Here is a 127795-nt window from a genome sequence, read left to right as displayed (position 1 = left end):
GAAAGTAAAGCTCTGTGTGTTTTCTCTACCACTGGGAACCTCCTATATATTACATAAAAACATTCCTGAAAACCCCTTTAATCTGACTTTATAGAAAAAGTCTATATCCGGCTACTGTCCTCCCCTCATGAATCACAAAATATGCCAAGTGTGAACAACTCCTGTCCCCAAATGAGGACTTGCAGGCGATCAGTTGATAGTCGGGGGTCTGGCAGTGAACCCCCTCAGCAATCAGCTGTGTTTAGCTGGACGTAGCGGCCTCTCCAGGACACATGTGGTATTACATGGTGCTCTTTCAGAATAATATGTAATATGTAATACATGATATCTTGAAGTCTTCCAGAAGAAGATATTGGCAGACAGGTAATGACTTATTACCTACCAGCCATTGTCTCCTTTATCACTCCCTAGTTCTTATACACATTTGGATGATTTCTCATCTTCGTTGGAAGCCGTATTAGGAACCTCCATCGCAGATTTTATCATACAGGACGAGTTCTCAGCCAACAGCTATTTGGCCATTGTTCACATGACGTAAGCCTATGTTATATACAGCAATATGCAGCAGGATACACGAGATCCAGGGAAATATCCAATCGCCAGAAATGGGGTCAGGAAGGAATTTTTTTCCCCCCTGAATCAGAATTCTTTTGGGGGGGTTTCTTTGCCTTCTTCTGGATCTTTGGGTCCCAATGACTCTCAGGTGGTCCCCAATGACCGCAGCTCGTTTTGTGGTCTCCACCGGGGCCAATCTGAGAGTGACTGTGACCATAGTTTAATTTCTTAAAGGATCAGTAATATTTTCATTACAATGTTGCTTATTGCTATTTCAATAAAAAAATTTATTATATATATATATATTGCTTTGTGTGTTTTTTTTTCCTGGATTTCACCTTACACAGTGAGAATGATAAGAGTAATCACAAAATATGGGGGCTCCATACACAGAGAGAACTCTGGTACCAAATTCCATGACAATTGTTCTGGGGTTCAGTCTGTGATGGAGCAGTAACATTGTATCCAGGACGTCGTACACACCATGCTACAGAAAGAAGACTGAAGAACGGGACGCAGCCGCAGAATACAGGAGACACAGGGTCTTGTGTAACAGTAAAAAACAGGAAAGACGCTCAACAAGTGGCCGGGGGGCTCCAGGACCAGACCAGGAGGGAGGCCTCAGTCATCAGTGGCCAATATTCGCATGAAGTGGCCACATTTACCAACCGTTCTGCAGCCACTCGTTTACCTTTGTCCAACACCTCCGTCGGTCCTTGCAGTTATTAGGCCACCACTGAAATTCTTTTCTGACTACACACAGACACGTCCATAGAAACCGTGCATGCCGCCATCACCGTCCACAACCAGAGTCCTGGTCCAGACCAGTGGCCTTTCCAATTCAAGTCTACTTGGGTTTAAACAAGGGTCCTGTCTGTAAGAGAACCATGTGCTTGCCACTTGGAACAGCAGTAATACAGTAACACCAGGTTAATATTCTTCGGGCACAGAGATGCCCAGACAGTGAACCCTCTTAAAAAGAAGAATTGGACTGACATTCCCTAAGCAATAAGTACCCACACAATTGGAGGGACAGATTGCTAGCCCTTGCTGCACCATGGTGCAGCAAAAACCAGGGGAGGAGTCCTGAGGAGATAATTTGCATATTCCCACTGCATTTTGGGGTAAGTGAAGAGTCTCCGCGAGCTCAAAGAACACTGGATTTTGGCTGTTGGAGCTGAAAAGAGGACATCGGTAAACCGCGCGCCGCATTTTGAAGCTTTTTTTTTAAGCTTTTTTCACTGTTTTCAGAACATTAACAATAAGAACATGGAAGAGTCCAGGAGCCATTTGGTGAGCTGCATATCCTGCTACATGTTCACAGACTTGCCAGTGGAAAAGCCAAACTTCACATGCCAGAAATGCAAGCTTGTGTCCCTGTTGGAGGAAAAGTTGCGAAATCTAGAAGAGAGGTTAACTACCTTGAAAATCATTAAGGAAGGTGAAGAGTTCTTAGACAGAGCAGAATTATCTCTTCATGATTCAGAAAGAGAAGAAATTCGAACTGCACCTGACGAAACAGAGGAATGGAAGCATGTGACCCACAGAAGCAGGAGGATCGAGAGGCAGTCAGCACCCATACTGCTCAGGAACCAGTACCAGGCTCTCACGCTGGAGAACCATGAAGAAATACAGCAAGATAAGACTTTGCCAGCAATGAATAACCTTGTAAGCCCTCAGAATCCTCCTGGATGGAGAAAGAAGAATGTTGTGAAGAAAAAACGGAGAGTGGTGGTCATGGGGGATTCCCTGTTAAGAGGAACAGAGGCCGCTATCTGCAGACCAGACATAACCTCAAGAGAAATGTGCTGTCTTCCAGGAGCAAAAATTAAAGATGTGTCTGACAGGATATCAAGACTCTTCAGACCTACAGATCACTACCCATTCCTGCTAATACATGTGGGGACAAATGACACCGCAAGAAAGGACCTGGAAACCATCTGCAGTGACTTTGAAGACTTAGGCAAGAAAGTGAAAGAATTGGGAGCGCAGGTGGTCTTCTCATCCATCCTCCCAGTGGATGGCCATGGAACAATGAGGTGGAATAAGATTCTACAGGTGAACAACTGGCTACGTCGATGGTGCCGTCAACAAGGATTTGGATTTCTGGATCACGGAATGAATTACCTATACGATGGACTACTTGCTAGAGATGGGGTGCACCTTACGAAGACTGGAAAACATGTATTTGGAAGTCGCCTTGCTACACTCATCAGAAGAGTTTTAAACTAGAACAATGTGGGAAGGGAAGCAAAAGGCCAGAAAAAGCCATACAGCTGACAAATACTATTGAGATCTCTGCTACTGGAAGTGGAAAAGAAGAACAAAGACAAAACAATTTAACCCCTTAATAACATCTGACGTACTAATACGCGTCTGTGCCCTGGGACTTAAGAGCCAGACCCGTATTAGTACGTCATCGCGATCGCGCGCGCACACAGGCTGTGCGGGCGCGATCGCCGCCGGGTGTCAGCTGATTGTCACAGCTGACACCCGGTACTATGTGCAGGGAGCGGTCACGCACCGCTCCCAGCACATTAACCCCCGCGATGCTGCGATCGAAGTCGATCGAAGTCGATCGCGGCATTGCGGGGGCAAGGGGAGGTGATCGGCGATACTCACCTCCTCTTCCGGCTTCCAGCGCAGTCTGCAAAGGCTTCCCGGGTGTTGCCATGACGACCCGATGTCGTCATGACAACATCCGGGTCACCAGAGAGCAGGAAGATTGCTTGGACATGCGCAGTGCATCTCCAAGCAATCTTCACACTGTGCACTTCTGACAGCCTTCATGGCATAGGGATGGTGCTCCATTCCTGTGCCATGCAGGCGATCAGAAAAAAAAAAGTGAAAGTCCCAGAGTGGGACAAAGTAATAAAGTGTATAAACTGTGTGAAAGTGGAAAAAAAAAAAAAAAAAAAATGTGCAAAAATATTATAAAAAAATAAAAAAATAATACACCAAAAATAAAAATATAATGTACCCATCAATAAATATTATTATAAAAAAAATAAAAAAAAACAATAAAAGTACACATATTTGGTATCGCCGCGTCCGGAAAAACCTGACCTATAAAACTGTCCCACTAGTTAACCCCTTCAGTGAACACGGTAAAAAAAAAAAAAAAAAAAACAAGCAAAAAACAATGCTTTATCACCATACCGCCAAACAAAAAGTGGAATAACACGCGATCAAAAAGACGCATATAAATAAAAATGATACCGCTGAAAACGTCATCTCGTCCCGCAAAAAACAAGCCGCCATATAGCTCCATCAGCCGAAAAATAAAAAAGTTATAGCTCTCAGAATAAAGCGATACTAAAAAATATTTTTTTCTATAAAATAGCTTTTATTGTGTATAAGCGCCAAAACATAGAAAAATGATACAAATGTGGTACCGCTGTAAACGTACTGACCCGAAGAATAAAGCTACCTCATCAATTTTACCACACGCGGAACAGAATAAAAAAAAAAAAAAAAAAACAATTCCTGAATTGTTGGTTTTTGTTTATTCTGCCTCCCAAAAATCGGAATAGAAAGCGATCAAAAAATGTCACGTGCCTGAAAATGGCACCAATAACAACGTCAAGTCATCCCGCAAAAAACGAGCCGTCACATGACTGTCTGCCAAAATCTGGAAAAGTTATAGCTCTCAAAATATGGCGATGCAAAAACTAGATTTTACAAAAAATGGTCTTTTAGTGTGTGACAGCTGTCAGTCATAAAAACCCCATATGATTCTGGCATTGCTGTAATCACACCGACCCGAAGAATAAAGTCGTCTAATCACTTATACCGCACAAGGAACGGCGTCAAAAATAAACTCTTGAGTTAGGATTGGGCTAGGGTTAGGGCTGGGTTTGGGGCTAGGGTTGTGCTGGGGCTAGGGTTGTGCTGGGGCTAGGGTTGTGCTGGGGCTAGGGTTGTGCTAGGGTTAGGGCTGGGGTTGGGATTTTTTTCAAAAGTAAGAAAAAAAGATGACGATATGGCGACTAGTGTTGAGAGCAAGTGCTCGCTACTTGAGTTTGCATCGGGTGCTCTGGTATGCATTTAGTATCGTGGGTATTTGAGTGACATGCTCGAGTCTCTGCCCCATATGCTTCGCGGCCAAAAAACTTTACGGGGATTGCCTGCCATGCACGAGCGATCCCCGCATGTTTTTTTTTGGGTGTATAATAACCGTGAAACATGCGGAGCAGGGACTCGAGCATGTCACTCGAGCACACGCTGTACATGGTGCATACCTGAGTACCCGATGCAAACTCAAGTAGCGAGCACTTGCGCTCAAGAATAATGACAACTTATTCAATATGATGACCTAATGTAAACAAATAATGTGCCGTACCTCTGGGTTCAAAATGTTCACTATACACCTTAATAAAATCTTTGAGGGGTATAGTTTCCAAAATGGGGACACTTGTGGGGGAGCTCCACTGTTTAGGCACATCACGGGCTCTCCAAACGCGACATGGTGTCCGCTAACAAATTGAATGGAAAATCGGCTCAAATTGTTAGCGGACGCCATGTTGCGTTTGGAGAGCCCCTGTGTGCCCAAACATTGGAGCTCCCCCACAAGTGACCCCATTTTAGAAACTAGACCCCCCCAAGGCACCTATCTAGATGCATAGTGAGCACTTAGAACCCCCAGGTGCTTCACAAATTGATTCGTAAAAATGAAAAAGTGAAAATAAAACACTTTTTCATTTTTATGAATCAATTTGTGAAGCACCTGGGGTTCCAAGTGCTCACTATGAATCTAGATAGGTGCCTTGGGGGTCTAGTTTCCAAAATGGGGTCACTTGTGGGGGAGCTCCAATGTTTGGGCACACAGGGACTCTCTAAATGCAACATGGTATCCGCTAACAAATTGAATGGAAAATCGGCTCAAATTGTTAGCGGACACCACATTGCGTTTGGAGAGCCCCTCTGTGCCCAAACTTTGGAGCTCCCCCACAAGTGACCCCATTTTGGAAACTAGACCCCCCAAGGCACCTTTCTAGATGCATAGTGAGCACTTGGAACCCCCAGGTGCTTCACAAATTGATTCGTAAAAATGAAAAAGTGAAAGAAAAAACACTTTTTCATTTTTATGAATCAATTTGTGAAGCACCTGGGGTTCCAAGTGCTCACTATGAATCTAGATAGGTGCCTTGGGGGGTCTAGTTTCCAAAATGGGGTCACTTGTGGGGGAGCTCCAATGTTTGGGCACACAGGGACTCTCCAAATGCAACATGATATCCGCTAACAAATTGTCGGCTCAAATTGTTAGCGGATATCATGTTGCATTTGGAGAGTCCCTGTGTGCCCAAACATTGGAGCTCCTCCACAAGTGACCCCATTTTGGAAACTAGACCCCCCAAGGCACCTATCTAGATTCATAGTGAGCACTTGGAACCCCTAGGTGCTTCACAAATTAATTCGTAAAAATGAAAAAGTGTTTTTTTTTTCACTTTTTCATTATTACGAATCAATTTGTGAAGCACCTGGGGGTTCCAAGTGCTCACTATGCATCTAGAAAGGTGCCTTGGGGGGTCTAGTTTCCAAAATGGGGTCACTTGTGGGGGAGCTCCAAAGTTTGGGCACAGAGGGGCTCTCCAAACGCAAGGTGGCGTCCGGTAACAATTTGAGACGATTTTCCATTCAATTTGTTAGCGGATACCATGTTGCATTTAGAGAGTCCCTGTGTGCCCAAACATTGGAGCTCCCCCACAAGTGACCCCATTTTGAAAACTAGACCCCCCAAGGCACCTATCTAGATGCATAGTGAGCACTTGGAACCCCTAGGTGCTTCACAAATTGATTCGTAAAAATGAAAAAGTGTTTTTTTTTTCACTTTTTCATTATTACGAATCAATTTGTGAAGCACCTGGGGGTTCCAAGTGCTCACTATGCATCTAGAAAGGTGCCTTGGGGGGTCTAGTTTCCAAAATGGGGTCACTTGTGGGGGAGCTCCAAAGTTTGGGCACAGAGGGGCTCTCCAAACGCAATGTGGTGTCCGCTAACAATTTGAGCCGATTTTCCATTCAATTTGTTAGCGGATACCATGTTGCATTTAGAGAGTCCCTGTGTGCCCAAACATTGGAGCTCTCCCACAAGTGACCCCATTTTGGAAACTAGACCCCCCAAGGCACCTATCTAGATGCATAGTGAGCAGTTGGAACCCCCAGGTGCTTCACAAATTGATTCATAAATATGAAAAAGTGTTTTTTTTTTCACTTTTTCATTGTTACGAATCAATTTGTGAAGCACCTGGGGGTTCCAAGTGCTCACTATGCATCTAGATAGGTGCCTTGGGGGGTCTAGTTTCCAAAATGGGGTCACTTGTGGGGGAGCTCCAATGTTTGGGCACACAGCAGCTCTCCAAACGCAACATGGTGTCGCTAACAATTTGAGCCAATTTTGCGTTAAATTTGTTAGCGGACACCATGTTGCATTTAGAGAGCCGCTGTGTGCCCAAATATTGGAGCTCCCCCACAAGTGACCCCATTTTGGAAACTAGACCACCCAAGGCACCTATCTAGATGCATAGTGAGCACTTGGAACCCTCAGGTGCTTCACAAATTGATTCATACAAATGAAAAAGTGTTTTTTTTTCACTTTTTCATTGTTACGAATCAATTTGTGAAGCACCTGGGGGTTCCAAGTGCTCACTATGCATCTAGATAGGTGCCTTGGGGGGTCTAGTTTCCAAAATGGGGTCACTTGTGGGGGAGCTCCAATGTTTGGGCACACAGGGACTCTCTAAATGCAACATGGTGTCCTCTAACAAATTTAACGGAAAATCGGCTCAAATTGTTAGCGACACCATGTTGCGTTTGGAGAGCCGCTGTGTGCCCAAACATTGGAGCTCCCGCACAAGTGACCCCATTTTGGAAACTAGACCCCCCAAGGCACCTATCTAGATGCAATTGTGAGCACTTGGAACCCTCAGGTGCTTCACAAATTGATTCATAAAAATGAAAAAGTGGTTTTTTTTTTCACTTTTTCATTGTTACGAATCAATTTGTGAAGCACCTGGGGGTTCCAAGTGCTCACTATGCATCTAGAAAGGTGCCTTGGGGGGTCTAGTTTCCAAAATGGGGTCACTTGTGGGGGAGCTCCAAAGTTTGGGCACACATGGGCTCTCCAAACACAACATGGCGTCCGCTAATTATTCAAGCAAATTTTACAATCAAAAAGTCAAATGGCGCTCCTTCCCTTCCGAGCCCTGCCGTGCGCCCAAACAGTATTTTTTCCCCAAATATTGGGTATCTGCGTGCCCAGGGGAAATTGCACAACAAATTTTGGGGTCCATTTTTTCTTGTTACCCCTGTCAAAATAAAAAAAATTGGGTCTAAAGTAACATTTTTGTGAAAAAAGTTAAATGTTCATTTTTTTCTTCCACATTCAAAAAATTCCTGTGAAGCACCTGAAGGGTTAATAAAGTTCTTGAATGTGGTTTTGAGCACCTTGAGGGGTGCAGTTTTTAGAATGGTGTCACTTTTGGGTATTTTCTGTCATAAAGACCTCTCAAAGTGACTTCAAATGTGATGTGGTCCCTAAAAAAATGGTTTTGTAAATTTTGTTGGAAAAATGAGAAATCGCTGGTCAACTTTTAACCCTTATAGCTCCCTAACAAAAAAAAATTTTGGTTCCAAAATTGTGCTGATGTAAAGTAGACATGTGGGAAATGTTATTTATTAACTCTTTTGTGTGACATATCGCTCTGATTTCAGGGCTTAAAAATTCAAATTTTGAAAATTGCAAAATTTTCAAAAATTTCGCCAAATTTCCATTTTTTTCACAAATAAACGCAAGTGATATCGAAGAAATTTTTCCACAATCATGAAGTACAATATGTCACGAAAAAACAATCTCAGAATCAGGGGGATCCGTTGAAGCGTTCCAGAGTAATTACCTCATAAAGTGACAGTGGTCAGAATTGTAAAAATTGGCCCGGTCATTAACGTGCAAACCACCCGCGGGGCTTAAGGGGTTAAATAATAAAAATATGGGAGGAAGAGAAACCAATCACAAACTAAAATGTTTTTATACAAATGCACAAAGCATGGGCAACAAACAAGGAGAATTGGAACTACTAATGCAGGAAAAGGAATATGATGTCATTGGAATCACTGAAACTTGGTGGGACGATACACATGATTGGAATAAAAGGCTAAAAGGATACAACTTGTTTGCAAGAAACAGACTTGATAAACGAGGAGGAGGTGTCGCATTGTATGTTAGAAAAGCGTATATCTGCACAGAGATTGAAGCTTCAGAGACTGGGAGTTCTGTGGAAACTGTTTGGGTAAGAATACAAGGAGAGAACAACGGAAAGGACACCATTGTAGGCATTTACTACAGGCCACCTGGGAAAGCTGAAGATATGGATGAACTCTTTATGTATCAAATGACCAAGTTCTCCAAAAAATATGACGTAGTGGTCATGGGAGATTTCAACTATCCAGACATTTGTTGGGAATCTCTCTCAAGTAAAACTAACAGGTCAAGCAAATTCTTATCCTCTCTTGCTGACAACTTTATCTTCCAAAAGGTAGGGGAGAAAACAAGGGGATCTGCTACTTTGGATCTAATCCTTATAAACAGGGAGGAAATGGTTGAGGAGGTAAAGGTGGCTGGGACCCTAGGAGGCAGCGATCATGCTATTATAGAATTTTGGATAACTAGAGGAGGAAGACATGTGAAGACTCAAACTTCAAGGTTAGATTTTAGAAAGGCAGATTTTAAGAGACTCAGAAAGAGAATAGGAGGGATCCAATGGCTGGATGTACTTAAGGACAAAAATGTCCAGGAAGGATGGGAAATTTTTAAAAATGAGATTCTCAAAGCACAATCGTTAACAATCCCGAAAAGTAGGAAGAATGGGAAGCTTTTAAGGAAACCAGGATGGATGAACACAGAACTTAAACACATGCTAAAAAGAAAGAAAGAAATGTTTATTAAATGGAAAGAGGGAGGCATATCTAAAGAAGATTATAATGCAGTCTGCAGATCCTGCAGGGCACGTATCAGGTTAGCTAAAGCTGACAATGAATTAAGGCTTGCAAGAGATGTCAAAAGCAATAAAAAAGGATTTTGGGGGTATGTCAAAAGTAAAAGAAAAGTCAAAGATGCTATTGGATTTTTACAGGATGAAAATGGAGAAATGGTAAGAGAGGATGTTGAGAAGGCCAAACTTTTTAATTCCTATTTTGCATCTGTTTTCTCTCAGAAAGAAAATGTAACATCAACTGATCTTCACTGTCCTTTTAAAGGAATAGAGGAATCCAAGTTATCTGTAAACAGAAAGATTGTGAGGGAATATTTAGCTAACATAAATGAGTTCAAGTCTCCAGGTCCAGATGAATTATACCCCAGAGTACTGAAGGAGATCGTAGAAGAAATTTTAGAACCACTCTCCATAATCTTTGAAAATTCTTGGAGAACAGGAGAAGTCCCAGAAGACTGGAGAAGAGCAAATGTTGTTCCTATCTTCAAAAAGGGGAAGAAGGTGGACCCAGGGAACTATAGGCCGGTGAGTCTGACTTCTATACCAGGAAAGATCTTTGAGCAAATTATTAAACAACATGTATGTAAGTACATGGATAAGAATGAAGTGATTAACCAGAGTCAGCATGGGTTTGTAACTAACAAGTCAGACTAACTTAATTTCCTTCTATGACAGAATCACTGACTGGGTGGATCAGGGAAATGCTGTAGATATAGTATATCTTGACTTCAGCAAAGCATTTGACAAAGTATCTCACACCATCCTTATTGAAAAAATGACCAAGTATGCAATGGACCAGGCAACTGTTAGGTGGATTCATAACTGGCTTAGTGATCGGACTCAAAGGGTGGTTGTAAATGGCTTCACATCCAGCTGGATGAATGTCTCAAGTGGGATACCACAGGGCTCCGTCCTGGGACCTGTATTGTTCAACATCTTTATCAATGATTTAGATGAAGGAATTGAGGGTAAGCTGATTAAATTTGCTGATGACACAAAGCTAGGAGGGATAGCTAATACTAGAGAAGAGAGAGAGAGGATTCAAAAAGACCTAAATAAACTGGAGCAGTGGGCAGCAACCAACAGAATGGTTTTTAGCAGGGAAAAATGCAAAGTACTACATCTGGGCAATAAAAATGAAAAAAGCATATACAGAATGGGAGGAATAGAGCTAAGCAACAGTACATGTGAAAAAGACTTAGGTATACTAATAGATCATAGACTGAACATGAGTCAACAGTGTGATGCAGCAGCAAAAAAGGCAAATACAATTCTGGGATGTATTAACAGAAGCATACAGTCTAGATCACGTGAAGTCATTATCGGTCTTTACTCCTCTTTGGTCAGACCTCATCTGGAATACTGTGTACAGTTTTGGGCACCACATTTTAAAAAAGACATAGACAAACTGGAGCAAGTTCAGAGAAGAGCGACCAGAATGGTGACTGGTCTGCAAACCATGTCCTATGAGGAACGGTTGCAGGATTTGGGAATGTTTAGCTTGCAAAAAAGAAGACTGAGAGGAGACTTAATAGCTGTCTACAAATATGTCAAGGGCTTTCACATTGTAGAAGGATCATCTTTATTCTCATTTGCACAAGGAAAGACTAGAAGCAATGGGATGAAACTAAATGGGAGGAGACACAGATTAGATATTAGAAAAAACTTTTTGACAGTTAGGGTGATCAATGAGTGGAACAGGCTGCCACGAGAGGTGGTGAGTTCCCCTTCAATGGACGTCTTCAAACAGAGGCTGGACAGACATCTGTCTGAGATGATCTAGTGAATCCTGCTTTGAGCAGGGGGTTGGACCAGATGACCCAGGAGGTCCCTTCCAACTCTACCATTCTATGATTCTATGATTCTATGATGGTGTATGCCCAGTGGTGGCCACTCTTAGTCTAAGTTGGCTCTTCAGATTGCATGGTGATAAAGAACCTGAGAGTCATATACCTTCAAGAAAAAGATCTCATACGGACACGTTGCCTTGAATTGTGAAGAACACACTAATGTTTTCCATACAATTCTATTGTGTTCTATTCAGGATATATTAAAAAAAAGTCTGGTCCTTATAAGTTATAAAATGAGGTCAATACAACCTCAGGTGAAGAACAACACATCACAAATTACACCAGGTCATCGAATATTTACCAAAAAATAGACTTAAATGCAGAAACAGGGTGTGAAAAATTAAAGGGGTTGTCCAATGAAAACAAGCTCCAATCTACAGGAACCTTCATCCCCTTTAGATTGGAACGGTGGTCCGCATGCTAAAATGCTGCTCCATTCATTCTATATGAGGCGGCCATGAAGTGCGCCTGACTTTTTTGGACCGATGAGACAGAGTGGCCTTACAGAGAAGGGTCCTTGGATTGGACGCCGAGTTACGGACCCCAAAGCAGCACTGAATATGGTGTACTAGTGGGAGTCACGAGTGCAAGGGTTCAAGGGCGCCAGTAGTGGAAGACATAGTGCGCGAAACCGAAGAACAAGCAAGCAGACCTGCTGATCAGCACTGCAGTGCTGAGGCCGAGTTATGGCGAAATAGGGAGCGACAGTGCGCCCCACCAGTCCTGGAGTATATTACAGAGGAAGGATACTGTGTGGAAAATGCTTCATACTGTAAAGGAAACCTCCAGAACACTTTGTGCCCGATATCCCTTGTATGCCGGGACGTTGCTAGGGTCCTAAAAGATCAGGGGCCAAAGCCCCAAAGTAGGTGTTTCCCCATACAACCTCCCCGCCACTTAAAAGAGGACCTATACATATATAATTACAGTACACCATTGTTGCTAACCTAAAATACACAACTGAAAGACCAATATTCCCAAAATTACTTCTATACAAGGCAATAATAATCCCGCTACACAATGCCCTCTACCATCAACACTACACAGTGAGTACATGAGCAAAAAAGAAGCAAGACAAAAATATATCTCATACCCTACCATAATTATATATAAATGTAAAGCAAAGTTGCATAATAAATATAGGGTACTTAGTGAACTATTTTTGATCAAAAAAAGTATACAAGCCGTCCCACCAGCGGCAAGGTGACCCTAAATTGGGACGGTACCTATACTGCCTATATTAAAAACCTTACTGTATATCAAAGTTGAAGTAATGCATATAAAAGGGTAGACAAATAGGACCGGGTCCCAACTCCAGACCACCTAGGCCCGTGGTAAGCTACATATATACCAATCAGCTCAACAAAGGGCATGCCACACCCTTAAATTGCACAGAATGCAAACAAGTCAAAAAACCAGACAATGTGAACTGAGGTCTAAGATGGCAGACATACAAGAAACAGAGGCATGTTCACACTAGCAAAAAAGAAGCAAGACAAAAATATATCTCATACCCTACCATAATTATATATAAATGTAAAGCAAAGTTGCATAATAAATATAGGGTACTTAGTGAACTATTTTTGATCAAAAAAAGTATACAAGCCGTCCCACCAGCGGCAAGGTGACCCTAAATTGGGACGGTACCTATACTGCCTATATTAAAAACCTTACTGTATATCAAAGTTGAAGTAATGCATATAAAAGGGTAGACAAATAGGACCGGGTCCCAACTGAAGAACAAGCAAGCAGACCTGCTGATCAGCACTGCAGTGCTGAGGCCGAGTTATGGCGAAATAGGGAGCGACAGTGCGCCTCACCAGTCCTGGAGTATATTACAGAGGAAGGATACTGTGTGGAAAATGCTTCATACTGTAAAGGAAACCTCCAGAACACTTTGTGCCCCCCGATATCCCTTGTATGCCGGGACGTTGCTAGGGTCCTAAAAGATCAGGGGCCAAAGCCCCAAAGTAGGTGTTTCCCCATACAACCTCCCCGCCACTTAAAAGAGGACCTATAGATATATAATTACAGTACACCATTGTTGCTAACCTAAAATACACAACTGAAAGACCAATATTCCCAAAATTACTTCTATACAAGGCAATAATAATCCCGCTACACAATGCCCTCTACCATCAACACTACACAGTGAGTACATAGTATTATGATATGACCATTGCCTCTACATAAAAAACACACTGTACAAAGACCATCTGACTTCTCACATTTCCAGCACCGTCCCCACCTATTCCCACCCTGCACAACCTCCCCATGCTGCCTGCTCTTCCGACGTGGAATAGGAACCTCAATACTTCAAAAATTATGTCATTACTATGATTACCCTCCACCAATTAATGCTACAAAGACTGTGTGCCAGATAGAGGGGACCTATAAAAATAATAGCATCCCATAGAAAGTAGTAAAGACCCCACTGTGCTACCTAGCAAGTAATAATGCCAGATATGCTCTTATGAAAGTTTCAATATCTGAAGTGTTCCCTCCAAGCAACAAATACCGTTGAGTATCCCCTTTAAGTAATAATGCCCCCTTAAAGCCACAATCAAACTACACCCAACTACAAAGTTCTTCTTCAAGTCTATGAACGATGATTTCGGGGTGGTGAAAGAAGAAATTTCTGATGATGCACCCATTTAAAAGAAATAATGTCCTGAGTGCCCCCATAGCACCCTGTATATTGTATGATAGTCCCACAGCTCACTACACACTGTATGATGGTCCCCACAGCTCCCTATGCACTGTATGATGGTCCCCACAGATCCCTATACACTACATGATGGTCCCCACAGCTCCCTACGTACTGTATGATGGTCCCCACAGCTCCGTATGCACTGTATGATGGTCCCCACAGCTCCCTACGCACTATATGATGGTCCCCAAAGATCCCTATACACTGTATGATAATCCCCATAGCTCCCTATACCCTGTATGATGGTCCCCACAGCTCCGTATGCACTGCATAATGGTCCCCACAGCTACCTATGCCCTGTATGATGGTACCCACAGTTCCATATGCACTGTATCATGGTCCCCACAGCTACCTATGCACTGTATGATGGTCCCCACAGCTATCTACGCTCTGCATGATGGAACCCACAGCTCCCTATGCACTGTATGATGGTCCCCACAGCTATCTACGCTCTGTATAATGGTCCCCACAGCTCACTATGCACTGTATGATGGTCCCCACAGCTCCTTAGATACTGTATGATGGTCCTCATACTTCCCTATACACTGTATGATGGTCCCCACAGCTCGCTACACACTGTATGATGGTCCCCACAGCTCCTTAGATACTGTATGAGGTCCCCACAGCTCCCTAGACACTGTATGATGGTCCCCACAGCTCCCTAGACACTGTATGATGGTCCCCACAGCTCCCTATGCTCTGTATGATGGTCCCCACAGCTCCCTACGCTCTGTATGATGGTCCCCACAGTGCCCTATGCACTGTATGATGGTCTTCACAGCTCCCTAAGCATTGTATGATGGTCTCCACAGCTCCCTATGCATTGTATGATGGTCCTCATAGCTCTCCACGCACTGTATGATGGTCCCCGCAGCTCCTTAAGCACTGTATGATGGTACCCACGGCTCCTTATACACTGTATGATGGTCCCCACGGCTCTTTATGTACTGTATGATGGTCCCTGCAGCTCCCTACGCTCGGTATGATGGTCCCCACAGCTCCCTATGTACTATATAATGGTCCCCACACCTCCCTATGCCCTGTATGATGGTCCCCACATCTCCCAATGCACTGTATGATGGTCCCCACAGCTCCTTAGGCACTGTATGATGGTCCCCACAGCTATCTATGCACTGCATAATGGTCCCCACAGCTCCCTATGCACTGCATAATGGTCCCCACAGCTCCCTATGCCCTGTATGATGGTCCCCACATCTCCCTATGTACTGCATAATGGTTCCCACAGCTCTCTATGCACTGCATAATGGTCCCCACAGCTCCCTATGCACTGTATGACGGTCTCCACAGCTCCCTATGCATTGTCTGATGGTCCCCACAGCTCCCTATGCCCTGTATGATGGTCTCCACAGCTCCCTATGCATTGTCTGATGGTCCCCACAGCTCCCTATGCCCTGTATGATGGTCCCCACAGATCCCTATGCACTGTATGATGGTCTCCACAGCTCCCTATAAATAGTCTGATGGTCCCCACAGCTCCCTATGCACTGTATGATGGTCTCTACAACTCCTTATAACTGGCATGATGGTCCCTACAACTCCCTATATCCTGTATAATGGCCCTCACAGCCCCATATATACAGTACTGTATGATGGCCCCCGCAGCCCAATATATACTGTATGATGGCCCCCACACCCACTTGTACACTATATTATGGCCCCTACAGCTTCCTTTATACTGTATGATGGCCCCACAGCCCCTTATAAACTGTATTCTGGCACCCACTCCCCATTTTATATAATATGATGGTCCCACTGCCCCTTATATATAGCATGATGACTCCCATAGACCCTTATAGTATGATGGCACCCACACCCCTTATATATACAGGTGCATCTCACTGAATTAGAATATCATCAAAAAGTTTATTTATTTTAGTTCTTCAATGCTGAAAATGAAACTCATATATTCTATAAAGTCATTACAATCAAAGTGATCTATTTCAAGTGTTTATTTCTGTTAATGTTGATGATTATGGCCAGGGGCGCACATAGAAATCATGAGGCCCCATAGCAGAAGCTCTAATTGGACCCCCCCCCACCAAAAAAATAAAGAAATATTTGTCTGTGTCACAGAAGAGCCGATCTCACAACTTTCCAGCCTTTACTTCGTTTTTTCTAATGTTCCTCCTACTGAAGTCCTAGATCCCTCTTTCATTGCCCCCATGAAGTATGATGCCAATAAAAGTGCCCCCCAAACACAGTATGATACCCCCATGGTGCATTCCTCCACATTAGCCTCTACATGAACAGTATAATGACCTTATTGTACCCCACTTCAACTCCCAAGGCAAAGTATGGTGACCCTAACAATGTATGATTCCCCCAACTGTGACTCCCACACAGCCCTCCATACAGTATAATGGGCCTACATACAGTATAATGGCCCACACTAGCCCTCCAAACAGTATAATGGCCCCACACAGCCCTCCAAACAGTATGATGGACCCCACACAGCCCTCCATACAGTATGATGGACCCCACACAGCCCTCCATACAGTATAATGGGCCTACATACAGTATAATGGCCCAAACTAGCCCTCCAAACAGTATAATGGCCCCACACAGCCCTCCAAACAGTATGATGGACCCCACACAAACCTTCACACCATATAATTGCTTTCATACAGTATAAAGGCCCCCCACATAGCCCTCAAAATATCATAATGACCCCACATAGACTTCCATATAGTATAATATGCCACCCATAATCCTCCATATAGTATAATGCACCCTCCAAAATCCTCCATATAGTATAATGCACCCCCCATAATCCTCCATATAGTATAATGAACTTCCCATGGTCCTCGATAGAATATAATGCACTCCCCATAGTCCACCATACAGTATATTTCACACCCCAAAGGGTAAAATGCAGCCCCCATATAGTATAATGCACCACACAGTCCTGCAGTATTATGGGCACCACGTACTCACTGATTTTAAAATACTGTATGCTTTAAATAAGACGACCCGAGTATAAGCCGAGGCCCCTAATTTTACCACAAAAAAACTGGGAAAAAGTATTGAGTTGAGTATAAGCCTATGGTGGGAAATGCAGCAGCTACTGGAAAATTTCACCATCCTGGTATGTATGGCTCCCTCATCACTAATCCTGCTATGTATGGCACCCCTCATCACCAATCCTGCTATGTATGGCACCCCTCATCCCCCAATCCTGGTACATATGGCACCCCTCATCCCCCAATCCTGGTATGCGTGGCCCCCTCATCCCCCAATCCCGGTATGTGTGGCCTCCTCATCCCCCAATCCTGGTATGTGTGGCCTCCTCATCCTCCAATCTTGATATGTGTGGCCTCCTCATCCCCCAATCCCGGTATGTGTGGCCTCCTCATCCCCCAATCCTGGAATGTGTGGCCTCCTCATCCCCCAATCCTGGTATGTGTGGCCTTCTCATCCCACAATCCCCTGGTGTGTGTGGACCCCTCAACCCCCAATCCTGGTATGCATGGCCCCCTCATCCCCCAATCCTGGTATGTGGGGCCTCCTCACCCCCCCAATCCTGGTATGTGTGGCCCCATCACTGCACACTGTCTGTCATCACTGTATTCCTGTGACAGCCAGCCTGTTGCTAGTGTTCATAGGAGACCGTGATTTCTGCTATATATAGCAATGCTGTATATAGCACAAGCAATCAGATGATCGCAGGTTCAAGCCCCCTAAAGAGACGAACAAATACAGTGAAAAGTAAAAAAAAAAAATCAAAAAAGTATAAAAGTTCAAATCATCCCAGTTTTCCCCCCATTAAAAATTAAGAATTATAAAACATTTTAAAAAATACACATATTTGGTATCGCTGCGTTTGTAAAAGTCAGATCCATCAAAATATAAAATAAATTAATCCATTTAGTAAACGGCGTAACTAGAAATTTACATAAAATGCCAGAATTACAGATTTTCAGTCGTTGCAACAAGAAAAAAATATATAATAACAGACAAAACATTGTATATACCCCAAAATGATATCAATATAACCATCAGTTTGTGGTGCAAAAAACTAGCCCTCACGCAGCCCCATTCCCGAAACATGGAAACGCCGCGGCTTTCAGATCTCGGAAAGTGGCGACACAAGAAAATTATTTTTATTATTTTTTTTACAAATTTCAGATTTTTTTTTTCATCACTTAAATATATATCCTATAAATCGTCACTTAAGTAGAAGAGATGAAGCTTTACTACCTCCTGCTCCAGCTCCAGCACTTCACCGCTGCCGCTGATCTTTAGTCACTGGCTTCAAGGGTGACATCATGACTGCAGCTCTGCAGCCAATCACTTGGCCATGCTGACAGAGCTTCTAAGCTCAGTGATTGGCTGCAGCAATGATGTGTGCTGAAGTTGAGCCATCACCCCTGCAGCCGGTCACAATAGAGCACAGGAAGCGCTGAAGATCCAGAGCTGGAGCAGCAGGAGAAAGTAAAGCTCTGTGTGTTTTCTCTACCACTGGGAACCTCCTATATATTACATAAAAACATTCCTGAAAACCCCTTTAATCTGACTTTATAGAAAAAGTCTATATCCGGCTACTGTCCTCCCCTCATGAATCACAAAATATGCCAAGTGTGAACAACTCCTGTCCCCAAATGAGGACTTGCAGGCGATCAGTTGATAGTCGGGGGTCTGGCAGTGAACACCCTCAGCAATCAGCTGTGTTTTGCTGGACGTAGTGGCCTCTCCAGGACACATGTGGTATTACACGGTGCTCTTTCAAAATAATATGTAATATGTAATACATGATATCTTGAAGTCTTCCAGAAGAAGATATTGGCAGACAGGTAATGACTTATTACCTACCAGCCATTGTCTCCTTTATCACTCACTAGTTCTTATACACATTTAGATGATTTCACATCTTCGTTGGAAGCCGTATTAGGAACCTCCATCGCAGATTTTATCATATAGGACGAGTTCTCAGCCAACAGCTATTTGGCCATTGTTCACATGACGTAAGCCTATGTTATATACAGCAATATGCAGCAGGATACACGAGATCCAGGGAAATATCCAATCGCCAGAAGTGGGGTCAGGAATGGTATGTGTGGCCTCCTCATCCCCCCAATCCTGGTATGTGTGGCCCCCTCATCCCCCAATCCTGGTATGCATGGCTCCCTCATCCCCCAATCCTGGTATGTATGGCCTCCTCACTCCCCAATCCTGGTATGTGTGGCCTCCTCATCCCCCAATCCTGGTATGTGTGGCCTCCTCATCCCCCCAATCCTGGTATGTGTGGCCCCGTCATCCCCCAATCCTGGTATGTGTGGCCCCCTCATCCCCTAATCCTGGTATGCATAGCCCCCTCATCCCCCAATCCTGGTATGCATGGCCCCCTCATTCCCCAATCCTGGTATGTGTGGCCTCCTCACTCCCCAATCCTGGTATGTGTGGCCCCATCACTGCACACACAAAAAATAAACACTTACACTCACCTTCCTTCCTCACCTCTGCTCCAGAGCTGCTGTGTTCTGTCTGCCAGCAGCTCATGTTGGTATCTGAGCAGCGCGCGCTCTCAGTTGCCTAGGTGAGCTGCTGCTGCTGCCAGCATATTCACTCCTCTCCACGCCGGGACTATGAGCGTTGACAAGCGTGAATATGCATTCTCTTTAGTAGCGGGCACTGTAAGCAGGAGCCATGGCTCAGCGCTCCTCCGTGCCCGCTACTAAAGAGAATGAATATTCCCTCTTCTCCACGCCCATGGAAGTGGAGAAGAGGGAATATTCATGTCCCTTTAGCAGCGGGCACACGTGGTAGCTACAGCAGCCGCTACTGCGTGTACCCGCTCCTCCGCCGCCGCAGCCTGCCACCCCCCCCCCAATACTCACCTATCCTCCTCGCTCCCCCGAGGCTCACGGGCCCCATAGCAGTGGTGTGGCCTGCCACCATTGGCGGTACGCCACTGATTATGGCTTACAGCCAATGAAATCACAAAAGTCATTATCTCAGTAAATTAAAATAGTTTATAACATCAGCTTGAAAAATGTTTTTAAAATACGAAATGTTGGCCTACTGAAATGTATGTTCAGTAAATGCACTCAATACTTGGTCAGGGCTCCTTTTGCATCAATTACTGCATCAATGCGGCGTGGCATGGAGGCGATCAGCCTGTGGCCCTGCTGAGGTGTTATGGAAGCCCAGGTGGCTTTGATAGCAGCCTTCAGCTCGACAGCATTGTTGGGTCTGGTGTCTCATCTTCCTCTTGACAATACCCCATAGTTTCTCTATGGGGTTAAGTTCAGGTGAATTTGCTGGCCAATTAAGCAGAGTGATGCTGTTGTCTTTAAACCAGGTATTGGTACTTTTAGCAGTGTGGACAGGTGCCAAGTCCTGCTGGAGAATGAAATTTCCATCTCCAAAAAGCTTGCCGGCAGAGGGAAGCATGAAGTGCTGTAAAATGTCCTGGTAGACGGCTGCGCTGACTTTGGTCTTGATAAAACACAGTGGACCTACACCAGCAGATGACATGGCCCCCCAAACCATCACTGATTGTGGAGACTTCACACTAGACCTTCAGCAGCTTGGATTGTGGCCTCTTCACTCTTCCTCCAGACTCTGGGACCTTGATTTCCAAAGGAAAATAGGAACTCTGGGACCTTGTGGATGGTGTCAATGACTGCCTTCTTGGCATTTGTAAAGTCAGCAGTCTTCCCCATGATTGTGGAGCCTACTGAAACAGACTATGGGACATTTTTAAACACTTAGGAAGCCGTTGCAGGTGCTTTTTGTTAATTATTCTAATTTACTGAGAAATTGACTTTAGTGTTTTCATTGGCTGTAAGCCATAATCGTCAACATTAACAGAAATAAACACTTGAAATAGATCTCTCTGTCTGTAATGACTCTATATAATATAGGAGTTTCACTTTTTGTATTGAAGAACTCAAATAAATTAACTTTTTGATGATATTGTAATTTAGTGAGATGCACCTGCATATGATGACTGTTGCCCCCAGTGGAATATATGCGGTGTCTATTTTGGGATATTTTAGTACACCCATAATGATACTATAGACAGCCATTATACCTGGAATGGCCCCTTCCTTGCGTGCCTTGCTTTTTTTCGCTTACATGTCTAACAATCACATATGTGTTGTGTCCCTTCCCCCATCATCCTATTCTTCTATTGCTGAATAAATATGATAGATTTTATACTCCCTGGACTCCTTTGATGGTCTTTTACCCTGCGGGGTTTTCTCTCATATATGGACTCACTGTGTGGTGGTGATGGTAGAGGACATTGTGTAGCAGGATTATTTTGGCCTTGTATAGTAGTAATTTTGGGAATATTGGTCTTTGTATAGTGTATTTTAGATTAGTAACAGTGGTATACTGTAATTATATATGTATAAATCCTCTTTTAAGTGGCAGGGAGGTTATATGGGGAAACATGTACTTTGGGGCTGGGGTCCCTGATCTCTTAGGACCCCAGCAACGCTCCTGCACTGGGGAAAAGCAGGGTCTGGAGGCCACTTTAATATCATCATTTTATGGATATGACGCCAAAGAAACTAATGAAGAGCTTTGCAAAGTGCCTTAATTAAAAAATAAAATGGAACCATTTTACAAGACCCGTAGCGTCTCCATTTTTCGGGATCTGGGGCCGGGTTTATTTTTTGCACGCCGAGCTGAAGTTTTTATTGATACCATTTTGGGGTACATCTGATGTTTTGATCGCCCGTTATTGCATTTTATTGCAATGTTGCGGTGACCAAAAAACGTAATTCTGGCGTTTAGAATTTTTTTCTCGTTACGCCGTTTACCGATTGGATTAATTATTTTTTTATATTGATAGATCGGGCGATTCTGAGCACGGCAATAGCAAATATGTGTATGTGGGTGGTATTTTTAGAATTTTATTTGGAATGGGGCAAAAGGGGGGTGATTTAAACTTTTATATATTTTTAATTTTTTTTTATATTTTTAAAAACATTTTTTTTTTTTACACTTTTTGCTTGCTTCTATAGTCTCATTAGGAGGCTAGAAGAAGCAACTGTCCAATCACCTCTGCTACATACAGGGGATGAGCAGATCAGCTCTATGTAGCAGAAATGCTCCTGTGCTATGAGCGCCGACCACTAGGTGGCGCTCATAGAGTCAGTACATGACAATCACTGGGGTCTGCTGCAGACCCAGGGTTGTCATGCCCACCCATCAGTGACCCGCGATTACGTGACGGGGTCACAGATGGGCGGGGTAAGTGACGCGCTTCCGGCGCAGCGCTGTTAAATGCCGCTGTCAGAGATTGACAGTGTAACGGGTCTGGGAGGTGGAACCTCAGAGCAACTATACAAAAGGGCAGTCCTTGTAAGGAAGCGGGTGGCTCCCAGGGAAGGCGGGCAGGTAGTCACGGCAAGTGACAGGGACAGTCTCTGGGTAGAAGGGCAGGAGGTCACGGCAAGTGACGGGGACAGTCTCTTGACAGGCGGATGGTCACGGCAAGTGACAGCAGGGTAAGAGTCTCTAGACAGGCAGGTGGTCACGGCAAGTGACGGCAGAGCCTCCAGATAGGCTAGCAGGCAGGTAGCAGGAGAGCGCTCCCAGGTGAGCGGGCAAGAGTCTCTGGACAGGCAGGTGGTCACGGCAAGTGACGGCAGAGCCTCCAGAGAGGCTAGCAGGCAGGTAGCAGGTGAGCGCTCCCAGGTAAGCGGGGAAGAGTCTCTGGACAGGCAGGTGGTCACGGCAAGTGACGGCAGAGCCTCCAGGTACGCTAGCAGGCAGGTAGCAGGTGAGCGCTCCCAGGTGAGCGGGCAGGAGTCTCTGGACAGGCAGGTGGTCACGGCAAGTGACGGCAGAGCCTCCAGATAGGCTAGTAGGCAGGTAGCAGGTGAGCGCTCCCAGGTGAGCGGGCAAGAGTCTCTGGACAGGCAGGTGGTCATGGCAAGTTACGGCAGAGCCTCCAGGTAGGCTAGCAGGCAGGTAGCAGGTGAGCGTTCCCAGGTGAGCGGGCAGGAGTCTCTGGACAGGCAGGTGGTCACGGCAAGTGACGGCAGAGCCTCCAGGTAGGCTAGCAGGCAGGTAGCAGGTGAGCGCTCCCAGGTGAGCGGGCGGGCAGATCCATAGACAGACTGACAGGTGTTGGAAGGCAGACTGTCGGACCGCAGGAATGCAAGCAGATAGACAGGAATCAGGTAGGTATCAAGCAGAGATCTGGCAGGTAACTTGCAGGTATCTGGTAACGGGACCTGAGGGCTGAAGCAGAGTTGAAAGGCTTTGCAACAACATTGCTCGGGCACCTCCATTTTGGAGGAGGTGCCTTATATATGGTGAGGTCCTCCGGCCATTGGCCGGGGACTCCTTAGGACGGTGCGCGCGGCCCCTTTAAGAGAGGGAGAGCGCGAGCGCGCGTGCCCTAAGCACAGAGGCCAGGAAGCAGCGCGCGCTGCCAGCAGAGCGGGAGGAAGCTGCCGGGCACGGAGCGGAGAGGTGAGGGGAACGGCGGCCCTGCCTAGCAGGAGGCAGGGACGCCGACGCTACAGACAGCAGCATTTAACATGTTAACAGCCGCAAGTGGATCGCGATTCCACCCGCGGCTGTTGGGGGCACATGTCAGCTGTATAAATCACGGTTTTAGGCACTGGTCTTGTAGTGTGGTATTGGTCTGCGACCAAGTGTGAATAGGTTCAACAAAACACAGCTGGCAGACTTTAAATGGAGGGTAATATTTGGCACGCTCCACAAAATGTCACGATTATTAGGTAAGGTGTGTATAGGAAAATGTTATTTAAGGAAATAAAATGTACATTTTATTGGGGAATCCACCGCAGTCAGTGATTTTAGTCCAGTGTTTTCCTGTAACTCACATAGCAGTAGAAGACAAAGACAGAAACACAATACACAAATAACGGTAAAGTTTTAAATATTAGAGTTAGGACTGTCCCATAAGGGTCACCGTTACGAGGCGGGATGGCTTTCGCATTATTTAGATCAAAATTATGTTAACTAAGTACGCTTTATTATTTTCATGCACTATTGCGATTTATTTATTTACTGCAGGGTGTTTGAGTATTGTATTTCGGTCTTAGTTTTTTTCTGGTTAGTGGCCATGTGTGAACATGCTCTTACATGCTGCATGCACGACAATTTAAATTCCAGTTCATGTCTCGAGGTTTTTTTCATATAGCAGTAGGTTATATGGATTAAAATAAAGGATCATTTAAATAGCTGTCATGAATTATAACATGGGGCTGTGGGATATTTGCAGTCTGTGACTTTTTTGTTTAGTAATTTATTTCCTGAAGTGTAAACTTGATACATAAAACAGCAGTGTCCGTTATGATGACATCACAAAGCACATGACAGCACCGAGAACATGACATCATAGACCTCACATGACATCATAACTGCTACAGAATGTACAAAGTTCTATTCCTGAGCCATCTTGTGTCACAGCTTGAAGAGGACCAGTCCAGGTAAGTAGCTCATCACTGAATGCTGGGGATCGGCTCACATTGTGTCACAGCACAAACAGCAGAGTAAGATCAGGAAGAGATCTGCAGTGTGTGCTGTATGGACTGTGTCCTCATCCCCATGATATTTCCAGATGATTATTAGCTGCATTGTTTTCTTTCTTCCTGACCTTCCTCAAGGCTGCTCTGAGATCTGTGGAGTAACTATCATACGTCCGGCAATTATCAACTGAGAAGACTTTTTGGGATTCAGCAAGAAGGTAGGTGTGCGTGCATGTGAGTGTGTGTGTAGGCACAGCATTGACGGTTTGTGTGACCCCAGATCTAAAGGGAAGTGTGTCTGTGACCCCAGCACTACAAGGATGTGTGTCTGTGACCCCACCAATAAAGGGATGTGTGTCTGTGACCCCACCAATAAAGGGATGTGTGTCTGTGACCCCACCAATAAAGGGATGTGTGTCTGTGACCCCACCAATAAAGGGATGTGTGCCTGTGACCCCACCAATAAAGGGGTGGCAGTGTGATGGTTTGTGTGTCCCTGCACTAATGGGGTGTGTGTTTGTGTCCTCAACACTGCAGCACTGAAGGGGTGTGTGCACGTGTGTTTGGCACACATGTACATGTCTCCAGAAATGCAGCACTGAAGGGCTGTGTGTGTGGCCCCAGCACTGAAAGTGTGTGTCTGTTTGTGTGGCCTCAGCACCAAAGGGATGTCTCTCTGTGATCCCAGAAATGAAGGGGTGTCTCTGTGATACCATCAATAACGGGGTGGCTGTGTGATGGTTTGCGTGTCCCTGCACTAATGGGGTGGGTGTTTGTGTCCTCAACACTGCAGCACTGAAGGGGTGTGCGCACGTGTGTTTGGCACAAGTGTACATGTCTCATGAAATGCAGCGCTGAAGGGCTGTGTGTGTGGCCCCAGCACTGAAGGTGTGTGTCCGTGTCTGTTTGTGTGACCTCAGCACCAAAGGGATGTGTGTCTGTGACCCCAGCAATAAAGATGTGTGTCTCTATGGCCCCATCAATTACGGGGAGGCTGTGTGATGGTTTGCGTGTCCCTGCACTAATGGGGTGTGTGCTTGTTTCCTCATCACTGCAACACTGAAGGGGTGTGTGCACGTGTGTTTGGCACACGTCTACATGACCCCTGAAATGCAGCACTGAAGGGCTGTGTGTGTGGCCCCAGCACTGAAGGTGTGTGTCTGTGTCTGTTTGTGTGACCTCAGCACCAAAGGGATGTGTGTCTGTGACCCCAGCAATAAAGATGTGTGTCTCTATGGCCCCATCAATAACGGGGAGGCTGTCTGATGGTCTGCGTGTCCCTGCACTAATGGGGTGTGTGCTTGTTTCCTCATCACTGCAACACTGAAGGGGTGTGTGCATGTGTGTTTGGCACACGTGTACATTTCCCCTGAAATGCAGCACTGAAGGGCTGTGTTAGTGGCTCCAGCACTGAAGGTGTGTGTCTGTGTCTGTTTGTGTGACCTCAGCACCAAAGGGATGTGTGTCTGTGACCCCAGCAATGAAGGGCTGTGTCTCTATGGCCCCATCAATAAAGGGGTGGCTGTGTGATGGTTTGTGTGTCCCTGCACTAATGGGGTGTGTGTTTGTGTCCTCAACACTGCAGCACTGAAGGGGTGTGTGCACGTGTGTTTGGCACACATGTACATGTCTCCATAAATGCAACACTGAAAGGCTGTGTGTGTGGCCCCAGCACTGAAAGTGTGTGTCTGTGTCTGTTTGTGTGACCTCAGCACCAAAGGGATGTGTGTCTGTGATCCCAGAAATGAAGGGGTGTCTCTGTGACCCCATCAATAAAGGGGTGGATGTGTGATGGTTTGCGTGTCCCTGTACTAATGGGGTGTGTGCTTGTTTACTCAACACTGCAGCACAGAAGGGGTGTGTGAACGTGTGTTTGGCACACGTGTACATGTCCCCTGAAATGCAGCACTGAAGGGCTGTGTGTGTGGCCCCAGCACTGAAGGTGTGTGTCTGTGTCTGTTTGTGTGACCTCAGCAACAAAGGGATGTGTGTCTGTGACCCCAGCAATGAAGGGGTGTGTCTCTATGGCCCCATCAATAAAAGGGGTGGTTGTGTGATGGTTTGTGTGTCCCTGCACTAATGGGGTGGGTGTTTCTGTCCTCAACACTGCAGCACTGAAGGGGTGTGTGCACGTGTTTGGCACAATTGTACATGTCTCATGAAATGTAGCGCTGAAGGGCTGTGTGTGTGGCCCCAGCACTGAAGGTGTGTGTCTGTGTCAGTTTGTGTGACCTCAGCACCAAAGGGATGTGTGTCTGTGACCCCAGCAATAAAGATGTGTGTCTCTATGGCCCCATCAATAACGGGGAGGCTGTCTGATGGTCTGCGTGTCCCTGCACTAATGGGGTGTGTGCTTGTTTCCTCATCACTGCAACACTGAAGGGGTGTGTGCACGTGTGTTTGGCACACATGTACATGTCCCCTGAAATGCAGCACTGAAGGGCTGTGTGTGTGGCTCCAGCACTGAAGGATGTGTGTCTGTGTCTGTTTGTGTGACCTCAGCACCAAAGGGATGTGTGTCTGTGACCCCAGAAATGAAGGGGTGTCTATGTGACCCCATCAATAAAGGGGTGGATGTGTGATGGTTTGCGTGTCCCTGCACTAATGGGGTGTGTGTTTGTGTCCTCAACACTGCAGCACTGAAGGGGTGTGTGCACGTGTGTTTGGCACACGTGTACATGTCCCCTGAAATGCAGCACTTAAGGGGTGTGTGTGTGGCCCCAGTACTGAAGGTATGTGTCTGTTTGTGTGACCTCAGCACGAAAGAGATGTGTGTCTGTGACCCCAGCAATGAAGGGGTGTGTCTCTATGGCCCCATCAATAAAGGGGTGGTTGTGTGATGGTTTGTGTGTCCCTGCACTAATGGGGTGGGTGTTTGTGTCCTCAACACTGCAGCACTGAAGGGGTGTGTGTACATGTGTTTGGCACAAGTGTACATGTCTCATGAAATGCAGCGCTGAAGGGCTGTGTGTGTGGCCCCAGCACTGAAGGTGTGTGTCTGTGTCTGTTTGTGTGACCTCAGCACCAAAGGGATGTGCGTCTGTGACCCCAGCAGTAAAGATGTGTGTCTCTATGGCCCCATCAATAAAGGGGTGGCTGTGTGATGGTTTGTGTGTCCCTGCACTAATGGGGTGTGTGTTTGTGTCCTCAACACTGCAGCACTGAAGGGGTGTGTGCACGTGTGTTTGGCACACATGTACATGTCTCCTGAAATGCAGCACTGAAGGGCTGTGTGTGTGGCCCCAGCACTGAAAGTGTGTGTCTGTGTCTGTTTGTGTGACCTCAGCACCAAAGGGATGTGTGTCTGTGACCCCAGAAATGAAAGGGTGTCTCTGTGACCACATCAATAAAGGGGTGGATGTGTGATGGTTTGTGTGTCCCTGCACTAATGGGGTGTGTGTTTGTGTCCTCAACACTGCAGCACTGAACGGGTGTGTGCACGTGTGTTTGGCACACGTGTACATTTCCCCTGAAATGCAGCACTGAAGGGCTGTGTGTGTGGCCCCAGCACTGAAGGTGTGTGTCTGTGTCTGTTTGTGTGACCTCAGCACCAAAGGGATGTGTGTCTGTGACCCCAGCAGTAAAGATGTGTGTCTCTATGGCCCCATCAATATCGGGGAGGCTGTTTGATGGTTTGCGTGTCCCTGCACTAATGGGGTGTGTGTTTGTGTCCTCAACACTGCAGCACTGAAGGGGTTTGTGCTCTCGTGTTTGGCACACGTGTACATGTCCCCTGAAATGCAGCACTGAAGGGCTGTGTGTGTGGCTCCAGCACTGAAGGTGAGTGTCTGTGTATGTTTGTATGACCTCAGCACCAAAGGGATGTGTGTCTGTGACCCCAGCAATGAAGGGCTGTGTCTCTATGGCCCCATCAATAAAGGGGTGGTTGTGTGATGGTTTGTGTGTCCCTGCACTAATGGGGTGTGTGTTTGTGTCCTCAACACTGCAGCACTGAAGGGGTGTGTGTGTGGCCCCAGCACTGAAGGTGTGTGTCTGTTTGTGTGACCTCAGCACCAAAGGGATGTGTCTGTGACCCCAGCAATGAAGGGGTTGTGTCTCTATGGCCCCATCAATAAAGGGGTGGATGTGTGATGGTTTGCGTGTCCCTGCACTAATGGGGTGTGTCCTTGTTTCCTCAACACTGCAGCACTGAAGGGGTTTGTGCTCGCGTGTTTGGCACACGTGTACATGTCTCCTGAAATGCAGCACTGAAGGGCTGTGTGTGTGGCCCCAGCACTGACGGTGTGTGTCTGTGTCAGTTTGTGTGACCTCAGCACCAAAGGGATGTGTGTCTGTGACCCCAGCAATAAAGATGTGGGTCTCTATGGCCCCATCAATAACGGGGAGGCTGTGTGATGGTTTGCGTGTTCCTGCACTAATGGGGTGTGTGCTTTTTTCCTCATCACTGCAACACTGAAGGGGTGTGTGCACGTGTGTTTGGCACACGTGTACTTGTTCCCTGAAATGCAGCAATGAAGGGCTGTGTGTGTGGCTTCAGCACTGAAGGTGTGTGTCTGTGTCTGTTTGTGTGACCTCAGCACCAAAGGGATGTGTGTCTGTGACCCCAGCAATAAAGATGTGTGTCTCTATGGCTCCATCAATAACGGGGAGGCTGTGTGATGGTTTGCGTGTCCCTGCACTAATGGGGTGTGTGCTTGTTTCCTCATCACTGCAACACTGAAGGGGTGTGTGCACGTGTGTTTGGCACACGTGTACATGTCCCCCGAAATGCAGCACTGAAGGGCTGTGTGTGTGGCTCCAGCACTGAAGGTGTGTGTCTGTGTCTGTTTGTGTGACCTCAGCACCAAAGGGATGTGTGTCTGTGACCCCAGCACTGAAGATGTGTGTGTCTGTGACCCCATCAATAACGGGGTGGCTGTGTGATGGTTTGTGTGTCCCTGGTCTGTGTGTTTGTCTACCGAGCACTGCAGCACTGAAGGGGTGTGTGCACGTGTGTTTATTGTATGTGTATAGAGGTGAGTGTATATTTGTGTCTGTGTGTGTATGTATGTGTGTGTTGAGGTGAGTGTGTATGTGTGTGAATGTTCATGTATGTATTAAAGGTAACCCATCATTTCATTTCAGGCCCCTAAACCACCACCATTGTGAATGAGTGTAATGAGTTTATAAAGATGCCCCTGTATAAATCATTCATTTCTGCATTGTGTAGAAAATGAGCTTATAATGAACCAACAGTTTATACAAGGACATATTTATTATTCTGTTGGTGCCTTGGTGGTGATTTCATTCCCAGTCCCCTTAAAGGGTTATTTGGGACTTAAGAATTGATGACCTATCTGTAAGATAGCTGATCAGTATGAGATCGGAGGGTCTGACACCTGGCACCCCCACGATCAGCTGAAATCTGCTCCGGCAGGTGCCAGACACATGATGAGCATACTTGATAGGACGCTGCTTCTGGTCTATAGGACGCACACAATACTCAGCAAGATTTTTTGTTGTTAAAAAGTGCGTCATATAGTCTAGAAAATACAGTTAATGACGGTCACTCTTTAACTAAGAAATGCATCTTAACTTATGAAGGACTATATCCGTCATAATTCTGCTCTCCGCATTTCTTGCAGGCTCACACGCCGAGTCTGCATCTTTCTCGGCAGATGATGGCTGTGTTATTCAGCAATCATATGCCTCTAACAGTCGCAGGTTGAGCGGAGCTCTGCCCACGACAGTTAGCCTATTAAATCTTGCTATCAGTGTGTGACAGCGGCATTTAATGTGCGCCAGCAGGGGGTGCACCATTCCATCTCTTCATTGGCGCACCCGTGACTTGATCACTGAAGATCCCTGTGTCTGTCATCACTGGATTCCTGTGACAGCCAGCCTGTTGCTAGTGTTCATAGGAGACCGTGATTTCTGCTATATATAGCAATGCTGTATATAGCACAAGCAATCAGATGATCACAGGTTCAAGCCCCCTAAAGAGACGAACAAATACAGTGAAAAGTAACAAAAAATGAAAAAAGTATAAAAGTTCAAATCATCCCAGTTTTCCCCCCATTAAAAATTAAGAAATATAAAACATTTAAAAAAATACACATATTTGGTATCGCTGCGTTTGTAAAAGTCAGATCCATCAAAATATAAAATAAATCAATCCATTTAGTAAACGGCGTAACTAGAAAATTACATAAAATGCCAGAATTACAGATTTTCAGTCGTTGCAACAAGAAAAAAATATATAATAACAGACAATCAAAACATTGTATATACCCCAAAATGATATCAATATAACCATCAGTTTGTGGTGCAAAAAACCAGCCCTCACGCAGCCCCATTCCCGAAACATGGAAACGCCACGGCTTTCAGATCTCGGAAAGTGGCGACACAAGCAAATTATTTTTATTATTTTTTTTACAAATTTCTGAATATTTTTTTCATCACTTAAATATAAATCCTATAAATCGTCACTTAAGTAGAACAGATGAAGCTTTACTACCTCCTGCTCCAGCTCCAGCATTTCACCGCTGCCGCTGATCTTTAGTCACTGGCTTCAAGGGTGACATCATGACTGCAGCTCTGCAGCCAATCACTTGGCTCAGTGGGCCATGCTGACAGGGCTTCTAAGCTCAGTGATTGGCTGCAGCAATGATGTGTGCTGAAGTTGAGCCATCACCCCTGCAGCCTGTCACAATAGACCACAGGAGGCGCTGAAGATCCAGAGCTGGAGCCGCAGGAGAAAGTAAAGCTCTGTGTGTTTTCTCTACCACTGGGAACCTCCTATATATTACATAAAAACATTCCTGAAAACCCCTTTAATCTGACTTTATAGAAAAAGTCTATATCCGGCTACTGTCCTCCCCTCATGAATCACAAAATATGCCAAGTGTGAACAACTCCTGTCCCCAAATGAGGACTTGCAGGCGATCAGTTGATAGTCGGGGGTCCGGCAGTGAACCCCCTCAGCAATCAGCTGTGTTTTGCTGGACGTAGCGGCCTCTCCAGGACACATGTGGTATTACATGGTGCTCTTTCAGAATAATATGTAATATGTAATACATGATATCTTGAAGTCTTCCAGAAGAAGATATTGGCAGACAGGTAATGACTTATTACCTACCAGCCATTGTCTCCTTTATCACTCGCTAGTTCTTATACACATTTGGATGATGTCTCATCTTCGTTGGAAGCCGTATTAGGAACCTCCATCGCAGATTTTATCATACAGGACGAGTTCTCAGCCAACAGCTATTTGGCCATTGTTCACATGACGTAAGCCTATGTTATATACAGCAATATGCAGCAGGATACACGAGATCCAGGGAAATATCCGATCGCCAGAAATGGGGTCAGGAAGGAATTTTTTTCCCCCCTGAATCAGAATTCTTTTGGGGGGATTTCTTTGCCTTCTTCTGGATCTTTGGGTCCCAATGACTCTCAGGTGGTCCCCAATGACCGCAGCTCGTTTTGTGGTCTCCACCGGGGCCAATCTGAGAGTGACTGTGACCATAGTTTAATTTCTTAAAGGAACAGTAATATTTTCATTACAATGTTGCTTATTGCTATTTCAATAAAAAAAATTAATTATATATATATATATTGTTTTGTGTGTTTTTTTTCCTGGATTTCACCTTACACAGTGAGAATGATAAGAGTAATCACAAAATATGGGGGCTCCATACACAGAGAGAACTCTGGTACCAAATTCCATGACAATTGTTCTGGGGTTCAGTCTGTGATGGAGCAGTAACATTGTATCCAGGACGTCGTACACACCATGCTACAGAAAGAAGATTGAAGAACGGGACGCAGCTGCAGAATACAGGAGACACAGGGTCTTGTGTAACAGTAAAAAACAGGAAAGATGTCCAACAAGTGGCCGGGGGGCTCCAGGACCAAACCAGGAGGGAGGCCTCAGTCATCAGTGGCCAATATTCCCATGAAGTGGCCCACATTTACCAACCGTTCTGCAGCCACTCGTTTACCTTTGTCCAGCACCTCCGTCGCTCCTTGCAGTTATTAGGCCACCACTGAAATGCTTTTCTGACTACACACAGACACGTCCATAGAAACCGTGCATGCCGCCATCACCGGACACAACCAGAGTCCTGGTCCAGACCAGTGGCCTTTCCAATTCAAGTCTACTTGGGTTTAAACAAGGGTCCTGTCTCTAAGAGAACCATGTGCTTGCCACTTGGAACAGCAGTAATACAGCAACACCAGGTTAATATTCTTCGGGCACAGAGATGCACAGACAGTGAACCCTCTTAAAAAGAAGAATTGGACTGACATTCCCTAAGCAATAAGTACCCACACAATTGGAGGGACAGATTGCTAGCCCTTGCTGCACCATGGTGTATGCCCAGTGGTGGCCACTCTTAGTCTAAGTTGGCTCTTCAGATTGCATGGTGATAAAGAACCTGAGGGCCATATACCTTCAAGAAAAAGATCTCATAAGGACACGTCGCCTTGAATTGTGAAGAACACACTAATGTTTTCCATACAATTCTATTGTGTTCTATTCAGGATATATTAAAAAAAAGTCTGGTCCTTAGAAGTTATAAAATGAAGTCATTACAACCTCAGGTGAAGAACAACAACACATCATAAATTACACCAGGTCATCGAATATTTACCAAAAAATAGACTTAAATGCAGAAACAGTGTGTGACAAATTAAAGGGGTTGTCCAATGAAAACAAGCTCCAATCTACAGGAACCTTCATCCCCTTTAGATTGGAACGGTGGTCCGCATGCTAAAATGCTGCTCCATTCATTCTATATGAGGCGGCCATGAAGTGCGCCCGACTTTTTTGGACCGATGAGACAGAGTGGCCTTACAGAGAAGGGTCCTTGGATTGGAGGCCGAGTTACGGACCCCAAAGCAGCATTGAATATGATGTACTAGTGGGAGTCACGAGTGCAAGGGTTCAAGGGCGCCAGCAGTGGAAGACATAGTGCGCGAAACCGAAGAACAAGTAAGCAGACCTGCTGATCAGCACTGCAGTGCCGAGGCCGAGTTATGGCGAAACAGGGAGCGACAGTGCGCCTCACCAGTCCTGGAGTATATTACAGAGGAAGGATACTGTGTGGAAAATGCTTCATACTGTAAAGGAAACCTCCAGAACACTTTGTGCCCCCCGATATCCCTTGTATACCGGGATGTTGCCAGGGTCCTAAAAGATCAGGGGCCAAAGCCCCAAAGTAGGTGTTTCCCCATACAACCTCCCCGCCACTTAAAAGACGACCTATACATATATAATTACAGTACACCATTGTTGCTAACCTAAAATACACAACTGAAAGACCAATATTCCCAAAATTACTTCTATACAAGGCAATAATAATCCCGCTACACAATGCCCTCTACCATCAACACTACACAGTGAGTACATAGTATTATGATATGACCATTGCCTCAACATAAAAAAACACCCTGTACAAAGACCATCTGACTTCTCACATTCCCAGCACCGTCCCCATCTATTCCCACCCTGCACAACCTCCCCATGCTGCCTGCTCTTCCCACGTGGAATAGGAACCTCAATACTTCAAAAATTATGTCATTACTATGATTACCCTCCACCAATTAATGCTACAGAGACTGTGTGCCAGATAGAGGGGACCTATAAAAATAATAGCGTCCCATAGAAAGTAGTAAAGACCCCACTGTGCTACCTAGCAAGTAATAATGCCAGATATGCTCTTATGAAAGTTTCAATATCTGAAGTGTTCCCTCCAAGCAACAAATACCGTTGAGTATCCCCTTTAAGTAATAATGCCCCCTTAAAGACACAATCAAACTACACCCAACTACAAAGTTCTTCTTCAAGTCTATGGACGATGATTTCGGGGTGGTGAAAGAAGAAATTTCTGATGATGCACCCATTTAAAAGAAATAATGTCCTGAGTGCCCCCATAGCACCCTGTATATTGTATGATAGTCCCACAGCTCAGTACACACTGTATGATGGTCCCCACAGCTCCCTATGCACTGTATGATGGTCCCCACAGATCCCTATACACTACATGATGGTCCCCACAGCTCCCTAGACACTGTATGATGGTCCCCACAGCTCCCTATGCACTGTATGATGGTCCCCACAGCTATCTATGCTCTGCATGATGGAACCCACAGCTCCCTATGCACTGTATGATGGTCCCCACAGCTATCTACGCTCTGTTTGATAGTCCCCACAGCTCACTATGAACTGTATGATGGTCCCCACAGCTCCTTAGATACTGTATGATGGTCCTCATACTTCCCTATACACTGTATGATGGTCCCCACAGCTCCCTACACACTGTATGATGGTCCTCACAGCTCCTTAGATACTGTATGAGGGTCCCCACAGCTCCCTAGACACTGTATGGTGGTCCCCACAGCTCCCTATGCTCTGTATGATGGTCCCCACAGCTGCCTATGCTCTGTATGATGGTCCCCACAGCTCCCTACGCTCTGCATGATGGTCCCCACAGTGCCCTATGCACTGTATGATGGTCTTCACAGCTCCCTATGCATTGTATGATGGTCTCCACAGCTCCCTATGCATTGTATGATGGTCCTCATAGCTCTCTACGCACTGTATGATGGTCCCTGCAGCTCCTTATGCACTGAATGATGGTCCCCACGGCTCCTTATACACTGTATGATGGTCCCCATGACTCCTTATGCACTGTATGATGGTCCAAGCAGCTCCCTACACTCGGTATGATGGTCCCCACAGCTCCCTATGCACTGCATAATGGTCCCCACAGCTCACTATGCCCTGTATGATGGTCCCCACATCTCCCTATGCACTGTATGATGGTCCCCACAGCTCCTTAGGCACTGTATGATGGTCTCCACAGCTCCCTATGCATTGTCTGATGGTCCCCACAGCTCTCTACGCACTGTATGATGGTCCCTGCAGCAGCTTATGCACTGTATGATGGTCCCCACGGCTCCTTATACACTGTATGATGGTCCCCACGGCTCCTTTTACACTGTATGATGGTCCCCACAGCTCCTTATGTACTGTATGATAGTCCCCACAGCTCCCTACGCTCTGTATGATGGTCCCCACAGCTCCCTATGCACTGCATAATGGTCCCCACAGCTTCCTATGCACTGCATAATGGTCCCCACAGATCCCTATGCACTGCATAATGGTCCCCACAGCTCCCTATGCACTGCATAATGGTCCCCACAGCTCCCTATGCACTGCATAATGGTCCCCACAGCTCCCTATGCATTGTCTGATGGTCTCCGCAGCTCCCTATGCACTGTATGATGGTCTCTACAACTCCTTATAACTGGCATGATGGTCCCTACAACTCCCTATATCCTGTATAATGGCCCTCACAGCACCATATATACAGTACTATATGATGGCCCCCGCAGCCCAATATATACTGTATGATGGCCCCCACACCCACTTGTACACTATATTATGGCCCCTACAGCTCCCTTTATACTGTATGATGGCCCCACGGCCCCTTATAAACTGTATTCTGGCACCCACTCCCCATTTTATATAATATGATGGCCCCACTGCCCCTTATATATAGCATGATGACTCCCATAGCCCCTTATAGTATGATGGCACCCACACCCCTTATATATACAGGTGCATCTCACTAAATTACAATATCATCAAAAAGTTTATTTATTTTAGTTCTTCAATGCTGAAAATGAAACTCATATTATATAAAGTCATTACAATCAAAGTGATCTATTTCACGTGTTTATTCCTGTTAATGTTGATGATTATGGCCAGGGGCGCACATAGAAATCATGAGACCCCATAGCAGAAGCTCTAATTGGACCCCCCCCCACCAAAAAAATAAAGAAATATTTGTCTGTGTCACAGAAGAGCCGATCTCACAACTTTCCAGCCTTTACTTCGCTTTTCTAATTTTCCTCCTACTGAAGTCCTAGATCCCTCTTTCATTGCCCCCATGAAGTATGATGGCAATAAAAGTGCCCCCCAAACACAGTATGATACCCCCATGGTGCATTCCTCCACATTAGCCTCTACATGAACAGTATAATGACCTTATTGTACCCCACTTCAACTCCCAAGGCAAAGTATGGTGACCCTAACACAGTATGATTCCCCCAACTGTGACTCCCACACAGCCCTCCATACAGTATAATGGCCCCCCACATAGCCCTCCAAACAGTATGATGGACCCCACACAAACCTTCACACCGTATAATTGCTTTCATACAGTATAACGGCCCCCCACATAGCCCTCAAAATATCATAATGGCCCCACATAGACTTCCATATAGTATAATATGCCACCCATAATCCTCCATATAGTATAATGCACCCTCCAAAATCCTCCATATAGTATAATGCACCCCCCATAATCCTCCATATAGTATAATGAACTTCCCATGGTCCTCGAGAGAATATAATGCACTCCCCATAGTCCTCCATACAGTATATTTCACACCCCAAAGGGTAAAATGCAGCCCCCATATAGTATAATGCACCACACAGTCCTGCAGTATTATGGGCACCACGTACTCACTGATTTTAAAATACTGTATGTTTTAAATAAGACGACCCGAGTATAAGCCGAGGCCCCTAATTTTACCACAAAAAAACTGGGAAAAAGTATTGAGTTGAGTATAAGCCTAGGGTAGGAAAGGCAGCAGCTACTGGAAAATTTCACCATCCTGGTATGTATGGCACCCCTCATCACCAATCCTGGTATGTATGGCACCCCTCATCCCCCAATCCTGGTACATATGGCACCCCTCATCCCCCAATCCTGGTATGCGTGGCCCTCTCATCCCCCAATCCTGGTATGTGTGGCCTCCTCATCCCCCAATCCTGGTATGTGTGGCCTCCTCATCCCCCAATCTTGGTATGTGTGGCCTCCTCATCCCCCAATCCCGGTATGTGTGGCCTCCTCATCCCCCAATCCTGAAATGTGTGGCCTCTTCATCCCCCAATCCTGGAATGTGTTGCCTCCTCATCCCCCAATCCTGGTATGTGTGGCCTTCTCATCCCCCAATCCCCTGGTGTGTGTGGACCCCTCAACCCCCAATCCTGGTATGCATGGCCCCCTCATCCCCCAATCCTGGTATGTGGGGCCTCCTCACCCCCCAATCCTGGTATGTGTGGCCCCATCACTGCACACTGTCTGTCATCACTGTATTCCTGTGACAGCCAGCCTGTTGCTAGTGTTCATAGGAGACCGTGATTTCTGCTATATATAGCAATGCTGTATATAGCACAAGCAATCAGATGATTGCAGGTTCAAGCCCCCTAAAAAGACGAACAAATACAATGAAAAGTAACAAAAAATGAAAAAAGTATAAAAGTTCAAATCATCCCAGTTTTCCCCCCATTAAAAATTAAGAATTATAAAACATTTTAAAAAATACACATATTTGGTATCGCTGCGTTTGTAAAAGTCAGATCCATCAAAATATAAAATAAATTAATCCATTTAGTAAACGGCGTAACTAGAACATTACATAAAATGCCAGAATTACAGATTTTCAGTCGTTGCAACAAGAAAAAAATATACAATAACAGGCAATCAAAACATTGTATATACCCCAAAATGATATCAATATAACCATCAGTTTGTGGTGCAAAAAACTAGCCCTCACGCAGCCCCATTCCCGAAACATGAAAACGCCGCGGCTTTCAGATCTCGGAAAGTGGCGACACAAGCAAATTATTTTTATTATTTTTTTTACAAATTTCAGAATTTTTTTTCATCACTTAAATATAAATCCTATAAATCGTCACTTAAGTAGAAGAGATGAAGCTTTACTACCTCCTGCTCCAGCTCCAGCACTTCACCGCTGCCGCTGATCTTTAGTCACTGGCTTCAAGGGTGACATCATGACTGCAGCTCTGCAGCCAATCAGTTGGCCCAGTGGGCCACGCTGACAGAGCTTCTAAGCTCAGTGATTGGCTGCAGCAATGATGTGTGCTGAAGTTGAGCCATCACCCCTGCAGCCTGTCACAATAGAGCACAGGAAGCGCTGAAGATCCAGAGCTGGAGCAGCAGGAGAAAGTAAAGCTCTGTGTGTTTTCTCTACCACTGGGAACCTCCTATATATTACATAAAAACATTCCTGAAAACCCCTTTAATCTGACTTTATAGAAAAAGTCTATATCCGGCTACTGTCCTCCCCTCATGAATCACAAAATATGCCAAGTGTGAACAGCTCCTGTCCCCAAATGAGGACTTGCAGGCGATCAGTTGATAGTCGGGGGTCTAGAGTGAACACCCTCAGCAATCAGCAGTGTTTTGCTGGACGTAGTGGCCTCTCCAGGACACATGTGGTATTACATGGTGCTCTTTCAGAATAATATGTAATATGTAATACATGATATCTTGAAGTCTTCCAGAAGAAGATATTGGCAGACAGGTAATGACTTATTACCTACCAGCCATTGTCTCCTTTATCACTCGCTAGTTCTTATACACATTTAGATGATTTCACATCTTCGTTGGAAGCCGTATTAGGAACCTCCATTGCAGATTTTATCATACAGGACGAGTTCTCAGCCAACAGCTATTTGGCCATTGTTCACATGACGTAAGCCTATGTTATATACAGCAATATGCAGCAGGATACACGAGATCCAGGGAAATATCCGATCGCCAGAAATGGGATCAGGAATGGTATGTGTGGCCTCCTCATCCCCCCAATCCTGGTATGCATAGCCCCCTCATCCACCAATCCTGGTATGTGTGGCCCCCTCATCCCCCAATCCTGGTATGTATGGCCTCCTCACCCCCCAATCCTGGTATGTGTGGCCCCATCACTGCACACACAAAAAATAAACACTTATACTCACCTTCCTTCCTCACCTCTGCTCCAGAGCTGCTGTGTTCTGTCTGTCTCTATCATGTTGGTATCTGAGCAGCGCGCGCTCTCAGTTGCCTAGGTGAGCTGCTGCTGCTGCTGCCGGCATATTCACTCCTCTCCACGCCGGGACTATGAGCGTTGACAAGCGTGAATATACATTCTCTTTAGTAGCGGGCACTGTAAGCAGGAGCCACGGCTCAGCGCTCCTCCGTTCCCGCTACTAAAGAGAATGAATATTCCCTCTTCTCCACGCCCATGGAAGTGGAGAAGAGGGAATATTCATGTCCCTTTAGCAGCAGGCACACGTGGTAGCTACAGCAGCCGCTACTGCGTGAGCCCGCTCCTCCGCCGCCGCAACCTCCCACCCCCCCAATACTCACCTATCCTCCTCGCTCCCCCGAGGCTCACGGGCACCATAGCAGTGGTGTGGCCTGCCACCATTGGCGGTACACCACTGATTATGGCTTACAGTCAATGAAATCACAAAAGTCATTATCTCAGTAAATTAAAATACTTCATAACATCAGCTTGAAAAATGTTTTTAAAATCCGAAATGTTGGCCTACTGAAATGTATGTTCAGTAAATGCACTCAATACTTGGTCAGGGCTTCTTTTGCATCAATTACTGCATCAATGCGGCGTGGCATGGAGGCGATCAGCCTGTGGCACTGCTGAGGGGTTATGGAAGCCCAGGTGGCTTTGATAGCAGACTTCAGCTCCTCTGCATTGTTGGGTCTGGTGTCTCTCATCTTCCTCTTGACAATACCCCATAGCTTCTCTATGGGGTTAAGTTCAGGTGAATTTGCTGGCCAAAAAGCAGAGTGATGCTGTTGTCTTAAAACCAGGTATTGGTACTTTTAGCAGTGTGGACAGGGGCCAAGTCCTGCTGGAGAATGAAATTTCCATCTCCAAAAAGCTTGTCGGCAGAGGGAAGCATGAAGTGCTGTAAAATGTCCTGGTAGACGGCTGCGCTGACTTTGGTCTTGATAAAGCACAGTGGACCTACACCAGCAGATGACATGGCTCCCCAAACCATCACTGATTGTGGAAACTTCACACTAGACCTCAAGCAGCTTGGACTGTGGCCTCTCCACTCTTCCTCCAGACTCTGGGACCTTGATTTCCAAAGGAAAATTGGAACTCTAGAACCTTGTGGATGGTGTCAATGACTGCCTTCTTGGCATTTGTAAAGTCAGCAGTCTTCCCCATGATTGTGGAGCCTACTGAAATAGACTATGGGACATTTTTAAACACTTAGGAAGCCGTTGCAGGTGCTTTTTGTTAATTATTCTAATTTACTGAGATATTGACTTTAGTGTTTTCATTGACTGTAAGCCATAATCGTTAACAGAAATAAACACTTGAAATAGATCACTCTGTCTGTAATGACTCTATATAATATAGGAGTTTCACTTTTTGTATTGAAGAACTCAAATAAATTAACTTTTTGATGATATTCTAATTTAGTGAGATGCACCTGCATATGATGACTGTTGCCCCCAGTGGAATATATGCGGTGTCTATTTTGGGATATTTTAGTACACCCATGATGATACTATAGACAGCCATTATAACTGGAATGGCCCCTTCCTTGCGTGCCTTGCTTTTTTTTGCTTACATGTCTAACAATCACATATGTGTTGTGTCCCTTCCCCCATCATCCTATTCTTCTATAGTTGAATAGATATGATAGATTTTATACTCCCTGGACTCCTTTGATGGTCTTTTACCCTGCGGGGTTTTCTTTCATATATGGACTCACTGTGTGGTGGTGATGGTAGAGGACATTGTGTAGCAGGATCATTTTGGCCTTGTATAGTAGTAATTTTGGGAATATTGGTCTTTGTATAGTGTATTTTAGATTAGTAACAGTGGTATACTGTAATTATATATGTATAAATCCTCTTTTAAGTGGCAGGGAGGTTATATGGGGAAACATGCACTTTGGGGCTGGGGTCCCTGATCTCTTAGGACCCCAGCAACGTTCCTGCACTGGGGAAAAGCAGGGGCTGGAGGCCACTTTAATATGATCATTTTACGGATATGACGCCAAAGAAACTAATGAAGTGCTTTGCAAAGTGCCATAATTAAAAAATAAAATGGAACCATTTTACAAGACCCGTAGCGTCTCCATTTTTCGGGATCTGGGGCCGGGTTTATTTTTTGCACGCCGAGCTGAAGTTTTTATTGATACCATTTTGGGGTAGATCCGATGTTTTGATCACCCGTTATTGCATTTTATTGCAATGTTGCGGCGACCAAAAAACGTAATTCTGGCGTTTAGAATTTTTTTCTCGATACGCCGTTTACCGATCGGATTAATTATTTTTTTATATTGATAGATCGGGCGATTCTGAGCACGGCAATACCAAATATGTGTATGTGGGTGGTATTTTTAGAATTTTATTCTGAATGGGGCGAAAGGGGGGTGATTTAAACTTTTATATATTTTTAATTTTTTTTAGATTTTTAAAAACATTTTTTTTTTTACACTTTTTGCTTGCTTCTATAGTCTCATTAGGAGGCTAGAAGCAGCAACTGTCCAATCACCTCTGCTACATACAGGGGATGAGCAGATCAGCTCTATGTAGCAGAAATGCTCCTGTGCTATGAGCGCCGACCACTAGGTGGCGCTCATAGAGTCAGTACATGACAATCACTGGGGTCTGCTGCAGACCCAGGGTTGTCATGCCCACCCATCAGTGACCCGCGATTACGTGACGGGGTCACAGATGGGCGGGGTAAGTGACGCGCTTCCGGCGCGGCGCTGATAAATGCCGCTGTCAGAGATTGACAGTGTAACGGGTCTCGGAGGTGGAAGGAACCTCAGAGCAACTATACAAAGGGGCAGTCCTTGTAAAGAAGCGGGTGGCTCCCAGGGAAGGTGGGCAGGTAGTCACGGCAAGTGACAGGGACAGTCTCTGGGTAAAAGGGCAGGAGGTCACGGCAAGTGACGGGGACAGTCTCTTGACAGGCGGATGGTCACGGCAAGTGACAGCAGGGTAAGAGTCTCTAGACAGGCAGGTGGTCACGGCAAGTGATAGCAGGATAAGAGTCTCTAGATAGGCTAGCAGGCAGGTAGCAGGTGAGCGCTCCCAGGTGAGCGGGCAGGAGTCTATGGACAGGCAGGTGGTCACGGCAAGTGACGGTAGAGCCTCCAGATAGGCTAGCAGGCAGGTAGCAGGTGAGCGCTCCCAGGTGAGCGAGCAAGAGTCTCTGGACAGGCAGGTGGTCACGGCAAGTGACGGCAGAGCCTCCAGGTAGGCTAGCAGGCAGGTAGCAGGTGAGCGTTCCCAGGTGAGCGGGCAGGAGTCTCTGGACAGGCAGGTGGTCACGGCAAGTGACGGCAGAGCCTCCAGGTAGGCTAGCAAGCAGGTAGCAGGTGAGCGCTCCCAGGTGAGCGGGCAGGCAGATCCATAGATAGACTGACAGGTGTTGGAAGGCAGACTGTCGGACCGCAGGAATGCAAGCAGATAGACAGGAATCAGGTAGGTGTCAAGCAGAGATCTGGCAGGTAACTGGCAGGTATCTGGTAACGGGACCTGAGGGCTGAAGCAGAGCTGAAAGGCTTTGCAACAACATTGCTCGGGCACCTCCATTTTGGAGGAGGTGCCTTATATATGGTGAGGTCCTCCGGCCATTGGCCGGGGACTCCTTAGGACGGTGCGCGCGGCCCCTTTAAGAGAGGGAGAGCGCGCGCGCGCGTGCCCTAAGCACAGAGGCCAGGAAGCAGCGCGCGCTGCCAGCAGAGCGGGAGGAAGCTGCCGGGCACGGAGCGGAGAGGTGAGGGGAACGGCGTCCCTGCCTAGCAGGAGGCAGGGACGCCGACGCTACAGACAGCAGCATTTAACATGTTAACAGCCGCAAGTGGATCGCGATTCCACCCGCGGCTGTTGGGGGCACATGTTAGCTGTATAAATCACGGTTTTCGGCACTGGTCTTGTAGTGTGGTATTGGTCTGCGACCAAGTGTGAATAGGTTCAACAAAACACAGCTGGCAGACTTTAAATGGAGTGTAATATTTGGCATGCTCCACAAAATGTCACGATTATTAGGTAAGGTGTGTATAGGAAAATGTTATTTAAGGAAATAAAATGTACATTTTATTGGGGAATCCACCGCAGTCAGTGATTTTAGTCCAGTGTTTTCCTGTAACTCACATAGCAGTAGAAGACAAAGACAGAAACACAATACACAAACAACGGTAAAGTTTTAAATATTAGAGTTAGGACTGTCCCATAAGGGTCACCGTTACGAGGCGGGATGGCTTTCGCATTATTTCGATCAAAATTATGTTAACTAAGTACGCTTTATTATTTTCATGCACTATTGCGATTTATTTATTTACTGCAGGGTGTTTGAGTATTGTATTTCTGTCTTAGTTTTTTTCTGGTTAGTGGCCATGTGTGAACATGCTCTTACATGCTGCATGCACGACAATTTAAATTCCAGTTCAGGTCTCGAGGTTTTTTTCATATAGCAGTAGGTTATATGGATTAAAATAAAGGTTCATTTAAATAGCTGTCATGAATTATAACATGGGGCTGTGGGATATTTGCAGTCTGTGACTTTTTTGTTTAGTAATTTATTTCCTGAAGTGTAAACTTGATACATAAAACAGCAGTGTCCGTTATGATGGCATCACAAAGCACATGACAGCACCGAGAACATGACATCATAGACCTCACATGACATCATAACTGCTACAGAATGGACAAAGTTCTATTCCTGAGCCATCTTGTGTCACAGCTTGAAGAGGACCAGTCCAGGTAAGTAGCTCATCACTGAACGCTGGGGATCGGGTCACATCGGAAAGGGAGGAGGACTGGCTGCACAGCATTGTGTCACAGCACAAACAGCAGAGTAGGATCAGGAAGAGATCTGCAGTGTGTGCTGTATGGACTGTGTCCTCATCCCCATGATATTTCCAGATGATTATTAGCTGCATTGTTTTCTTTCTTCCTGACCTTCCTCAAGGCTGTTCTGAGATCTGTGGAGTAACTATCATACGTCCGGCAATTATCAACTGAGAAGACTTTTTGGGATTCAGCAAGAAGATAGGTGTGCGTGCATGTGAGTGTGTGTGTAGGCACAGCATTGAAGGTTTGTGTGACCCCAGATCTAAAGGGAAGTGTGTCTGTGACCCCAGCACTACAAGGATGTGTGTCTGTGACCCCACCAATAAAGGGATGTGTGTCTGTGACCCCACCAATAAAGGGATGTGTGTCTGTGACCCCACCAATAAAGGGATGTGTGCCTGTGACCCCACCAATAAAGGGGTGGCTGTGTGATGGTTTGTGTGTCCCTGCACTAATGGGGTGTGTGTTTGTATCCTCAACACTGCAACACTGAAGGGGTGTGTGCACGTGTGTTTGGCACACATGTACATGTCTCCAGAAATGCAGCACTGAAGGGCTGTGTGTGTGGCCCCAGCACTGAAAGTGTGTGTCTGTGTCTGTTTGTGTGACCTCAGCACCAAAGGGATGTCTGTCTGTGATCCCAGAAATGAAGGGGTGTCTCTGTGACCCCATCAATAATGGGGTGGCTGTGTGATGGTTTGCGTGCCCCTGCACTAATGGGGTGTGTGCTTGTTTCCTCAACACTGCAGCACTGAAGGGGTGTGTGCACGTGTGTTTTGCACTCGTGTACATATCCTCTGAAATGCAGCACTGAAGGGCTGTGTGTGTGGCTCCAGCACTGAAGGTGTGTGTCTGTGTCTGTTTGTGTGACCTCAGCACAAAAGGGATGTGGGTCTGTGACCCCAGCAATAAAGATGTGTGTCTCTATGGCCCCATCAATAACGGGGAAGCTGTGTGATGGTTTGCGTGTCCCTGCACTAATGGGGTGTATGCTTGTTTCCTCATCACTGCAACACTGAAGGGGTGTGTGCACGTGTGTTTGGCACACGTGTACATGTCCCCTGAAATGCAGCACTGAAGGGCTGTGTGTGTGGCTCCAGCACTGAAGGTGTGTGTCTGTGTCTGTTTGTGTGACCTCAGCACCAAAGGGATGTGTGTCTGTGACCCCAGCAATGAAGGGGTGTGTCTCTATGGCCCCATCAATAAAAGGTATGGTTGTGTGATGGTTTGTGTGTCCCTGCACTAATGGGGTGTGTGTTTGTGTCCTCAACACTGCAGCACTGAAGGGGTGTGTGCACGTGTGTTTGGCACACATGTACATGTCCCCTGAAATGCAACACTGAAGGGCTATGTGTGTGGCCCCAGCACTGAAGGTGTGTGTCTGTGTCTGTTTGTGTGACCTCAGCACCAAAGCGATGTGTGTCTGTGACCCAGCAATAAAGATGTGTGTCTCTATGGCCCCATCAATTACGGGGAGGCTGTGTGATGGTTTGCGTGTCCCTGCGCTAATGTGGTGTGTGCTTGTTTCCTCATCATTGCAACACTGAAGGGGTGTGTGCACGTGTGTTTGGCACACGTCTACATGTCCCCTGAAATGCAGCACTGAAGGGCTGTGTGTGTGGCCCCAGCACTGAAGGTGTGTGTCTGTGTCTGTTTGTGTGACCTCAGCACCAAAGGGATGTGTGTCTGTGACCCCAGCAATAAAGATGTGTGTCTCTATGGCCCCATCAATAACGGGGAGGCTGTCTGATGGTCTGCGTGTCCCTGCACTAATGGGGTGTGTGCTTGTTTCCTCATCACTGCAACACTGAAGGGGTGTGTGTACGTGTGTTTGGCACACGTGTACATGTCCCCTGAAATGCAGCACTGAAGGGCTGTGTGTGTGGCTCCAGCACTGAAGGTGTGTCTCTGTGTCTGTGTGACCTCAGCACCAAAGGGATGTGTGTCTGTGACCCCGGCAATAAAGATGTGTGTCTCTATGGCCCCATCAATAACGGGGAGGCTGTGTGATGGTTTGCGTGTCCCTGCACTAACGGGGTGTGTGCTTGTTTCCTCATCACTGCAATACTGAAGGGGTGTGTGCACGTGTATTTGGCACACGTGTACATGTCCCCTGAAATGCAGCACTGAAGGGCTGTGTGTGTGGCTCCAGCACTGAAGGTGTGTGTCTGTGTCAGTTTGTGTGACCTCAGCACCAAAGGGATGTGTGTCTGTGACCCCAGCAATGAAGGGCTGTGTCTCTATGGCCCCATCAATAAAGGGGTGGCTGTGTGATAGTTTGTGTGTCCCTGCACTAATGGGGTGTGTGTTTGTGTCAACACTGCAGCACTGAAGGGGTGTGTGCACGTGTGTTTGGCACACATGTACATGTCTCCAGAAATGCAACACTGAAGGACTGTGTGTGTGGCCCCAGTACTGAAAGTGTATGTCTGTGTCTGTTTGTGTGACCTCAGCACCAAAGGGATGTGTGTCTGTGATCCCAGAAATGAAGGGGTGTCTCTGTGACCCCATCAATAAAGGGGTGGATGTGTGATGGTTTGCGTGTCCCTGCACTAATGGGGTGTGTGCTTGTTTCCTCAACACTGCAGCACAGAAGGGGTGTGTGAACGTGTGTTTGGCACACGTGTACATGTCCCCTGAAATGCAGCACTGAAGGGCTGTGTGTGTGGCCCCAGCACTGAAGGTGTGTGTCTGTGTCTGTTTGTGTGACCTCAGCACCAAAGGGATGTGTGTCTGTGACCCCAGCAATGAAGGGGTGTGTCTCTATGGCCCCATCAATAAAAGGGGTGGTTGTGTGATGGTTTGTGTGTCCCTGCACTTATGGGGTGGGTGTTTGTGTCCTCAACACTGCAGCACTGAAGGGGTGTGTGCACGTGTGTTTGGCACAAGTGTACATGTCTCATGAAATGCAGCGCTGAAGGGCTGTGTGTGAGGCCTCAGCACTGAAGGTGTGTGTTTGTGTCTGTTTCTGTGACCTCAGCACCAAAGGGATGTGTGTCTGTGACCCCAGCAATAAAGATGTGTGTCTCTATGGCCCCATCAATAACGGGGAGGCTGTCTGATGGTCTGCGTGTCCCTGCACTAATGGGGTGTGTGCTTGTTTCCTCATCACTGCAACACCGAAGGGGTGTGTGCACGTGTGTTTGGCACACATGTACATGTCCCCTGAAATGCAGCACTGAAGGGCTGTGTGTGTGGCTCCAGCACTGAAGGCGTGTGTCTGTGTCTGTTTGTGTGACCTCAGCACCAAAGGGATGTGTGTCTGTGACCCCAGCAATGAAGGGCTGTGTCTCTATGGCCCCATCAATAAAGGGGTGGCTGTGTGATAGTTTGTGTGTCCCTGCACTAATGGGGTGTGTGTTTGTGTCAACACTGCAGCACTGAAGGGGTGTGTGCACGTGTGTTTGGCACACATGTACATGTCTCCAGAAATGCAACACTGAAGGACTGTGTGTGTGGCCCCAGCACTGAAAGTGTATGTCTGTGTCTGTTTGTGTGACCTCAGCACCAAAGGGATGTGTGTCTGTGACCCCAGAAATGAAGGGGTGTCTATGTGACCCCATCAATAAAGGGGTGGATGTGTGATGGTTTGCGTGTCCCTGCACTAATGGGGTGTGTGTTTGTGTCCTTAACACTGCAGCACTGAAGGGGTGTGTGCACGTGTGTTTGGCACATGTGTACATGTCCCCTGAAATGCAGCACTGAAGGGGTGTGTGTGTGGCCCCAGCACTGAAGGTGTGTGTCTGTTTGTGTGACCTTAGCACCAAAGGGATGTGTGTCTGTGACCCCAGCAATGAAGGGGTGTGTCTTTATGGCCCCATCAATAAAGGGGTGGTTGTGTGATGGTTTGTGTGTCCCTGCACTAATGGGGTGGGTGTTTGTGTCCTCAACACTGCAGCACTGAAGGGGTGTGTGTACGTGTGTTTGGCACAAGTGTACATGTCTCATGAAATGCAGCGCTGAAGGGCTGTGTGTGTGGCCCCAGCACTGAAGGTATGTGTCTGTGTCTGTTTGTGTGACCTCAGCACCAAAGGGATGTGTGTCTGTGACCCCAGCAGTAAAGATGTGTGTCTCTATGGCCCCATCAATATCGAGGAGGCTGTGTGATGGTTTGCGTGTCCCTGCAACACTGAAGGGGTGTGTACACGTGTGTTTGGTACACGTGTACATGTCCCCTGGAATGCAGCACTGAAGGTCTGTGTGTGTGGCCTCAGCACTGAAGGTGTGTGTCTGTGTCTGTTTGTGTGACCTCAGCACCAAAGGGAGGTGTGTCTGTGACCCCAGCAATGAAGGGCTGTGTCTCTATGGCCCCATCAATAAAGGGGTGGCTGTGTGATGGTTTGTGTGTCCCTGCACTAATGAGGTGTGTGTATGTGTCCTCAACACTGCAGCACTGAAGGGGTGTGTGCACGTGTGTTTGGCACACATGTACATGTCTCCAGAAATGCAGCACTGAAGGGCTGTGTGTGTGGCCCCAGCACTGAAAGTGTGTGTCTGTGTCTGTTTGTGTGACCTCAGCACCAAAGGGATGTGTGTCTGTGACCCCAGCACTGAAGGTGTGTGTTTGTGTCTGTTTGTGTGACCTCAGCACCAAAGGGATGTGTGTCTGTGACCCCAGCAATAAAGATGTGTGTCTCTATGGCCCCATCAATAACGGGGAGGCTGCTGATGGTCTGCGTGTCCCTGCACTAATGGGGTGTGTGCTTGTTTCCTCATCATTGCAACACTGAAGGGGTGTGTGCACGTATGTTTGGCACACATGTACATGTCCCCTGAAATGCAGCACTGAAGGGCTGTGTGTGGCTCCAGCACTGAAGGCGTGTGTCTGTGTCTGTTTGTGTGACCTCAGCACCAAAGGGATGTGTGTCTGTGACCCCAGAAATGAAGGGGTGTCTATGTGACCCCATCAATAAAGGGGTGGAAGTGTGATGGTTTGCGTGTCCCTGCACTAATGGGGTGTGTGTTTGTGTCCTCAACACTGCAGCACTGAAGGGGTGTGTGCACGTGTGTTTGGCACATGTGTACATGTCCCCTGAAATGCAGCACTGAAGGGGTGTGTGTGTGGCCCCAGCACTGAAGGTGTGTGTCTGTTTGTGTGACCTCAGCACCAAAGGGATGTGTGTCTGTGACCCCAGCAATGAAGGGCTGTGTCTCTCTGGCCCCATCAATAAAGGGGTGGCTGTGTGATGGTTTGTGTGTCCCTGCACTAATGGGGTGTGTGTATGTGTCCTCAACACTGCAGCACTGAAGGGGTGTGTGCACGTGTGTTTGGCACACATGTACATGTCTCCAGAAATGCAGCACTGAAGGGCTGTGTGTGAGGCCCCAGCACTGAAAGTGTGTGTCTGTGTCTGTTTGTGTGACCTCAGCACCAAAGGGATGTGTGTCTGTGACCCCAGAAATGAAAGGGTGTCTCTGTGACCACATCAATAAAGGGGTGGATGTGTGATGGTTTGTGTGTCCCTGCACTAATGGGGTGTGTGTTTGTGTCCTCAACACTGCAGCACTGAACGGGTGTGTGCACGTGTGTTTGGCACACGTGTACATTTCCCCTGAAATGCAGCACTGAAGGGCTGTGTGTGTGGCCCCAGCAATGAAGGTGTGTGTCTGTTTGTGTGACCTCAGCACCAAAGGGATGTGTGTCTGTGACCCCAGCAGTAAAGATGTGCGTCTCTATGGCCCCATCAATATCGGGGAGGCTGTGTGATGGTTTGCGTGTCCCTGCACTAATGGGGTGTGTGTTTGTGTCCTCAACACTGCAGCACTGAAGGGGTTTGTGCTCTCGTGTTTGGCACACGTGTACATGTCCCCTGAAATGCAGCACTGAAGGGCTGTGTGTGTGGCTCCAGCACTGAAGGTGAGTGTCTGTGTCTGTTTGTGTGACCTCAGCACCAAAGAGATGTGTGTCTGTGACCCCAGCAATGAAGGGCTGCGCCTCTATGGCCCCATCAATAAAGGGGTGGTTGTGTGATGGTTTGTGTGTCACTGCACTAATGGGGTGTGTGTTTGTGTCCTCAACACTGCAGCACTGAAGGGGTGTGTGCACGTGTGTTTTGCACTCGTGTACATATCCTCTGAAATGCAGCACTGAAGGGCTGTGTGTGTGGCTCCAGCACTGAAGGTGTGCGTCTGTGTCTGTTTGTGTGACCTCAGCACAAAAGGGATGTGGGTCTGTGACCCCAGCAATAAAGATGTGTGTCTCTATGGCCCCATCAATAACGGGGAAGCTGTGTGATGGTTTGCGTGTCCCTGCACTAATGGGGTGTGTGCTTGTTTCCTCATCACTGCAACACTGAAAGGGTGTGTGCACGTGTGTTTGGCACACATGTACATGTCTCCAGAAATGCAACACTGAAGGGCTGTGTATGTGGCCCCAGCACTGAAAGTGTGTGTCTGTGTCTGTTTGTGTGACCTCAGCACCAAAGGGATGTGTGTCTGTGATCCCAGAAATGAAGGGGTGTCTCTGTGACCCCATCAATAAAGGGGTGGATGTGTGATGGTTTGCGTGTCCCTGCACTAATGGGGTGTGTACTTGTTTCCTCAACACTGCAGCACAGAAGGGGTGTGTGAACGTGTGTTTGGCACACGTGTACATGTCCCATGAAATGCAGCACTGAAGGGCTGTGTGTGTGGCCCCAGCACTGAAGGTGTGTGTCTGTGTCTGTTTGTGTGACCTCAGCACCAAAGGGATGTGTGTCTGTGACCCCAGCAATGAAGGGGTGTGGCTCTATGGCCCTATCAATAAAAGGGATGGTTGTGTGATGGTTTGTGTGTCCCTGCACTAATGGGGTGTGTGTTTGTGTCCTCAACATTGCAGCACTGAAGGGGTGTGTGCACGCGTGTTCGGCACAAGTGTACATGTCCCCTGAAATGCAGCACTGAAGGGCTATGTGTGTGGCCCCAGCACTGAAGGTGTGTGTCTGTGTCTGTTTGTGTGACCTCAGCACCAAAGGGATGTGTGTCTGTGACCCCGGCAATAAAGATGTGTGTCTCTATGGCCCCATCAATAACGGGGAGGCTGTGTGATGGTTTGCGTGTCCCTGCACTAATAGGGTGTATGCTTGTTTCCTCATCACTGCAACACTGAAGGGGTGTGTGCACGTGTGTTTGGCACACGTGTACATGTCCCCTGAAATGCAGCACTGAAGGGCTGTGTGTGTGGCTCCAGCACTGAAGGTGTGTGTCTGTGTCTGTTTGTGTGACCTCAGCACCAAAGGGATGTGTGTCTGTGACCCCAGCAATGAAGGGGTGTGTCTCTATGGCCCCATCAATAAAAGGTATGGTTGTGTGATGGTTTGTGTGTCCCTGCACTAATGGGGTGTGTGTTTGTGTCCTCAACACTGCAGCACTGAAGGGGTGTGTGCACGTGTGTTTGGCACACATGTACATGTCCCCTGAAATGCAACACTGAAGGGCTATGTGTGTGGCCCCAGCACTGAAGGTGTGTGTCTGTGTCTGTTTGTGTGACCTCAGCACCAAAGCGATGTGTGTCTGTGACCCCAGCAATAAAGATGTGTGTCTCTATGGCCCCATCAATTACGGGGAGGCTGTGTGATGGTTTGCGTGTCCCTGCGCTAATGTGGTGTGTGCTTGTTTCCTCATCATTGCAACACTGAAGGGGTGTGTGCACGTGTGTTTGGCACACGTCTACATGTCCCCTGAAATGCAGCACTGAAGGGCTGTGTGTGTGGCCCCAGCACTGAAGGTGTGTGTCTGTGTCTGTTTGTGTGACCTCAGCACCAAAGGGATGTGTGTCTGTGACCCCAGCAATAAAGATGTGTGTCTCTATGGCCCCATCAATAACGGGGAGGCTGTCTGATGGTCTGCGTGTCCCTGCACTAATGGGGTGTGTGCTTGTTTCCTCATCACTGCAACACTGAAGGGGTGTGTGCACGTGTGTTTGGCACACATGTACATGTCTCCAGAAATGCAGCACTGAAGGGCTGTGTGTGTGGCCCCAGCACTGAAAGTGTGTGTCTGTGTCTGTTTGTGTGACCTCAGCACCAAAGGGATGTGTGTCTGTGATCCCAGAAATGAAAGGGTGTCTCTGTGACCACATCAATAAAGGGGTGGATGTGTGATGGTTTGTGTGTCCCTGCACTAATGGGGTGTGTGTTTGTGTCCTCAACACTGCAGCACTGAACGGGTGTGTGCACGTGTGTTTGGCACACGTGTACATTTCCCCTGAAATGCAGCACTGAAGGGCTGTGTGTGTGGCCCCAGCAATGAAGGTGTGTGTCTGTTTGTGTGACCTCAGCACCAAAGGGATGTGTGTCTGTGACCCCAGCAGTAAAGATGTGTGTCTCTATGGCCCCATCAATATCGGGGAGGCTGTGTGATGGTTTGCGTGTCCCTGCACTAATGGGGTGTGTGTTTGTGTCCTCAACACTGCAGCACTGAAGGGGTTTGTGCTCTCGTGTTTGGCACACGTGTACATGTCCCCTGAAATGCAGCACTGAAGGGCTGTGTGTGTGGCTCCAGCACTGAAGGTGAGTGTCTGTGTCTGTTTGTGTGACCTCAGCACCAAAGAGATGTGTGTCTGTGACCCCAGCAATGAAGGGCTGCGTCTCTATGGCCCCATCAATAAAGGGGTGGTTGTGTGATGGTTTGTGTGTCACTGCACTAATGGGGTGTGTGTTTGTGTCCTCAACACTGCAGCACTGAAGGGGTGTGTGCACGTGTGTTTGGCACATGTGTACATGTCCCCTGAAATGCAGCACTGAAGGGCTGTGTGTGTGGCCCCAGCACTGAAGGTGTGTGTCTGTTTGTGTGACCTCAGCACGAAAGGGATGTGTCTGTGACCCCAGCAATGAAGGGGTTGTGTCTCTATGGCCCCATCAATAAAGGGGTGGCTGTGTGATGGTTTGCGTGTCCCTGCACTAATGGGGTGTGTGCTTGTTTCCTCAACACTGCAGCACTGAAGGGGTTTGTGCTCGCGTGTTTGGCACACGTGTACATATCCCCTGAAATGCAGCACTGAAGGGCTGTGTGTGTGGCCCCAGCACTGAAGGTGTGTGCCTGTGTCAGTTTGTGTGACCTCAGCACCAAATGGATGTGTGTCTGTGACCCCAGCAATAAAGATGTGTGTCTCTATGGCCCCATCAATAACGGGGAGGCTGTGTGATGGTTTGCGTGTCCCTGCACTAATGGGGTGTGTGCTTGTTTCCTCATCACTGCAACACTGAAGGGGTGTGTGCACGTGTGTTTGGCACACGTGTACTTGTTCCCTGAAATGCAGCAATGAAGGGCTGTGTGTGTGGCTCCAGCACTGAAGGTGTGTGTCTGTGTCTGTTTGTGTGACCTCAGCACCAAAGGGATGTGTGTCTGTGACCCCAGCAATAAAGATGTGTGTGTCTATGGCCCCATCAATAACGGGGAGGCTGTGTGATGGTTTGCGTGTCCCTGCACTAATGGGGTGTGTGCTTGTTTCGGCAACACTGCAGCACTGAAGGGGTTTGTGCTCGCGTGTTTGGCACACGTGTACATGTCCCCTGAAATGCAGCACTGAAGGGCTGTGTGTGTGGCCCCAGCACTGAAGATGTGTGTCTGTGTCTGTTTGTGTGACCTCAGCACCAAAGGGATGTGTGTCTGTGACCCCAGCAATAAAGATGTGTGTCTCTATGGCCCCATCAATAACGGGGAGGCTGTGTGATGGTTTGTGTGTCCCTGGTCTGTGTGTTTGTCTACCGAGCACTGCAGCACTGAAGGGGTGTGTGCAGGTGTGTTTATTGTATGTGTATAGAGGTGAGTGTGTATTTGTGTCTGTGTGTGTATGTATGTGTGTGTTGAGGTGAGTGTGCATGTGTGTGAATGTTCATGGATGTATTAAAGGTAACCCATCATTTCATTTCAGGCCCCTAAACCACCACCATTGTGAAATACCACTGTGTAATGAGTTTATAAAGATGCCCCTGTATAAATCATTCATTTCTGCATTGTGTAGACAATGAGCTTATAATGAACCAACAGTTTATACAAGGACATATTTATTATTCCGTTGGTGCCTTGGTGGTGATTTCATTCCCAGTCCCCTTAAAGGGTTATTTGGGACTTAAGAATTGATGACCTATCTGTAAGATAGCTGATCAGTATGAGATCGGAGGGTCTGACACCTGGCACCCCCACGATCAGCTGAAATCTGCTCCGGCAGGTGCCAGACACATGATAAGCATACTTGATAGGACGCTGCTTCTGGTCTATAGGACGCACACAATACTGAGCAAGATTTTTTGTTGTTAAAAAGTGCGTCATATAGTCTAGAAAATACAGTTAATGACGGTCACTCTTTAACTAAGAAATGCATCTTAATTTATGAAGGACTATATCCGTCATAATTCTGCTCCCCGCATTTCTTGCAGGCTCACACGCCGAGTCTGCATCTTTCTCGGCAGATGATGGCTGTGTTATTCAGCAATCATATGCCTCTAACAGTCGCAGGTTGAGCGGAGCTCTGCCCACGACAGTTAGCCTATTAAATCTTGCTATCAGTCTGTGATAGCGGCATTTAATGTGCGCCAGCAGGGGGTGCACCATTCCATCTCTTCATTGGCGCACCCGTGACTTGATCACTGAAGATCCCTGTGTCTGTCATCACTGGATTCCTGTGACAGCCAGCCTGTTGCTAGTGTTCATAGGAGACCGTGATTTCTGCTATATATAGCAATGCTGTATATAGCACAAGCAATCAGATGATTGCAGGTTCAAGCCCCCTAAAGAGACGAACAAATACAGTGAAAAGTAAAAAAAATTAAAAAAGTATAAAAGTTCAAATCATCCCAGTTTTCCCCCATTAAAAATTAAGAAATATAAAACATTTAAAAAATACACATATTTGGTATCGCTGCGTTTGTAAAAGTCAGATCCATGAAAATATAAAATAAATTAATCCATTTAGTAAACGGCGTAACTAGAACATTAAATAAAATGCCAGAATTACAGATTTTCAGTCGTTGCAACAAGAAAAAAATATATAATAACAGACAATCAAAACATTGTATATACCCCAAAATGATATCAATATAACCATCAGTTTGTGGTGCAAAAAACTAGCCCTCACGCAGCCCCATTCCCGAAACATGAAAACGCCGCGGCTTTCAGATCTCGGAAAGTGGAGACACAAGCAAATTATTTTTATTATTTTTTTTATAAATTTCAGAATTTTTTTTCATCACTTAAATATAAATCCTATAAATCGTCACTTAAGTAGAACAGATGAAGCTTTACTACCTCCTGCTCCAGCACTTCACCGCTGCCGCTGATCTTTAGTCACTGGCTTCAAGGGTGACATCATGACTGCAGCTCTGCAGCCAATCACTTGGCTCAGTGGCCACGCTGACAGAGCTTCTAAGCTCAGTGATTGGCTGCAGCAATGATGTGTGCTGAAGTTGAGCCATCACCCCTGCAGCCTGTCACAATAGAGCACAGGAAGCGCTGAAGATCCGGAGCTGGAGCAGCAGGAGAAAGTAAAGCTCTGGGTGTTTTCTCTACCACTGGGAACCTCCTATATATTACATAAAAACATTCCTGAAAACCCCTTTAATCTGACTTTATAGAAAAAGTCTATATCCGGCTACTGTCCTCCCCTCATGAATCACAAAATATGCCAAGTGTGAACAGCTCCTGTCCCCAAATGAGGACTTGCAGGCGATCAGTTGATAGTCGGGGGTCCGGCAGTGAACCCCCTCAGCAATCAGCTGTGTTTTGCTGGACGTAGTGGCCTCTCCAGGACACATGTGGTATTACATGGTGCTCTTTCAGAATAATATGTAATATGTAATACATGATATCTTGAAGTCTTCCAGAAGAAGATATTGGCAGACAGGTAATGACTTATTACCTACCAGCCATTGTCTCCTTTATCACTCGCTAGTTCTTATACACATTTGGATGATGTCACATCTTCGTTGGAAGCCGTATTAGGAACCTCCATCGCAGATTTTATCATACAGGACGAGTTCTCAGCCATCAGCTATTTGGCCATTGTTCACATGACGTAAGCCTATGTTATATACAGCAATATGCAGCAGGATACACGAGATCCAGGGAAATATCCGATCGCCAGAAATGGGGTCAGGAAGGAATTTTTTTCCCCCCTGAATCAGAATTCTTTTGGGGGGGTTTCTTTGCCTTTTTATGGATCTTTGGGTCCCAATGACTCTCAGGTGGTCCCCAATGACCGCAGCTCGTTTTGTGGTCTCCACCGGGGCCAATCTGAGAGTGACTGTGACCATAGTTTAATTTCTTAAAGGACCAGTAATATTTTCATTACAATGTTGCTTATTGCTATTTCAATAAAAAAATTAATTATATATATATATATTGTTTTGTGTGTTTTTTTTTTTCCTGGATTTCACCTTACACAGTGAGAATGATAAGAGTAATCACAAAATATGGGGGCTCCATACACAGAGAGAACTCTGGTACCAAATTCCATGACAATTGTTCTGGGGTTCAGTCTGTGATGGAGCAGTAACATTGTATCCAGGACGTCGTACACACCATGCTACAGAGAGAAGACTGAAGAACGGGACGCAGCTGCAGAATACAGGAGACACAGGGTCTTGTGTAACAGTAAAAAACAGGAAAGATGTTCAACAAGTGGCCGGGGGGCTCCAGGACCAAACCAGGAGGGAGGCCTCAGTCATCAGTGGCCAATATGCGCATGAAGTGGCCACATTTACCAACCGTTCTGCAGCCACTCGTTTACCTTTCTCCAGCACCTCCGTCGGTCCTTGCAGTTATTAAGCCACCACTGAAATTCTCTTCTGACTACACACAGACACGTACATAGAAACCGTGCATGCCGCCATCACCGTCCACAACCAGAGTCCTGGTCCAGACCAGTGGCCTTTCCAATTCAAGTCTACTTGGGTTTAAACAAGGGCACTGTCTCTAAGAGAACCATGTGCTTGCCACTTGGAACAGCAGTAATACAGTAACACCAGGTTAATATTCTTCGGGCACAGAGATGCACAGACAGTGAACCCTCTTAAAAAGAAGAATTGGACTGACATTCCCTAAGCAATAAGTACCCACACAATTGGAGGGACAGATTGCTAGCCCTTGCTGCACCATGGTGTATGCCCAGTGGTGGCCACTCTTAGTCTAAGTTGGCTCGTCAGATTGCATGGTGATAAAGAACCTGAGGGCCATATACCTTCAAGAAAAAGATCTCATAAGGACACGTCGCCTTGAATTGTGAAGAACACAATAATGTTTTCCATACAATTCTATTGTGTTCTATTCAGGATATATTAAAAAAAAGTCTGGTCCTTAGAAGTTATAAAATGAAGTCATTACAACCTCAGGTGAAGAACAACAACACATCATAAATTACACCAGGTCATCGAATATTTACCAAAAAATAGACTTAAATGCAGAAACAGTGTGTGAAAAAATAAAGGGGTTGTACAATGTACACAAGCTCCAATCTACAGGAACCTTCATCCCCTTTAGATTGGAACGGTGGTCCGCATGCTAAAATGCTGCTCCATTCATTCTATATGAGGCGGCCATGAAGTGCGCCCGACTTTTTAGGACCGATGAGACAGAGTGGCCTTACAGAGAAGGGTCCTTGGATTGGACGCCGAGTTACGGACCCCAAAGCAGCACTGAACCACAAAACCAGGGGAGGAGTCCTGGGGAGATAATTTGCATATTCCCACTGCATTTTGGGGTAAGTGAAGAGTCTCCGCGAGTTCAAAGAACACTGGATTTTGGCTGTTGGAGCTGAAAAGAGGACATCGGTAAACCGCGCGCCAGTAGGCGCGCGCATTTTGAAGCTTTTTTTTTTAAGCTTTTTTCACTGTTTTCAGAACATTAACAATAAGAACATGGAAGAGTCCAGGAGCCATTTGGTGAGCTGCATATCCTGCTACATGTTCACAGACTTGCCAGTGGAAAAGCCAAACTTCACATGCCAGAAATGCAAGCTTGTGTCCCTGTTGGAGGAAAAGCTGCGAAATCTAGAAGAGAGGTTAACTACCTTGAAAATCATTAAGGAAGGTGAAGAGTTCTTAGACAGAGCAGAATTATCTCTTCATGATTCAGAAAGAGAAGAAATTCGAACTGCACCTGACGAAACAGAGGAATGGAAGCATGTGACCCACAGAAGCAGGAGGATCGAGAGGCAGTCAGCACCCATACTGCTCAGGAACCAGTACCAGGCTCTCACGCAGGAGAACCATGAAGAAATACAGCAAAATAAGACTTTGCCAGCAATGAATAACCTTGTAAGCCCTCAGAATCCTCCTGGATGGAGAAAGAAGAATGTTGTGAAGAAAAAACGGAGAGTGGTGGTCATGGGGGATTCCCTGTTAAGAGGAACAGAGGCCGCTATCTGCAGACCAGACATAACCTCAAGAGAAATGTGCTGTCTTCCAGGAGCAAAAATTAAAGATGTGTCTGACAGGATATCAAGACTCTTCAGACCTACAGATCACTACCCATTCCTGCTAATACATGTGGGGACAAATGACACCGCAAGAAAGGACCTGGAAACCATCTGCAGTGACTTTGAAGACTTAGGCAAGAAAGTGAAAGAATTGGGAGCGCAGGTGGTCTTCTCATCCATCCTCCCAGTGGATGGCCATGGAACAATGAGGTGGAATAAGATTCTACAGGTGAACAACTGGCTACGTCGATGGTGCCGTCAACAAGGATTTGGATTTCTGGATCACGGAATGAATTACCTATACGATGGACTACTTGCTACAGATGGGGTGCACCTTACGAAGACTGGAAAACATGTATTTGGAAGTCGCCTTGCTACACTCATCAGAAGAGCTTTAAACTAGAACAATGTGGGAAGGGAAGCAAAAGGCCAGAAAAAGCCATACAGCTGACAAATACTATTGAGATCTCTGCTACTGGAAGTGGAAAAGAAGAACAAAGACAAAAAAATCTAAATAAAAATATGGGAGGAAGAGAAACCAATCACAAACTAAAATGTTTTTATACAAATGCACAAAGCATGGGCAACAAACAAGGAGAATTGGAACTACTAATGCAGGAAAAGGAATATGATGTCATTGGAATCACTGAAACTTGGTGGGACGATACACATGATTGGAATAAAAGGCTAAAAGGATACAACTTATTTGCAAGAAACAGACTTGATAAACGAGGAGGAGGTGTTGCATTGTATGTTAGAAAAGCGTATATCTGCACAGAGATTGAAGCTTCAGAGACTGGGAGTTCTGTGGAAACTGTTTGGGTAAGAATACAAGGAGAGAACAACGGAAAGGACACCATTGTAGGCATTTACTACAGGCCACCTGGGCAAGCTGAAGATATGGATGAACTCTTTATGTATCAAATGACCAAGTTCTCCAAAAAATATGACGTAGTGGTCATGGGAGATTTCAACTATCCAGACATTTGTTGGGAATCTCTCTCAAGTAAAACTAACAGGTCAAGCAAATTCTTATCCTCTCTTGCTGACAACTTTATCTTCCAAAAGGTAGGGGAGAAAACAAGGGGATCTGCTACTTTGGATCTAATCCTTATAAACAGGGAGGAAATGGTTGAGGAGGTAAAGGTGGCTGGGACCCTAGGAGGCAGCGATCATGCTATTATAGAATTTTGGATAACTAGAGGAGGAAGACATGTGAAGACTCAAACTTCAAGGTTAGATTTTAGAAAGGCAGATTTTAAGAGACTCAGAAAGAGAATAGGAGGGATCCAATGGCTGGATGTCCTTAAGGACAAAAATGTCCAGGAAGGATGGGAAATTTTTAAAAATGAGATTCTCAAAGCACAATCGTTAACAATCCCGAAAAGTAGGAAGAATGGGAAGCATTTAAGGAAACCAGGATGGATGAACACAGAACTTAAACACATGCTAAAAAGAAAGAAAGAAATGTTTATTAAATGGAAAGAGGGAGGCATATCTAAAGAAGATTATAATGCAGTCTGCAGATCCTGCAGGGCACGTATCAGGGTAGCTAAAGCTGACAATGAATTAAGGCTTGCAAGAGATGTCAAAAGCAATAAAAAAGGATTTTGGGGGTATGTCAAAAGTAAAAGAAAAGTCAAAGATGCTATAGGATTTTTACAGGATGAAAATGGAGAAATGGTAAGAGAGGATGTTGAGAAGGCCGAACTTTTTAATTCCTATTTTGCATCTGTTTTCTCTCAGAAAGAAAATGTAACATCAACTGATCTTCACTGTCCTTTTAAAGGAATAGATGAATCAAAGTTATCTGTAAACAGAAAGATTGTGAGGGAATATTTAGCTAACATAAATGAGTTCAAGTCTCCAGGTCCAGATGAATTACACCCCAGAGTACTGAAGGAGATCGTAGAAGAAATTTTAGAACCACTCTCCATAATCTTTGAAAATTCTTGGAGAACAGGAGAAGTCCCAGAAGACTGGAGAAGAGCAAATGTTGTTCCTATCTTCAAAAAGGGGAAGAAGGTGGACCCAGGGAACTATAGGCCGGTGAGTCTGACTTCTATACCAGGAAAGATCTTTGAACAAATTATTAAACAACATGTATGTAAGTACATGGATAAGAATGAAGTGATTAACCAGAGTCAGCATGGGTTTGTAACTAACAAGTCATGTCAGACTAACTTAATTTCCTTCTATGACAGAATCACTGACTGGGTGGATCAGGGAAATGCTGTAGATATAGTATATCTTGACTTCAGCAAAGCATTTGACAAAGTATCTCACACTATCCTTATTGAAAAAATGACCAAGTATGCAATGGACCAGGCAACTGTTAGGTGGATTCATAACTGGCTTAGTAATCGGACTCAAAGGGTGGTTGTAAATGGCTTCACATCCAGCTGGATGAATGTCTCAAGTGGGGTACCACAGGGCTCCGTCCTGGGACCTGTATTGTTCAACATCTTTATCAATGATTTAGATGAAGGAATTGAGGGTAAACTGATTAAATTTGCTGATGACACAAAGCTAGGAGGGATAGCTAATACTAGAGAAGAGAGAGAGAGGATTCAAAAAGACCTAAATAAACTGGAGCAGTGGGCAGCAACCAACAGAATGGGTTTTAACAGGGAAAAATGCAAAGTACTACATCTGGGCAATAAAAATGAAAAAAGCATATACAGAATGGGAGGAATAGAGCTAAGCAACAGTACATGTGAAAAAGACTTAGGTATACTAATAGATCATAGACTAAACATGAGTCAACAGTGTGATGCAGCAGCAAAAAAGGCAAATACAATTCTGGGATGTATTAACAGAAGCATACAGTCTAGATCACGTGAAGTCATTATCGGTCTTTACTCCTCTTTGGTCAGACCTCATCTGGAATACTGTGTACAGTTTTGGGCACCACATTTTAAAAAAGACATAGACAAACTGGAGCAAGTTCAGAGAAGAGCGACCAGAATGGTGACTGGTCTGCAAACCATGTCCTATGGGGAACGGTTGCAGGATTTGGGAATGTTTAGCTTGCAAAAAAGAAGACTGAGAGGAGACTTAATAGCTGTCTACAAATATGTCAAGGGCTGTCACATTGTAGAAGGATCATCTTTATTCTCATTTGCACAAGGAAAGACTAGAAGCAATGGGATGAAACTAAATGGGAGGAGACACAGATTAGATATTAGAAAAAACTTTTTGACAGTTAGGGTGATTAATGAGTGGAACAGGCTGCCACGAGAGGTGGTGAGTTCCCCTTCAATGGACGTCTTCAAACAGAGGCTGGACAGACATCTGTCTGAGATGATTTAGTGAATCCTGCTTTGAGCAGGGGGTTGGACCAGATGACCCAGGAGGTCCCTTCCAACTCAACCATTCTATGATTCTATGATTCTATGATTCTATGAATATGATGTACTAGTGGGCGTCACGAGTGCAAGAGTTCAAGGGCACCAGTAGTGGAAGACATAGTGCACGAAACCGAAGAACAAATAAGCAGACCTGCTGATCAGCACTGCAGTGCTGAGGCCGAGTTATGGTGAAATAGGGAGCGACAGTGCGCCTCACCAGTCCTGGAGTATATTACACAGGAAGGATACTGTGTGGAAAATGCTTCATACTGTAAAGGAAACGTCCAGAACACTTTGTGCTCCCCGATATCCCTTGTATGCCGGGACGTTGCTAGGGTCCTAAAAGATCAGGGGCCAAAGCCCCAAAGTAGGTGTTTCCCCATACAACCTCCCCGCCACTTAAAAGAGGACCTATACATATATAATTACAGTACACCATTGTTGCTAACCTAAAATACACAACTGAAAGACCAATATTCCCAAAATTACTTCTATACAAGGCAACAATAATCCCGCTACACAATGCCCTCTACCATCAACACTACACAGTGAGTACATAGTATTATATGACCATTGCCTCTACATAAAAAAACACCCTGTACAAAGACCATCTGACTTCTCACATTTCCAGCACCGTCCCCATCTATTCCCACCCTGCACAACCTCCCCATGCTGCCTGCTCTTCCCACGTGGAATAGGAACCTCAATACTTCAAAAATTATGTCATTACTATGATTACCCTCCACCAATTAATGCTACAAAGACTGTGTGCCAGATAGAGGGGACCTATAAAAATAATAGCGTCCCATAGAAAGTAGTAAAGACCCCACTGTGCTACCTAGCAAGTAATAATGCCAGATATGCTCTTATGAAAGTTTCAATATCTGAAGTGTTCCCTCCAAGCAACAAATACCGTTGAGTATCCCCTTTAAGTAATAATGCCCCCTTAAAGCCACAATCAAACTACACCCAACTACAAAGTTCTTCTTCAAGTCCTGAGTGCCCCCATAGCACCCTGTATATTGTATGATAGTCCCATAGCTCACTACACACTGTATGATGGTCCCCACAGATCCCTATATCCTACATGATGGTCCCCACAGCTCCCTAGACACTGTATGATGGTCCCCACAGCTCCCTAAGCACGGTATGATGATCCCCACAGCTCCCCACGCACTGTATGATGATCTCCATAGCTCCCTATACCCTGTATGATGGTCCCCACAGCTCCCTATGCACTGTATGATGGTACCCACAGTTCCATATGCACTGTATCCTGGTCCCCACAGCTCCCTACGCTCTGTATGATGGTCCCCACAGCTCCCTATGCACTTTATGATGGTCCCCACAGCTTCCTATGCACTGTATGATGGTCCCCACAGCTCCCTACGTTCTGTATGATGGTCCCCACAGCGCCCTATACACTGTATGATGGTCCCCACAGCTCCCTACACACTGTATGATGGTCCCCACAGCTCCTTAGATACTGTAAGATGGTCCCCACAGCTCCCTAGACACTGTATGATGGTCCCCACAGCTCCCTATGCTCTGTATGATGGAAACCACAGCTCCCTATGCACGGTATGATGATCTCCACAGCTATCTACGCTCTGTATAATGGTACCCACAGCTCACTATGCACTGTATGATGGTCCCCACAGCTCCTTAGATACTGTATGATGGACCTCATACTTCCCTATACACTGTATGATGGTCCCCACAGCTCCTTAGATACTGTATGATGGTCCTCATACTTCCCTATACACTGTATGATGGTCCCCACAGCTCCTTAGATACTGTATAATGGTCCCCACAGCTATCTACGCTCTGTATAATGGTCCCCACAGCTCACTATGCACTGTATGATGGTCCCCACAGCTCCTTAGATACTGTATGATGGTCCTCATATTTCCCTATACACTGTATGATGGTCCCCACAGCTCCCTACACACTGTATGATGGTCCCCACAGCTCCTTAGATACTGTATGAGGGTCCCCACAGCTCCCTAGACACTGTATGATGGTCCCCACAGCTCCCAATGCTCTGTATGATGGTCCCCACAGCTCGCTATGCTCTGTATGATGGTCCCCACAGCTCCTTACGCTCTGTATGATGGTCCCCACAGTGCCCTATGCACTGTATGATGGTCTTCACAGCTCCCTATGCATTGTATGATGGTCTTCATAGCTCTCTACGCACTGTATGATGGTCCCCACAGCTCCTTATGCACTGAATGATGGTCCCCACGGCTCCTTATACACTGTATGATGGTCCCCACGGCTCCTTATGTACTGTATGATGGTCCCCGCAGCTCCCTACGCTCGGTATGATGGTCCCCACAGCTCCCTATGAACAGCATAATGGTCCCCACCTCTTCCTATGCCCTGTATGATGGTCCCCACCTCTCCCTATGCACTGTATGATGGTCTCCACAGCTCCCTATGCATTGTCTGATGGTCCCCACAGCTCTCTACGCACTGTATGATCGTCCCCGCAGCTCCTTATACACTGTATGATAGTCCCCACGGCTCCTTATACACTGTATGATGGTCCCCACGGCTTCTTATACACAGTATGATGGTCCCCACAGCTCCTTATGTACTGTATGATAGTCCCCACAGCTCCCTACGCTCTGTATGATGGTCTCTACAACTCCCTATGCACTGCATAATGGTCCCCACAGCTCCCTATGCACTGCATAATGGTCCCCACAACTCCCTATGCACTGCATAATGGTCCCCACAGCTCTCTATGCACTGCATAATGGTACCCACAGCTCCCTATGCACTACATAATGGTCCCCACAGCTCCCTATGCACTGTATGATGGTCTCTACAGCTCCATATGCATTGTCTGATGGTCCCCACAGCTCCCTATGCACTGTATGATGATCCCCATAGCTCCCTATGCATTGTATGATGGTCCCCACAGCTCCCTATGCACTGTATGATGGTCCCCACAGCTCCCTATGCATTGTCTGATGGTCTCCGCAGCTCCCTATGCACTGTATGATGGTCCCTGCAACTCCTTATAACTGGCATGATGGTCGCTACAACTCCCTATATCCTGTATAATGGCCCTCACAGCCCCATATATACAGTACTGTATGATGGCCCCCGCAGCCCAATATATACTGTATGATGGCCCCCACACCCACTTGTACACTATATTATGGCCCCTACAGCTCCCTTTATACTGTATGATGGCCCCACAGCCCCTTATAAACTGTATTCTGGCACCCACTCCCCATTTTATATAATATGATGGCCCCACTGCCCCTTATATATAGCATGATGACTCCCATAGCCCCTTATAGTATGATGGCACCCACACCCCTTATATATACAGGTGCATCTCACTAAATTAGAATATCATCAAAAAGTTTATTTATTTTAGTTCTTCAATGCTGAAAATGAAACTCATATATTCTATAAAGTCATTACAATCAAAGTGATCTATTTCAAGTGTTTATTTCTGTTAATGTTGATGATTATGGCCAGGAGCGCACATAGAAATCATGAGGCCCCATAGCAGAAGCTCTAATTGGACCCCCCCCACCAAAAAAATAAATAAGTATTTGTCTGTGTCACAGAAGAGCCGATCTCACAACTTTCCAGCCTTTACTTCGTTTTTCTAATTTTCCTCCTACTGAAGTCCTAGATCCCTCTTTCATTGCCCCCATGAAGCATGATGCCAATAAAAGTGCCCCCCAAACACAGTATGATACCCCCATGGTGCATTCCTCCACATTAGCCTCTACATGAACAGTATAATGACCTTATTGTACCCCACTTCAACTCCCAAGGCAAAGTATGGTGACCCTAACACAGTATGATCCCCCCAACTGTGACTCCCACACAGCCCTCCATACAGTATAATGGGCCTACATACAGTATAATGGCCCACACTAGCCCTCCAAACAGTATAATGGCCCCACACAGCCCTCCAAACAGTATGATGGACCCCACACAAACCTTCACATCGTATAATTGCTTTCATACAGTATAATGGCCCCCCACATAGCCCTCAAAATATCATAATGGCCCCACATAGACTTCCATATAGTATAATATGCCACCCATAATCCTCCATATAGTATAATGCACCCTCCAAAATCCTCCATATAGTATAATGCACCCCCCATAATCCTCCATATAGTATAATGAACTTCCCATGGTCCTCGATAGAATATAATGCACTCCCCATAGTCCTCCATACAGTATATTTCACACCCCAAAGGGTAAAATACAGCCCCCATATAGTATAATACACCACACAGTCCTGCAGTATTATGGGCACCACGTACTCACTGACTTTAAAATACCGTATGTTTTAAATAAGACGACCCGAGTATAAGCCGAGGCCCCTAATTTTACCACAAAAAAACTGGGAAAACGTATTGAGCTGAGTATAAGCCTAGGGTGGGAAATGCAGCAGTTACTGGAAAATTTCACCATCCTGGTATGTATGGCTCCCTCATCACCAATCCTGGTATGTATGGCACCCCTCATCCCCCAATCCTGGTACATATGGCACCCCTCATCCCCCAATCCTGGCATGCATGGCCCCCTCATCCCCCAATCCTGGTATGTGTGGCCTCCTCATCCCCCAATCCTGGTATGTGTGGCCTCCTCATCCCCCAATCCTGGTATGTATGGCCTCCTCATCCCCCAATCTTGGTATGTGTGGCCTCCTCACCCCCCAATCCTGGTATGTGTGGCCCCATCACTGCACACACAAAAAATAAACACTTATACTCACCTTCCTTCCTCACCTCTGCTCCAGAGCTGCTGTGTTCTGTCTGTCTGTCTCTATCATGTTGGTATCTGAGCAGCGCGCGCTCTCAGTTGCCTAGGTGAGCTGCTGCTGCTGCCAGCATATTCACTCCCCTCCACGCCGGGACTATGAGCGTTGACAAGCGTGAATATGCATTCTCTTTAGTAGCGGGCACTGTAAGCAGGAGCCACGGCTCAGCGCTCCTCCGTGCCCGCTACTAAAGAGAATGAATATTCCCTCTTCTCCACGCCCATGGAAGTGGAGAAGAGGGAATATTCATGTCCCTTTAGCAGCAGGCACACGTGGTAGCTACAGCAGCCGCTACTGAGTGTGCCCGCTCCTCCGCCGCCGGAACCTCCCACCCCCCAATACTCACCTATCCTCCTCACTCCCCTGAGGCTCACGGGCCCCATAGCAGTGGTGTGGCCTGCCACCATTGGCGGTACCCAACTCATTATGGCTTACAGCCAATGAAATCACAAAAGTCATTATCTCAGTAAATTAAAATACTTTATAACATCAGCTTGAAAAATGTTTTTAAAATCCGAAATGTTGGCCTACTGAAATGTATGTTCAGTAAATGCACTCAATACTTGGTCGGGGCTCCTTTTGCATCAATTACTGCATCAATGCGGTGTGGCATCGAGGCGATCAGCCTGTGGCACTGCTGAGGTGTTATGGAAGCCCAGGTGGCTTTGATAGCAGCCTTCAGCTCGTCTGCATTGTTGGGTTTGGTGTCTCTTATCTTCCTCTTGACAATACCCCATAGATTCTCTATAATAGATTCTCTATGGGGTTAAGGTCATGTGAGTTTGCTGACCAATTAAGCAGAGTGATACTGTTGTGTGTAAACCAGGTATTGGTACTTTTGGCAGTGTGGACAGGTGCTAAGTCCTGCTGGAGAATGACATTTCCATCTCCAAAAAGCTTGTCGGCAGAGGGAAGCATGAAGTGCTGTAAAATTTCCTGGTAGACGGCTGCGCTGACTTTGGTCTTGATAAAACACAGTGGACCTCCACCAGCAGATGACATGGCTCCCCAAACCATCACTGATTGTGGAAACTTCACACTAGACCTCAAGCAGCTTGGATTGTGGCCTCTCCACTCTTCCTCCAGACTCTGGGACCTTGATTTCCAAAGGAAAATTGGAACTCTGGGACCTTGTGGATGGTGTCAATGACTGCCTTCTTCGCATTTGTCAAGTCAGCAGTCTTCTCCATGATTGTGGAGCCTACTGAAACAGACTATGGGACATTTTTAAACACTTAGGAAGCTGTTGCAGGTGTTTTTTGTTAATTATTCTAATTTACTGAGGTAATGACTTTTGTGTTTTCATTGGCTGTAAGCCATAATCGTCAACATTAATAGAAATAAACACTTGAAATAGATCTCTCTGTCTGTAATGACTCTATATAATATATGAGTTTCACTTTTTGTATTGAAGAACTGAAATAAATTATCTTTTTGATGATATTCTAATTTAGTGAGATGCACCTGCATATGATGACTGTTGCCCCCAGTGGAATATATGCGATGTCTATTTTGGGATATTTTAGTATACCCATGATGATACTATAGACAGCCATTATACCTGGAATGGCCCCTTCCTTGCGTGCCTGGCTTTTTTTCGCTTACATGTCTAACAATCACATATGTGTTGTGTCCCTTCCCCCATCATCCTATTCTTCTATTGCTGAATAAATATGATAGATTTTATACTCCCTGGACTCCTTTGATGGTCTTTTACCCTGCGGGGTTTTCTTTCATATATGGACTCACTGTGTGGTGGTGATGGTAGAGGACATTGTGTAGCAGGATCATTTTGGCCTTGTATAGTAGTAATTTTGGGAATATTGGTCTTTGTATAGTGTATTTTAGATTAGTAACAGTGGTATACTGTAATTATATATGTATAAATCCTCTTTTAAGTGGCAGGGAGGTTATATGGGGAAACATGTACTTTGGGGCTGGGGTCCCTGATCTCTTAGGACCCCAGCAACGCTCCTGCACTGGGGAAAAGCAGGGTCTGGAGGCCACTTTAATATGATCATTTTACGGATATGACGCCAAAGAAACTAATGAAGTGCTTTGCAAAGTGCCAGAATTTTCACAATTCTGAAAAAAAATTGTAAGTTTAGTTCCACTATAAGTGATGTTAAGGCTATGTGCCCACGTAGCATTTATGAAGCAGAAAATTTCTGCTGCATAAATGCAAGTCCTCTCCCGGAAAAACGCATGCGGAATTCCGCACGCGTTTATCGCGCATTTTTCGCGCGTTTTCCACATGCGGAATTGCCTTGCGTTTTTTATGCATTGAACTAAGGCAATTCCGCTTGCGGAAACGCAAAATTAAATGACATGCTGCGGATTTTTGAACGCGGCATAAACGCTGCGGAAAAATCCGCAGCATGTGCATAGAAGTTGCGGAATCCCATTGGGGACCATGGGGTGCGGATTACCATGCGCTTTTCAAGCGTTTACGCTGCGGAAATTCCGCAGCATATACGCTTGAAAAATGCTACGTGGGCACACAGCCTAATTCTGTTATGAGAGCTAACCTTCTGAGACAATTTATCAATGCGGTGTGTGAATTGTGACATTAAGCTTTGCTACATCTATACATAGTGAAGTTCAGGATCAAAATGCTGCAGGTCCCATCTCTTCTACAGAACAATCCCATGGAAATAAAGCTGATCATTTTATCAGATGGGATCATTAGAACTTACCTGGTTGGATCCTTTGTTTCTGGTGGTTTCTTTCCCAGGTCGTCATTAAGACCCTTTACAATAAGCTCCAAAAACTCATCGGACTTTCTGAATCTTTCAAGCGTTTTCTCCATCACAGAAAGGACAGAAAGGAGGCGCTTATCCTGGCAGAAGAGAATCACAGATATATTGTTCTACATCTTCCAGATGTTTGGATTTATTTACAGACTAAGGATTAATCTCGCATGAAGAATGATAATATTATAAGAGATCACAATTTTTGGGTAAAATTATTCAGTTTTAAAAAAATATATATAAAGCAATTACATTATTCTGACAAGAGCAATTTTTTGTTTTTTTCCTCCCTTTTTCCCAAAAAATATAACTTTGTTTTTTCATTAACAGACGGAGGGCTTGTGTTTTGTGGGACTAGTTGTTGTTTGGAATGACAACATTCAATTTACCACATAAAGTATTGAAAAATGGGAAAAAATCAAAGTAAGGTTATTATTTTTGTTTCTTTGGGGTTTTTTATGAACATTTAAAAAAAAAAATGTGGTTTGTGAGACCATTTTCATCTTGCGAAGACCTAATTTTATAGAATGATCCCATTGATGGAGTTGTCGGCTTCTTCTTGTGGAGAGATCAGTAGTTACAAGTTTCTGATGGCATTTTTGGGAGGGAAGTAGAGTGACCCCAAAAACCACAACCACAACCATGGCACTTTACTGTCCTTTACAGCATTGACCCGACGTGTAATAGATTTATATATAATGAAAGATTGTACTTATGTCAATGCAGCAGAAACAAATATTGTTTTACGCTTTTCCTTTTTTATAGTTGGCCAGAAAACCGCAGAACCTTCAGCAGAAAATGACAGGAATGAGAACATCTGCCCGGCTTGTACCGGATCCGGGGGTGTTACGTACAAGGCGAAGCTCCCAGAATAAGGATTTGCTTCATTTTGGTGCAGAGTTTCTAGTAGTTTCTGGTTACTACTGTTACAGGCAGATGCCGTCTGCATAATACAGCCAGCACCGCCTCAACCCCCTCCATGCATGTGGACCCCGGCACAAACACTCAGGTACATCCTTTTATACTAAGACATTAATAATTCTACAATTATCACACACAACTTATATACAGAAACCTCCCAACCGTCCCCGATCCAATGGGACTGTCCGGCTGTCGCTGGAGGTCGGGGCTATGTCCTGATGAGCTGTGTTCTGTCAGGACAGTCCGTGTAGTACAAAAATGTCTCATGCCGTGCTGCTGTGATCGCTCCTGGAGAGGGGCAGCATCCGCTCCGCACGCCTCGTACACGCCTGGCTCCGCTCCGTACACCTCGTACACACGCAGCTCCGCTCCGTACGCCTCGTACACACATGGCTCCGCTCCGCACGCCTCGTACACGCCCGGCTCCGCTCCGTACGCCTCGTACACGCCCGGCTCCGCTCCGCACGCCTCGTACACGCCCGGCTCCGCACGCCTCGTACACACGCGGGTCTGCTCCGTACACCTCGTACACACGCGGCTCTGCTCCGTACACCTCGTACACACGCGGCTCTGCTCCGTACACACGCGGCTCCGCTCCTTACACCTCGTACACACGCGGCTCTGCTCCGTACACCTCGTACACACGCGGCTCCGCTCCGTACGCCTCGTACACACGCGGCTCCGCTCCGTACGCCTCGTACACACGCGGCTCCGCTCCGTACGCCTCGTACACACGCGGCTCCGCTCCGTACGCCTCGTACACACGCGGCTCCGCTCCGTACGCCTCGTACACACGCGGCTCCGCTCCGTACGCCTCGTACACACGCGGCTCCGCTCCGTACGCCTCGTACACACGCGGCTCCGCTCCGTACGCCTCGTACACACGCGGCTCCGCTCCGTACGCCTCGTACACACGCGGCTCCGCTCCGTACGCCTCGTACACACGCGGCTCCGCTCCGTACACCTCGTACACACGCGGCTCCGCTCCGTACCCCTCGTACACACGCGGCTCCGCTCCGTACACCTCGTACACGCGCGGCTCCGCTCCGTACGCCTCGTACACACACGGATCCGTTCCGCACGCCTCGTACACACGCGGCTCTGCTCCGTACACCTCGTACACACACGGCTCCGCTCCGTACACCTCGTACACACACGGCTCTGCTCCGTACACCTCGTACACACGGCTCTGCTCCGTACACCTCGTACACACGCAGCTCTGCTCCATACACCTCGTACACACGCGGCTCCGCTCCGTACACCTCGTACACACGCGGCTCTGCTCCGTACACCTCGTACACACGCGGCTCTGCTCCGTACACCTTGTACACACACGGCTCTGCTCCGTACACCTCGTACACACGCGGCTCCGCTCCGTACGCCTCGTACACACGCGGCTCTGCTACATCCACACTGTAAACCCCTCCTGACCCCACACATAAACTTCAGCTCATCCAGCACCATGACAACCAGCACAGCAGAGTCCTGCATCCACTGAGGCCCCTGATCATGTGACCCCTGACTCCTCCCCTCCTGTGACCTCATCACAGCTCCTGTGCACACAGAGCAGCCATATATGTGGTGGCGGCTCTGCAGGTGGAGGTATGTGGAGACCCCATTACTGGGCGCAGGGGGCATTAACCCCTTCAGCACAGAGACTCTTTTGGGGTCTTGTGTTGCCCCTTTATAAGAATCATAAGGTTTTTGTTCTGTTTCCTGTAGTAGATACATACGACCCAACTATGGAGACAGGAAGGGAGGAAACGTATTGTTCTCATAGTACAGGACCCCTTTACTGGCCCCACAGTGTAATGCCCCCATTATGCCCCTTATGCAGGATGTATGATGCCCCCACACAGTGTAATGCCCCATTATGCCCCTTATGCAGGATGTATGATGCCCCACACAGTGTAATGCTCCCATTATGCCCCTTATGCAGGATGTATGATGCCCCCATACAGTGTAATGCCCCCATTATGCCCCTTATGCAGGATGTATGATACCCCCACACAGTGTAATGCCCCCATTATGCCCCTTATGCAGGATGTATGATGCCCCCCCACAGTGTAATGCCCCCATTATGCCCCTTATGCAGTATGTATGATGCCCCCACACAGTGTAATGCCCCCATTATGCCCCTTATGCAGTATGTATGATGCCCCCACACAGTGTAATGCCCCTTATGCAGTATGTATGATGCCCCCACACAGTGTAATGCCCCCATTATGCCCCTTAGGCAGTATGTATGATGCCCCCCACACAGTGTAATGCCCCCATTATGCCCCTTATGCAGGATGTATGATGCCCCCCCCGCACAGTGTAATGCCCCCATTATGCCCCTTATACAGGATGTATGATGCCCCCCACACAGTGTAATGCCCCCATTATGCCCCTTATACAGGATGTATGATGCCCCCACACAGTGTAATGCCCCCATTATGCCCCTTATGCAGTATGTATGATGCCCCCACACAGTATAATGTTCCCATAGTAGCGTCTGAGGTCCTGCACTTGGAATAATCCCTCTGGAGTTGGTTTTCCCTTTGCCTGCTCCCCTACATGTAGACCCTCGAGCATGTATACAGGCATGTAGGGGAGCAGCCGGCCTTACTAGATATCGAGGCTTTGTACAGTATTATACCGCATGAGGATGATATCAGAGGAGTAAGACATTTCTTGAAATCGAGATCAGTAGAGTGTAGCAGACATAATGACTTCATGAAGGATCTTCTAAAATTCGCTATTACTCTTTTTGACAGGAAGTACTTCCTCCAGCTCATGAGTACTGCGATGGGGAGCCGCTGTGCCCCCTCATATGCTAACTTATCCCTGGACTGGTGGGAGGAATCCACAATATTCGGGGATGATGATAAGTGATGACATCCATATACTGGGGTATGGTACAAATATATTGACTACATTTTTATCATCTGGTCAGGGACGAGTGAACAATCTTTTGAATTTGTCAGGGAACTCAACATCAATAGAGTGGGGTTGAGATTTATATCAGAGTTTAATTATTACCAGTTGCCTTTCCTGGATGTACTAATCAAGAAGGATTACAATGGGACCCTAGGGACACTCATCTACCATCAACCTTCAAGCACTAATAAACTATTGGAGTGGGATAGCCACCACCCCATCCCCATAAAAAGAGGAATACCCAAGGGCCAGTTTTTACGGTTGGGTACTGCTCTAATGTCACAGATTTTAATATAAAGGCAATAGACCTGAACATCAGATTCAGGGAAAAAGGGTACACCTGTTACATTTTGGATTCTGCATCATCGTTTGCAGAAAAATGGGAGAGACAGACACTTCTCCTTACCTAACCAAGAGACCAAGAAAAAGATTGGACAACACGAGTAAGAAAAACTTACGACAATCAGAGTGACTGTATCTTTCATATCCTCAGAAACGAACACTGGGATATACTTGTGGCTGAACCGGACCTGAGGGGTGCTGTAGGATCTACTCCCATGATAACTTTCAGAAAGGGTCGGTCAGTTAGGGACCATTTAGTGTATAGTTTCTGTCAGGAAAATATTGAGAAAGTATTAACAATTTCTCTCTATCCCTGAAACCCCTCTTCATCCCTCCCTTATCCACCATTTGTCACCAGAGGAGAGCTGACACTCCACGCAGCTGTTGGTATGCAAATACAAGTACAAGAAGCTCAGTAGACTATTCTACTTAACATACGAATGCATCTCCTCTTGGCACAGACCTGGCATAGATTGACACCTTCCAGCATAGGAGCCGAGATGGAAGGAAAGAGGAAATGGCTCGTTTAGGCTCAAAAGGGGTTTAACAAAGACTGCAGGATCTTCGGAGTCAAAACGAAATATGGAATAACTAAAGTTTCATAATTCTGATAATGATGGGACCCATATTTTTAGTGACAGAGTCAGCTAGGGAACGATATGGATATTTTCCTGTCTCTGTAAGCCCCTTGGGGGGCTGTGGCGCAAAAGTCCCAAAATAACAGATCGCAGCTATACCGTGTGAGGTCTCTGGAGAAAGGTAAAATCATAACGGAAAAAATTGTATCACTTTCAGGTCTCTATGATCAACCGACGATAAGTTATCACAAAAATCAGATATCTAATAAAGATATGAAGGCTGGAGATCAGCCCCCGTGATGTCATCCAAGGGATGTGTGGGCAGGTCTTTCCCTTCAGCAGCATAAAATAATCTGCTGAGGTTAGAGTAGTATTCATTGCGGGAGTATATATTTATTATAGCAACAGATTCTGCTGAGTGTCTCCCCTCCACCTATATTGAATCATCTCAGTGATCGATATAGTAAGTCTTCTTTAATCCTGTTTATTTTGTGTAACTGCTTATGTATTGTATTGTCCCCTTTTGTAAAATCTTGTATATTTTTCATAACACTGCCTCCCTTTTGGTTTAAATATAAAATGTAATAGTGCTGTTTCTTTTGTGCTGTAATTGTTCCCTCCCATGAAGCCATACGCTACCAGAACGCAGGCTTCCCCCCAGGCCTGTATTATATTTCAAATCTGGAGGGTGGTGGCAGCGAATAATATTAATTGGGCTATTGTGAAGCTGACAGTGACCGTACAGGGGCATATACACATATTCCATGCGCTGGAATCCGGAGATGTGATGCCATACGCTCACTGGTCGCTTGCCGATACCTATGTAGTCCCCACTCCCTGACGAAATCCGGACAGAGTGACGGCAACGGTGAGATATTGTGTGATCTCCCCGGTGTCGTCGCTGCTGAACCCTGACAAATTGGTGGCAAGCGGTGGGATATTACAGAACATCAGTGGTTGGATTGAGCAATCATTCCTGTCACTGAAAACTTACACGGTTCTTGCGAGAATACTGTGCAGATTTTTAAGAAATAAGAGTCAGTGTTTTAATATTTTTTTATTTGGGACATTACTGTACGTATAGCAGTTGCATCCCCTCCCCTTCTCTTGTTTTTCTGTCCTATCTTTTATTTGTCAATGAAGGCTACACGTGAAGAGCCCTGGTATCACCAGCAGTCAAAGGAGACTCTCACTGCTCTCTGTGAGCTGAGACAGATTGACCCCACAGGCAAAACCAGGCACCAAATGATTGCTGAACTGTTGCAAGGTGCTGCAGAGCTCGGATGATGGGGTGGCCAGCCAAGACCCGGATAGTGCTGCTGCAGGGTTCCCACCTGTGATTGCCAGCCAGACCCGCAGTCAGGGTAGTGTGGACCCCCACCTGCAGATGGCCTTGGAGCTGCTCACCGCAGACAATCGTGATGGACAACTGCAGCTGGTCCTGAAATTCCAGGAGCGAGCAGAGCAACGAGCTGAAGCTGACCGAGAGGCTGCTGAGCTACAGGCTGAGGCTGAGAGAGCTGAGCGACAGGCCCAAGCTGATCGAGACGCTGCTGAGCAACAGGCTGAGGCTGAGAGAGCTGAGCAACAGGCCCAAGCTGACCGAGAGGCTGCTGAGCAACAGGCCCAAGCTGACCGAGAGGCTGCTGAGCGACAGGCCCAAGCTGATCGAGAAGCTGTTGAGCGAAAGTGGCAAGATGAGCAGCGCTACCAGCTGGAGTTAGCCCGAATCCAGCTGCCGAAATCCACCGCATCGGGCAATGAGACCGGCAACACCAACTGCTTTAAACCCCGTCCGGAGCATTTTCCTGTAATGGAAAAGGACGGGGACTTGAACACATTTCTCTGAGGATTTGAAAAAGCCTGCAGACAGTACCAGCTGCCTGAAGCCCAGTGAGCCAGGTATTTAACCCCAGGGCGCCAAGGAAAAGCTCTGGAGGTGTTTGCTTCTCTAATTCGAAAACAAGATGGAGACTATGAGGCCGTCAAGCAGGCTGGGATAAAAAAGTACCAGCTGACTCCGAAGGTTTACTGGAAAAAGTTCAGAGCCCTCCAGCGTGGACCACATGACAGCTACAGTGACGTGGTGGATGGGCTCAGGACCAACTTTGAGCAGTGGGTCCAAGGACTGTCAGTTACCACCTTCGAGGACCTGAAGGATCTGATGACGAACGACCAGTTTGTTCGTCTTTGCCCAGTGCAAATTCGACAGTTTGTGCTTGACCGGGAGCCAAAGGAGGCTGCCAAAGCCGCCCAGATTGCAGATGCCTATAAGGCCAACCGCACACCAGAGGTGCGGAAGTCAGCCGCCGCCAGCTGGAAAGGGGGTAAGCCCACAACCACCCCCAGTGTTCCAGCCAGCTGGCCCTCAGCGGGTTCTGCCCCATCTTCCAGCACCTGGCCTGCATTTGACTCCCATAAGTGTTATGTTTGTGACCAAACGGGTCACACAAGCCTTGTCTGCCTGGAGAGGCAGAAGATGAGCACCACACCTGAGGCCCCAGGACCTACTGCAGCCATTCTTTTTGTGGGTGGGGCGGTTGGCAGGGCCCGGGAAAACTTACAACCTGTTACTGTGGACAACACCGTTACTGTTGACCTTAAAAACACTGGCGCAGAATGTACCATCATCCACCCTTAGTTCGTGTTACCAGAGGAACTCATTGCTGGGAAGACCCTGACTGTCACCGGGTTTGGGGGTGTTTGCCGATAGCCCGAGTTTTTCTGGACTTGGGTGCGGGGAGGGGGTTAAGGGAAGTGGGGGTGTTGGAGATTCTCCCCACTAATGTGCTATTGGGAACTGATCTGGGACGGTTGATTGCCCGATACATCCCTGACCACCCTCCCAGATCTGATATGTCATGTAATGCCACTGTCAATAATGTCAATTGACGGTAATGACAATAATGTCAATTTCATGCATAATAAAAATGTATGTTGTGTTAATGGGAATTCAGCCACCTCACCCTGCTTGGTGATGCTGCTGAGGATCCCCTAAAGCGAGCCAGCATAAGTGCTATGGGCAAGGGGAGCAGGCACGGACACACCAGGAAGCAGGTTGTCCCGTGCGGGTGACCAGTGTCCCTCCAGATAGTGACATGGTCAATGGTAGCTGTCCCATGACTAGCACAGCTCCCGAGGTGATGAGCAGGGATGGGGAGAAACATGAGGATCATAGGGAAAGTGGTTCCGTGCCGGTGACCAGTGTCACGATGGACTGTGACATGGCCGGTCGTAGCTGCCCCTAGTGAGCATGGCTCCCAAGGTAAAAATGATGGCAGGAAGGGTAGGCCCCACAACTGGGCAAGGTAAAAGAAAGGTGTGTCCCCCTGTCTGTCAGGAGTATGGGAGGAAGGTACCCATAGCCTGTTAGAGGTGTGGGGAAAATGTACCCCAAACCGGTCAGGGTGATCGGAAAGCTGGATCTCCATTCGGTCAGAGTGGAGGGCAAGTTGGGTCAACGGCATTTGGGCAGTATACGCCTTGGTTGGGACACCCCATTAGCGAGACGCATGTACAGTATACATTGAGATCAAACCGGAGACATCTCCTTTTGTATCATTGAGATGGTTAAACCCAATGTGAGAGGAGGTGATCACAATAGATGTACCCTCAAAAAAGAAAGTCAGTGGATTTCCAAACTGGATTCACTGGCCCCTAAGGGACACAATGAGCAAATTTCCTATGCCTATTTTGAGTGAATACAGCCCCATTCTGGATTACATTTTTGGATTGTATACTCTACCCATTGCTACTCAGTGCCCTGTGAATGAGGTTCACATATTGTTGTACTTCATCGAGATATCTGAGCTTCTATATCAGAATTATTTCTTATCAATTATTCCACTTATACTATTTTGTAATTAACAAGTGTGGTGATTCTTGTGTATCTCTAATTGTGCAATAGAGGTCAAATTTGACCATTTAGGAATATACTGTGGGCCATCATCCCATATCTTATGAAGTGATAAAGTATATCTACATGCTTATTGCATGATGGGATGCACAATACTTGTTTTTAGTCTCCCATGACGCTGATCTCAGAGACAGAAAAATCCTATGTTGGTGGAATGCAATCCAAAACCATTATGCGCTCCGGCGTGGAACTCATGCTTCCGGACATGCGCATTCGCAGATAGGAGACCGTGATGCACTCCGGCATGGAACGCACATGTCCGGGCACGTTTGAGCTTTCTGCCCGCCCGTTGTTTTATGCTGAATTGTGGGGAATACTTGAGAATTTATTTTTGTTCCATCTGTCTTTAGTTGATCCCACTGATGCATCAGATAAGTCCTCAGAGAATTTTAATTAGAGGAACCCATGGACACATTAGGATTTGTGAAGCTGACCTCCGCTCTTCTCTATTTCCTTTGAATTTATTGTGTGACCTGTATTTCAGAACAGTAGCTCTTGGTTTGTTTCATTTCCATGTGTAAATTGAATTTGACTCGTAGTCTTTGATATTTCTTTCAAACTTAGTTTTTTCGATGTCTGAGATCCATCCTCCAGACTTTGTAAATTCTTTTACATATTTTGTTTGAGTTTTGTATCCAAAAAGGCTTCTACACTGGGCGGAAAACTTTCACCGAGTTTTTTTAAGAAACAAATACCAAACGCAATGTGACTTGGTTATCCTTGGTTAGGGTGTTTTTTTAATTTAGATTGTGAGCCCCAATGAGGACAGCGATGATAATGTATGTAAAGCGCTGCGGAAAATGTTGGCACTATATAAAAATAAAGAATATATCTATAATATAATCGTACAAGCGTCCCTCTGTCTGAATCCTCTATAGACTGCGCAAGCGCGACACGCCTGCACAGTCTGGCTCCAGACAGAAGAACGCATGGAGCCATTACAGGTAAGAGGAGTGTGTAGGCACTGAACGCATACCGCAATCTCCGGCGTCATACTTGCATACTTACCTGACCGGGAGGAGCGTTGCCACAGCGCCTCTCTTCTCACCGGAGACCGGGGCAGGAGTGAAGGCGTCGGAATCGGCACATGTGCATAGCGCTATCAGGTGCCATTTTACTGAAGACACATTCGCAGTGTGTCTTCAGCAAAATGGCCCCGGACAGCGCGGTATGGGCACGTTTTTTACTCCGGCGCCACACTCCTCACCCGGCCTCCGGCAGAACAGAGCACCACAGCTCTGGAGCATAGGGAAGAAAGGTGAGTTTGTGTTTTTTTTTTTTTTGTATGTGTGCAGCGTGAAAGGGATGAGGGAGCCACACATACCAGGATTGGGGGGTGAGGAGGCCACGCATACCAGGATTGGGGGGGCGAGGGGGCCACGCATACCAGGATTGGGGGGTGAGGAGGCCACGCATACCAGGATTGGGGGGCGAGGGGGCCACGCATACCAGGATTGGCGGGTGAGGGGGCCACGCATACCAGGTTTGGGAGGTGAGGGGGCCACGCATACCAGGTTTGGGAGGTGAGGGGACCACGCATACCAGGATTGGGAGGTGAGGGGACCACGCATACCAGGATTGGGAGGTGAGGGGACCACGCATACCAGGATTGGGAGGTGAGGGGACCACGCATACCAGGATTGGAAGGTGAGGGGACCACGCATACCAGGATTGGGGATGAGGGGTGCCATGCATACCAGGATTGGGGATGAGGGGTGCCATGCATACCAGGATTGGGGATGAGGGGTGCCATGCATACCAGGATTGGGGATGAGGGGTGCCATGCATACCAGGATGAGGGATGGGGTGCCATGCATACCAGGTTTGGGGATGAGGAAGCCATGCATACCAGGATGAGAGATTGGGTGCCATACATACCAGGATTGGGATGAGGGGTGCCATGTATACCAGATTTGGAATGAGGGGTGCTATGCATACCAGGATTGGGATGAGGGGTGCCATGCATACCAGGATTGGGGGTGAGGGGGTGCCATGCATACCAGGATTGGGGGTGAGGGGTGCCATGTATACCCGGATTGGGAGTGAGGGGTGCCATGCATAGCCAGATTGGAGGTGAGGGGTGCCATGCACCAGGATTGGGGGTGAGGAGTCCCATGCATACCCGGATTGGGAGTGAGGGGTGCCATGCATAGCCAGATTGGGGGTGAGGGGTGCCATGCACCAGGATTGGGGGTGAGGGGTGCCATGCACCAGGATTGGGGGTGAGGGGTGCCATGCATACCAGGATAGGGATGAGGGTAGCACAAATACCAGGATGGGGGCAGCAGAAATACCAGGATGGGGGGCAGCACCATACCAGCATGGGAGACCATATACCAATAAAAATGCTCGCCACCCAGGCATAGAACGGGCTCAATGGCTAGTGTATATATATATATATATATAAATGTGGACATACACCCTGTAAAGCATGCGACTATGTTAATAAAACCGACACATTTGAAGAAAACCTAACGGGACAGCAATTTGCAATACACAATTTCATCAATTGTGACACTATAGGGGTCATCTGTTTAATAGAGTGTATAGAGAGTTATCCGCAATATGTGGGATGGACGTCAGATCTGCTATAAACATGTATTAGAAGACATTTATCTGACGCAATCAATCCCACAGCATTAAACGTGTCTGTGGTTTCGAGATGCTTTTCACAAAAACATAAAGGGGATATCAGATCCTTCAGATATTAGGAATAGAAAAGGCTTATAAACCATTAAGAGGTGGAGATATGAAAAGAAAAATCTTAAATAGAAAGTCATATTGGATATTTAGATTACACACTAGAGCCCACAGGGAATGAACATCAGACAGGATTAATATTACAGTGCAATTAATTGTATTTGTTTTTGATTTCCAGTTATTTTATTGAATGTCTCATGCATGAGTTGTATTTGTGTATTCTCTTTTACTTCCATACAATACAGGGTTAAATTGTCTGAGAAGAGCTCAGTAATCAATGGACACCCAGGAAAGGGAAGGATATAAAAGTATCACAGAGACTCGCATGTTGTAAATCAGGAATAAGCATTGGTTTGGTCGGCACTTGGTGGTATGCCATCACAACAGTTTTTATGAATTCACAATAAATGTGAGGTTTTAACAATATAGACCATGCTGGAGAATCCTTCTCTCCTCCTTTCTCTACTTGAACCTTGAAATGTCCCTGACCAGGGCGGCTCCATGCGGTGATCTTCAGACAAGGTGCATTGAATAAACAGTGAGCTGACCTCCCTCTCCATTTTCCCTATAGTGATGAATATTTATTTTTGCTAAAACTGTGATATTTTCACTTTAAAACTTTTTAAACCTTTTTTTTATAAACGTTTTTAAACAACTCTCCTTAGTGCGATCGTACAACACAGAAGCCTCTGATCGCTCCGGTGATGCACTGTACTACTGTAGTGCGGTGTATTATCACTGCCTGTGCAATAGTGACGTCCCCATACACATGAGATAAGTGTTGGCTGATCGGTCATTTGGCAGACAGCTATCTCTCCAGACACCTCCATACACACAAATATTCCAGCTTTCCTGTGGTCTGTATGAGAGAGTCACCTCCAGACTCCTCTAGTGGAGGATTATCTACAGGAAGAACAAACGGATTAGCCTCTGAAATTCAGGATCATAGATCCTTCTCTGCCCTGACATCATCTGTCGGAAGGCCCCCAAATACATTATATAGTTGACCAAACCCCTCGAAATCAGTGCTATCATGCAGCTTTAGTCTAATGTGTCTGGGGGCATTAAAAGGTAATTTATTGAATGCTGCCTTTGGCCCGTCCTAATAGACTTTCGTACATTGCAGGACCAGACACCATTATTAGACATTAGTATTGTAGGAACTAGGCAGCCCCATCCTATTGAGCACTTGGGGGAGGAGGGGCAATCAGTCGAACTCTGTTAAACCTTCTTAGATGCCATGTTTGCTTTTTGCAGGAGCAAGTGGTTAAACTGCCAGGGATTTTATTGCAGCTGCAATTGTGCCAGCCTTGCAGTGTACATTTATGTTCTGGTGCCCAAAAGAATTTGTATGAGAACAAAAACGAATGTTTAAAAGTGGCAATGTGTCTTCTGCTTTTTGCATGTTTTTTTTTTTTACAAGCATTGTTGGTGGCAATTTTCTTTTGAAACATTTTAATATCTGTTTTTTTTCTGGGTTTTTTCTTGTAATATAGGAAAGCCTAAGGCCAGAAGTAAACCCCATAATACACTGTACATGGAGCCTTTGGTATCAAATAATTTCTGTCCGCGGTGTTTGTGCAAGCAAAACAGCTTTTTTAAAAGCCTCAAACTTATGTGTGTGAATCAGACATGAGATCTGACTTGCTAAAAGATTACAGTCTGGGGAAGACAGGAAACATTCATATAGACGGCCGGTGGAGATGTAGTCAGTGACGGACTCTGGCCAAATATGGTTTTAGAGCCGTAGTAGAAGATGTTGCCTCATCATGAAGTAGTTGTTTCTCATGTCACTTGTAATGAATATCTCCTGCACTATTGCGAATGCCAATTCCAGTGTCGGAAAATGAGACGAGAATTAGCTTTATGGAAGGTGAGTGTCAGGAACTCACAAAGAGACGACACCGGGAAGATCACACAATCTCTCACCATTGCCGTCACTCTGTCGGGATATGTGTATACGCCCCCGTACGGTCACTGTCAGCTTCACCATAACCCAATTATTATTATTCGCTGCCACCACCGTCCAGATTTGAAATATAATACAGGCCTGGTTTGACACCTGCGTTCTGGTAGCGTTTATGGCTTCGGGGGAGGGAACGATTACAGAGCAAGAGAAACAGGACTATTACATTTTATATTTAATCCAAAATGAAGGCAGTGTTATGAAAAATATACTAGGATTTTACAAAGGGGACAATACAGTACAGAATATACAGGTACACAATATAAACAGGATTAAAGAAGACTTGCTTAATAAACATATCGCAGAGACAATTCCGTTTAGCCGGAGGGGGGCGCCCCACTTATTGATTTGACTGTTATCGAACAAGATCTGTTTATTATCGTCTCCATACCCCCCTGGCAATGAATACTCATCCATCCTCCGTGGATTATTTTATGCTTAAGGGGAGACATGCCCACACAGCTTCTAGGATGACATTACGTGGGCTGGTCTCCAGCCTCCATATTTTTATTAGGATATCTGGCTTTTGCGATAACTTATTGTTGGTTGATCGCAGAAGCCCGGAAGTAATACCATTTTTTCAGTTATGAATTTACCTTCCTTTAGAGACCACATATGACATAGTTGCAGTCTGTTATTTTGTTACTTTTGCACCTCGGAGTGGCTCACAACTACGAAAAAATAAGCATATTGTTCCTTGGCTGACCTTGCCACTAAAAATATGGGTCCCATTATTAGCGGAGTTATGGAACTTCCAATATTTCTTATTTCGTATCAGCTCCGGACATCCTGGAGTTTGTGTTAAACCCCTTTGAAGCCTAAATGAGTTTTCCTTCAATCTCTGCCCCTGCTGGAAGGTGTCAATCTATCCCAGGTCTGTGCTAAGAGGAGATGCATTTGTATGTTAAGTGGGTCAGTAGCACCTTTTGTGCTTCATTTGTCTACAAGTGACTTCTGCTGTGTGTGTGTTAAATTGCATGGAAACAGTTGGTCCAAATGGTGGATAAGGGAGGGGTGAGAGGGAAGAGGGGTTTGGGAGAAATTGTTAATATTTTCTCAATATTTCCCTGACAGTGAGTCTATGAGAAACGTATTCAGCTGCAGACTCCGAGGAAGAAATTGCTTGTTATCTGTGGCCTAAAATATATAGGTTTTATTAGTAGATGTAAAGACAAAAACTAAACACTGTAAAATAATAAATCTCCTCATATGTTTCCCCTTATTATCTCCAGTAATTGTATTATTACACAGGATTTTTATAATGTTACATCGGCTCATCTTCTTCTCATTCAGCTCTCTACAATATTGGATCCTCGCAGTGAAGATCTTCTATATAAGAGAATTTTCCTGATTTACCCATCAAAGATAGTTATGGACAGAGACAAGATGGCTGAGAGGTTATTACACCTCACCCTAGAGATCCTCTTCCGGCTTACTGGAGAGGTGAGAGATTCTGATGACGTCACATTACATCATTCTTATCTATGGGAATAACAGATGGACAGAACTGGAGAGGTGAGGACTCTGGAAATGTCTGGAGTGAGATTTATTAATGTGTCTCTCCATAACCAGGATTACCGAGTAGTGAAGAAGACCTCTAGTGAGCGCTGTCAGGTCCATGTGTCTGAGGGATGGGGAAGAACCCTGAGCCCAATCACAGGGCCTCCACCTCATCCCCTGATACACGAGAACATCAATGACCAGAAGATCCTAGAACTCACCTACAAGATGATTGAGCTGCTGACTGGAGAGGTGACACTGCTGGGAATGCTGGGACTTTATACAGTAATGCTATGAAGGGATCGAGGGATGACTGTATCATTGTATGTGTCAGGTTCCTATAAGGTGTCAGGATGTCACTGTCTATTTCTCCATGGAAGAGTGGGAGTATTTAGAAGGACACAAAGGTCTGTACTAGGATGTCATGATGGAGGTTCCCCAGCCCCTCACATCTCCAGGTAATAGACAGGACTAAATACACACGGCCTATAATTATCTGTATGTAAAGAATGAATTCAGTCCCTGTATGTGTTTCCTCCAGATCTATCCAGTAAGAGGACAACACCAGAGAGATGTCCCCGTCGTCTTCTTCTACAGGACTGTAAACAAGAAGACCCCAATGTTCCTCAGGATCATCAGGTAGATGGAGAGAAGGTGTCATGAGATCTCCCCTATGATGTGTAGACGGCTGTGAAGGTCTTGTATTCAGCCTTGTTTTATCCACCAGTATTATATGTTTTATACTTGTGTAATGAGAACGGTGGAGATGGCAGGATTAGAGCTGATCATAGATGTGACTTCTCATCTGTTTGTGACTTTTACAATATTTGTTTCAGGGTGAAGATCTGACCCATATTAATACTACAGAGACATATGTGAGGGGTGATGAGCGGTGTAAAGAGGAGATTCCTACATATGACTACCCAGGTGAGTAGTGACCACTAAATGCAGAGAAGTCACAGATTCTTCTCAGTCACCGGCTGTGGCTGCTTTATCAGTGGTATAGTCCGGCCGTATCACAATCGTGTGATCACCATTTTGCCGCTGGAGCATAACATTCTCCTCCATCCGAAAATGTTCAATTTACTTTGGGAAATTGTGAAAGCCCTTTTCTATAGAATTTACAACCTGGAGGATCCACCTACCCCCTGGGATTAGTAGACGCTGACCGTTACCTGCTCAGATCTGTAAACTACAAAGCCAAATGACAGCGTACGCAGAATGTGCTGACAAGTGAGAAAATCACTTGAATAAAAATACTATGATGGGCCTGTAAGAGAAAGCGGAGGGTAATGATGCTGTTGGCTTCCTAGAACCCTGATATCTTATTGGATGAATCTACCTTCTCTCCCTTCTGTGCTGCTGAATGTGCTCATATGGTCCCTACAAGACCAGGTCCAGTCTTTCTGGCCAAACTTCACTTTTATGATCGACAACATTAAATGTGCAGTGAGGGCCAAGTGTGAATTTCTGTACAATAACAACAGAGTTTCCTTTTATACTTTTCAATTTCTTTTCAAACCAACTAACTTCAAACAGGATTGTGATAAACTATACAGAAAACATTACACCTGTGCCATGATATATCTCTAAGCTGTGCGTGGCTGATGGCTGTAATATACATTTATTCACGCCTGCAGGAGGTGTGTTGGCATGGCTCCAGCCCTGGTTTAGATTGCCAAGAGCCACCGAGCCCCATACTCTAATTACCCCAGAGAGGTTTCACCACTAGTTACTCATTACTTACTGATGGAGACTGTTGAGTTTGATAATTTCAGTAGATGTGTTATTGTCTATAGTCACAGTTTTTGACTTCAGTAATCCTCTGATTTAACCCCTTCCCGCAGCCAGTTTTGTGTTCTTATCAGGCCCCATTTTTTAAATCTGACGTGTGTCACTTTTTGTGGTGATAACTTTGGAATTCTTCACAAAGGATAATAGGAAACAAATGGACCTTACAAATTATTTTCCAACTTCTCTTGAATCTGACAATCCCCTATATACAGTTGTACACTATTATCTGGGCACATGGCAGGTTAAGAAGGGAAGGAGCGCCATTTAGCTATTAGGAATGCAGATTTTGCTGGAATAGTGTGCAGATACAATGTATTGGGGACACTGGTCATGGTTACCTGGAAGATCAAAAAATGGCCACCACGAATAGGCTTGGCACTATCTACCCCATTTACAGATTTCACAAATTACTTTGCTCATCACCGTTTAACCCACTGTTTCCCAAACCCCATCCTCACGGCCCCCCACAGGTCATGTTTTCAGGATCTCCTTAGTATTACACAGGTGATTGAAGTATCATCAAGGCATCAGGAATTCTCTCACCTGTGCAATACCAAGGAGATCCTGAAAACATGACCTGTGGGGGGACGTGAGGATGGGGTTTGGGAAACACTGGTTTAACCCCTCTACATGGATCTGGACTTACACAGAGACCCCTAGGCTTGGGCCATGGTATTATCTGCTGTTCTGTGGAGTGAGATGGGAAGAAGAATAGTCAGGTAGCCGGGTCAGAACCAAGAGGATAGAGAAAATACAAAATCAGAAGACACGAGTAGTCCGTAAACGGGCCGAGGTCAAAACAGAAACAAATACACAAGCCGGGAGCTGAGTACAGAGGACTGAACCAGAGGAGAACAAGGCTGTATCTGGCAGCTTCCGGCAATATGCTTCCAGCTTTAGTAGGGTGCGGTGCTCTCCAATTAGCTGAAATAGGGAGCAAATTACTCCAGCTGGACAGCACACACACCCATACTGCCAGACTGGATGGTACTATTGGTCCCAGCAAACCCTAATCTTAGTGGCTGCGCAGAGCCTGTGTCTCGCAGAGCTTCTGGTTCTGACGTCTCCTCCATCACCAGTGCCGCCTTCAGCATGAATAAGGCTGCGCCTCGTGACAAAAGCAGACGTCACACAAGTCGAAGCAGGAGGAGAAGTAGACGTCCCAGACGAGATGGGAAACGCCTTTTGCAGAAGCCCTAATATCACAAAATGTCAGAAAACCAGAGCAGTAGAAATCCCAATAAAGTGACTCCATTTTGGAAATTATAACCCTCAGTGAAATAATCTATAGGAGTAGTGACTATTTTGACTCCACAGGCACTTTCCAGAAATTAGCATACAGTGGATGTTGGAGAGTGAAAATTGCAAATATACCATTTTATTACCCAACACATTGTGCCCAGATTGTGCTCCAGGAGACACACACCGTAAATTAAGTGGGTTCTTCTCATTATAGTAATGCCAAATACATGGAGGCTAAATGTGGTTTGGGCACACTGCAAGGCTCTGAACGAGGGGGCGATCTGACTTTGGGAGAGCGGATATTGCTGGATTGGTTTATGGAAGCCATGTTGCTTTTCAAGAGCCTTTGAGCCACTAATAATGTGGAAACCTCTGGTTTTCCATTAACAGATGATGGACCTGAGTGGGGACTTGTTTTTTGTGAGATGAGTAGAAGTTTTTATTGGTATTATTTTCCCCTACATAATATTGTTTGGTGGCTTTTTATTCCATATTTGGGAGGCAGAATGAACAAACAGTTGAACACTATGCTTTATTGGTTCATCCTATGAGGTTTTCTATTAGACTGTGAACTGTCATTGTCCTGGTGAATAATTCAATTTTTTTTTATATAACTTGCTGTAACATACCTGGCGGCGTCCTTGCATGGTGGTCCATCTCCCACTGTGCAAGAGGGCGCACTTGATCTCCTGTCCAGAATGTCTCTCTGGCTTCCCTCCATGCTGTCTGTTTGTGTCTGTTTCTGCTGCTTAAGGGCGGCGCCCGATCACTTCCTGCCTTTTGTACCTGCTGTGGGTCACACCCCTTGTGCGTCCTCAGCCTATTGCTGTCTGTCACTTGGTATATAGCTCAGCAGCTCCCTTCTATCCCTGCCTGAGCATAGTGTTTCCTTCAGTGTGTGCTTGCACTCTGAAGGTGCCAGGTCCCGTTCTTTGTTTCCTTGTCTGCCTTTCCTGGAGGCTGTATTTCCAGGCCTGTCTGAACTGAGTCCTGTATGTCTTCTGCTTTGCGGTATCAGCTCCCGTGTCTGAACTGAGTCCTGTATGTCTCCTGCTTTGCGGTATCAGCTCCCGTGTCTGAACTGAGTCCTGTATGTCTCCTGCTTTTCGGTATTAGTTCCCGTGTCTGAACTTAGTCCTTTCTGTGTTCTCTTGTCTGTCCTGTCTGAACACGCTCCTAGCCTGTTCCTCCTGCCTTCTAGGGGCCGATTACCTAGACCCGTTCCTGTATCTTGTCTGACCTGTCTGAACACGCTCCTAGCCTGTTCCTCTCGCCTTCTAGTGGCCGATTTCCTTGACCCGCTCCTGCGTCTGGTCTGTCCTGTCTGAACACGCTCCTTGCCTGTTCGTTCCGCCTCTCTGGGGGCCGTATTCCCAGACCCGCTCCTGTATCCCTCTGCAGTGTCGGTCTCCTCCGTACACTCAGTTCCAGTCTGAACTCTCTCCTGTCCTTTACCTGTTTTGCCTCTATGTCCGTTCCCTTCCTTTTTCTGCAGAGTCTGAACTCGTACCTAACTCCTGCTTGTTGTCTCTGCAAGTACTGTGTGAGTATCTGGCTCTGTCTTTCCCTTCCTGTCTGTTCCGTGTGAACAGAGCCCTGTCCTCCCTGCTCAGCCTTGTCTGCACTCTAGCTGTGCTTGCCTGTAACCCTCTGCCTGTATTGTTCCTGATTCCCGGTGTGTACTGGGTCCTATCCCATCTGTGTTCCTACCTGCTAGTGCCTCCCTGTCTGCACTCTAGCTGTGCTTGCCTTTACCCCCCTGCCTGCATACCCGCCTGCCTGCATACCAGTCGTGCCTGCCTATACCCTCCAGTCTGTGTGCCAGCCTACCAGCCTGTTCCTGTATTCCCCTGTGTGGGTCAACAGCCGTGTCCGGGGTCTGACCTGGAGTAGCACCTGGTCCCTCTGCTCGGTTCCTCCTTGGTGCACTGGCGTCGTATGCCGTCGTGCGACCCTGGTCGGATCGGGTGAATACCTAGTCACGCCCCTCCAGGCATTCACTCTCCGGCACGGTCCAGTGGAATCACTACCAATCACACGCACACGCCGCTTAGCCCGGGCGTGTGCATAACAGCATGCTCAGGCCATGGTTCCCGTTGAGCCCCACGGCCTTCGCTCTTTGAGAAGTTTTTCCAGCGAATACATGCATTAAAATAAAATAAATAATTTTTTTTCCCCCTTTAGCTGAGTTCCAGGCGAATTACGCACCCGTCCAGATGGATCTATCAGCCCTCGTTCCTGCGGATCCGCCACGTTACTATGGGGATCCAAGACAGTGTCGTGCATTTGTGGAGCAATGCATGCTACACTTTAAGGCCTACCCTCTCTATTTTCCTTCCGATTGGGCTAAAGTGGCCTTTATGATTGACTACCTAGCGGGTGATGCCTTGAAATGGGTCACCCCCCTATGGGAAGCATGGGATCCTGTCATCCTTGACCTGCAGGCCTTCCTGGTGGCCTTTCGTATGGTCTTCGTGGACCCTAACTCTGAAGCCCCTGCTGAAGCTTCACTTCCCAATATCCCGGAGCAGCCCCGACGGGTAATGTGTGTGGGTAGCGCAATAGTCCTCCAGCCCAATGAGACTACTGCCCACCCAGAATCCTCACAGGGTGACTACGCTTTCCGGAATACTTCTCTCAACCTCAAGAGGCAGTCCAGACGTGCTAGACTTAGAGGCAAGCCGTCACGCCAGGGTCTGTCCTCCCTGAGACCTCCTGACCCCAACCTTGAAGTCCCTACTGAAGCTTCATCTCCCTGTATCCCGGAGAAACCCCAATGGGTAATGTGCGTGGGTAGTGCACCAGTTCTCCTGGCCGAAGAGACTTCTGCCCATCCAGACTCCACACAGGAGAACTTCCTGCACCCGGCATCAGATGCTTCTTTCTCTTTAACCGGTGTGCATGTCCAAGGATGCTCCAAAGCTGTGGTTACCTCAGAGTCTGTGCACCTCTACTACCTGGCGGAGGATCCCCTGTTGCCTCCTGAACCCTCCGGGATACCACTCGATGACAAATGGAGAGAGACTTCTCTACACCCGGTACTCAATACTTTGTCCGCTTCGTCCTGTGAGCCTGACAATGGGTACCCCAAAGTGGTAGTTACCTCCGAGTCTCTACACCCCTCCGACCAGGCGGAGGATCTCCAGTTGTCTCCTGAACCCTTCGGGGTGCTACCTGGTAGCGAAAGGACAGAGACTCTCCTATACTCTGTACCTGATACCTCGCTCGCTTCGTCCAGTGAGTCCAACTTAGTGTACTCCGAAGCAGAGGTTACTCCTGAGTCTCTACACCCCTCCGACCAGGCGGAGGACCTCCAGTTGTGTTCAGAATCCTTCGGGGTGCCACCTGGTGGTGAATGGACAGAGACTTTCCTATATCCTGGATCTGATACCTCGCTTGCTTCGTCCAGTGAGTCCGACCTAGTGTACTCTGAAGCAGAGGTTACCCGTGAGTCTCTACACCCCTCTGACCAGGCGGAGGACCGCCAGCTGTCTCCAGAACCCTTCGGGGTGCCACCTGGTGGTGAATGGACAGAGACTTTCCTATACTCGGTACCCGATACCTCGCCTGCTTCCTCCAGTGAGTCCGACCTAGTGTACTCTGAAGCAGAGGTTACCCGTGAGTCTCTACACCCCTCTGACCAGGCGGAGGACCGCCAGCTGTCTCCAGAACCCTTCGGGGTGCCACCTGGTGGTGAATGGACAGAGACTTTCCTATACTCGGTACCCGATACCTCGCCTGCTTCCTCCAGTGAGTCCGACCTAGTGTACTCTGAAGCAGTTGTTTTCTCTGAGCCTCTGCACTCTTCTGACCCGGCGGAGGACCTCCAGTTGTTTCCTGAATCCTCCGGGATACCACCAGATAACAAAGAGACAGTGACTTTTCCTCATTATGTACCTGATAACCCGTCTATTTCTTCCTGTGAGCTTGACAAGATGTACCTCGAAGCAGAGATTACCCTTAAGTCTCTGTCCCCCTCCAACCCAGTGAACGACTGGCCCTCGAATTCCCTGCGGAAGATTCTGGCAGGCCTGAAGAAGAGGGGGCGTAAGGGGGGAGGTACTGTAACATACCTGGCGGCGTCCTTGCATGGTGGTCCATCTCCCACTGTGCAAGAGGGCGCACTTGATCTCCTGTCCAGAATGTCTCTCTGGCTTCCCTCCATGCTGTCTGTTTGTGTCTGTTTCTGCTGCTTAAGGGCGGCGCCCGATCACTTCCTGCCTTTTGTACCTGCTGTGGGTCACACCCCTTGTGCGTCCTCAGCCTATTGCTGTCTGTCACTTGGTATATAGCTCAGCAGCTCCCTTCTATCCCTGCCTGAGCATAGTGTTTCCTTCAGTGTGTGCTTGCACTCTGAAGGTGCCAGGTCCCGTTCTTTGTTTCCTTGTCTGCCTTTCCTGGAGGCTGTATTTCCAGGCCTGTCTGAACTGAGTCCTGTATGTCTTCTGCTTTGCGGTATCAGCTCCCGTGTCTGAACTGAGTCCTGTATGTCTCCTGCTTTGCGGTATCAGCTCCCGTGTCTGAACTGAGTCCTGTATGTCTCCTGCTTTTCGGTATTAGTTCCCGTGTCTGAACTTAGTCCTTTCTGTGTTCTCTTGTCTGTCCTGTCTGAACACGCTCCTAGCCTGTTCCTCCTGCCTTCTAGGGGCCGATTACCTAGACCCGTTCCTGTATCTTGTCTGACCTGTCTGAACACGCTCCTAGCCTGTTCCTCTCGCCTTCTAGTGGCCGATTTCCTTGACCCGCTCCTGCGTCTGGTCTGTCCTGTCTGAACACGCTCCTTGCCTGTTCGTTCCGCCTCTCTGGGGGCCGTATTCCCAGACCCGCTCCTGTATCCCTCTGCAGTGTCGGTCTCCTTCGTACACTCAGTTCCAGTCTGAACTCTCTCCTGTCCTTTACCTGTTTTGCCTCTATGTCCGTTCCCTTCCTTTTTCTGCAGAGTCTGAACTCGTACCTAACTCCTGCTTGTTGTCTCTGCAAGTACTGTGTGAGTATCTGGCTCTGTCTTTCCCTTCCTGTCTGTTCCGTGTGAACAGAGCCCTGTCCTCCCTGCTCAGCCTTGTCTGCACTCTAGCTGTGCTTGCCTGTAACCCTCTGCCTGTATTGTTCCTGATTCCCGGTGTGTACTGGGTCCTATCCCGTCTGTGTTCCTACCTGCTAGTGCCTCCCTGTCTGCACTCTAGCTGTGCTTGCCTTTACCCCCCTGCCTGCATACCCGCCTGCCTGCATACCAGTCGTGCCTGCCTATACCCTCCAGTCTGTGTGCCAGCCTACCAGCCTGTTCCTGTATTCCCCTGTGTGGGTCAACAGCCGTGTCCGGGGTCTGACCTGGAGTAGCACCTGGTCCCTCTGCTCGGTTCCTCCTTGGTGCACTGGCGTCGTATGCCGTCGTGCGACCCTGGTCGGATCGGGTGAATACCTAGTCACGCCCCTCCAGGCATTCACTCTACGGCACGGTCCAGTGGAATCACTACCAATCACACGCACACGCCGCTAAGCCCGGGCGTGTGCATAACACTTGCCTTTTTTACAGACAGTATAGTATAAGTACAAATGTTAAAAAATATAAAATTCAAGGATTTTTTCTTAAAAAATAATTGGTTTTCTTCTTGGCAGATGACTGTACCAGGAGATCAGAGGAACAGCTGACATCTTCAATTTTTAAATCAGATAATTTTGAGATCTCACAGGATACAATTGAAGTGAATGCAATTACTGCAGATATACCATCATCCCTTCACAGCAAAGATCTGTCATCTGATCCTATGAAACAGATCCTGTCTTCTGATTCATTACCGACTGCTAAAGAAAATCATAGTCACAAAATAAGCATTAAAAAACGAACTGCTTCTAAAGCAAAGAAGCCATTTTCACGTTCAGAATATACAAATAGTTTTCCCCGCAAAAAGTCTTTTCTTAAACATCAAAAAATTCACACAGCAGAGACTAGATTTTCTTGTTCCAAGTGTGGGAGATGTTTTAATCAGAAATCAGATCTTGTTAGGCACCAGAGAATTCACACAGGGGAGAAGCCTTTTTCATGTTCAGAATGTGGAAAATGTTTTAACCAGAAACCAGATTTTGTTAAGCACCAGAGAACCCACACAGGGGAGAAGCCTTTTTCATGTTCAGTTTGTGGGAAATGTTTTGTACAGCAATCACAACTTAATACACATCAGAGAACCCACACAGGGGAGAAGCCATTTTCATGTTCAGATTGTGGGAAATGTTTTGTTCAGAAATCACAACTTAATATACATCAGAGAACTCACACAGGGGAGAAGCCATTTTCCTGTTCAGAATGTAGGAAATCTTTTACAAAGAAATCAGCTCTTATCGCACATCAGAGAACTCACACAGGCGAGAAGCCTTTTTCATGTTCAGAATGTGGGAAATGTTTTACAGAGAAATCAACTCTTATCGCACATCAGAGAACTCACACAGGAGAGAAGCCTTTTTCATGTTCAGAATGTGGGAAATGTTTTACAGTGAAATCAACTCTTATCAAACATCAGAGAACTCACACAGGGGAGAAGCCTTTTTCATGTTCAAAATGTGGGAAATGTTTTAACCAGAAAGCGTATCTTGATAGCCACCGGAGAACCCACATAGGGGAGAGTGCCACAACTACACCCAACTAGTCTCTGTACCGACTTAAAAAGGCACTAGCTGTACAACTAAAAATGCCACCACGGACCTAACTCCCTAATAGGCCGTTGAGTTTCTCGTACCTCCTGAGGAACCAGAGGGGAGGCCGCAACACACTGTCAACCAGGGGAAAGGAAAGTATGAAGTAAAATATGAAAACTCTGAATGAGAAACAAAAACACATTCATATAGGGCAAAGAAGGCAAGCTAAGGAGAACCAAAAATAAAAGGAACGAGTATAATCTCCCAGAAACCTAACATTGTTAGAATGAAAAGGTACTGGGAAGGAAAGCAAACTGACCGGGAGGATAGTTTCACCTTTGTGGTGAAACTTACAGCATTCATCCTCACCAACTGTAACTGTAAAACCCGTCCATTTATAATGACCACGGATAAGATAAAGATTCCCAACTCACATCAGGACCACAAGATCCCAGGTACTTTCAGCTGCATCACAACTAATGTAGTGTACTTCATTATATGTACCAAATGTCCAACTGGGGTTGGTATGTAGGGGAGACAAGGCAAAAACTTAGAACACTGATGAATTCTCATCGCCACACAATAAAAGAAAAAAGAATAGACCTACTTGTGGCCTAACATTCATGGACATGAAATTACTTGTATTAAAAGGTAACTTCAAATCTCAGAGAGACAAAGTTATGACAACCTTTGACACACTCAGAGCAGGAATGAATGTGTCTCATGGATTTATGTCTTTACATCAACTAAGGAATGTGCTCCTCAGACCGTTTGAGGGCATCACAATCATGTGCCAGACCTCAATCACAGGACAATAAAACTTTCATACTCCTGATCTTTGAACTTTTCCAATATTTACGGCCACAACTGCTTCTCCCTCTCCCATACTGATAGTTCTGCTTCATGTCACTTGTCTTATCTATTGCATTATTCCTGTGCCCTCTTGTGTATAAATATGTGACTCTTCAGATTTTGTGTTATACTATGCCTGATTAACCGACTTGAGTAGTCTCGAAAGCTTCAAATTTATTACCTTTTAATGGCTAACTGAAGATGGTATCAACCACTGATGACTCTCAAATTGTAATATTTTTCTCCAAACAGCAATTTTAAGATCTCTGCACAGGTGTTCAATGGGATTTAGATCCTGGCTCATTGAGGGTCAGAACTCTCCAGCGCTTTGTTTCCATCCATTTCTGGGTGCTTCTTGAAGTATGTTTGGGGTCATTGTCATGCTGGAAGACTGATGACCTAGGACGCAAACCCAGCTTTCTGACACTAGGCACTACATTGTGACCTCAAATCCTTTGCTAATCTTCAGATTTCATGATGCCCTGCACACAGTCAAGGCACCTATTGCCAGAGGCCGCAAACCAATCCCAAAACATCTTTGAACCTCCACCATATTTGACTATATAGGTTGTAAATGTATTATGTTGCGCACCATGGACAAAAGAACATCTGGATCTCTGAAGATGGACCTTGAAATTGTTGATGTTTTTCAACAATTTTGGTTCTTAATTCCTCAGACAGTTCTCTTCTTTTTCTGTTTTCTCCATGCTTAGTGTGGCGCACATATGCACACAATGCAAAGATTGAATCAACTTCTCCCTTTTTTATCTGGTTTTAGGTGTCATCTTCATATTGCCCATACCTCTTACTTGCCACAGTTGCATTTGAAGAAGCTTCACATGCTTGAAACTAAGTTGTTTACCCACAAGTTTGGCAATGAACCAACAATTGTGTCCAGCCTATTTTATGTGGTTTTGTGTGAAATTATGTTCAAGTTGCCTTTTTCTCTGTTTTCTTGTGTTGTTCCAATACACACAAAGGAAATAAACAAGTATAACAAAATGTGTAATTCCAATAATTTTCTGGGAGAATTACTTCATTTCTGGGACAATTTCAAGGGAGCCAACACTTTTGACCATGACTTGTTTTTGTTGCCTTTTTAATTTGTTGCAGCATATCATCCTCTATGTGTTCAGCTGTATTAGGGGGCTTGTGGCAAACTCCAATTAGCAGCTTTCCATTATTGCCATTTCCATGCACATTTACCCAGATTGACTCTCTACATCAGGGATATAAAACTCAAAACACGCAGAGGGCCAAAATGAAAAATGTAGACAAAGTCGTCGGACCACCAGTTTACAGTATAATGGGCCCTACATAGTCCTCCATACAGTATAATGGGCCCCACATAGTCCTCCATACAGTATAATAGGCCCCACATAGCTTTCCATACAGTATAAAGGGGCCCCACATAGCTTTCCATACAGTTTAATGGGCCCCACAAAGTCCTCCATGCAGAATAATTGCCCCACATAGGTGTGGTAGTTCTGGTGCCGCGGCTTTTCCCTCTCTGCTTTCGTTGGTAAAACACGCGGTGGATGCTGGGCTGTGACATGCGGTGAAATCCCGTCCACAGCCCATCAATCAAGGGGCAGTGTGTCACTTGCTCACGCCCGACTGCAGCCGGAACTTGACGTGACATCAGCGGATGTCGGAGCCGGCTGCAGCCAGGGTCACGTGATGCCTGGTGATAGCGCCGCCCACAGGCAATAAAGAACAAGCAATTTATTTACAAAAAGACTTGTTGCCACTATATAAATCCATAGTGGCAATGTTAACAGTAATGGACAACCTTTAATTAATAGGGAACAAAATCTCTCCTCCTCTGGCATGGAGGACTGTAATCTTGAAATATTCCCAAACACCGGATGAAAACTACCGCAGCTAAAAAAAAAGGCAAAGTCCCGATAGATAGCCTTAGAGGAATGTTTATTTAGAGCACACTCGGTAAGGGGCAGAAACTCCACCCGGTCTTCCTGATTGGAGGAGACAAAACGTCCCTAATACTGCTCTATTTCCTGGTTCATTCTTTCCGTTTGACCATTAGACTCGGCATGATAGATTGAGAGAAAAGACAATGGATAGGGAAGGTGGAGGCTTACCATGTTGAGAGAAGGAATGACTTCAGCTGGAGAAATCCTGTGGGCTCCGCACCCATCGGTGATCACAGACCATGAATGGAGAAAAAAAAAGTAAAAATGGCACATCCAACCAGGACACATAAAAGGGAAAAAATTTTATTTGAAGAAAAAAGTTAAATCATGGAAATAAATTCAGAAACCTCAGGAAATCCTGATGCGTTTCAGGTGCAGAACGCACCCTTAGTCATAGGATGTCAGAGGTAACACATAAATGCTGCTATATATCTTAAGGAACAATGTCCATTGACTGGATAATGAATTAATTAACCAATACTGAGGTATCAGGTGTTCGCATACACATAATGTGAGTACATGGTGTTATAAGCTGACATGAGTGACATAGATATATTGAATAAAAACAAAAAGACTACCGCAGGGAAACACAGCACCATGTAACACCATCCCAAAAACCACACAACTGGATACCAAAGAAAAGCAAACACCCTGCCACACTCAACAATGGACTAAAGAAACCAGCGATCTTGGGAAAGAAAAAGGGTAGATTGTATTAACACCAGAAGTATGGATCCTAGCTGACTAACTCACAACTACCAAGAGAAGCAGCGCGGCTCAAAGAGGCACATAGCACCTCACACGAAACCACCGATATCCCGCCGGAGACACCACGGACCAACACGTCCCAGCAATCCCGGAAAGCCGTCTACAAATACGAGCACAGCAGACACGGCCAACACTGCAACACCAGTGCCAAACGCCATGTTACACGCAAAGAATGAACTAGAAGAACCAGCAATCTTAGAAGAAAACACTGCATTGTATTGACATCAGCGGTATAGATCAGGGTAACTAACTGGAAGCCAACGAGGAATAAAGTGCGGTTTATAGGGGCACATGATGCTACATCCAAATACACCGACTCTGCTAAGGAAACACTAAATGACAACATGTCCCAGAAAAATGTCCACCAATGCGGACACGGCGAGCATGGCCAGCGATGCAACTCATACCACAACGTCACCACAAGTAAGTAAAATGATTATAGCAATCTATACCGGCGGCCTGGATGAACAGATCTGCTGGCACCATACTGGAACCTCTGAGGAACAACTGGTCCCAGGAGTCCTGACTGACGAACCATTGCTACCAATGCAGCAGACATGGCTGACAATGCAACTGAATGCTGCAACCTGGCCGCAGGTGAGTGGAATGAATGCGAACAATTGTAAAACAACAAAAGCCAACGATCCAATGGACCGGCCGTCTACACTACTGCGATAGACACAGATGGAAATATATACAAATTCCATAAAGGAGTTTTATCGTCTCTTACTAAACGCATTGCCAGATAATTATTAGGAGAAAATACAAGTGTGAATGGTGAATCAGATAGTGATTCACAGGAAGCAGATACATCATTTACAAAAGAAAACTGAACGTGTGCACAGGGTGCGACTGGGGAATATATATAGTGAATCACAACTGATCATTAGACATTATATAGATTAAATGTCCACATTCCTGAATGAGGAAACACATTATTTTGATGTAAAATTGAAATTAAATATACATCGCCAAGCCGAAAAACAAGGAAAATGTTCATAGATGAAAACAAATCATTTTTGAAGTTCACGCCATGGTGGTACTTTGTGTTTAAAGTCAAGATCCAATACGCTTCCCTCAGGGCCGGCTGCTTTAACCAAATTGACCTTTCCGAGTCCGAAAAATGATAAACACGAGGAGTCACCTTTATGTATTATGGTAAAATGTTTGGCCGCACCAGAATACCCCGAGTTGTTGTTGGTGATCTTGTTGTGTTCAGCGATCCTCTTCTTCAGTTCACGTGTGGTATAGCCAATATACTGAAGCTGATGGCTACAGCAGAATATACCGTATACCATAGGTAAAACCCATAGATAATAAAGTAGCGAAGAGAGCATGGATCTTACCCCGAGGGTGCTCACGTCCAAGGAAGAGGAGACACGGAGGGGGCAAACAACCACCAATGGCAAGAGGAAGGGGGAAAAACTCAATCGTTCATTTAGGCCTGCTGGTGACATAGTTCCCAGTCTATAGATCCAGAGGCATTCTAATTTGACCAATGCCTTCTTTACATCACCACCTCTTAGGCCCAAATGGACCTGATCAATGCCACAGATCTGCAGACTCTTAGGGTCGCAATGATGATATTGCTTAAAATGTCTTGGCTGGGTCCGAAGTGATGATACATCCTCCACCTCCCCAGCCCCCAAAATATCCAAAACGTGCTCCCTCACGCGTCTCCTCAATTCCCTAGACGTGAGCCCCACGTAGATGAGCCCACATCCACAGGTGGCATGATCAATGACGCCCACGCTGCTACAAGAGATATATTGCCTGATGTCAAAAACTCTCGTGCCATCTACATTAGAAAATGTTTTAGTCCTAACCATGTTTCTGCCGGAGAGGCGAGAGCCACAGGGATAGCAGCCCCATTTAGGGTTGCCAACTTTGAAAGGCAGGACACTCTGGCGTACATAGTGACTATGCACCAGAGTATCCTTGAGACTCCTGCCCCTCCTTGCTGTCATAAGAGGACGATCCGGCAAAAACTCCCGGAGACTTGGGTCAGTTTTTAGGATCCGCCAGTGTCTATCAATGATGTCCCCGATGGCGTGCCACTGATTATTAAATGTAGATATGAACCTCACCACGGGTTGACCGGTGGACCCCGCAAGGCGGCTTAGGTGCAAGCAGCTCTTGTCTGGAGGCTCTGTATCCACACACATCCCACCACGCCCCCTGAGGAAGTACGGAAACACGTATCGGGGCCTCCCCTGACACTGCTGATTATCTGTTTACTTTCACTAAGTATGTCTTACTTAACCCTTTCCATGTGATGCTTGTACTTTTTATGTGTTGCTGAAAAAACTTCTGATGGTTGTTTATACTGTGACTTGTTACAGGTCACTTGATGTATGTCATTATAACTTTTTCTATAATTTTTTCTGCACACATTGTCTGTGACTAATGGATTGTATGGGTTGGACTATGTGACCTATTATAGGTCCAATGTGAATTGGATACCAGCTGTGTCTCTATCTACCCCCTGCTGCCTCACATGCCCATGTTATGTCCTTTCACACATGTTATTTATACCTATGTGTTATCTTTTTTAAAAAAAATATATAAATAAAGCATTGATCTTTTTTAGTCTAACATATGGTGTTTTGATTATGTTACTTTGGGGTTTTGAAAATACCTATGGTCTCTCTGGTTCATATAATGTTTAGTGGTATGCCCCTTATTACATTCAAAGTCCTATTGGTCATTGTTATTTTGTTGTATTATGCTGGGAGTTATAGTTCACCCTACATTTATTTCATGTGATTTCCCTGAGAACTATAACTCCCAGCATGTCCTGCAGCTTCTATGGCATGCTAGGAGTTATAGTTCATCACAGTGGTAGTGTTTTGCTGTATGTGCTTTAATGCTTGCCTCACTGTTTCTTGTTTGGAGGGAGCGGGGTCGCACTGCAGGGAGAGGATCATCAGGGATCAACGGCGCTGTTATGAATTCACTATGGCAGTGTTAGACAGAAGTTAGTGGGCGGGCCCGGGACAGATCACATGCTGCAGTGACGATACAAAAGAGGCAGGGCCGAGACAACACATAACAGCACAGCATGCAGTCCCCCCGGCCCTGCCTCTTTTGTATCGTCACTGCAGCATGTGATCTGGCCTGGGACCGCCCACTGTCTCCTGTGTAACGCAGCGTAAGTGCATTAATGGCGGCGCCACTGATTTTGTGGTGTGTGATACCTCTCCCTGCCCTGCCACTCGCTACCTGCAGTACGACCACACTCAATCACCACTGCTGCTGCCTCCGCCCCACACCACCACAGTAAGCACCATAATATCTATAATTTGACTAGATTCGGACCATAAGACGCAACCCCTATTCCCCAAAAACTTTTGGGGGGAAAAAGTGCATCTTACGGTCCGAAAAATACGGTAACTCCCTAATAGGCCATTGAGGAGTTTCTCGTACCTCCGGAGGAACCAGAGGGGAGGTTGCAACACACTGTCAACCAGGGGAAAGGAAAGTATGAAGTAAAATACGAAAACCCTGAATGAGAAACAAAAACACATTCATATAGGGCAAAGAAGGCAAGCTAAGGAGAACCAAAAATAAAAGGAACAAGTATAATCTCCCAGAAACCTAACATTGTTAGAATGAAAAGGTACTGGGAGGGAAAGCAAACTGACCAGGAGAATAGTTTCACCTTTGTGGTGAAACTTATACAATTCATCCTCACCAACTGTAAATGTAAACCTGTCCGTTTATAAAGACCACGGACAAGATAAAGATTCCCAACTCACATCAGAATTACAAGATCCCAGGTACTTTCAGATGCATCACATCCAATGTAGTGTACTTAATTATATGTACCAAATGTCCAACTGGGGGTCTGTATGTAGGGGAGACAGGTGAAAAACTTAGAACAAGGATGAATTCTCATCGCCATACTATAAAAGAAAAAAAGAATCGATCTACTTGTGGCCAAACATTTTTGCATCCTTGATCACAGCATCATGGACATGAAATTACTTGTATTAAAAGGTAACTTCAAATCTCAGAGAGACAAAGTTATGACAATCTTTGACACACTCAGAGCAGGAATGAATGTGTCTCATGGATTTATGTCTTTACATCAACTAAGGAATGTGCTCCTCAGACCATTTGAGGGCATCACAATCATGGACCAGACCTCAATCACAGGACAATAAAACTTTCATACTCCTGATCTTTGAACTTTTCCAATATTTACGGCCACAACTGCTTCTCCCTCTCCCATACTGATAGTTCTGCTTCATGTCACTTGTCATATCTATTGCATTATTCCTGTGCCCTCTTGTGTATAAATATGTGACTCTTCAGATTTTGTGTTATACTATGCCTGATGAACCAACTTGAGTAGTCTCGAAAGCTTCAAATTTATTACCTTTTAATGGCTAAGTGAAAAGATGGTATCAACCACTGAGGACTCTCAAATTGTAATATTTTTCTCCAAACAGCAATTTTAAGATCTCTCCACAGGTGTTCAATGGGATTTAGATCCTGGCTCATTGAGGTGAGCCGATCAGCTGTTAGCTAACTGGCTTGTAACTGGCTTCCGGTCAGCTGATTACAAGCCGGTCACGTGACAGTCAACTGATCGCTTCACGGCAGATGCTGCAAGCTTGGGACGGAGCAGACGCGTCTCTCATCCATCGGGTAGGTGAGTATCCATAGTCTGTACATACACTGCTAGGGACACACACACACACGACACATAGACACACCGGACACACAGACACAGACACACACAGTACACACAGACAGTACACATGTCACCGTTCATTTCACACTGCGTTTTTTGCTGCGCTTTTTTACGCAGTGTGCGAATGGAGATGCTTTTTTTACCTGCGTAAAAAAACGCAGGTAAAAAAAGCAGGAAAATACGCAGCGTAAAAAAACGCAGGGAAATACGCAGTGTGTGAACGCAGCCTAAAAATGGCACATCCAACCAGGACACATAAAAGGGAAAACATTTTATTTGAAGAAAAAAGTTAAATCATGGAAATAAATTCAGAAACCTCAGGAAATCCTGATGCATTTCAGGTGCAGTCATAGGATGTCAGAGGTAACACATAAATGCTGCTATATACCTTAAAGAACAATGTCCATTGACTGGATAATGAAATAATTAACCAATACTGAGGTAAAGCATCAGGTGTTTGCATACACATAATGTGAGTACATGGCGTTATAAGCTGACATGAATGACAGATATATTAAATAAAAACAAAAAGACTACCGCAGGGAAACACAGCACCATCTAACACCAGCCCAAAAACCACACAACTGGATACCAAAGAAAAACAGACACCCTGCCACACTCAACAATGGACTAAAGAAACCAGAGATCTTGGGAAAGAAAAAGGGTAGATTGTATTAACACCAGAAGTATGGATCCTAGCTGACTAACTGACAACTACCAAGAGAAGCAGCGCGGCTCAAAGAGGCACATACCACCACACACGAAACCACCGATATCCCGCCGGAGACACCGAAGAACAACATGTCCCAGCAATCCCGGAAAGACGTCTACAAATACGAACACAGCAGACACGGCCAACACTGCAACACAAGTGCCAAACGCCATGTTACACTCAAAGAATGAACTAGAAGAACCAGCAATCTTAGAAGAAAACACTGCATTGTATTGACATCAGCGGTATAGATCAGGGTAACTAACTGGAAGCCAACGAGGAATAAAGTGCGGTTTATAGGGGCACATGATACTACATCCAAATACACCGACTCTGCGATGGAAGCACTAAAGGACAACACGTCCCAGCAGTCCCAGAACAACGTCCACTAATGCAGACACGGCGAGCATGGCCAGCGATGCAACTCAGATACCACAACGTCACCACCAGTAAGTAAAATGATTATAGTAATCTATACCGGCGGCCTGGATGAACGGATCTGCCGGCACCATACTGGAACCTCTGAGGAACAACTGGTCCCAGGAGTCCTGACTGACGAACCATTGCTACCAATGCAGCAGACATGGCTGACAATGAAACTGAATGCTGCAACTTGTCTGCGGGTGAGTGGAATGAATGTGAACCATTGTAAAACAACAAAAGCCAATGATCCAATGGACCGGCCGTCTACACTACTGCGATAGACACTGATGGAAATATATACAAAGTCCATAAGGGAGTTTTATCGTCTCTTACTAAACGCATTGCCAGATAATTATTAGGAGAAAAAACAAGTGTGAATGGTGAATCAGATAGTGATTCACAGGAAGCCGATACATCATTTACAGAAGAAAACTGAACGTGTGCACAGGGTGCGACTGGGAGATACATATAGTGAATCACAGCTGATCATTAGACATTATATAGATTAAATGTCCACATTCCTGAATAAGGAAACACAGTATTTTGATGTAAAATTGAAGTTAAATATACATCGCCAAGCCGAAAAACGGGGAGAATGTTCATAGATGAAAAACCAATCATTTTTGAAGTTCACGCCATGGTGGTACTTTGTGTTTAAAGTCAAGATCCAATACGCCTCCCTCAGGGCCGGCTGCTTTTTCCAGCTGCCACCACAGGCCACAAGATTGACCTTTTCGAGTCCGAAAAATGATGAACACGAGGAGACCCCTTTATGTATTAAGGTAAAATGTTTGGCCGCACCAGAATACCCCGAGTCGTTGTTGGTGATATTGTTGATGTGTTCGGCGATCCTCTTCTTCAGTTTGCGTGTGGTATAGCCAATATACTGAAGGTGACGGCTACTGCAGAATATACCGTATACCACGTGGCTGGACTCACAATTTATAAAGGATTTGATTGGATAGGATAAATGAGATGAAATGCACATAGAGGGGAATTCCTGTTCTCTATTGTCAGTAAAGCCACATACGCTGCATCGATTTAATGCACAACCGGAAGCCGAGAGCCATGTAGAAGGTGTTCTGGTATTACGCAGCATACTGGGGGACAACATATTCCCAAGTGTTTGTCCTCTCTTATCAACTACCTGACACCCCCCTTCCAAAATAGTACTGAGACATTTGCCCTGGTTACATACATTTGCAAGTATTTCAGAATAATATTCTTTATAGTGTTAAACTGTCTACTGTTCGGAGTGGAAAATACAATATTCTGAGGAGAGGACAGTTTCAAATTATTATCGGTGCCGTACAATAAATCCCTGCGTGGAGTGTTCCTCACCTGTATGACGGATGTTAGATTTATCATCGCCTCTATCTAATAACCTGTCAGTTAGGATTTTTCCTTCATTGGTAAAAGTGTCATCATTGGAGCAGATTCTCCTGGCCCTGGTATATTCTCCTCTGGGGATTGCATTGGTCGTGTACCTGGGTTGAGAACTGGATGCCAACAGAATGGTGTTACCGGCAGTGTCTTTACGGTGTAAAGAAGTATCAACCCTACCGGTGATTGTGTTACCATGCAATTCAATATCCAAAAATGAGACATGGATGGAGAGCTGGCTAGAAGGAAAACGGATGTTACAATTGTTTGAATTGATGTAAGAAACAAACTCAGAATATGTGGATGTGTCTCCCTACCAGGCAAGGAGTACATCATCCACATATCTGGAAAACCAAACCAACTGAGTAGAGAATGGATTATTAATAGAAAAAAAATGTAAATTTCTTCCCACCAGGCCATAAAAAGTATTGCTAAAGATGGGGAGAACTTGGGACCCATCGGTGCCCCCAATGTCTGTAGATAAAATTTAGTATCAAACATGAAAAAATTATGTTTTAACAGATAATCCAATGATAATAAAATAAAATGTTTGAGGGCTGGCGAATAGGCACTATACTACTCCAAATGGTATGCAACAGCCACCATAGCTGTATTGTGAGGTATGGATGAGTATCAGTTGACCATATCACATGTAGCAAAAGAATAGTTAGGATGGCATTTGAAATGATCAAAAACCTTAAGGATAGTAGAAGTGTCCTTCAAAAAAACTGGAGTTCTAATAATGAGTAGTTGGAGATGACCATCCACCCACTCACCAAGGTTCACGTTCAGGGATCCAATACCAGAAATTATTGGGCTGAGCGAAGGGAGGAAAACCCCTTTGTAAACCTTAGGGAGCCCGTGGAAAATAGGAATAATGGGGTATTCAGGAATCAACCATTTTCATAATTTAGGGTTCAAAATACCAAGTCTGCTATATCCAGACTGTCAGGAAATATTAAAAATCTCTCAAATCTCTCCCTCCAAACTCATCAGCCGTCCCCCCTCCCCTATCCCATTTGGAGTAAGAAGAGCTAGCGATCTAAAAAGCTGCTTCTATGCAAAATAGTAGTGTACAAAATAAGTGACAAACTTAATTATCCAGGCTAATTACCACACGAAATGGAGCTCCTGGTAAAGGAGACATGAATGAGTTGTGCACTTGATCAGAAATAACAAGTATGACACCTGAAAGAGATAGTAAACATCTTGTTAAGGCTTCAAAGGGAATCTATCATACTCCTTACAATAGCCGGGACAGTCCCAGCTGCACAAGTTCGATCTCCAGACTCTGAGGCACCCAAATGAAATATGGAATAGCGGCATTTCTATATTTCCAATTGTGATAGGACATATATTTTTTTAGTGGCGGGGCTAAATAAGGAACAGTATGCATATTTTTCCATATCTATGAGCCCTGCCGGTGAGCTGTAATGCAGCAGTGCAGAGATAACCGACAGCATCATGTTTGATCTCTAAGGAAAGGTAAAATCGCAATAAAAAATATGGCATCATTTGCTAACTTCTGCGATCATCGAGCGAGGAGATATCACAAAAATTAGAGATTTAATAAAACCATGAAGGGCGGCGACCAGCCCACGTGAAGTTATCACAGGGGAGTGTGTGGGCAGGGTCCACTTCGGCATAAAAGATCAAGCCAAATATTGATCTATGCTCATGCTGGGAGATACATATTTTCATGCAAGCAGGGGTCACATTCACTGAAACGGCCAAATCAATTGAAGTGCTCTCCTTCGGCTAAACTGAATCGTCTCTGTGATTGGTATAATAAGTTCTTCTATTAATCCCTTTTATTTTGTGTAACTGTATATGCTGTATGGTTTTGTCCCCCTTTGTAAAATCTTTTGTAGTTTTTTTTCATAAACATTGTTTCCTTTTGGATTAAAGGGGTTGTCCACTACTTTCACATTGATGCCCTATCCTTAGAATAAGGCATCAATGTATGATCAGCCGGGGTCCCGCACCCGTCACCCCTGCCAATCAGCTGTGATCGGTGCCGGCGGCCGACGGCAGGAAGTGCTTACCTGCGGTGCTTGGCCGTCAAGCTGTAGTGGCCGGCGCTTGTTACTGCACATCTGCCTCCTATTCAATTCAATGGGAGGTGGATCTGCAGTACCACGTGGTGGCCACTACAGATGCACGGCCAAGCACCGCAGGCAAGCACCAAGCACTTACAGCCGCCGTCACCGATAACAGCTGATCGGCAGGGGTGCTGGGTGCAGGGCATCATGGATAGGGCATGAATGTGAAAGTAGTGGAAAACTTCTTTAAATATAAAATTTAATAGTTCTGTTTCTTTTGCTCTGTACTCGTTCCTCCTCCAAAGCCACACGCTACCTATAAGGCGTCCAATCGGCCGGAAAAACAGATTGGTGGTGGCAAAGAATAATCTTTCTTGGGTTATTGTGAAGTGACAGTGATCGTACAAGGGTGCATACTTATATTCCATGCGTTGGAAGGTGGTGTGTACGCCGTACGCTCACTGCTAGCTTGCCGATACCTATATAGTGAGAATAGCCTGCAGCCGCCTATATTGATTGTCGGCCAATCGTGCAATTGTCCGGACAATAGGGGGCAGCAGTGAACTGTTCACTCCAGAGATCACAGTGGGTGGTCTCTAAGAGTAAACGGGATCGTGTGGAATCCTTGACACAGACATTCGGGTAACTCAGATTTAAATGCATTAGTAGGATCAGACCTTAAGCTGGTGTAGGTGTTTGTGTCGCTGAGGATGGAAAGAGCCATGTTACAATACAAACGCTTGAAAAATGCTTGGTAATACGTGCCCCATGGTCCCCAGTGATAATCCGCATGTGCTGTGCACATGCTGCGGAAATTTCCGCTGCGGATTATCATTGCGGAAAAATCTGCAGCATGTCCATTAATTTTGCGGACACGCAGCGTAATTGCAACCATTGACTTGCATTGAATCGCTTAATATCCGCATGACTACATGTGCACACGAGGATGTTAAGTGATTCAGTGTGTGGATGGTACCCGGGTCTGGAGAAGAGGAGACTCTCATCCAGACCCGGGTACAATAGTACCTGTTAAAAAAAAAGAATTTAAAATAAAAAATATACATTATACTCACCTTCTGATGGCCGCCGGTCTCCTGTACGTTGCGTCCTGGCTCCCCAGCGTCTCACGGTGGTGTTAAAGGACCTTCCATGACGTCATTTAGTCATGTGACAATTCACGCGACCGCTGACGTCGGCGGTCGCGTGACCTGTCACATGACTAAATAACGCAATGGAAGGTCCTTTTACACCACCGCGAGCCGTACAAGAGACCGGACGCACCAGAGAGAAGACCGCGGGCCATCAGAAGGTAAGTATAATGTTTTGGTTTTTTTTTACCATTTTTATTCTTTTTTAACTATTAACTTGGTCACACTTTATAAATCCATGCCGGTTGCATGGATTTATATAGTGTGAACAAGTTGTCAAGCACTTTTCCAAGTGATGCTAAAATCGCATGCAAAAACGCTTGACAAACGCTTCTACCTGGCAGGAAAAACGTATGTAAAATCCGCATGCGTTTTTCCTGCCAGGGAGATGCAGAAAAAATCTGCAGCATTTCTGCATCGTGGGCACTTAGCCTAAATGTAGCATCATTATGCTCCATAATCTCTGCCGTCATGTTATTAGGAGTGGAAAACTCTTCGGACTCATTGAAGAAATGTTTTGTAACTGTTAATAATCGAATACAGCGATTTACATCTCTTATTGTTTGAAAAAGGTCAAAATCTTGCGGGGGGGACATAAATTGTGAGACCAGTCACGTGGTATACGGTATATTCTGCAGTAGCTGTCATTTTCAGTATATTGGCTATACCACACGTAATCTGAAGAAGAGGATCGCCGAACACATCAACAATATCATCAACAACTCCGGGTATTCTGGTGCGGCCAAACATGTTACCATAATACATAAACAGGATACTTCATGTTAATCATTTTTCAAACTCGAAAAGATCAATCTTGTGGCCCGTGGTGACAGCTGGCAAAAGCAGCCGGCCCTGAGGGAAGCGTATTGGATCCTGACTCTAAACACCGAGTCCCCCCATGGCGTGAACTTCAAAAATGATTTGTTTTTCATCTACTAATATTTCCTTGTTTTTCGGCTTGGCGATGCATGGTTAACTTCAATTTTACATCAAAACAATGTGTTTCCTTATTCAGGAATGTGGACATTTAATCTATATAATGTCTAATGATCAGTTGTGATTCACTATATGTACAGTCATATGAAAAAGTTTGGGCACCCCTATTAATCTTAAGCTTAATGTTTTATAAAAATTGGTGTTTTTGCAACAGCTATTTCAGTTTGATATATGTAATAACTGTTGGACACAGTAATGTTTCTGCCTTGAAATGAGGTTTATTGTACTAACAGAAAAGGTGCAATCTTCATTCAAACAAAATTTGACAGGTGAATAAGTATGGGCACCCTTATCATTTTCTTGTTTTAAATACTCCTACCTACTTTTTACTGACTTACTAAAGCACTTTTTTTGGTTTTGTAACCTCATTGAGCTTTGAACTTCATAGTCAGGTGTATGCAATCATGAGAAAAGCTACTTAAAGTGGCCACTTGCAAGTTGTTCTCCTGTTTGAATCTCCTCTGAAGAGTGGCATCATGGGCTCCTCAAAACAACTGTCAAATGATCTGAAAACAAAGATTATTCAACATAGTTGTTCAGGGGAAGGATACAAAAAGCTGTCTCAGAGATTTAACCTGTCAGTTTCCACTGTGAGGAACATAGTAAGGAAATGGAAGAACACAGGGACAGTTCTTGTTAAGGCCAGAAGTGGCAGAACAAGAAAAACATCAGAAAGGCAGAGAAGAATGGTGAGATCCGTCAAGGACAATCCTCAGACCACCTCCAGAGAGCTGCAGCATCAACTTGCTGCAGATGGTGTCGCTGTGCATCGGTCAACTATACAATGCACTTTGCACAAGGAGAAGCTGTATGGGAGAGTGATGCGAAAGAAGCCGTTTCTGCAAGCACGCCACAAACAGAGTCGGCTGAGGTATGCAAAAGCACATTTGGAGAAGCCAATTTCTTTTTGGAAGAAGGTCCTGTGGACTGATGAAACCAAGATTGAGTTGTTTGGTCATACAAAAAGGCGTTATGCATGGCAGAAAAAAAAACACAGCATTCCAAGAAAAACAGTTGCTACCCACAGTAAAATTTGGTGGAGGTTCCATCATGCTTTGGGGCTGTGTGGCCAATGCCGGCATCGGGAATCTTGTTTAAGTTGAGGGATGCATGGATTCCACTAAGTATCAGCAGATTCTTAACAATAATGTTCAAGAATCAGTGACAAAGTTACGCAGGGAATGGATCTTTCAGCAAGACAATGATCGAAAACATCGCTGCAAATCTACTCAGGCATTCATGCAGAGGAACAATTACAATGTACTGGAATGGCCATCCCAGTCCCCAGACCTGAATATCATTGAACATCTGTGGGATCATTTGAAGAGGCCTGTCCATGCTCGGCGACCATCAAACAACTGAACTGGAATTGTTTTGTAAAGAGGAATGGTCAAAAATACCTTCATCCAGGATCCAGGAAATCATTAAAAGCTACAGGAAGCGACTAGAGGCTGTTATTTTTGCAAAAGGAGAATCTACTAAATATTAATGTCACTTTTCTGGTGAGGTGTCCATACTTATGCACCTGTCAAATTTTGTTTGAATGCAGATTGCACATTTTCTGTTAGTACAATGAACCTCATTTCAAGGCAGAAACATTACTGTGTCCCACAGTTATTACATATATGAAACTGAAATAGCTGTTGCAAAAACACCAATTTTTATAAAACATTAAGCTTAAGATTAATAGGGGTCCCCAAACTTTTTCATATAACTGTATCTCCCAGTCGCACCCTGTGCACACGTTCAGTTTTCTTTTGTAAATGATGCATCTGCTTCCTGTGAATCACTATCTGATTCACCATTCACACTTGTTTTTTCTCCTAATAATTATCTGGCAATGCGTTTAGTAAGAGATGATAAAACGCCCTTATGAAAGCGTTATATATTTCTATCTGTGTTCTTTGCAATTGTATATATTTCCATCTGTGTCTATTGCAGTAGTGTAGACGGCCGGTCCATTGGATCGTTGGCTTTTGTTTTACAATTCTTCCCATTCATTCCACTCACCTGCCATGTCTGCTGCATTGGTAGCAATGGTTCCTCAGCCAGGACTCCTGGGACCAGTTGTTCCACAGCAGTTCTGGTATGGTGCCGGCAGATCCGTTCATCCAGGCTGCCCGTATAGTTTGCTTTTTAGACAGATATAATCATTTCTTACTTGTGGTTACTTGAGTTACATTGCTGGCCATGTTTGCCGTGTCCTCATTGGTGTATCTTTTTTGGGACTGCTGGGACATGTTGTCCTTTAGCAGAGTCCATCGCAGAGTCGGTGTATTTACAGCTGAAACCAGAAGTTTCCATACACTATATAAAAAGACATGTTTTTCTCAATATCTGACATGAAATCAGAATAAACCTTTCCCGCTTTAGGTCAATTAGGATTACCATAATTACCATAGTTTTTAATATTTGCCAAATGCCAGAATAATGAGAGAGAATGTTTTAAGGCATTGTTATTACTTACTGCAAAGTCAAAAGTTTACATACACTAAGATTACTATGCCTTTAAACTATTCTGGACTGCCCATATGATGATGTCATGTGTTGTGGAAGCTTCTGAGACACACGTGTGGATGAATTTTAATGCACACCTGAAACACACTGCTTCTTTGTGCAGCATCATGGGAAAGTCTAAAGAAATCAGCCAAGATATCAGAAAGAGAATTGTGGACTTGCACTTGTCTGGCTCATCCTTGGGTACAATTTCAAGATACCTGAAGGTGCCTCGTTCATCTGTACAAACAATTATACGCAAATACAAACAAAATGGGAATGTTCAGCCATCATACCGCTCAGAAAGGAGACGGGTTCTGAGTCCCAGAGATGAATGTGCTTTGGTCCGACATGTGCATATCAACCCAAGGACAAAAGCAAAAGACCTTGTGAAGATGATGGCGGAACCTGGTAAGATTGTATCAATATCCACAGTGAAAGGAGTACTATATCAACATGAGCTGATAGACCACTCTGCCAGGAAGAAGCCATTATTCCAATAATTGAGGTGGATGTGGAAGGGTATCGGGTGTATGAAGTAAGGCGAATTCTTGGTTACAGGTGGGTCAGGTACCGTTTGCATTACCTCGCCAACTGGAAAGATTATGGTCCTTAAGATAATTCCTAAGTTAATTTGGGGTGTTATGGATAAATATATGTATGATTATGGAAGTTATATGAAAATAGTATGTATAAAGAATTGCAGACAATCCAAAATTCCCTCCTCCTGCCCGTACCACATTGTACCAATAACCTCATATTGATCAAAGATCCACATACTACGTGGAACATAGTATGACAGAATCACTGACTGGGTGGATCAGGGAAATGCAGTAGATATAGTATATCTTGACTTCAGCAAAGCATTTAACAAAGTATCTCACACCATCCTTATTGCAAAAATGACCAAGTATGGAATGGACAAGGCAACTGTTAAGTGGATTCATAATTGGCTTAGTGATCGGACTCAAAGGGTGGTCGTAAATGGCTTCACATCCAGCTGGATGAATGTCTCAAGTGGGGTACCACAGGGCTCTGTCCTAGGACCTGTATTATTTAACATCTTTATCAATGATTTAGATGAAGGAATTGAGGGTAAACTGATTAAATTTGTAGATGACACAAAGCTAGGAGGGATAGCTAATACTAGAGAAGAGAGAGAGAGGATTCAAAAAGACCTAAATAAACTGGAGCAGTGGGCAGCAACTAACAGAATGCATTTTTCCCTGTTAAAAACCAAAGTACTACATCTGGGCAAAAAAATGTAAAACACATATACAAAATGGGAAGGATAGGGCTAAGCAACAGTACATGTGAAAAAGACTTAGGTATACTAATAGATCATAGACTGAACATGAGTCAACAGTGTGATGCAGCAGCAAAAAAGGCAAATACAATTCTGGGATGTATTAACAGAAGCATACAGTCTAGATCACGTGAAGTCATTATCGGACTTTACTCCTCTTTGGTCAGACATCATTTGGAATACTGTGCCCAGTTTTGGGCACCACATTTTAAAAAAGACCGACAAACTAGAGCAAGTTCAGAGAAGAACGACCAGGATGGTGACCGGTCTGCAAACCATGTCCTATGAGGGACGGTTGCAGGATTTGGGAATGTTTAGCTTGCAAAAAAGAAGACTGAGAGGAGACTTAATAGCTGTCTACAAATACCTCAAGGGCTGTCACATTGTAGAAGGATCATCTTTATTCTCATTTGCACAAGGAAAGACTAGAAGCAATGGGATGAAACTGAATGGGAGGAGACACAAATTAGATATTAGAAAAAACTTTTTGACAGTTAGGGTGATCAATGAGTGGAATAGGCTGCCACGAGAGGTGGTGAGTTCTCCTTCAATGGACGTCTTCAAACAGAGGCTGGACAGACATCTGTCGGAGATGATTTAGTGAATCCTCCTTTGAGCAGGGGGTTGGACCAGATGACCCAGGAGGTCCCCTCCAACTCTACCATTCTATGAATCTATGACATGGAATTATGGAAAATCCCTAATGATTATTGACTAACATATTAATCTGATAATAAGAGCTTGCTAATGATCTTTATTACTTTTAGGGAAATTACAGAATAATAAAAGATAAGTGACTATACAGATTGACCTTTGAACCTTACGTGCAAGACAGACTTAATTGAGAGTCAGCTTGACTTAATTGTTTACATATTAAAATAATGACTCATTAGCGACAGATGTTAGCCATAATTCTGAGATAAGGCAATGAGGTAATGGGTGGAAAGGTTCCTGATTTTTCCTACAAAAAGCCTATTTGAGACACTACTCAGTGTTAATTTGTGATTTCTCCTACCGTATAGATCCTATATACAATTTGGTGGCAGACAGCTAAGACGAGAACACACACATTTTGTGTGCCCCTAACGAGGATCTTCATGCGATCAGATAGACAGATTATTGGGTGGGGCTGGGGAAAACCCAGCAGTCATGGTACACGTTGGTACCAATGACAAGGTTAGAGAGAGGTGAAAGGTCTTTAAAAATGATTACAGGGAATTAGGAGAGAAGCTGAAGTACAGGTGGTGTCTTCAGAAATACTGCTGATTCCACTACGTCACTAGAAAGTCAGCAGGAACTTAAGGAGATAATTGTCAGGCTGCAGGCTGCACCTCAATGGGGAGAATGCAGATGTGCTGGGGGAAAAAATGGTCAGATGGATGGAGAAGCTTTCAAACTAGGATCTGGGGAGAGGGAGGGTTGATGTGCAAATAAGGGGATAGAGTAGACAGAGAGAGTGAGACATTCAAGGAAAGTAAGGAGGCGAGTAGCCGTAATAAATGTGCTAATAGTATTAAATGTCTGCAGGCAAATTCAAGAAATCTTGAAAACAAAATGAATGTATCAGAGACTCTTAGGTCAGCCACAGATTATGATGTGGTGGGCATTACAGAAACCTGGATGGATGAAAGCCATGACTGGGTGACAAACACAGAGGGTTACACTACATTGAAACGGATAGGAAAGAAAAATAGGTAAAGGGGTGGATATTTTCGTTAAAACCAAATTTAAGACCTCAAGCTCAATGACGACATGGGGGGCAGCTTCGACAATGTACTGCACACATGCCCAACTTTTGATTATATTTGACCCACGACACCAGAACCACCACACCTATGGGAGGCCATTATTCTGCATGGAGGACTTTGTGGGGCCCATTATACTGGATGGAAAGCTATGTGGGGCCCATTATACTGGATGGAAAGTTATGCGGGGCCAATCATACTGTATGGAGGACTATATGGGGCCCATTATTCTGTATGGAGGACTATGTGGGGCCCATTATACTGTATACTGGTTGGTCCATGACTTTGTCCAAGTTTTTCATTTTGGCCCTTTGCATGTTTTGAGCTTTACATCCCTGATGTACAATCTGTATGGGTAATGTACATGGAAATGGCAATAATGGAAAGCTGCTAATTGGACTTTGCTACAAGCCTCCTAATATAGCTGAACATGAAGAGGATGATATGCTGCAACAAATTAAAAAGGCAACAAAAACAAGTCATGGTCAGTGTTGGATCCCTTGAAATTGTTCCAGAAAATGAAGTAATTCTCCCAGAAAATTATGGCCATTACACGTTTTGTTATACACGTTTATTTCCTTTGCATGTATTGGAACAACACAAGAAAACAGAGAAAAAAAGGCAAATTGAACATAATTTCACACAAAATAGGTCGGACAAAATTGTTGACACCTTGCCAAAATTGTGGGTAAACAACTTTGCTTCAAGCAAGTGAAGCTTGTTCAAACGCAATTGTGGCAAGTAACAGGTGTGGGCAATATGAAAATCACAACTAAAACCAGATAAAAAAGGGAGAAGTTGATTCAATCTTTGCATGAGTCTGAGGACTTGAAAACCAAAATTGTTGAAAAATATCAATAATTTCAAGGTTATAAGTCCATCTTTAGAGATCCGGATGTTCTTCTGTCCAAGGTGCGCAACATAATCAATAAATTTACAACACATACAGTCAAATATGGTGGAACTTCAAAAATGTTTTGGGGTTGTTTTGCAGCCTCTGGTCAGGTACCTTAACTGTGTGCAAGGCATCATGAAATCTGAAGATTAGCAAAGGATTTTGGAGCACAATAGAGTGCCTAGTGTCAGAAAGCTGGGTTTGCTTGCTAGGTCATGGGTCTTCCAGCATGGCAATGACCCCAAACATATTTCAAGAAGCACCCAGAAAATGGATGAAACAAAGTGCTGGAGAGTTCTGACCAGCAATGAATCCGGATCTAAATCCCATTGAACACTTGTGGAGAGATCTTAAAATTGCTGTTTGGAGAAAAATATAAAAATCTGAAAGTCCTCAGTGGTTGATACAATCTTTTCAGTTAGCCATTAGTCAGTAAGCTTTCGAGACTACTCAGGTCTCTTCATCAGACATGGTATAACACAAAACAAAAAAACAAGAAATGTGCACATTGCTTGTTTTTTTGTCTTGTTTGCATTCTGTGCAAATTAGGGATGTTGGATCCCCCTTGTTGAGCTGGTCAGTGTATATGTAGCTTACCACGGGCTTAGGTGGTCTGATATTGGGAGCCGGTTCTATTTGTCTACCCTTTTATATGCATCACTTCAACTTTGATATACAGTAAGGTTTTTAATATAGACAGTGTAGGACCGTCCCAATTAGGGTCACCTTGTCGCTGGTGGGACGGCTTGTATACTTTTTTTGATCAAAAATAGTTCACTTAGTACCCTATATTTCATATGCAACTTTGGTTTACATTTATATATAATGATGGTAGGGTATGTGATATATTTTTTGTCTTTTGTAGGTTTTGTATAGTATAACACAAAATCTGAATAGTCACATATTAATACACAACAGGGCACAGGAATAATGCAATAGATAAGATAAGAGACTTGAAGCAGAACTATCTGCATGGGAGAGGGAGAAGCAGTTGTGGCCGTAAAAAGGTTTGGCCACAAGTAGATCTATACTTTTTTTCTTTTATTGTGTGGCGATGAGAATTCATCCTTGTTCTAAGTTTTTGCCTTGTCTCTCCTACATACAGACCCCAGTTGGACATTTGGTACATATAATTAAGTACACTACATTAGATGTGATGCAGCTGAAAGTACCTGGGATCTTGTGGTCCTGATGTGAGTTGGGAATCTTTATCTTGTCCGTGGTCATTATAAATGGACGGGTTTTACATTTACAGTTGGCGAGAATGAATTTTATAAGTTTCACCACAAAGGTGAAACTATCCTCCCGGTTAGTTTGCTTTCCCTCCCAGTACCTTTTTATTCTAACAATGTTAAGTTTCTGGGAGATTATACTTGTTCCTTTTATTTTTGGTTAGCTTGCCTTCTTTGCCCTATATGAATGTGTTTTTGTTTCTCACTCAGAGTTTTCATATTTTCCTTCATACTTTCCTTTCCCCTTGTTGACAGTGTGTTGCCGCCTCCCCTCTGGTTCCTCAGGAGGTATGAGAAACTCCTCAACGGCTTATTAGTTAGTTGGGTGTGAGGTGGAGTTTTTAGTTGTGCAGCTAGGGCCGTTCTAGTCTGTACAGAGACTAGTTGGGTGTAGTTGCGGCATTCTCCTCTGTGTGGGTTCTCCGGTGGTTATCAAGATGCGCTTTCTGGTTAAAACATTTCCCACATTCTGGACATGAAAAAGGCTTCTCCCCTGTGTGAGTTCTCTGATGTTTATAAAGATATGATTTGTGTCCAAAACATTTTCCACAATCTGAGCATGAAAAAGGTTTCTCCCCTGTGTGAGTTCTCTGATGTTTATAAAGATATGATTTGTGTCCAAAACATTTTCCACAATCTGAGCATGAAAAAGGCTTCTCCCCTGTGTCAGTTCTCTGATGTTTGATAAGATTTGATTTATTTGCAAAAGATTTCCCACATTCTGAACATGAAAATGGCTTCTCCCCTGTGTGAGTTCTATGATGTCTGATAAGATTTGATTTCTCTGTAAAACATTTCCCACATTCTGAACATGAAAATGGCTTCTCTCCTGTGTGAGTTCTCTGATGTTTGCTAAGAGTTGATTTCACTGTAAAACATTTCCCACATTCTGAACAGGAAAATGGCTTCTCTCCTGTGTGAGTTCTCTCATGTGCGATAAGATATGATTTCTCTGTAAAACGTTTCCCACATTCTGAACAGGAAAATGGCTTCTCTCCTGTGTGAGTTCTCTGGTGCCTAACAAGATCTGATTTCTGATTAAAACATCTCCCACACTTTGAACAAGAAAATCTATTCTTCGCTGTGTGAATTTTTTGAGGTTTAAGAAAATACTTTTTGGGAGGAAAACTATTTCTATATTCTGAATGTGAAAATGGCTTCTTTGCATGAGGAGCAGTTCGTTTTTTAATGCTTGTTTTGTGACTTTGATTTTCCTTAGTAGTCGGTAATGAATCAGAAGACAGGACCTGTTTCATAGGATCAGATGACAGATCTTTGCTGTGAAGGGATGATGGTATATCTGGAGAAATGTCATTCATTTTAATTGTATCCTGTGGGATCTGAAAATTATCTGATTTGAAAATTGAAGATGTCAGCAATCCCTCTGATCTCCCGGTACAGACATCTGCCAAGAATAAAACCAATTATTATTTTTTAATAAAAAATCCTTGAATTTTATATTTTTGAACATTTCTACTTAAACTGTCCATAAAAAAGGCAAGTTATATAAAAAAAATCACTTATTCACCAGGACAATGACAGTTCACAGTCTAATAGAAAACCTCATAGGATGGACCAGTAGAGCGTGGTGTTCAACTGTTTGTTCATTCTGCCTCCCAAATATGGAATAAAAAGCCACCAAATGATGTTATGTAGGTGAAATAATACCAATAAAAACTTCTATTTATCTCACAAAAAACAAGTCCCCACTCAGGTCCATCATCTGTCAATGGAATAACAGAGGTTTCCACATTATTAGTGGCTCAAAGGCTCTTGAGAATCAACATGGCTTCCATAAACCAATCCAGCAATATCCGATCTCCCAAAGTCAGATCTCCCCCTCGCTTATGAGCTTTGCAGTAGTTTATGTGCCTAAATCACATTTAGCATCCATGTATTTGGCATTACTATAATGAGAAGAACCCACTTAATTTATGGTGTGTGTCCCCTGGAGCACAATCTGGGCACAATGTGTTGGGTAATAAAATGGCATATTTGCAATTTTCACTCTCCAACATCCACTGCGTGCTAATTTCCAGAAAGCGCCTGTGGAATCAAAATAGTCACTACTCCTATAGATTAATTCACTGAGGGTTATAATTTCCAAAATGGAGTCACTTTATGGGGCTTTCTACTGATCTGGTTTTCTACCATTTTGTTATATTAGGGCTTCTGCAAATGGTGGGTCCCATCTCCTCTGGGGCATCTACTTCTCCTCCTGCTTCGACTTGTGTGAATTTTGCTTTTGTCACCAGGAGCCTTATTCATTCTGCAGGTGGCGCTGGTGATGGAGGAGACGTCAGAACCAGAAGCTCTGCGAGGCGCAGGCTCTGCCCAGCCACTAAGATTAGGGTTGCTGGTACCTGTAGTACCATCCAGTCTGGCAGTATGGGTGTGTGTACTGTCCAGCTGGAGTAATCTGCTCCCTGCTTCAGCCAACTGGAAAGCACCACACCCTACTAAAGCTGGAAGCATATTGCTGGAAGCAGCCAGATACAGCCTTGTTCTCCTCTGGTTCAGTCCTCTGTGCTCAGCTCCCGGCTTGTGTATTTGTTTCTGTTGTGACCTCGGCCCGTTTACTGACTACTCTTGTGTCTTCTGATTTTCTATTTTCTCTGCCCTTCTGGTTCTGACCCGGCTATCTGACTATTCTTCTTCCCATCTCACTCCACAGAACAGCAGGTAACACCGTGGCGCAAGCTTATGGGTCTCTGTGTAAGTCCAGATCCATGTAGGGTTTAAACGGTGATGAGCAAAGTAATTTGTGAAATCTGTAAACGGGGTAGATAAGACAAGCCTATTCGTGGTAGCCATCTTTTGAGCTTCCAAATGACCATAAACAGTGCCCCAATACATAGTGTCTGGGAACTATTCCAGCAAGATCTGCATTCCTAATAGCTAAATGGCGCTCCTTCCCTTCTTAACCTGCCATGTGCCCAGACAGTAGTGTACAACCGTATATAGGGGATTGTCAAATTCAAGAGAAGTTGGAAAATAATTTGTAAGGTCCATTTGTTTCCTATTATCCTTTGTGAAGAATTCCAAAGTTATCACCACATAAAGTGACACACGTCAGATTTGAAAAATGGCCCTGATTAGAAACAGAAAACTGGCTGCAGGAAAGGGTTAAATTAGAGGATTACTGAAGTCAAAAACTGTGACTATAGACAATAACACATCTACTGAAATGATCAAACTCAACAGTCTCCATCAGAGAAAAATGAGTAACTAGTGGTGAAACCTCTCTGGGGTAATTAGAGTATGGGGCTCGGTGGCTCTTGGGAATCTAAACTATCGTAAGGGACAATATTTTCTGTCAGATGAGCGTCAAGAAGAAAAATTAGACATTTAAAGTGAACTTTTTATAATAGTGCAGAGCTGAGGTGTCTTAAATTTAGATCTCGGGCATTTGGAAGAGGCAATGGAGACCTTTCTGAAAGACTACCAGGGAGTTAGAGTCACGTAAGTGAGGCCGGCCGATCCCACCACAATGAAACTATCATACAGAATGAACTTGTAAAAAAAAGAAAGAATATAAAAACATGTAACATCCCCAACAAGAACGTATGTATGAAGGGAGAAATCCAACACTAAACTGGAGTCACACTCATTTATGGTGGACTATTGGAGCTACTATGAGTCCTGACCAGAAGAGTAGAGAAAGTATTAGTGCTCCCCATTTCAGGAGAGATTGTGCAGTAATCTGAATTCCTTAGGATGGAAAACATAATGTAATTTATGACGTGGAGTGAATCCATGAAACCAGGGCTGGAGCCAACACATCTCCTGCAGGCGAGAATAAATGTATATTACAGCCATCAGCCCCGCGCAGCTTAGAGATATATCATGGCACAGGTGTAATGTTTTCTGTATAGTTTATCACAATCCTGTTTGAAGTTAGTTGGTTTGAAAAGAAATTGAAAAGTCAGGATAAAGGGAAACTCTGCTGTTATTGTAGAGAAATTCACACTTGGCCCTCACTGCACATTTAATGTTGTAGATCATAAAAGTGAAGTTTGGCCAGAAAGACTGGACCTGGTCTTGTAGGGACCATATGAGGACATTCAGCAGCACAGAAGGGAGAGAAGGTAGATTCATCCAATAAGATATCAGGGATCTAGGAAGCCAACAGAATCATTACCCTCCGCTTTCTCTTACAGACCCATCATTATATTTTTCTTCAAGTGATTTTCTCACTTGTCAGCACATTCTACGTACGCTGTCATTTAGCTTTGTAGTTTACAGACCTGGGCAGGTAACGGTCAGCGTCTCCTAATCCCAGGGGGTAGGTGGATCCTCCAGGTTGTAAGTTCTATAGAAAAGGGCTTTCACAATTACACAAAGTAATCGAAATATTTTCGGATGGAGGAGAATGTTGTGGTGTAGGGGCAAAATGGTGATCACACGATTGTGATACGGCCGGACTACACCACTGATAAAGCAGCCACAGCCGGTGACTGAGAAGAATCTGTGACTTCTCTGCATTTAGTGGTTACTACTCACCTGGGTAGTCATATGTAGGAATCTCCTCTTTACACCACTCATCACCCCTCACATATGTCTCTGTAGTATTAATATGGGTCAGATCTTCACCCTGAAACAAATATTATAAAAGTCACAGACAGATGGAGAAGTCACAAGTTTGATCGGCTCTAATCCTGCCATCTCCACCGTTCTCATTACACAAGTATAAAACATAACAATGGTGGATAAAACAAGACTGAGCACTAGACCTTCACAAACGTCTACACATCATAGGGGAGATCTCATGACACCTTCTCTCCATCTACCTGATGATCCTGAGGATCATTGGGATGTTCTTGTTTACAGTCCTGTGGAAGAAGAGGACGGGGAAATCTCTCTGGTGTTGTCCTCTTACTGGATAGATCTGGAGGAAACACATACAGGGACTGAATTCATTTTCTACATACAGATAATTATAGGCTGTGTGTATTCAGTCCTGTCTATTACCTGGTGATGTGAGGGGCTGGGGAACCTCCATCATGATGTCCCTGTACAGATCTTTGTGTCCTTCTAAATACTCCCACTCCTCCATTGAGAAATAGATGGTGACATCCTGACACCTTATAGGAACCTGACACATACAATGATACCGTCATGCACCCAATCACTCCATAGCGTTACTGTATAATGTCCCAGCAGTGTCACCTCTCCAGTCAGCAGCTCAATCATCTTGTAGGTAAGTTCTAGGATCTTCTGGTCATTGAAGTCCTCATGTATCAGGGGGTGAGGTGGAGGCCCCGTGATTGGGCTCAGGGGTCTTCCCCATCCCTCAGACACAGGGTCCTGACAGCGCTCATTAGAGGTCTTCTTCACTACTGTGTAATCCTGGTTATGGAGAGACATAGTAATAAATCTCACTACAGACGTTTCCAGAGTCCTCACCTCTCCAGTTCTGTCCATCTGTTATTCCCATAGATAAGAATGATGTAATGTGACGTCATCAGAATCTCTCACCTCTCCAGTAAGCCGGAAGAGGATCTCTAGGGTGAGGTGTAATATCCTCTCCACCATCTTGTCCATCATTTTCCTGAATAAATCAGGAAAATTTTCTTATATAGACGATCTTCACTGAGAGGATCCGGTATTTTAGAGATCTGAATGAGAAAAAGATAAGCTGATGGATAAGACCATTTTTCTGCAAACAATGATGTGGAATCCAAAATGTACCACGAGCACCCTTTATCTGGTGTTCAGGTCTATTGCCTGTATATTAAAATCTGTGACATTTGAGCAGTACCTTCTCACCCGTAAAAATTGGCCCTTGGGTATTCCTCTTTTTATGGGGATAGGGGTGGTTGTTATCCCACTTCAATAGTTTATTAGTGCTTGAAGGTTCATGGTAGATGAGTGTCCCTAGAGTCCCATTACAATCCTTCTTGATCAGTACATACAGGAAAAGCAACTGGTAATAATTGGTGTTGGTCTGCTCCTTTAAACAAAATGTACTTTTCAGGTTATATCCCCAGTACCATCACTTTTCTTCCCTTCTTTTGAGGCCCACACAGTCAGACTCTACCGGCCCTTCTCTCTGCCAGTGGCGGTTGTGTATCGCCCTCCGGGCCCCTCCCGTCAGTTTGTGGATCACTTTGCCACTTGGCTTCCAAACTTTCTATCCTATGACATCCCCACCCTTATCATGGGAGACTTTACCATCCCAATTGGTGATTCCCTCTCCCCATCTGCCGCTCATCTTTTATCGCTAACTTGCTTCTTCGGCCTTTCACAGCTTACTAATTCTCTTACACATAAAGATGGAAATACTCTTTGACCTGATATTCACCCGGCTCTGTTCAATACATGACTTTACTAACTCTCCTCATCCGCTCTCTGATCACAACCTTCTTTCATTCTCTGTCAAGAACTGTCACCCTGCTCAAGACACCCCCACTTTCCACACTTATAGAAATATACAAGGCATTAACACCCAGAAATTTATGAAAACGTTGCAATCATCTTTGGCCTCAATCTCCTCCCTCTCATGCCCTGACTCGGCACTGAAGCATTATAACGAAACATTGCAATGCGCCCTGGATGAAGCCGCACCTCCTACACAGAGAACAACTCGGCACAGACGGCGACAACCCTGGAACACGCTGCAAACACGTTTTCTCCAGTGGTGCGCCAGGTGTGCCGAACGGCTGTGGACAAAATCGAATCTGGCCGAAGATTTCCTCCATTATAAATTTATGCTTAAAACCTATAACTCCGCCCTTCACCTCTCCAAACAAACCTACTTTAACAACCTAATCATCTCATGGTCCAATAATCCTAAACACCTGTATGTCACTCCCTCCTTAAGCAGCACAGGCCCCAACCACCAACCTCAGCACTGACGATCTGGCCAATTATTTAAAAGAAAAAATTTACCATATCCGATAGGAAATTTTCTCTCAATCCCCAAATGTTATGCATACTCCTTCCTTCCACACTGCACCTTGCTCATTTTCTGACTTCAAACCAGTCACGGAAGAAGAAGTGAAAAGGCTCCTTTCTTCCTCTCGCTCTACCACCTGCACCAGTAACCCTATTCCCTCACATCTCCTTCAGTCCCTTTCTCCAGCTGTCACTACTCACCTAACTAAAATATTAAACCTCTACCTCTCATCTATTATTTTTCCCTCCTTTTTTAAACATGCCAGCATACATCTGACGGACCCCCTGGGCCATGTTGTGCAGCGTTGCGCATGCGGGGAATACCCGGAGCCGGATCTGATAGGGGTAGTAGTCCTCGTGGCGGTGACCCGGTCCGTGCCCAGGGTGTCAAACCAAGTGGCAGAACTTAGAATAAGATGTTATAGAGTTCGACTACGCCACCCGTTGAATGCGGTTATGAAACCGCCGCTGCAGGGCAGACCGCTGAGGCCGGTGGTACGGTTGTGCAGCGTGGATAGTATAACCCCCAACGGGAGGGGTATGGCCTCAGGGCAGCGGACGTGGGTGATGGGGATAGCAGAATTGCACGCAGGCACCAGGAACCACTCAGAGACGGTGCGGTGTAGTTCAGGGTCTTTACTGGTGGCAAAGGTAGACCCTCCCGGGAGTACTGGCTAGCGATCGGGGCCTGGTCAGTCCGTGAGCAGATAGGATCTCCCCTGGCCAGGCGGAGTTGTAGGCCTCCCCAACTATTGTACTCTTCCTGGCTACCTTGCTAGAAGCGGGTAGAAGTAGCCCACGTCCCTGAGTGTACCGTGTGGTGCTCACCCGTATGGCCGGTGACTCGGGGCCTTCTGGTAGCCTCCGCTCCACGCCGGCGGTGCTGGTCCCTTGCGTGTGACCGTGCCTTCGGGTTTCTTGGCCAGAGGACCTGAAATCCCCTGCCGGTCGGTTTCTGCTGCTGGGTATGGATCTGTCCCCACAGCCTCGGACTCCGTGTCCGGTGAGATCTCTTCAGTCAGGATGAGCTCTACAGCTTCCAGTCCCTGACCCTTTCTATCACTGCTCCCACAGAGCTCCTGATCTTGCTCTCCCTGTATCTGCTCCACTCCAGACCAGACTGTGTCTCTGTCTGGGACTCCTCTTCTTCTCCTCTAACCCTGCCTCAGCCCCCAGTTTTTATAGGGGAAGTTCTTCCCCTCCCAGGACTGGGCAGGAGGTGTGGCATGCTTGGGGTACCTGACCAGGAGACCTCCCACCTGCTCTCAGACGTAATATTGCTATTACTGTGGTAACCAGACCCCTGGGGTTCCACACATCCATTACTTAAAAAAACATTCCTCGACCAGAACTGTGCTGCTAACTACAGACCTGTTTCCAATTTTCCCTTTATCTCTAAACTCCTGGAACGACTGGTCCACTCCTGTCTAATCCGGTATCTCTCAGATAACTAACATTCTACTGAAACTGCACTCACTAAAGTTTCTAATGATCAACTAACAGCCAAATCTAATGGTCACTACTCCCTGCTGATTCTCCTGGATCTCTCTGCAGCATTCGACACTGTGGATCTACCTCTCTGACCGCTCCTTCACTGTGTCTTTTGCTGGCTCCTCCTCTTCTTCCCTCCACCTTATTGTCGGGGTTCCTCAAGGATCAGTTCTAGACGCCCTTCTTTTATACTTATATACTGCTTCTCTTGGACAAACAATCAGCAGATTCGGTTTTCAGTACCATCTCTATGCTGATGACAACCAATTATACACCTCTTCTCCGGACATCACTCCTGCATTAATACAAAATACCATTGATTGTCTTTCCGCTGTCTCTAACACTATGCCCTCCCTCTATCTAAAATTGAATCTGTCAAAAACTGAACTACTCGTATTTCCTCCCTCCACTAACCTACCTGTGCCCGATATTGCCATTTCTGTTTGTGGCTCCATCATTACTCGCCAGCAACATGCCCGCTGTCTTGGGGTCATACTTGATTCAGATCTTTCCTTCACTCCTCACATCAAATCACTTGCTCGCTCGTGTCTTCTACACCTCAAAAACATCTCTAGAATCAGAAATTTTCTTACCTTTGACTCTGTAAAAACTCTTACTGTAGCTCTTACTCATTCTCATCTGGACTATTGCAACTCTTTACTTATCGGTCTCCCTCTTTCTAAACTTTCCCCTCTCCAATCCGTCCTGAACGCAGCTGTCAGGGTCATATTCCTCACCTACCAATACAACGATGTCTCTACCCTGTGCCAGTCATTGCACTGATTGCTCATCTAATACAGAGTTCAATATAAACTTATTGCTCTTACCCACAAAGCTATCCACGATTCAGCACCACTCTACATCTCCTCCCTCGTCTCAGTCTACCACCCTACCCGTGCACTCCATTCTGCTAATGACTTAAAACTAAAATCCTCCGTAATCCGAATCTCCCATTCCTGTCTCCAAGATTTCTCGCATGCTGCACCTAATCTTTGGAATGCGCTACCCAAGACAATTCGATTAATTCTCAATACTCACAGTTTTGAGCGTGCCCTAAAACCCCTTTTCTTTAGACTGGCCTATCACCTCAACACACTTATCTAACTGTCCCAGTTTGGCCCATATTAAAATTTTCTTCAAAATCAAGCTCATACATCCAAGCACTGAATAGCCTCTGTCTCTACTGTACACATATTGGCTGGCGACCAGTTCATGTGGTGTTATATACTTACCCTATTTAGTGTATTAAGTCTGTATTATACAATATATGTACATTTTTACCTTTTGTGTCTTCCCTATTTCATTATAGACTGTAAGCTTGCGAGCAGGACCCTCACTCCTTTTAATTTCTGAGTTATGCTTATTCTGGAAAGTCTGTATTGTCTGTATAAGTCCCCTCTAAAATTGTAAAGTGCTGTGGAATATGTTGTCGCTATAAAAATAAATATTATTATTATAATAAATTCAGATGTAAATCTAAGGCCCACTCTATTGATGTTGAGTTCCCCGACAAATTAAAAAGATTGTTCACTCGTCCCTGACCAGGTGATAAAAATGTAGTCAGTATATTTGTACCATACCCCAAAATATGGATGCCATCACTTATGATCATCCCTGAATATTGAGGATTCCTCCCACCAGTCCAGGGTTAAGTTAGCATATGAGGGAGCACAGCGGCTCCCCATCGCAGTACCCCTGAGCTGGTGGAAGTACTTCCTGTCAAAAAGAAAGTAGTTATGAGTAAGAGTGAATTTTAGAAGATCCTCCATGAAGTCATTATGTCTGCTACACTCTATTGACCTCGATTTCAAGAAATGTCTTACTCCTCTGATACCATCCTCATGCGGTATATTACTGTACAAAGCCTCAATATCTAGTAAGGTCTGCTCCACTACATGCATGTATACATGCTCGAGGGTCTACATGTAGGGGAGCAGGCAAAGGGAAAACCAACTCCAGAGGGATTATTCCAACTGCAAGACCTCAGGCGCTACTATGGGAACATTATACTGTGTGCGGGCATCATACATCCTGCATAAGGGGCATAATGGGGGCATTACACTGTGTGGGGGCATCATACATACTGTATAAGGGGCATACTGGGGGCATTACACTGTGGGGGGCAGTAAAGGGGTCCTGTACTATGAGAACAATACGTTTCCTCCCTTCCTGTCTCCATAGTTGGGTCGTATGTATCTATTACAGGAAACAGAACAAAAACCTTATGATTCTTATAAAGGGGCAACACAAGACCCCAAAAGAGTCTCGGTGCTGAAGGGGTTAATGCCCCCTGCGCCCAGTAATGGGGTCTCCACATACCTCCACCTGCAGAGCCGCCACCACATATATGGCTGCTCTGTGCGCACAGGAGCTGTGATGAGGTCACAGGAGGGGAGGAGTCAGGGGTCACATGATCAGGGGCCTCAGTGGATGCAGGACTCTGCTGTGCTGGTTGTCATGGTGCTGGATGAGCTGAAGTTTATGTGTGGGGCCAGGAGGGGTTTACAGTGTGGATGTAACAGAGCCGCGTGTGTACGAGGTGTACGGAGCAGAGCCGCGTGTGTACGAGGTGTACGGAGCAGAGCCGCGTGTGTACGAGGTGTACGGAGCAGAGCCGCGTGTGTACGAGGTGTACGGAGCAGAGCCGCGTGTGTACGAGGTGTACGGAGCGGAGCCGCGTGTGTACGAGGTGTACGGAGCAGAGCCGTGTGTGTACAAGGTGTACGGAGCGGAGCTGC

At 45.6% G+C, this 127795-nt stretch overlaps 2 protein-coding genes across 2 annotated transcripts; one reads left to right on the top strand and one right to left on the bottom strand.

Moving 5' to 3' along the window:
- The first annotated feature begins 84485 nt into the window (after positions 1-84485).
- LOC141192352 (uncharacterized) lies at positions 84486-95725 on the top strand. Its single transcript, XM_073661869.1, has 5 exons — positions 84486-84624; positions 84707-84830; positions 84914-85011; positions 85209-85299; positions 93025-95725. Exons 2-5 carry the CDS (start codon positions 84797-84799, stop codon positions 94047-94049), a joined length of 1248 nt encoding a protein of 415 aa, XP_073517970.1. The 5' UTR covers positions 84486-84624; positions 84707-84796; the 3' UTR covers positions 94050-95725.
- A 19549-nt stretch (positions 95726-115274) lies between these two features.
- Positions 115275-127462, bottom strand: LOC141192350 (uncharacterized). The gene is made up of 7 exons (XM_073661867.1): positions 127377-127462; positions 122148-122287; positions 121839-122018; positions 121641-121764; positions 121460-121557; positions 121173-121263; positions 115275-118074 (listed from the first exon to the last, which is right to left on the bottom strand). Exons 2-7 carry the CDS (start codon positions 122214-122216, stop codon positions 117050-117052), a joined length of 1587 nt encoding a protein of 528 aa, XP_073517968.1. The 5' UTR covers positions 122217-122287; positions 127377-127462; the 3' UTR covers positions 115275-117049.
- Positions 127463-127795: the final 333 nt, after the last annotated feature.

This window comes from Phyllobates terribilis, unplaced genomic scaffold (genome assembly GCF_046119375.1).
Source record: "Phyllobates terribilis strain yellow unplaced genomic scaffold, ASM4611937v1 Scaffold_60__1_contigs__length_8166268, whole genome shotgun sequence".
NCBI lineage: Eukaryota > Metazoa > Chordata > Amphibia > Anura > Dendrobatidae > Phyllobates > Phyllobates terribilis.
This window is presented reverse-complemented; position numbering and strand designations above follow the sequence as displayed.

Bases quoted from the DNA above. Each gene is read 5' to 3' on its own strand.
- LOC141192352 (XM_073661869.1), top strand. From the start codon at position 84,797: ATGATGGAGGTTCCCCAGCCCCTCACATCTCCAG. The intron at 84,831-84,913 runs GTAATAGACAGG...TGTTTCCTCCAG, and splicing joins CCAGCCCCTCACATCTCCAG to ATCTATCCAGTAAGAGGACA. The intron at 85,300-93,024 runs GTGAGTAGTGAC...TCTTCTTGGCAG, and splicing joins TCCTACATATGACTACCCAG to ATGACTGTACCAGGAGATCA.
- LOC141192350 (XM_073661867.1), bottom strand. From the start codon at position 122,216: ATGATGGACAAGATGGTGGAGAGGATATTACACCTCACCCTAGAGATC. The intron at 121,264-121,459 runs GTAGATGGAGAG...TATTTGTTTCAG, and splicing joins ATGATCCTCAGGATCATCAG to GGTGAAGATCTGACCCATAT. The intron at 118,075-121,172 runs GTGAGTAGTAAC...TATTCTTGGCAG, and splicing joins TCCTACATATGACTACCCAG to ATGTCTGTACCGGGAGATCA.